This window comes from Myxine glutinosa, chromosome 5 (assembly GCF_964187855.1).
Source record: "Myxine glutinosa chromosome 5, kmMyxGlut1.1, whole genome shotgun sequence".
Lineage (NCBI taxonomy): Eukaryota > Metazoa > Chordata > Myxini > Myxiniformes > Myxinidae > Myxine > Myxine glutinosa.
The window spans coordinates 89,654,306-89,771,103 of NC_136265.1; the positions used below are offsets into that span (position 1 = coordinate 89,654,306).

The following is a 116,798-nucleotide window of genomic DNA, read 5'->3' on the forward strand; positions in this document are numbered from 1 at the left end:
GGTTCCCAAGAGCACAGTGGCCTCCATAATTCTTAAATGGAAGAAGTTTGGAACAACCAGGACTCTTCCGAGAGCTGTGTGCCCGGCCAAACTGAGCAATCGGGGGAGAAGGGCCTTGGTAATAGGTTTTTTTTTTTTTTTGTATACAGAGTCGAGGCTCGTGAAAGAGCTAACATTTATCAAACAAACAAATCAAACAAACAAGTAAATAAAGCACATAAAAGTGGGAGCGGTCGACAAGATGGGGAGAGAAGGGGAGGAAGCACACAAACACAACATTTGAGGGCAGGGACATCGGGAGATGTGTGGGAGGCAGAGGGCGTGGGGGGAGGCAGGATAGGTATAAAACGCAAGGACACCAAGGACTTCCAGGAAAGAAGACAAAAGTCACCTCAAAAAAGTGGATTTGGGGCGAAATACCCGATGACCAAGAACCCGATGGTCACTCTGGCTGAGCTCCAGAGATCCTGTGTGGAGATGGGAGAAACTTCCAGAAGGACAACCATCACCTCAATACTCCACCGTTCTTGGTTTTATGGCAGAGTGGCCAGACGGAAGCCTCTCCTCAGTGAAAGACACATGAAAGCCCGCTTGGAGTTTGCAAAAAAGCACCTAAAGGACCTTCGGTGTTTGTGGTTTATAATATTTTACAAGCCCGGCTACGCCGCTGTTATACTTTCTGTCTTGTTTTTCTTTGATCCAATGTGGCTGCCACACCACATGACCGATGATGTCACTTTTATCAAACTATATTTCCCATGGGGTAGTTGATCAATTAGTTGAAGATTCGCATTGATCAAACTCTTTTTTATTTTTTATCTCTGGCCATTAGGCTTTGTTTAATTCACCAAGTAAGTTATCAGGTGCATATTACTTGGATGTATATCATCCAAGTAATATGCACCATATGAAATGGTCATGCAACATGTGGTAATGTTTCAATGTCCTCAGTTGAACGGTTTCTGATGTACGCTAAATATACGCTATATTGCATGGTCATGTAACATGTGGGAAAGTTTCCATTCCCTCCGTTGAACACTTTTCAATGTACGCTTAATATACGCTATATTGCATGGTCATGTAATGTGGGAAAGTTTCAGTTTCCTCAGTTGAACGGTTTTCAATGTACGCTCAATATATGCTACATTGCATGGTCATGTTACATGTGGGAAAGTTTCAATTCCCTCCGTTGAACAGTTTTCAATGTACGCTTAATATACGCTATATTGCATGGTCATGTAATGTGGGAAAGTTTCAGTTTCCTCAGTTGAACTGTTTTCAATGTACGCTCAATATACGCTGTATTGCATGGTCATGTTACATGTGGGAAAGTTTCAATTCCCTCCGTTGAACAGTTTTCAATGTACGCTAAATATACGCTATATTGCATGGTCATGTAATGTGGGAAAGTTTCAGTTTCCTCAGTTGAACGGTTTTTGATGTACGCTCAATATACGCTATATTGCATGGTCATATTACATGTGGGAAAGTTTCAATTTCCTCCGTTGAACGGTTTTCGATGTACGCTCAACATATGCTATATTGCATGGTCATGTTACATGTGGGAAAATTTCAATTTCCTCTGTTGAACGGTTTACAATGTACGCTCAATATACGCTATATTTCATGGTCATGTTACATGTGGGAAAGTTTCCATTCCCTCCATTGAACACTTTTCAATGTACGCTTAATATACGCTATATTGCATGGTCATGTAATGTGGGAAAGTTTCAGTTTCCTCAGTTGAACGGTTTTCAATGTACGCTCAATATATGCTATATTGCAAGGTCATGTTACATGTGGGAAAGTTTCAATTCCCTCCATTGAACAGTTTTCAATGTACGCTTAATATACGCTATATTGCATGGTCATGTAATGTGGGAAAGTTTCAGTTTCCTCAGTTGAACGGTTTTCGATGTACGCTCAATATACGCTGTATTGCATGGTCATGTTACATGTGGGAAAGTTTCAATTCCCTCCGTTGAACAGTTTTCAATGTACGCTAAATATACGCTATATTGCATGGTCATGTGATGTGGGAAAGTTTCAGTTTCCTCAGTTGAACGGTTTTTGATGTACGCTCAATATACGCTATATTGCATGGTCATGTTACATGTGGGAAAGTTTCAATTTCCTCCGTTGAACGGTTTTTGATGTACGCTCAATATATGCTATATTGCATGGTCATGTTACATGTGGGAAAGTTTCAATTTCCTCCATTGAACGGTTTACAATGTACGCTCAATATACGCTATATTTCATGGTCATGTTACATGTGGGAAAGTTTCAATTTCCTCCGTTGAACGGTTTACAATGTACGCTCAATATACGCTATATTGCATGGTCATGTTACATGTGGGAAAGTTTCAATTTTCTCCGTTGAACGGTTTTTGATGTACGCTCAATATACGCTATATTGCATGGTCATGTTACATGTGGGAAAGTTTCAATTTCCTCCGTTGAACGGTTTTCGATGTACGCTCAATATATGCTATTTTGCATGGTTATGTTACATGTGGGAAAGTTTCAATTTCCTCCGTTGAACGGTTTACAATGTACGCTCTATATACGCTATATTGCATGGTCATGTTACATGTGGGAAAGTTTCAATTTCCTCCGTTGAACGGTTTACAATGTACGCTCAATATACGCTATATTGCATTGTCATGTTACATGTGGGAAAGTTTCAATTTCCTCCGTTGAACGGTTTTCGATGTACGCTCAATATACGCTATATTGCAAGGTCATGTAACATGTGGGAAAGTTTCAATTTCCTTTGATGAACGGTTTTCAATGTACACTCTTAACAAAATGCAGGCAAATACCGATTGCTTGACCCCACTTTTCGCTTTGCTCGTGCGTGGTAAAAATCACTCAGAGTAACTTGTAAACTTGGCAAAACAGAACAAAGTAGACCAACATTCGATAGAGCACATACCTTTGCCAGACTGAACAGTTTATGTTTTGTATCCCACTGGATCTGAACCAAAATCAAATCGGCTTGTTCTTGTCACCAATCCAACTCAAATCCACCGACTTTTGTCATAACTTGTCCACAACTCTTTGAGATGGCATGATTATATATAGTTTTTGGCCCTATCTCTAAATTTTAGAAATTAAGCCTATGTTGACCCTTTGACATAAAAAAAAAAATTGGTAGTTGACTTTACTGACATGATATGCAAATCTTCTTCAAATTTAAAGTCAGTCAGATGAAAAATCACAATTTTAGAAATTAGGCTTATGTTGACTTTTCTTTCTTCTTCTTTTTTGTATAGAAAATCGAGGCTCATGTAAGAGCCAACATTAATCACAAAAAAAAGAAACGGACACATAAAACATATAATAAAGGGAGTGGAAGACAAGATGGGGAGAGAGAGGGAAGCACACAAGTACAACAGCAGAGAACAGGGACATCGGGAGATCTGTGGGAGGGAGAGGGCTTGGGAGAGGAGGCATGGGAAGGGTGGGGGTGGGAGAGGTATAAAACACATGGACATGGTGGGAGAGTTATTTTGGCCTACGTTGACCTCAAAAACGGTGACCGCTATATCAAATGGTCATGTAACATGTGGTAAAGTTTAAATTTCCTCCGCTGAATGGATTTCTCAACCGACCGCTTAACCCCGCTTTTCGCTTCGCGAGGGTAGGGTAATAACAAAATATCAGCATCGTCGAAAGTGACTCCACCGAATGTGCAGGTATTTGGAATTCATACCTTGCTAATTCTTCAAAAAAGACACCATGGTATGTTTAACATCCACCAACTAATGCTAACAGACAGGACCACCAGCTTAACCTCCATACGAGAGATGGTGCACATATTGATGTATTTCCTGCATGTGATAAACCAGGATGGCAGTTTGTAGCTGGGCTGAGAGTGAAACAAAGGCGAAACAGCTCAGAACCAAGTGTGCACACCTGTAGGATATCCTACAAGCCCTAAAGGATGGTGATTGGAGGAAAATGCTGCTTACATACCTGGACAACATCAGCGAGTCAGAAATAATGTGGCCTCGTGTTCAGACACAGACCTTGGAGAAACTATTCCACTTCCATGCTTATCCAAACATCAATTTCCTCACCATTCTTGGGATCATTGCTCACCCCAAGTACACATTGTTACCAAACTACCAACACTTGAATGAAAGGCCAACTTTTTAAAGAAAGGTATCATGGGATATTTAATAACCATAACCGAAATTAAAATGTGGCAGTTTACTCTGAAATGCACCTCTCCTTGCTGACACAGTACATCAGAGTTACAGGTGTTATCAGATTTGTTCCTTCAGTAATCAAACCAAAGACTGGTGCTGAATGGTGAACACGACACCAACTAACATATCCTGCGACTCTTGTACACATTTTACTCTTATTTAAATAAACCAGTGTGGACATGGCTGCAAGTCGTCACTTTATTCAAACAGGTATTTTCATGACAATTCAATATCTTGATGAAAATATTTCTCAATTGAAGGGATCTGTGTCCCTTTTTGCACTTCTCGGTAAGTCTGCGTTCAAAAGTATGTCCTCCACAAAAGAAGGTTCACCATTATTGGGAAATATTTGGTTGCAGCTAATCACGTGTCTTTCCCCATGGGATGCTGGTTTCTTGATTGGGGTCACTGATATCACTCAGCGGAGTTATGGCAATCATCAACATCATCATCATACTATAATGCAGATATGGCCTATGTTGTTTTTATTGTTGAAAGCTCCAGTCACGGACTATATAACCCTCATCGAGGCCAGGCCTTTAATAAAACAGCTGCATTGACAGAAAAGTGAAGAAAGAGAAAATAATCTAAGAGTTTTTGAAGAAGTAAAAAATCTGCTTTTTGAAAAGGGGAAGGTCATAAGTGTTTGGAAATACATGAACAGGTAGGGTTCCAGAGTTTGGCAGTGGAGGGGAAGAAACAAACATCATAACGGCTCCACCCTTGAGTTGCCAATGGCCACACAATGATCATGTGATGTTGCGGCTTGTCGAGTATTCTGTGATCTCACTAATAGCGGAGGTACAAAGCAGCAAGTTGTTGGGAGCATAAACCGAAGTAATATCTGTATAAAAGAGAAAGAGCCAACTTTGCAGCGTAATTCGAGTGGGTCCTGTTTTGAGATCAGATTGGGAGAGTTGATAAGTCGGATTAATTTGGATTAAATTCTGTCCAGTATGTGAAGCTAGAACCTCCCCAGATGTGAGAGCAGCTCTGTATACAAGGACTAATCAATCCTTTATATAGATGAAGCAACTATTGAGAGGAGAATACTCTTCGACATCTGAACCTCTGACAGCCTCCACTTGCAGCTCGTTTGTAGTGATATTCCCCGGAATGCTTTTTAAGTACTCAGTAAGGCTTTTCTTGATCATCCCTGTTGCTCCGACTATCATTGGTAAAATTTCAGCTTTCTTCAATTTCCAAATCCTCTTGACCTCATTTTTCAGATCCTGGTATTTTTGAGAGTATAAATCTCATTCGATGTTCTTATGAGCTTTTCACATACTCCGCTAGTCCTACACACGCTGTTCTGTGTACTTGGTTAAGCTCCATCAGACCGCCTCCTCCTCGTCTCGGCAAGTAAAACCCCGGAATGCATTGGTTTTTAGGGAATATCTTGTGAATAGTTGGAAGTTTCCTTGTTTTGGTGTCTAAGTTGTCAATCTCCGATTGTGGCCTGTTTATAATTGCACAGCTGTACTGGAATACCGGTACTGCAAGTTGGTTTATAACTTTGATTTTGTTCAATGGAGAGAGGAATGACTTCAGAATTAGTCTTATTCTGCGTAGGTACTCTTTGCCGATTATTTTACACATTTTTTCTGTTGTACCTGCGGTCCTTCTTCTATTCTGAGGTATTTGTAGGATGCTTTGTTTTCTAGTTCCTGTATTGTTGTACTTTCATCTATTGATATATTATGTGTTCTTTTTCTTTTATGAGATATAAATGTGCATTTGGCACATTTGTCAAGACCAAATTCCATTTTAATGTCCTCCAAGTAGCGCTTCACTAGTTTGAGTTGATCTGCCAATTTGTTATTATTCGGTGCGAAGAGTTTCAGATCATCCATGTACAGTAGATGTGTCACCTTTATAGGTTCTTTGGTCATTTTTCTGTTGCACGTTAGATTGTATCCGTGTCCTTATTCATTGATGAGGTTACTCGGTGGGTCCAGAACCAGACAAGACCGGAGGGGTGTTGGGAAGGCCATCACCTTGTAAGACACGACATTGTATCTTTACTCTTGGGATTTTAATCGTTCCTTCCAAGTGAGGTACTACTCAGCATTCATTCCAGAGCGTCATTGCTTTCTCTATCAGTGTGACTATTTGGGGGTTAACTTTGTATACTTGCATGTATTTTATAATCCATGAATGTGGGACAATATCAAAGGCTTTTTTGTAATCTATCCAGACTGTGGATAAGTTGGTTTGTCGAAGCTTGCAATTTTCGAGTGTGGTCTTGTTTAATAACAAATGGTCTATCATTCCATAACAGTCTATCTTACATCCTTTCTGTTCTGCTTCTAAAGCTCCTTGTTGAGTGAGGTGTTCATAACTTTAATTGTTGATTAATCCTGTTAAAAGTTTGTATGCTGTTGGTAAGTAAGCATGTTATCGGTCTATATTTGCAGGATAGATGAGTTTCATTAGATTTTGGGATGAGAAGAGTGTTGCCTTCTGTAAACCATTCATCCAGTGACTGTTCCCCTTTGGTGGTTTTGTTAAATGCTCGAGCATAGCGACGGTGGAGAGCATACAGTTGTTTTAGCTAGAACTTTGGAATCCCATCCGGGCCTGGGCATTTGAAGTTCGGCATTTTTGCGAGATGTTTTCTAATTTTCTATTCCTCTGTTATCATTGATTGCATTTGTCGTAGATGTCGCTTTTTATTTTACAAGTGTCATATCCAATCTGCTTCCTTATTGTGTTCTCTTTCGTCTTTGTATATCCCTTTCCAGAATTTTTCAAGATCCTCTTTTTTTTTTTTTTAGGGGAGAGTTGCCCCATTTTGCTTCTGTTTCCCTAGTTCTCTGTAGCACTTTTTCGGGTTGTTTTCAAACTGTTGATTTTGTTTTCTTCTCTTGTTGGCCGCATCATAGTTTTTTTTTAAATTTCCCTGCCATCTGTTGTATTTGAAGCTTATTATGGGCAGCTAATGGTTCTACCCATTGTTTTCGATGTTATATTTCTTTTATATTTGTCCGATTCTTTTCTTGAGCTTTGGACTTCTGTTTCCCTTCTTGAATTATTCCATGTCCTGTTTTCTTCCTCAGTCGGTCTCTCTGCTTCTCCAGTCTTTGTTTCCATGGTGGTGTTTTGTTTCTGTTCAGATTATCAGATCTATATTTTTTGTGTTGTTTGCCTATTATTTTCTCTTGGACATACTCCTGCAAAACTGATGCAAAACTCACATTGTTAATTTCTCTCCGTTTAGGTGATTTGGAGAGCATTTTATTGACTGCTTGGTTTAATTTCCTTACTTGTATCTTCAGTTGTTTTTTTATTTGTTGGAGTTGCGGTCTTTGCCTGGGTGATATTAGTTTGTCTTCTTCCATTTTATTAGCCACCTCCTCTTCTAGCCTCTGCTGGCCATTGTCAACCTGCTCTCCCTCTTCTTCATTCTGTTGTTATCCATTATTCTCCTCCTCATTGTGATCTATCTTTGTTGCTCTTATTCTTTTCTTTTCTTTTTGCAAAGGTGATATTTGAGCTGAGTTAGTAACTTCGAGTTGTTCTTTCTCTGGGGATGTTGCTGCAGTATTTCCTTTTGTCAATCTTTTATTCAGTTGTGGAGTTTCCAATTTTGTTTCTTGATTACATTCTCCAATCTGTTTGTTCAGCTGTTCAGCCCAATCTGTTATTGTTTGTTCAGCCCAATCTCTGTCTCTGTTATTGTGATTAAACTTGAAATCCCATTTGCTTCTGCTCTCCCCTCTTCCTGGTCTATTTCCTGCTCAACAACAGTAAGTTCTGTAGGTTGCTCCTTTCCTTTGGGAGTTTGTACTCTTGGAATCCCAAATTTATGTCCTGTCATTCCATTGTGGCATTGCTGGTAGTTCACCATCTATAGGTGACCAGTTATTTCTTATTGCCTTGTCAGTTTGTGAATTTCTTATTCTGAGTTCCTCCTCTGTGAATATTTTCTGATGGATGAAATAGTTTTTCCTTGAATTTAGTGTTGCCCAATTAAAATTAACTTTATCAGGGCACAATCTTCAGAATATCTGGTCCCAGGTGTTAGCATTTTCTCTTCTCACGCCTTTCTGTTTGTCCTACTCCATTGACCACAATAACGTCTTCATTGTGTATCCCACATCTATATTTTAAGGGTCGATGGATGAATGAAAGATTTTCCACAAATTTTGTATTTCCACAGGCGTTCTCCATTGTGAATTGTCATGCATGTATTAATGTGAGGTGACAGATTGAAAGATTCCCCTCAAATTGTGCACATACATACATATACATACATACATACATACATACATACATGCATGCAGATATTCTCCTATGAGTTATTTCCATTTGAAGGTTTCAGAAGGTGAGAAAGTTCTCCCAGAACTCAAAGTGCATTCATTCATATGGGCATTCTCCATTGTGAATTCTCATGTGCAATTTTAGGTAAGATGACAGTTTTAGTTTAGGTTTTAGGATTTTCAGGTAAGATGATGCATTCACCATTGTGAACTAGCATGTGTGTTTTAAGGGTGGATGACCGTTTAAACGATTTTTCACAAATTGTGCATTAATGTGAGCTTTCCCCATTGTGAATTATCATATGTATTTTCAAGGTGGATGAATGACTGAAGGATATTCCACAATTTATGCATTTGCATGGGCGTTCACCATTGTGAATTCTCATGTGTATTTTAAGGGTGGATGACCGTTTAAAAGATTTTTCACAATTGGTGCATTTGTACGGGCGTTCACCATTGTGAATTATCATGTGTGTTTTAAGGATGGATGATTGATTAAAAGATTTTCCACAAATTGTGCATGTGAATGGGCGCTCACCATTGTGAATTATCGCGTGTTTTTTAAGGTTAGTTGACCGATTGAAAGATTTTCCACAATTTGTGCATTTGTATATGCGTTTACCATTGTGAACGAGCATGTGTGTTTTAAGGGTGGATGACCGTTTAAAAGATTTTTCACAAATTGTGCATGTGAATGGGCGCTCACCACTGTGAATTATCATGTGCTTTTTAAGGTTAGTTGACCGATTAAAAGATTTTTCACAAATTGTGCATGTGAACGGGCGCTCACCATTGTGAATTATCAAGTGCTTTTTAAGGTTAGTTGACCGATTAAAAGATTTTCCACAATTTGTGCATTTGTACGGGCGCTTACCATTGTGAATTATCATGTGCATTCTAAGTATGGATGACTGATTAAAAGATTTTCCACAAACTGTGCATTCATATGGGCGTTCACCATTGTGAATTACGATGTGCATTTTAAGGGTGGATGACCGATTAAAAGATTTTCCACAAATTGTACATTTGTACGGGCGTTCACCACTGTGAATTAGCATGTGTTTTTTGAGGTTGTTTGAATGAAGGAAAGATTTTCCACAATTTGTGCATTTGTGTATGCGCTCACCATTGTGAATTACCATATGCGTTTTAAGGTGAGATGACTGATTAAAAGATTTTCCACAAACTTTGCATTTATACGGGCGTTCACCATTGTGAATTATCATGTGTGTTTTAAGGGAGGATGAATGATTAAAAGATTTTCCACAACTTGTGCATTTGTATGGGCGATCACCATTGTGAATTATCATGTGTGATTTCAGGACGGATGACCGGCTAAAAGATTTTTCACAGTTTGTGCATTTGTATGGGCGTTCACCGTTGTGTATTCTCATGTGTATTTTACGGTTCGATGACTGGTTAAAAGATTTTTCACAAACTGTGCATTTGTATGGGTGTTCACCACTGTGAACTCTCATGTGTATTTTAAGGTTGTCTGTGCGTTTGAAAGATTTTCCACAATTTGTGCATTTGTATTGATGTTCAGCTTTCTTTTCTTTGTGAATCTTGTGAAAATTATTCTGTGCAAGCATTTCCTCTTTGGGTTTGTCTTGTTGGTAAAAGGTCCTCTGGTTGGTTTCATTTGGCGAGTCCTGCGGTTGAGTGTCTGCACCATTCATAAAAGTAGGTGAAGTCTCCCTTGTAGATTCAGTGGACTCTCCTGTAAATACATCACATGACCTGTAAAAAAATCAGATTCACAAGACCTGATAAATGTACCCAAACATGTACATGTATTTGTTCCACTGCAGAAAACTAAAACAAAAAAATTATTGATGTAAATATACAGTAATGTGCAAAAGTTTTGGGTTTTCCATGATATTCATACTTTCAGGTAAATGCATCCAATTATAGTGACAAATCACACGTGTTTGTTATTCTAAATTACCAGCTCTTAAAAATGCGGGTGAAACAAACTGCTTAAGTAAACTCGGGAGTTTATAAAACCCGTCACCCTGGGCAGTGTTCAAGTAAACAGCATACTTTAATTTTAATAAAATAATGATTTTAAAGATCGTGCAAAAAAATCCAGAGGTTTAGCACTAGTGTAGTAAATCCCTCATAAACCAGCCTATTTAACATGCCCAAGTACTACAAAACTGTAGGATATTGGAAGTGAAGGAGTGGTGGTATGTTATTTAGGTAGGGTCTGCGGCTAATCTCCCCAGTACGTGATTGCCTCCTGTGATTTCCCCTATGTTCTTAAAATTATAACAAGCCAGCCATGAAAACCCACGTCTTTAACCAACAACAACAACAACAACCGACAGAAACTCGAATATTCCCGAGCAGAGCCAAACTTTCTCGATAGACAATTAACCTCGCCAACCAATCGAGCAAGGAAAAAGGCCACGCCCCAAAGTTCGTCATTGGTCAAGCCCGACGGGGAGATTCGGTGGAACTCGGCGATTGGTCGGGTGACGTCGGTATAATGCCGGTGTGACGTCAGAGCGGAGGTTCGAGCAGGAGTAAAGAATAAGAAGGCGTCCGTCTCTCTCTCCGCCTCTCTCTCCGCCTCTCTCTCCGCCTCTCTCTCCCCCTCTCTCTTTCCCTTTCTCTCTCTCCTTTTTTTCTTTCTTTCTTTCTCTTTTTTTTCTTTCTTTCTTTCTTTTTTATCTCTCTCTCTCTCTCTCTCTCTCTCTCTCTCTCTCTCTCTCTCTCTCTCTCTCTCTCTCTCTCTCCTCTCTCTCTCTCTCTTTCTCTTTCTCTTTCTCTTCTCTCTCGTCGTTGGTGAGTCATGCGTGGGTGTGGCATCATGGTGGCTGTGCATGTTGAGCTTTGAGTTCTCTGCCGTGTTGGTTGGTTTTCCTCTCCCCCATTTCGCTCCCTTGTGTCCTTGTTTATGCTTGTAAAGTTTCCCGTGTGTGTCCTTGCATTGTTGAGACAAGAGAGAGGGAGAGAGCACACACGGTAGGGGGTGTTCGGTTGCGTTTTTTCGAACCTCCGGGTTTGAGGTCTGGCCTCCATTTTGCCGTGTTTTCCTAGTCCAGGCAGCGGTGTTTCGCTGCTCTAAACGGTTCTTGGACCTAGTCCGGTAGTTTTGGTTTTACCTCCACTTGCCGGTGTAGCTTGTGGTTGGTATCGTTTTGTTGATTTCTCACCTTTTATTTATTTAATTTACGTTCGCTATGGCAAACGATTGTTTGAGGAATAGCATGTACGAGTCGCTCACTCGCAAGCATGGGCTGGTGTGCGACCCTCCGAGTGAGACAAAGATGGAGCAAGTGCTTCTAGCAATCGGAAAGAGCGTCGTCTCACATAATATCCATGCAGCCTCTCGAATGAACAAGAAGGTGGTTGTGTTTGTATCGGAGGTGCACATGGTGAACTCCGTTGAGGAGCAAGGCCTTCTCATAGAGCCCGACCTGTTTCTCGTGGTTTCCCCATTAGATACACCTGCGTTGAGGGTCAATGTGTCTAATGTCCCTCCCTTTGTTAAAGGTGAGGACTTGTGTGATCAATTGAGCAAGTTCGGTACGATCGTATCAAAAGTGACAATGGTGCCAATACACTCGGCAAGGGGTGAATTTCGACACGTGATGACTTTTAAAAGGGTCGTTTACATGATATTACCCGAAAATGTGCAAAAGCTAAATGTAGTTTTGCATACAAAGATTAATGGCCATACTTATAGAATGTATGCCTCCACGGACGTCATGACGTGCTATGGGTGTGGAGCTTACGGACACGTAAAGAGTTCCTGTCCCAGTTTGGTGAGACCAATCGAAAATCGAGACCAGGTGATTGCAGGTTCTCCTCCCTCCCCACCTAATGGGGCGGATGATATGGTAGACCCCTCCCCACGACCTAATGGTGATCGGGAAACAGTTGACCCCCCCTCACCTACTGAAATACGTGGAATGGTAGACCCCTCCTTACAACCAATGGGTGAATGGGAAACAGTAGACCACTCCTCCCTACCTGCTGGTGTGACAAAAGTGGTTGATCCCTCTCCTACTGTACAGGACTGTACGGATGACAATATGGAAGGGTTCGTAACAGTGTTTCGTAAAAAAGGACAAACGTTCATGTCCCGTCATGAAGGATGCAAGCACAGTACAAAGTAAGGTACTGGGTGTGTCAAATGTGTCGCCGAGCTCGCAAGATGGAGCTTGTGCAGAGAATCCCTGTTTGGGATTGCAAACTGAACCGGAACCGGGTTTAAATCTAAGCAATTCGTTTGCACCACTTGCTGAACTGTTTGAGCATTCCGAGTGTGATATAGATATCGAGAATCCTCGCACCTCTCAGGACACAAGTGGTGATATTGATAACCCTGCTGTCTTACATGACATTAATTTAATGGTCACAGAGGTGGATGCAGGGATGGCCGAGCATAATGACAGAACAGATAAGTTTGACAGCCCCTCAGCGGAAACCTGTAAGCCTACACATCTGGAACAAAATAAAAGGGATGATAAGATGGAAGCTGCATGTGACGATGAGCGGCTAAACAGGAATGAAAACGATATCCATGTTTCTGATCCTGGGGAGATTTGTGCCTCAGAAATAAGTTTGCATCAGGAAGAAAATGACAAAGATGATGCGTTTGATTTTGATGAACCCTACTCTACCCCATCAGGTAGTGGGTTTTGTGCCCAAGAGGATGAGGATGGGGACACTGTACGTAGTTACAAAAGATGAAATAAAAAAATTCCTCGATGAATCCTTCAGGAAAAGGAATGTTAAAATTCAGGATTATTTCCCAAACCTACATGCTTTTCTAAAAACTACTAGAAACATGATTCGTGAACCCCAGCAAGTTGGGATCTCAGAACCTCAATTTCAGCGATTGAGGAAGTGTTCCACTAAGGCAGGAAAAGAACTCCAAGAGGAGGAAAATTAATAAAGAATAAATGAAGGTAAGGTCTCTCAACATAAACGGAGGCCGCAGCTGTAACAACTATTTGAGAAAGAAAAGATTGATATTTTCATGTTACAAGAGACACACATCAACCAATCTTGTGAAGACGAGTGGCGCAGAATGTTTAAAGGGTGCTATGTTTTTTCCAGGGCGGTTGAAGAAGCTAAAGCGGGGGTGGCAATAATCTTGCATCCTCGCCTTCAACCATCTGAGATTCACTATAGAGAGATTTGTAAGGGTTTCTTGATGGTGGTGGATTTTGATGGTCGCAAGCGATGTTTTACTTTGGTTACCAACTCATGGCAAACAGGCACCAGGGAGACCTGCGAAAACATATATCGATCAGCTTACAAATGATACTGGGTGTCTGGTTAACGAACTACCTAATGCCATGAGTGACATAGATGAATGGAAGAAACGTGTCATGGAATGCCGAGCAAGCTCGACGCAGTAAGTAAGTAAGTAAAGTGGATTTTATTAGCAGCAATCAAAAGGGTAGCAATATTAATGTGTATTGCCCCAATGACAGTGCTGAAAGGGCTCTATTTCTTCCAAAATTAGCGGATTGTTTAAGCACTGTTGATTTGACTTGTTTAATTTGTATGGGGGGAGACTATAATTGCACACTCAACCCTCGACTGGACAGGAACACTCCTGAGCCACATCCACCCAGTGCAAAGTCCTTGGCACAACTTGTGAAAAAATACAAACTTAGAGATGTATGGCGATTACAAAATCCAAACACCCGTCAATATACATTGGTGTGCTGTGCAAAAACCAGTTAACCATGGGTTGACTGGACAGATTGTACGTGAACCAAGGAATGGTGAATCTGGTTAAGAGAACATGTATAACTCCATCTGGCTTTTCTGATCACCATATGATTGCAATGGATTGTACGTTACCCTATCATTGCTGCAAGAGTGTACACTGGAATTTCAATGTGAAATTGTTACAGGATGAACATTTTAAAAATGCCTTCAGACTGGTATGGGAAGGATTAGAAAAGAAAAAGTGTTCCTATGTTAATATGCGACAGTGGTGGGACTGTACCAAATCACAAATTCGGATTTTCTGCCAACAATATTGCTCATATGCCACCAGTAATACGTCTGGTTTGATCAGTGCTCAGAAAGCAGATGTACTTAAATATGAACAAGAAGCTGGAACATCTTGGGGAAGTGACCAATATCAGCAGCTGATGGAAAAAAAAGACCCTGCTGACCGAACTTGTCAAAGAGCGTGCGGCTGGAGCAATGATTCACCTGCGGATGAGCAGAATACACCTCGAGACCCCAAACAAAGATTTCTTCAAAATGCAGAAGGCTGCCAACACTTCTCGGCAGATTCAGAGTCTACGCTCTTCCGACGGTGTTCTGACTTGCCAGAGTGACATTAAACGTTCATTGCAAGAGTTTTACTCAAACTTGTTTACTCCAAGAACGGTGGATAAAATGACGGCAAATGAGATGATTGAACTTCTCCCATCTCTTTCTGAAGACCAGAAACTCCAACTGGAATGTGACATTTCTCTGGAGGAGCTCACAACAGCAGTGAAACAACTCGAAGACGGCAAGGCCCCTGGAATTGACGGACTTCCTGCTGAATTTTACAAAGTTTTTTGGAATGTTCTGGGCCCTGCTTTAATTGAGATTTTTCACGAGAGCCTAAATCAGGGGGAATTGCCCCAGAACTGAGGAAGAACTGTCATGTCTTATTCCCAAGAAAGGGGATTTGCAGCAGATTACAAACTGGTGGCCTGTGTCATTGTTAAATACTGATTATAAGATTGTGTCAAAAATGCTTGCAATGAGTTAAAAAGGTCATCTCTTTCTTAGTTGGGAATGACCAAATGTATTGCATACCTGAACGATCCATGTATGACAGTATTTTCTTGCTTAGAGACTTGATTACTATCGGTAAAACTGCGTCGCACGCTTTTGGGTTATTACTCCTTGATCAGGAGAAAGCTTTTGACAGTGTGGATCACTCATTTTTGTTTGCAGTTCTTACTAAAGCAGGATTTGGAGAAAAATTCATTTCTTGCATAAAACTTTTATACAACAATGTATCATGCCTGCTAAAAGTAAATAACAGTGTGTGTCGTCCTTTCCCCTTTCAGCGTGGCATCCGTCAGGGCTGTCCACTGTCAGGCATGTTGTACACACTGTCCATCGAACCCTTACTGGCTCTCCTTCGTACCACCTTATCTGGTTTGCCCTTGTCAAACAATTCCAAAATTGTTACATCAGCATATGCAGACGACCTGTGTGTTGTGGTTAAAAACCAGGAAGATGTTTTTGAGCTATCTCGGTGTTTTGCCAAATTTGAACTTGCTTCATCAGCAAGAGTAAATTGGAACAAGAGCGTAGCTCTTTCCCTGTACCCAGATACCCTATCTGCATCACAGGCTTCACAGATGGTTCCCCCAACTCTTCCAGGAGGAATGTTATGGAAAACGGATGGGTTTAAATACTTAGGCATCCATTTGGGAACTACAAGCTATATGAAGAAAAACTCGGATGGTTTCCTCGATAACATTAAGCAGAAACTATCAAAGTGGAAAGGGATGCTCCATATCTTGTCACTTAAGGCATGGGTAACGATAATAAACAACCTGGTGCTTCCAATCTATGGCATAAGATCATAGCTCTCCAGCCTCCTCAAGCTCTGATCACCAACATTCAGAGGGGTCTAGTTGACTTTTTCTGGGGAGGCCACCACTGGCTTAAGCCAGATGTGTTGTGCAGACCACGTAATTCAGGTGGTCAAAACCTGGTGCACATCCCCAATCGAATAATGGCTTTTCGGCTAATGACAATAAAACGTCTGCTATACAGTGAGGTTGTGCCCTGGCGTCCTCTCACGAATACCTTCATCAGGCAAGTAGGTGGAATGGACTATGACCGGGAACTTTTCCTTATGGACTTGAAGCAGGTCGACAGAGCTCGGCTCCCTGCATTTCATCGGTCTCTCCTGAACGCCTGGCAAGCTCTAGGAGTGCAGCGGTTGGAGATCTCTTACGATCCCAGGAAGTTTGTGCATGAGCCATTGTTCCATATCTCATTATTCGCTGAAATATCTACCAGCCGAGCTTTTATGGAACATTTTACGAACAATGGGATTAATAAAGTGCGAGATCTTATGGAGCTATCCTTGAAGCGATGGTTGTCTGCCAGCGCTGTTTCTGGAAAAAAATTGGCTTGCATTCAATTAGAATAGTGAGCAGGGTCATAAAGATTGTATCCCAGACTTTTTTAGATTTAAATATTGGGTGGAATGGGGTAAATGAGGAAGTAGATTTTCGTTTAACCTTCCCTGAACTCTCAGTCACTGCCCAGGAACAACGTGGTGTGCTTTCCTCTAACAGCAATAGTTAGGCAGTTAAGAGGAAGCATCGTTCATTTTTTCAGGAAAGCACCAAATTTGGCACAGATGTAGTATGGATCTATACAATTGTTTTCCTGAGGGGCGCCCAAAATTCAGAAAATTCAAAAAATCCAAAAAAATATCCTGGATGCCGTGAAAAAGGGGAGAAAACGGGTATTGATTCGAACTGTTGATTCTGATATTGTGGTCTTGGCAATAGCACACTACTTTACCTACCAGTCACACAGTGTGGAGGAACTCTGGATTGCCATTGGCACTGGTAAAAGCTACCGCTACCTTGCCATCCATAAAATTGCCACCGGCCTTGGCCGCAGGAAGTCCGAGTCTTCGCCATTATTTCATGCCTTCACTGGCTGCGACACAGTGTCATTTTTTGCCCAAATTGGGAAAAAGACAGCCTGGAAGGCTTGGGAGGCATACCCCAGCATCACGCAGACCTTTCATGCTCTCGCTTATAGGCCATCTGTGGACGCTATTACTATGGAACTACAGAGCATAGAAAGATATGTTGCCATCCTCTATGACCGGACTACCGAGATAAAGACAGTGAATGACATGCGCCGACACTTGTTCACGAAGAAGGCAAGAACAATTGATCACATTCCCCCAACAGCAGACGCCTTCGAACAACACCTAAAACGTGCATGTTTTCAGGCTGGACACGTATGGAGTCAGGCACTTGTGCCCTACCCAGAACTTCCATCACCAGCTGATTGGGGCTGGATGAAAACAGGGACCTCTTGGACACCAATTTGGACCACAATACCACTGATACAGGAGGCATGTTCAGAGCTTACAAGCTGCCATTGTAAGTCGGCCTGTAAAGGCAACTGAAAATGCTCCAGGGCAAATCTGCCCTGTACATCACTGTGTGACTGCGATGGACAGTGCTTGTAGTACTACGCGTCTGTGCGAGAGCCTCCACCTTTCAAGTGCCCACAATATTTGAAGTTAAAACTGCAACTGTGTGTAACTTTGATTAATTAATACCATTCCATTGTTATCAGAGACCAATAAAACAATGTGTATCACTTGAAATTGAAATTTTACCTAAAATACTATGAGAGATTCAAGGAAAATGGAAATACCATGGCAGCCATCTTGAAATTAAAGATGATGGATGCCAATCTTTATGCAATTGATCCCATGGGATTCAGAGACCATGAAAACATGGGGTAAGACACTGGAACTGTGGTGTTATCGCTCATAGTATAGAAGTTATTGAGGGAAATAGGTCACAGAGGGCGGTCATGTTGAAATTCAATATGGCGGCCCCCAGGGGTTCTGAATTTTTGGGCGCCCCTCAGGAAAACAATTGTATAGGTCCATACTACAATACTACATCTGTGCCAAATTTGGTGCTTTCCTGAAAAAATGAACGATACGCCCTATTTTTCAGTCTTAACTGCCTAAGTACAAAGAATCAGGTGTGTTCCACATCATGGGGAAAAGGGCAATGTATAGAATTTGTCTAGAGGTGTGCTTACCGGGCTGTGCAGCACCCTTAAGAAACAAGTGGAAAGAGGTTTTACCTGCAGGAGCTTTTCTTACTCCAAATTGGGATGAAATGTACAGGTGTCGTACTGTCGGACGTACAGGAGACCTAAATTGGAGACTGGTCCATCACGCCCTGGCCACACAGGTGTTAGTTCAGAAGTTTAACCTTGCTGTGTCGAATTTATGTCCTTTTTGTGGTAATGTTGAACATTTGTGTCATGCATTTATTGAGTGCAAGAGATTGTCATCTCTGTTTCTGTATCTGAGCCGAATCTTTTGTAAATTCAAAATTGTTTTTTCTGTTACAATCTTTGTTTACGGACTTGAATGTAATACTAGGAAAAACTCTGTGATTTTGCTTTTTAATTTTTTGCTTGGAATTGCTAAGCTTGCAATTTATAAAACCAAAAAAGCCAGATTAGGTAGTGGAAAAAATGAAAATGCACTTTTTTGTTTTATAGGGATGGTGTCAGCACGTATAAAGCTCGAACATGCTTATGTAAACATGGGGACCCTTCTTGTGTTTGAAGAGTTATGGGGCATGGTGGGTATTTTGTGCAAATGCATTGGAAATGAGGTTCTGATTTGTATGCAAAGTGGAGTTGGAATACTTTTGGTGTTATACTTTTATAATAAAAGGACTCAAAAGTCTGTCTGTCTGTCTGTCTGTCTGTCTGTCTGTCTCTCTCTCTCTCTCTCTCTCTCTCTCTCTCTCTCTCTCTCTCTCTCTCTCTCTCTCTCTCTCTCTCTCTCTCTCTCTCTCTCTCTCTCGCCCCCTGCTGGCTGTCAGTGTTGTTGGGCGTGGCAAGATGGCGGCTGCCTACTGTGTGTTGTGAGTGCTCCGTTTTTTGGTGGTTTTTCCTGCTCCCAATTCTCTGCTCCTTTGTGTCCTCGTTTGTGTTTGTGTTTGTGTCCCAGTGTTTCCCTTCTGTATTTGAGACGACAGAGGGAGAGAGAGGGAGCGCGCACGGTAAGTTCTGTGTGCTTGGCCTAAACAACCTTGTGTTGCTGGGGCCTGCGTTCTGCTTGCCGTGCTTTGAAATAGCGACATTTTCTGTCGGTTTTTCATTTTCGAATTTTTGATTTATTATTATTATTATTATTATTATTATTTCCTTTTTACCTTCGCCAGCGAATTCCGCTCGTGACAGGTCTTTTTTTCCCTTTGTTTTCAGCTATGGCAAACAGTCGTTTGCAGAATAGCATTTACGAGTCACTTACTCGTAAAAATGGGGTAATAGTTAGTCCACCCGACGGGGTTCGGGTCGATGACGTCGTGATGGGCTTGGGTGAACTCGTTGGTTTTGAAAATGTGTTAGCAGCTTCAAAGATGAACCAACGAGTTGTTGTTTTTCTTTCCGAGGAGCGCTATGTCGCTCAGGCGGTTGAAACTGGTTTGTCCTTACCGCCAGATATTTTCTTTAACGTTAGTATGTTGGACTCACCGGCGGTGAAAATCACTTTATCTAATTTACCGCCTTTTGTTAAAAACGAACAGATTTTGTCCGTTTTAACACAGTTTGGCACCGTGGTGTCAAAAATCTCCATGATTCCCTTCCGTTTGCGTTCGGATTCTACAGTCCGCCATATCATGTCCTTCCGGCGGCACTGTTACATGGTGTTAAAAAACAATGCTCAATCGCTCAATGCCTCAGCTACGTTGGTCATTGAAAATCGAAATTATCGAATGTACATCGCAACAGAGACAATGACGTGTTTCACGTGTGGTGCCTTCGGACATTTAAAAGGTGCTTGTCCGAAGTGTATATCCGGTGGCACATCTAGACAGTCAGGAACAAATGCCGATCCTAGTGGCACATCTAGACGGACAGAACCAAATGTCGATCTTCGCAATGATAATGGCGCGTCTGGGACGGCAGATCAGCCTTCACATTCGAGCGCGGAAATCGATAATTCACCGGCTGATGACGTGGGTTTTACTACCGTGTCCTCCAGGAGGAGTTATAAAAGAGGAAGCGGTAATGAGGACATACAGGCGAGCGTTTCGAAAAAGATAGCGCCGTCGAATGAACGTAATGTTTCTTTTTTAGAAACAGAAGCTCCTGCAGCTGGTCTTCTGCTGCAGAATAGGTTCAGTGTGTTTGCTGAAATGGAAGAAGACGTTTCCGTTCATTCCTCTCATGAACAAGGGCCAAGCCCAATGCCCCAAGATGTTGTGGTAACCACCCCGGTTACTGAAACTAAAGTCAAGAACCACAAACCTGCTCTCGTCCCGCGCCCTGCTGACGATGAAGTGTCTGAGGTAATGGAGGCAGAAGAAGTAGCAGCTCCAGAAGGAGAGTGCAAAGCCTCTGATATAAAAACGTTAATCCCTGTTACGGTTTTTAAAACTCCCGCTGTGGAAACAGCTGCACCTTTAGTAGAAGACGATATTCCCGTTATGAGAGCATCGGTTTCGGTGTGTGGGGGAAAAAATGAAGACCTTTCGGATTACGACTCAGATGGGGCCTCGTCGCTTGCCTCTAGTGCTAGTAGCGAGGTCTGGAATGACCCAGCAATAGCCAAGGAACTGGAGGGTGATGATGATTTATCACCCACGGAAATTCTAAAGTTTCTTCAGGACACCTTTCGAAAGAAAAAGGTTAAAATTATAACCTTCTTCCCGAACCTGTCTGGCTTTATAAACTCCTCAAGACGTCTCCTCCTTAAGGCTGAACAACTTGGTGTGACTGAGTCACAAGTATTTCGCCTTAGAAAGTGTGTATTGAAAGCTCGGAAAGAGCTACAAGCACACCCTAACTTCCCTTTACATGATAAACCTTCCCTACCTACACCATGACCTTCTCTGTTGTAACTTTAAATATAAATGGGGGACGTTCACCCCTGCGTAAAGCTCAGGTAAAGTTGCTTGTCGAGCAAAAACATTTCGATGTTGCTCTTTTGCAAGAGACAAGATGTAGCTCTTCGTGCATGAGCGAATGGACTCGCATCATGAAAGGACAGTGGTTCTTTAGTAGCTTGACCTGTCCTAGTGCTGGAGTGGCTATTTATTTAAATCCTTCTTTCTGTCCTGAAAATGTCACTTTTAAGGAGATTACTAAAGGGCATTTAGTTTCAGTTAATTTCTTTTATAATGGTTATAAACACACTTTAATAAATGTATATTCACCCAGTACGAGCACAGAAAGATTAGTTTTTTTCACACAGTTAGAAATGTCCCTCACACACCTTGATTTTGATGGTCTTGTTTGTCTGTGTGGGGACTTTAATTGCACATTGTATCCCACCCTTGATCGTAATGGAGAAGAGCCCCACCCATCAAGTACAACACCCTTAAAGAGAGCATTGTCCAAATTCTCCCTTATGGATGTATGGAGACTCCAGAACCCATCTGCACGGCAATACACGTGGTGCCGATGTGCAAATGGCCGGCTATCTCTTGCAAGGCTAGACAGATTTTACATCAATAATGACTCTCTAAATGTCATAGACCATGTTGACGCCACCCCAAGTGGTTTTTCGGACCATCACATGGTTGTTCTTCATATACTCTCCCCGGCTCGAAATCGTGGCACTGCCCATTGGACCTTCAATGTGAGTTTTCTGCAAGATGACGCTTTTCCTGTCGCCTTCCGAGCCTTTTGGGAAGTTTTACTACTACGGAAGCCTTCCTACTCCTGCCTCACACAATGGTGGGACAATGCGAAAACCCATATTAGGACCTTTTGCCAGCAATATAGCTCCTTTTGTACAAAGAATGAATCTGCGCTGCAATCTCTAATTGCCAAAGAAATATTGTCTCTCCAGTCAAGCCTTCCAGCTCCCAGTGCCGAAAGGACTAGTTCTCTAATAGCAACGAAGAAAGCACTCCTTGCTCAACTCTGTGCAAAACAAGCCAGAGGGGCTCTAATAAGGCTACGAATGGAGAACTACAGCTCTATTGATACTCCTTCCAAGTTCTTCTTTGCTTTGGAAGCACGAAAAAAGAGAAACCAGCAAATAACTTCGCTGCAGGCACCAGGAGGCCGAACAACACACGATCCAAAAGACATTAGAAGCTTGACAAAACAATACTTCTCTGACTTGTATTGTGCCAGAAACACTAAAGAAGACATGATTCGTTTCTTAACCACTTCTTTGCCCACCTTGTCCGAACCTGCATGTCAACAACTTGACAAGGAAGTGACTCTTGACGAACTTTTTACTGCTTTGCAAACTTTGCCCACAGGTAAAGCTTCTGGACTTGATGGAATCCCTGCAGAGTTCTACAAAACCTTCTGGGATTTGTTGGGACCTGAGTTGCTTGACCTCTTAGTTGATAGCCTACGATCAGGCTTGTTACCAATCAGCTGTCGCAGGGCTATACTTGCTCTCATACCTAAGAAAGGAGACCTCCAGCAACTTAAAAATTGGCGTCCCATTTCGCTCCTCTGCACGGACTACAAGATTTTTTCAAAAGTTCTTGCCAACCGCCTCAAACCTCTGATTGGGGAGATTGTACACCCCGATCAATCCTATTGCATTCCTAAAAGGACAATACACGATAGCATTTTTATTGTACGTGACATGATTGATATTTGTATTGCTGAACATAGAAATGTTGGTCTGGTGTTTTTAGACCAAGAAAAAGCTTTCGACACGATTGATCACTCTTATCTCTTTGCTGTTTTACGGGGGTTTGGTTTTAAGGAAAATTTTATTTGTTATATCAAAATATTGTAGAATAATCTTTTTAGCTTGCTCAAAGTAAATAACATCTTAAGTCAGCCTTTCCCTGTTACCAGGGGTATTCGTCAAGGGTGCCCCCTGTCTGGCCTTCTATACTCCCTATCAATTGAACCTTTACTACATCGTTTACGCACACGGCTACAAGGGTTTTATCCTCTGCCGTTAGAAAATCCCGTAAAGACCATTGCTTATGCGGATGACCTCTGCGCAATTGTGTACTCCGATGACGATGTTCGCGCTCTGGTTGAGTCTGTCGAGGAATTTAGCCTGGCAAGCTCGACTAAAGTTAATTTGGAAAAGAGCAAAGCTTTTTACTTAGGTCCACAGAATGAAACTCCCCCTCCAACCCTACCAGGGCAGCTTGTATGGACCAATGAAGGAATACACTACCTGGAGTCTTTCTTGGAACTCAAGATTTTATTTCAAAAAACTGGGAGTCGCTGATTACCAAAACTGAGCAGCGGTTGATAAAATGGAGGGGACTATTGAGGCAGCTTTCCTTCCGGGGTCGTACTCTGGTCATTAATAATCTCGCGGCATCAATGCTCTGGCATGTTTTCAAAGCACTGCAGGCCCCAGGTTTTATCCTTAAAAAACTTCAAAGCTTTTTTGTAGATTTTTTCTGGGGGGGAAAGCACTGGCTCCGGCCAGGAATACTAAGCCTGCCGACTGCAGAAGGTGGACAGGGGCTAATAGATGTGACGAGCAAAGTGATGGCTTTTCGCCTCCTTTCAGTACGAAGGCTTCTATACTCCGACGTCCCATGGAAAGCCTTTGCCCATTGTTTGCTTAAGCAAGCTGGGAAACTTGGCTATGGTGACGAGCTTTTTCTTCTTGACGCGAAGCACGTGGATATGACATCGGTCCCGTTGTTTTACCGAAGCATGCTGGAAGCGTGGCAGGCTGTTTCTTTTCGCCGTGACACCAGTGCTTACTCCCTTCAGATGTTTTTAAATGAACCAATATTTTTAAATTCTTTTTTTGATGGGGTCTGTAGTGACAGATCTTTTATGCAAAAGTTTATTGATGTCGGCGTTACCAGAGTAAAACACCTCAGGAACCCCTTTGTACATAGATGGAAGCCAGCTGCTGACATTGCCGTGGCCACCAGTGTGAGGTCCATCAGAGTTATTGGCAGAATTTTCTCTGTGATTTTACGGACCTTTAAGCAAACCGGGTTAAAATGGGACCCAGACATAGAAGATGCCCTCCATCGATCCCAATGTCCTTTCCCAAATCTTTTAATTTTATTTCAAAGTTTTAGGCTCTTTAACCAGATGGAGAAATCCTCAGTGTACAATCTATGTGTTCTCACTCTTTTTCCTGGCAAACCTGCAGAGCCACAAGCTCATTGGCGAGCGCTGCTTCAAGCTAACCGTTTCACAACAATAAACTGGCAGGTGATGTACAAAGAACCTACTGTCAAGCGCTCGGGTGATCTACAATGGCGGTTAGCGCACAATATCCTGCCTTGCAACATCCTGTCCCACCGTATATGTCCTGAAAACTCGGAATTGTGTCCCTTTTGCGACACCCCAGAGACCATTTTTTACATTTTCATTGAATGTTCAAGGTTGGCCTCGTTTTTTAAAATCCTGTCACGTGTGATCTGGGGGCTCGGTTTGACTTTTACACATTGTGTTTTCATATTTGGTTTTAATGTCTTGTATCAATGTAAAAATGAATGTCTTTTAGCAAACTTTCTGTGTTCTGAGGCAAAACTTGCCATTTATTTATCGAGGAAACGAAAACTGCAGAACACTGACGTTTTAGCTGATGACGTTTTAACTGTTTTTAAAGCATTGGTTACATCGCGTGTTCTTTTTGAGTTTGAAACTCAAGATCCTGCTTTATTTAAAAACCGGTGGTGTGCGAAACAATCCTTATGTGGTATGGTTGGTGGTGTTCTAACAATCAATTTATAAATCTAAAATATTACTTCTTTGTTACCCCTTCCTTTCCTGGTTATTTCTTTTGATGCCTGTACAAACATCCTTCACCATGTAAAACTTGTTTTCCTTGTAATAAAGGGGAAGAAAAGTCGAAAAAGTCTCTCAGTCTCAGTCTCAGTCTCTCTTTCTCTCTCTCTTTCTTTCTTTCTTTCTTTCTCTCTCTTTCTCTTTCTCTTTCTCTTTCTCTTTCTCTCTCTCTCTCTCTCTCTCTCTGTGTTTCTCTCTCTCTGTCTGTCTGTCTGTCTGTCTGTCTCTCTCTGTCTCTCTCTCTCTGTCTGTCTCTCTCTCTCTCATTCTGGCTTTCGCCTCATTCGGTCGCTTTTTGTCTAGGGTGGCTCTCGGCTGCTGCTTGCTCGTGTGCTGGAACAGGATGGAGCTCATGTGCTCATTGCTTGTTCGGCTGGGTCGTGGAGTTGTGCGCTTTGGAGAGGGAAAGAGGAAGAAGAGCGCGCCTCTTGGGTCTCTTTCGGTAGGAGTTCTCTTGGGTTTTTGCTCAAACAAGAAGGGGGCCATCTTTTCCTTTGTGAGCTAGTCGTATGGGTCTCACCAAGGAGCTCTGGACTGCGTTGGTAGTGTTTCGGCGACTGCTGGGCTTGTGGAGGGTTCAATGCCATGCTGTTCGACACTAGGACGAGGAGGGCCGAACTCAAAGGCGGCTGTCTTGGCCGTTTGCTTCGCACCAGGCATTTTTGACGTGCAGAGCCGGCGCCATTGTCGGAGCGCTTTCCACACGAGCCGCTTCAGGCCACATCGTACTGCCGACGTCTTTCAACGAGCTCGGTGAGCAAGCTGAGTGTCGGCCGATATAAAACAACATTGTGTTATTTTCTTTAATCTTTCGCCTCGTCTTTGTTTTGAGTCTGCATGTGGAGGTACTTCAATTAGGCTTTAGTTTACCTCACCATTCATTTTATTTCTGTGCTTTATCTTACTATAATTCACCAAATGTCCGTCCGTCTGTCTGTCCGTCCGTTCGAAGGTACCGCAAAAACGGCTGAACCGATCGCAACAATATTTTAGGTGGGTAATCCTGGGATCTCCTGGAGTAAAATAGGCCATATTGTTTTTCCAATTTCAGCTTTGGCCTCCAGCATTTTCAGGTTTGGTCTCCCACCTAACGTGATTTTCCCAGGTGCCACACAAATGGCTGCACCGATCGCTGCATGGCTGCGCTGCACAGCTGCACCGATCGGACTCGGTGACTTCGGGCAAAGACCTTTTATAAGGACATGGGTTGAATCCCTGCTTGAGAGAATGCCAACCCCCTCCCCATCATCACGATCGTCATTCCAACTCACAATCCCACGAGGTATATGGAAAGGATGACCCAAAACCAATTATCTTCTTTTTGATTCGTATATAAACATCATTAAAAGTAAATAATGACCTCGGCCAAAGTTCAAACGACGTAAGTTTAATCTCTACATGAGAGAATTCCACATAGCTATTTGGGCGGTGTATAAGCTAACAGATCGCTGTCTCCATCGATCTTGCCAGGGCCGTAACACCTATCGGCTCAAAATCCTTTTAACTGTTGAGTTGGTAGTTTTTACAATGAAGGAAACACGTATCGGGAGTACAAACTACATAGCGATTGTGAATGTGACAGCTCTGAGGCGTCTTTCGCTTCGCATTGAATTATTAATTACATTCAATACATTCATTTATTGATCATTACGCTCATTATTACGCTCATTAAACGTTCATTTAACATTAAACATTCATTTAACATTAAACGTTCATTAAACGATTACGAAAATAAAAACGAAAAACATTACGAAATTACGTTCACACCGTCAGATCAAACACTACCGTGAACACAAACATCGGCACAACATCGTCACAAACGTTACGTTACGTAATTCAAACCGTGAACACATTGAATATTGGAGAGCCCATTGCCCTAATTTAAAACACGATGGAATAATATTTACCGATATGAACAGTGGTGTGGCTTTTATTGAAATTCTACAAATACTGTTTAGATTTTGATGATTTGCGTGTGATATGATTTAACGGATGTTTGTATAAATCGTTTAAAACAAAAAAAAGCCTTCAATTTCTGATATCTTGCATTTTCATCTGGGTCTCCCAATTGAAGCCCCACCCATAGGGCGGGTAGCGTTGTTAGTTTCATTAAATTCATTATTGTGCATTTTTCATTTGTCGTGTTTCTGTGTTTTGTGGGTTTCGGATGAAACCCCGTGAGCTCTGTGCAGGTAAGCACCTCGCCTTCATTCCTGCGCGCGCCATAAAAAGTCCAGCAATTTTCGGCTTGATTGCTTCGGAGTAAAAACCGTTACGGCCATTTGTCACCCTGCGGTGTTAACCGTTCGGGCTGACAGGATAATAAAAACCGTTACGGACTGTTACGATAATAAAAAAAAACCGTTACGTTATAAAAAAAGACCCACAAATAATTTTAAAAACTGAGAACAATTTTAAAAAACGGTAAAAAAAAACATACAAACCGTAAAAAACCGATAATTTTTAAAAACCGTAAAAACTGCTACGATAATAAAAACCGTTATCGCCATTTGTCACCCTGCGGCGTTAACCGTTCGGGCTGACAGGATAATAGGGTGGCCCAGAAGTAATAGGGCAGTTGCTAGAAGTTGCCCAGAAGTAATAGGGCAGTTACCGGGACAATAGTCACTACAATTTCATTATTATTTTATAATTTATTATTACTTGGCCAAAAAAAATATTTTTTTTTGGCAAGTATGTTGGTCACTCCGGTTTGTGGGTTATTTTGTCTGTCCGCTCACTTATACTTGCCTACAGGTCACAATTTTAAACCGATCTTCACAAAACTTTACCAAACGGTAGAGTTCGTGGTCCGACAAAATCGTATATATTTTTGGGGTCAAAAGGTCAACATAGGCCAAAGGTCAACCACTTTTTCAAATTTCTAAAAACCTCAATTTTCATCCGATTGACTTGAAATTTGAATAGGATATACATATCGGCAAACTGAATTCAACCACCAACTATTTTTGAGATCAGCATAGGCCAAAAGGTCAACGTAGGCCAAAGGTCAACCACTTTCTTTTTAATTTCTAAAATCCTCAATTTTCATCCGATTCACTTAAAATTTGAATGGGATTTACATATCAGCAAAGTGAATTCAACCACCAACTATTTTTGAGATCGGCATAGACCAAAGGGTCAACATAGGCCAAAGGTCAACCACTTTTTTCAAATTTCTAAAATCCTCAATTTTCATCCGATTGACTTGAAATTTGAATATGATATACATATCGGTATACTGAATTCAACCACCAGCTATTTTTGAGATCAGCATAGGCCAAAAGGTCAACATAGGCCAAAGGTCAACAACCATTTCAAATTTCTAAAATCCTCAATTTTCATCCGATTGACTTGAAATCTGAATAGGATTTCCATATTGGCGAACTAAATTCAACCACCAACTATTTTTGAGATTAATATAGGCCAAAAGGCCAACATAGGCCAAAGGTCAACCACTTTTTTTACAAATTTCTAAAATCCTCAATTTTCATCCGATTGACTTGAAATTTGAATAAGATATACATGTCGGCAAATTGAATTCAACCACCAACTATTTTTGAGATCAGCAAAGGCCAAAACGTCAACGTAGGCCAAAGGTCAACCACTTTTTTTTTTAATTTCTAAAATCCTCAATTTTCATCCGATTCACTTAAAATTTGAATGGGATTTACATATCAGCAGAGTGAATTCAACCACCAACTATTTTTGAGATCAGCATAGGCCAAAAGGTCAACATAGGCCAAAGGTCAACAACCAAAAAGGCATTCTTTGAGGCATTCTTTCCTTTCACAAAGCCTGAAACAAGTGTGTGTCCACCCTCAGGAGAGCGAGGAAACAATATCTCACCATTCTCAAGACCGAACTCTCTTATCTGTCTCCCTCTTCCAAATCCTGGTGGCGTCTGGTCAAATCTGTTTCTGGTGTTTGTTCCCCCTCCATCCCCTCCCTCACCTCAAACGGCTTAACGGCTGACTCCGCACGTGAAAAAGCTGAATGCCTCAACTCTGTGTTTGCCTCTAAATCTTGTGTCCCAAACCCATCCCTCTCTGTACCCACCGTACCCAGTCGTACCCAGCTGCTCCTGGACTCTGTGTCCTTTCCTCCTGACAAGGTGGAAAAGTTTCTGTCAACCCTCGACTCTGATTATGCAACTGGTCCTGACGGCATCAGCCCACGGGTCCTAAAATCATGTTCTTCTGCTCTTTCACTCCCTCTTTCTGTTCTCTTCACCCTCTCTTTTGCTCAAGATCATCTGCCATCTGCTTGGAAATCAGCCAACATCACCGCTTTGCACAAAAAAGGTGCAAAAACAGATCCCAGCAACTACAGACCAATCAGCCTTCTCCCAATTATCAGCAAAGTCATGGAATCCATCATTGCTTCAGATATTAAATCTTTCCTCTTCTCCAATGGCTTGATCTCTGATCATCAATTTGGTTTCAGACCTGGTCACTCTACTCTGGACATGCTGCTTCTGCTTTCTCAACAATGGATGGAGGTCCTCAACGCCAAACAGGAAATTAGAGCTGTCTCCCTTGACATTTCACGTGCCTTCGATACGGTCTGGCACCCTGCTCTGCTCTCCAAACTCTCCTCCTTTGGTATCCATGGAAATCTCCACGCATGGCTGGCGGACTTCCTCTCTGGTCGTAGTCAACGTGTGGCCCTGAATGGGTTTCTCTCATCTCCTCTTCCTGTTCAGGCTGGAGTTCCCCAAGGTAGTGTTCTGGGCCCGGTGCTTTTTCTGGTCTTCATCAATGATCTCTCTGACTCTCTTGAAAATCCTCTCTATCTCTTTGCTGACGAATCTACTCTCTGTCGCTCCATTCCTCATCCCTCAGATCGGCAGTCTGCAGCCTCCTCACTCTCTGCAGACCTGGACAAAATCACAGACTGGTCAAACAAGTGGAACATGTCTTTCAATCCTGACAAATCTCACACTCTTACAATGTCTCTTCGAAAGGAACGACTGGACAACCCTCCCATCTACTTTCTCAACAATCCTCTCCAAGAAGTTCTGTCGCTCAAGCTTTTGGGTCTCACTATCTGCCATGATCTTTCTTGGGAAAACCACATTTCCAAGCTGGCCTCCAAAGCCAGTCACCGACTGGGCATCCTCCGTCGTGCGAAGTCCTTCCTTGGCACACCTGAGCTCCTCACCACATACAAGGCTTTCATCCGCAGCTCAATGGAATACTGTTCCCCCCTCTGGGCTGGTGCTCCTGCCTCACACCTTGCTCGGCTTCACGCTGTTGAGGCCAAAGCTTTCAGAACCATTGGAATCTCCTGCGATGTAGTCAACGCCGAGGGCCTTTCACTCACTCACCGCAGGCAGGTTGGTGGTCTTTCTGTCTTCTACCGACTCCTCTCCGGCCTTGCTCCCCCAGCTCTCTCTGTGCTCTGTCCCCCCAATATTCCTTCAGGTCGCACAAGATCTGCCTGCAACCCTCTTATGGTTAAACTGCCAAAGTCTAGGCTCTCTGCTCACCTTCACTCTTTCATTCCCCTTTTCTCCCGCCTCTGGAACAAACTCCCCCACTCCCTTCAATCCCACTCCTCCCTCCAGGTCTTTAAAACAGCTGTTCACCACCATCTCTTATCTTCCCCCATCGAAAACCATGATCTTTTCTACCCCCGGTAATTCACCCCAGAGTCCTTGCAGTGTTCATATGTTTTAATCCTCTCCCACCTCCCCCCAAGTCCTCCCGATGTCCCTGCTCTCAAATGTTGTGTTTGTGTCCTTCCCCTTCTTCCCCCTCTCTTTTGTGTCCTCCCCCCTCTCTCCCCATCTTATCTGCCGCTCCCCTTGTTTTTTGTATTTTGTGTGTCGGTTTGTCTTTTTGTGTGATTAATGTTTGCTCTTTCACGAGCCTCGATCTTGTATACAAAAAAAATAAAAAAATTTAAAAAAAAATTTCAAATTTCTAAAGTCCTCAATTTTCATCCGATTGACTTGAAATTTAATAGGATTTACATATCGGCTAACTGAATGAAACCACCAACTATTTTTGAGATCAGCATCGATCAAAAGGTCAACATAGGCCAAAGGTCAACCACTTTTTTTCAAATGTCTAAAATCCTCAATTTTCATCTGATTGACTTGAAATTTGAAAAGGATTTACATATCGGCGAACTGAATTCAACCACCAACTATTGATGAGATCAACATAGGCCAAAGGTCAACAACAATTTCAAATTTCTAAAATCCTCAATTTTCATCCGATTCACTCGAAATTTGAATGGGATTTACATATCATTAAACTAAATTCAACCACCAACTATTTTTGGGATCACCATAGGTCAAAGGTCAACAACAATTTCAAATTTCTAAAATCGTCAATTTTCATCCGATTGGCTTGAAATTTAAAAAGGATTTTCATATCACCTTACTGAAAGCAACCACCAACAATTTTTGAGGTCAACGTAGGCCAAAAGGTCAACATAGGCCGAATTTCTAAAATTGTCAATTTTCATCCGATTAACTTAAACTTCGAAGACGGTTTGCATATCAGGTCACTGAATTCGACAACTAATTATTTTTGAGGTCAAAAGGATGCCCCACTGAGTGCCATGCTACTTTGTTCTGTTTTCCCAAGTGTCACTCTATGAGTGATTTGTCATTATTATTTTGATTATTAATTGATTTTTGTTTGATGTTATTAATTGATAATTCTTTTGATTTCAGAATCCCCAAAAGTGGAAGATTTGAACCATGGAGGACCGTAATTACCAACGTTACACAGGTGAACAGCATGTCTTTAGTGTGAAGACATTTTACAAAACGGAGAATAAGAGTGAGACGTGCTGCATTTTTGAAGAGCATTTTCACCGGTTAATAAAACAAGATAGTGGGCAACCCCATTAAGCGCTTTGAAACCATTGGTTCAGTTAAAGACTCTGTAAGACCTGGAAGACCAAGGTCCATCTGCACCGAAGAAAACAAACAGGTTGTTGAAGCTGCTTTTAGCAGAAGTCCAAAAAAGTCTACCAGGAGAGCCATAAACAAGAAATTGGCATTTCAAGAACATCCATTCAGAGGATGCTTCACGAGCTCAACTTGAAACCATGTCATCCTCATTTGCTCCATGCTATGACTGAAGACGATTCAGATCAGCGAGTGGAGTTTTGCGAAATCTTTAGACAAAAATGTGTAGAGGATGACACCTTTCCTGAAAAAATATTTTGGAGTGACAAAGCAACTTTTAAGTTGAGTGGCCATGTCAATCGGCACAACACTGTTTATTGGGCAAGTGAAAATCCGCACATTGAAATTGAAAAGGATGTCAACACCCCAGGTGTCACCGTTTGGGTTGGGATTTGTGCTGCTGCTCTCGTGGGCCCATTCTTTTTTTTACCAAACAGTGGCAGGTGAGAGTTATGTGGCCATGCTGAACAACGAATTTCTTCCAGCTGTAGCTAACTGGCCGGATATTGACGAAATGTGGTTCCAGCATGATGGGGCACCAGCCCATTACAGTATCGACCAGGTCACTCTACTCTGGACATGCTGCTTCTGCTGTCTCAACAATGGATGGAGGTCCTCAATGCCAAACAGGAAATCAGAGCTGTCTCACTTGACATATCACGTGCCTTCGATACGGTCTGGAACCCAGCTCTGCTCACCAAACTCTCCTCCTATGGTATCCATGCAAATCTCCACTCATGGATGCGGGCTTCCTCTCTGGTCGTAGGCAACGTGTGGCCCTGAATGGATTTCTCTCATCTCCCCTTCCTGTTCTGGCTGGAGTTCCCCAAGGTAGTGTTCTGGGCCCTGTGCTATTTCTGGTCTTCATCAATGATCTCTCCGACTCTCTGGAAAATCCTCTCTATCTCTTTGCTGATGACTCCACTCTCTGCTGCTCCATTCCTCATCCCTCAGATCGGCAGTCTGCAGCCTCCTCACTCTCTGCAGACCTGGACAAAATCACAGACTGGTCAAACAAGTGGACCATGTCTTTCAATCCTGACAAATCTCACTCTTACAATGTCTCTCCGAAAGGACCGACTGGAAAACCTTCCCATCTACTTTCTCAACAATCCTCTCCAAGAAGTTCTGTCGCTCAAGCTTTTGGGTCTCACTATCTGCCATGATCTTTCTTGGGAAAACCACATTTCCAAGCTGGCCTCCAAAGCCAGTTGCCGACTGGGCATCCTCCGTCGTGCGAAGTCCTTCCTTGGCACACCTGAGCTCCTCACCACATACAAGGCTTTCATCCGCAGCTCAATGGAATACTGTTCCCCCCTCTGGGCTGGTGCTCCTGCCTCACACCTAGCTAGGCTTCACGCTGTTGAGGCCAAAGCTCTCAGAATCATTGGAATCTCCTGCGATGAAGCTAACTCCGAGGGCCTATCACACACTCACCGCAGGCAGGTTGGTGGTGTTTCTGTCTTCTACCGACTCCACTCCGGTCTTGCTCCCCCAGCTCTCTCTGTGCTCTGTCCCCCCAATATTCCTTCAGGTCGCACAAGATCTGCCTGCAACCCTCTTATGGTTAAACTGCCAAAATCTAGGCTCTCTGCTCACCTTCACTCTTTCATTCCCCTTTTCTCCCACCTCTGGAACAAACTCCCCCACTCCCTTCAATCCCACTCCGCCCTCCAGGTCTTTAAAACAGTTGTTCACCACCATCTCTTATCTTCCCCCATCCAAAACCTTGATCTTTTCTACCCCCGCTAATTCACCCCATCGTCCTTGCAGTGTTCATATGTTTTATACCTCGCCCACCTCCCCCCAAGTCCTCACGATGTCCCTGCTCTCAAATGTTGTGTTTGTGTCCTTCCCCCTCTCTCCCCATCTTGTCTGCCGCTCCCCTTGTTTTTTGTTTTGTGTGTCGGTTTGACTTTTTGTGTGATTAATGTTAGCTCTTTCACGAGCCTCGATCTTGTGTACAAAAAAAACAAAAAAAAACAGCCAAGACAAGCAGAATTCGCCATTAGACCAGGTATATTTAACAAGTACTAGAACGGCACTCAATAGAGCACATTACCTCCATGAGGCACCAGGATGAACAGTCTATGTTTGGTATCCCTATAATAGGCCAGATCTGGATCTGGACATGTACCCAAATCTTGTTCTTGTTCTTGTAACCAACTCATCCACCTAGTTTTATCATGCCGTCCACATCTTTTTGAAATATCATGCTATATATCGTTTTTGGTCCTATATCTCAAATGTGAAGAATCACAAAGAAAAGCTAATCGTACGTGTTTGTGGTGTATAATAGTTTTACTTCCTGTAGAAGCCGTTGCTCCCACGGAAACGCCATTACAACTATAAGCTATTTATACACATTATCACTGCAGGAAAAACGCCTTAGGGAAGTGGGACATTATTAGTATTCATATTGTTTTGTTGGTTTGTAATAACATTAACAATTTGCGATTATCATTCATTTTGTTATTAAAAGCGTCTTTGGAAAAATGCCACGATAAATCCTCTTTGGAAATACGCCACGATAAAGCTAATTTTAACATTTGTATACACCTCAACATGCAACCTCATTGACGGCAATGGCGAGGAAAACCCGCTCGGGGGAGAAACCCCCCTTGGGGAGGGGGGCAAATGAATGCGCTACAACCTTCATTATGTAACCCTTCATCATCCTGTCAAGTTTGCTTGAGATTTTATAAGTAACGACGGAATGTATTGGGGTCAAAAATTCATCAGACAGACAGACACAAAATGCCGTATTTTAGTATGATAGTTTCCTTTTGAAGGGGATAATGGATGTTTGAAAATTTGATCTGTCATTGTGGAGTTCATCATCAAACTTTTTGAATCAAAATGTATTGACATTGACAGAAACCTTCATGGGGATGGCTCTCAAAGGAAGAAGCATCAGCATCATTTGGTGCGGGTCGATTCTGGTGGCCCTCAATGTCATCCTCAGTTTTCACTTCCACTTTCACAAATAAATCTGGAAAAAGTAACTTTTATTAGATGCAGGCACTCTTGTCACATACATAGCTGGTTCCACACTAAATATGAATGAATGATCGTTTTAAGGCCATTTTTCCCCGCTAGAGCGGGGGTTAGCCTTGCGGGCCCCATGACAATCATGGTTCCCTGTTTGAGGCAATGGTTTTATGGCCGGATGCCCTTCCTGACGCCAACCTTTGGTCGCCTCTTACGATGCGCAGGGATACGGTGTACCTATTCTAAACCGGGGTACACACCGGGATCATTCATCCCAGCAAGCTGGTACTCAATTTGCCGACCTCGGAAGGATGACAGGCTGAGTCAACCCCCCTGGCGTTAATTCAGCGATCGACCGGGATTCGAACCCAGGATCCTAGGATCCCAAGCCGGCACCCTAACCGCTAAGCCAACACCAGGCTTAGCTGGTTCCACACTAAAATACCTAAATAAATATTGCATTAAAGTCATTGATTTGAGGTCTTCCTTAAAGGCAGAGAATAAAACATTTCCCCACGGGAATAGCGGAGTGTCCAAACATTGTGATATCAAAGCTTTACGTTCTGTACAAACTGCCTCGATGTTACGGGATGCTTCCTACCCGACCACAACTTCAGTGGGAATTTCACCAGCATGCAAAATAACAACCAACAAAATAGAGATGGTAAGAAAAATGTAGACAAGGCAAAATAAGGAAAGTTTTCTCCCCAACCTGCATTTATTGGCAACTTTCATACAATTGCGATCCAACATGTGACTGGTTGCTTTTTGTCTCGAAAGTCAACCGTCACGGAAAACTAAATAACTGAGTGTGCAGGTTAACAGATTGACAATGATTAGGCCAAAACATGTGACAATATGATAAAGGATCAAGAGAGTTAGGAAGTGGAGAAAAGCCCAGGAGGGTGTTTGGAAAAATAATTTGTTGATGATTGTTGTGGTTGTTTTTGTATGCAGACTGAGGCTGCTGGTTGCATCATTTCTCCAGAAGCACGTTTGTGCCACTGATGCAGTGCCCCAATTACCAGTGAGCTGGTACTCAATTTGCCGACCTCGGACGGATGACAGGCAGAGTCAACCCCCCTGGTGTTAATTCAACAACTGACTGGGATTCAAACTCATGATCCTAGGTTCCCAAGCCAGTACCCTAACTGTAAAGCCAACACCAGGCTTTGTTGATGATTAATTGTAATGAAGGACTAGACTGGCAAAACCTTTATAAATATATATTTGAGCTAACTAGCTTCAATCCTCTCAATATAATGCTCTCGTCTCCTCTCTCTGTCAAGGCTAGATTGCCCCAATGCAATGTGCTGGGTCCAGTCGTATTCATCATCAACCATCTCTCTGACTCTGGAAATCCTATATCTCTTTGCTGATAACTCCACCATCTGCCATTGTTTCATATGCAGCCTATGGCTGCTGGTTGCATCATTCTCTGGGAGTACGGAGTTGCTGCTGATTCAGTGCCCCTGTTACCAGTAAGCTGGTACTCATTTTGCCAACCTTGCAAGGATGACAGGCTGAGTCAACCCACCTGATGTTATTTCAATGGAGCGACAGGAGCTCGTAGCCCTCTACCATGACAACCGTCATTCTTCAGAGGGATATAAAGCAGCCTCTTCCCTTTCTTCAGATCTTGATAAAATCACAAGCTGCTCAAACACTTGGTCTATGTCATCAATTCTGACAAATCTCACAGTCTCTCTCTCTCTGAAAAGGATCATCTGGCAAACCCTCCAACCTCCTTTCTTAACAATCCTCATGAATAACTTCAATCACTCAAACTTTTAGGTCTCATCATCAGCTACGATCTTTATTGGGGAAACCACATTTCTGAGTTGGCCTCCAAGGACATTTGGCCGACAAAGCCAGTGTCTTGTACATTTGGGACATTTGGCCATCCTCCATTGTGCAAAGTCCTTCCTCAGCACACTTGATCTGTTTTCCACCAACAAGGACTTCATCATCAACTTCATCAACATTAAAACTGCTCCCCCCTCTTGCCTAGCTCTCTTGCCTCACATCTTTCTCAGCTTGACTCTGTGGAAACCAAGGCCTCAAGATAATTGGAATCTCCCGCGATGAAGCTGAGTCTGCGTGCCCATGAGGTTCACACCACAGACAGGTTGGTGGTGTCTCTTATCCTGCCTTCTTTCTGGTCTGCCCTTTTCATGCTTTGTCCCACCCCTCCAGGTTTCTGTGGTAACACATCCACCAGCAAACACCTTCTGGTGAAATTCTCAAAATCCAGAATCACTGCTCACCTCCAATGATCCATTCCTCTGTTTTACCACCTGAAGAAACACGTTCCACATTCTCTTCAATCTCATTCTTCCCTGCAGGTCTTCAAGACAGCTGCTCATCACCATCTCACATAATCCCCGATCCAACCATTATCTTTTCCACCACAAATTACTCCATTCCAAAGCATTCCCTTTTCCAGGTCATTGTCATTTTCCCCCTCTCCCTCATCTCTTTTCATTTGTTCATTGGTTGTTGTTTGGTTTGTTTATTTTCTGTTTCATCTCCACTTTCCCCTTCTCCTTCTTGTGTTTCATTCAAATTGTTTGCAGCTTGTTTGCATTCACCTGCATGTGTCCTTCTCCCCTTCCTTTCATTTCACTCTCACATCGACTCTGCTATTGCTGTTTCCTCCTCTCCATTTTATTCCCTTCCATTCTGTTCCATCTCTTCAACGAGCCTCCATCAATTATATTTTAAAAACTTGGCAATAAAGAAACACAGATCCCATCAGAAGTCACGTTGATCACACAACTCACCATTCGGCTGGTCGCTTTGCTCCTCTTCCATGCCAAAGGAGTTCGCATCCTCTATTTTTATCTGCACAATCTCAGGAAATCCTTCCAGTTTCTCAACCTTCATTCCACGCCCAAGCAGAGTCGGATGTTCCGATTCCAGCTGCACATGACAGGAATCCTTCCAACAGCCAACTTGAGCATACATGGTCGGTGAACCTTGAGAGGGGGAGGACAAACATACCACTCTTGATGCAGAAGACAACTTACTATCTTTAGCCCATCATGCCTCTGCTGTATTAACCCAACATTGTTTCAATCTATTGGAATCATTTTAATGGGAGATACGGGGAGAAGAACAGCACAGAGACAGGAGAAGGCTTTATATTGTTCTAAATATATTTCCGACATCGTGATTATGGGCTGGCAGGATCGCCTCGAGATGGGGGCAGCAATTTGTGGCTCATGGGCAACATGTTGCTAAGCTCAGATGTTGCCCAGGTCTGCTCTTGAAAATACAGTTATTCCTAAACAAACAGTTCATTTGGAAATGGGGGTCTGCAATCTACTGTAGAAAGGGGCATAGAAAAGGCCCCTTTATATATGGCAGCAAAGTGGCAAAGTCTATGTGGCAAGGTATAGAAAAGAAGGGACATTGAAAGAAAATCTCATGTGCATGCTGGACTACCCTTGTGTTCTTAGGAGGAACCAAGTAATGCTCTAGAAAAGTTCATATAAAGGGGCGCCAATTTGATTCATACAGCTACATGAAGATTTAAATGTATTTTCAATGCAGTTACAGGCTCTTGGTTTCAAAGGGAACTCTTCACAGTCCTTCATATTTCCGGGAAAAAAATAAAATATCACACATATCATTAGTTTTCTATTCTATTGCAGAAGTACCGTAGGTGTACATATACAATTCATCCATCATCTCTAATTATCATCAGTATTCATCATGCCCTGGTGTTGGCCTCTAAAGGTGGTTATATATATATATATTCATCATGCACATATCACGTTTGTCCAATATGTCTGCAATGTCAACACTTGCAAGTTCATGTAAAGTGCAATTATGGTCAAAATGGGATTGGTAAAATTGACTGCACTGCACATGTGTACAATTCCTTCATCTAATCCAATTGTTGCCTATAAGAATACATCACACCCAACATGTCTGCAAATTGGTTGGTACAGAGTACATACTAACTCAATTAATTTTTTTAACAAATTAGATTTCACACGCATGCACATTATCTTCTGTTTTCGTTTTCAAGGTACACAGAAAACTTTACGTACTGATGGGTTTTAACCTATGTATGTAGGGTGCCCATTTTTATGAACTTTTCCAGAGCATTACTTGGTTCCTCCTCAGAACATAAGGGTAGTCCAGCATGCACACGAGATTTTTTTTTGAATGTCCCTTCTTTTCTACACTTTGCCACATGGCACATCCCATATAAAGGGGCCTTTTCTATGCCCCTGGCATTTTCCCCAAGAATGTCCCTTCTTTTCTATTGTTTGCCACATGGCACATCCCATATAAAGGAACCTTTTCTGTGCCCCTGGCTTTTTTCATGACACATTTTAAATTCGAACAAAATGCATTTGTTCATCATACAAGACTTTATTGAATATATTTAATACATTTGTTTATGTATATCAACTTATATATATTTAATTCTAAAGCAAAAACTATAACACTTCGGTGGAATTTCTGGACATATTGACCGATGTATATTTCAAGTTTCAGCTAGTTTCAATGTATAGTCCTTGAGATATTAGCGCCAACACATTTTGGGCGGGCGGACGGACACCAACGTGATTTTGACGGTTTTCTTAATAAAACACAAAAATGCACAAACAGACATTGGTGAAATTTGGAACATATTACCTCCACGTACAAAGCATTTACTTCTGAAATTTGCAGCCGATTTCGATTCATATTTCATTCATGTTAAAGATGCATACAGAGAAACGATCCCCTACATAAAGGGAGGGGAGCTTTGCGCTTCCTTTGATTTCATTATGATCTCAAAAAGATCTGATGATTGCAAAAATAATAAACTAAAACAACACTCTTTGACGTCATCAAAAAGGAAATATACACCATAATCCCTTGTGGGCGACGCCATCCTCCCCTACAGACACGAGTTTGAGTGGAAAGTGATTTATGCAATTCGGCAAAATAACAAGATTCAAGTTGAAATGTCACTTCTTCCGGTTGGGGTAAAAAGGTACTTTTATTACTCTTCTGTTGGGTCTCCCGTTGCTATAGAAGTCTCAGACATCAGGTCTGTTGCTGGGCCATGGGCTGGTGTTATGAAATGTCTGATGTTACCATGTTAACCCTTGATATTACTTTAATAGGGGTAGGTGTGCTTCTTTTTCTCCTTGGAGCCGTATGAAGCCGGTTACGAAGCAAGATACTGTTGCTAGACAACAGAACCCTAAAACAGCCCTCACGCGTCGTAGGATCCAGGATACCGACCGATCTCACAGTGAAGATTATGGTCCCAGGTTACTTTGTACAAAATTTCATCTTTTTATCCCAAAATGTAAAAAACAAATACAGTAATTCTTCTGTATACTTGTTCTTAACTGCCCCATTAAAAGCCCCCACTGAGCTACAAGTGTTACATGAGACCTCTAAATGACTAAAGCCCACACTGGGCCACTCGTGTGTTACATCAGACCTCTAAATGACTAAAGCTCACACTGGGCCACTCGTGTGTTTCATCAGACCTCTAAATGACTAAAGCTCACACTGGGCCACTCGTGTGTTACATCAGACCTCTAAATGACTAAAGCCCACACTGGGCCACTCATGTGTTACATCAGACCTCTAAATGACTAAAGCCTACACTGGGCCACTCGTGTGTTACATGAGACCTCAAAATGACTAAAGCTCACACTGGGCCACTCGTGTTACATCAGACCTCTAAATGACTAAAGCCCACACTGGGCCACTCGTGTGTTACATCAGACCTCTAAATGAATATAGCTCACACTGGGCCACTCGTGTGTTACATCAGACCTCTAAATGACTAAAGCCCACACTGGGCCACTCGTGTGTTACATCAGACCTCTAAATGACTAAAGCCCACACTGGGACACTCGTGTGTTACATCAGACCTCTAAAAGACTAAAGCTCACACTGGGCCACTCGTGTGTTACATGAGACCTCAAAATGACTAAAGCTCACACTGGGCCACTCGTGTTACATCAGACCTCTAAATGACCAAAGCTCACACTGGGCCACCAGTGTGTTACATGAGACCTCTAAATGACTAAAGCCCACACTGGGCCACTCGTGTGTTACATGAGACCTCTAAATGACTAAAGCTCACACTGGGCCACTCGTGTGTTACATCAGACCTCTAAATGACTAAAGCCCACACTGGGCCACTCGTGTGTTGCATCAGACCTCTAAATGACTAAAGCTCACACTGGGCCACTCGTGTGTTACATGGAACCTCTAAATGAATGAAGCCCCCACTGGGCCACTTGTGTTACATGAGACCTCTAAATGACTAAAGCCCACACTGGGCCACTTGTGTGTTACATGAGACCTCTAAATGAATGAAGCCCCCACTGGGCCACTTGTGTGTTACATGAGACCTCTAAATGAATGAAGCCCCCACTGGGCCACTTGTGTGTTACATGGGGGCCTCTAAATGAATGAACCCCCACTGGGCCACTTGTGTGTTACATGAGACCTCTAAATGAATGAAGCCCCCACTGGGCCACGTGTGTTACATGGGGCCTCTAAATGAATGAAGCCCCCACTGGGCCACTTGTGTGTTACATGGGGCCTCTAAATGAATGAAGCCCCCACTGGGCCACTTGTGTGTTACATGGGGCCTCTAAATGAATGAAGCCCCCACTGGGCCACTTGTGTGTTACATGAGACCTCTAAATGAATGAAGCCCCCACTGGGCCACTTGTGTGTTACATGAGACCTCTAATTCTAAATGAATGAAGCCCCCACTGGGCCACTTGTGTGTTACATGAGACCTCTAAATGAATGAAGCTCCCACTGGGCCACTTGTGTGTTACATGAGACCTCTAAATGAATGAAGCCCCCACTGGCACTGGGCCACTTGTGTGTTACATGGGGCCTCTAAAAGACCGAAGCCGTCACGGCGTCACTGGTCACGTGGTGGTTTGAAAACACATGGACATCGCGGACCAAGTCACGAGCTTAACCTTCTCGATCGCTGATATCGAGTGAAGAAACATGTTAAACTCTATCAGAACGGTATCTTTAGCGTAACTCACGAATGTGTTTAAAACCCCAAATCTCCACATTTCCTCTACTCACAACTCACTTTTTATGAAATGTTTTTTTCGCTGTTCGTTTCTTGGGAACCGCATCCACTCGACTCTTCTTCCTCTTTATCCCAATACATGATACTTCCGTCGAATCCCGCTCTATCATTATCTCACCCCCAACAGCGTCTATTACGAGATCATTGTTTCCATCATTTACTGACGTATTTCACACAAAAATATCCATCCCTGAAAGAGAAGGAAAAGGGAAGTTCGACAAGCCAAGCCAGAATATACACCTCGTTGGTCTTTTCAGAGTGCGACGTCACTGAAAGGTTGTTGTTGTTGTTTATTTGTGGTGCCCGTTTGCTTGAGGACCAGAAACCTTTCTCTCAACTGTTTCGCATTCCAGGGGTGTGTTCAGTTACCAAGCGGCTAGCTATCGCTTGTCAAGCCAGCCGTTCCTTATCAACGGTATCAAATGGAATGCTTTAGCCTCTTGGTCAGCATTCTCGAAGAAACTTGGTAAGGCCAAACCAAAAAATATTCATGCTTAGCGTCCCCGCCCGCTTCCTTTTTAGAGGCCGCCCCCTTTTTTTTTTCTTTTTTTTTTAAACATCGTTCGACTGATCGCGAGCAATCAATTTTCTCACTCTCTCGATTTGATAGTCTCCATCATAATTGTTTCATGGCAGCTTTGTCAGATTCAACAACAGATATTAAAATCAAATACATGCAATGGATGAGATACTTTTGTTACTGTTAGTATGAATGAACACAGAACTGGCAGGTATTTTAGTATTTAAAATTCAAAAAGTAAACAAAAAACATATGCAAAGTAGAGTACATGTAGCTTTACCATGTTAGGAAGAAGATATTGTTGAGAAATAATGAAATATAATGTAAAATGCATTTAAATACATTATTGTATTGTAATAATAAAATAGGTAAGATTGTGGCGGACATGGCTCGCTGGCGCAGTGACGTAATTCCGCGCTCGCTGGCGCAGTAATTCCGCGCTCGCTGGCGCAGTGACGTAATTCCGCGCTCGCTGGCGCAGTAATTCCGCGCTCGCTGGCGCAGTGACGTAATTCCGCGCACCAGTGGGTCTCGGCCACGCCCCAGGTGAGGCGTGGCCTCCGGATATACACGCGGGCTCGCAGCCCGGAGCACGGCAGTGCTGACGAGTGAGCAAGCAATAAAGAGCTCGACCTAACCCAAAGCGTTGTGGCCTACCTTTATTTAACGTGTGCGCCCAGCACCACACTACACTGGTGACCTCCGACTGGTTCAGCCGTTGCTGTTCCCCGAACGCGCTATGGCCACCAACGCTGTCGCGATCAAGCTACCGGAGTTCTGGGAAGCGCAGGCCGACACCTGGTTTCTACAGGCCGAGGCCCAATTCCAGCTCTGGGGCGTCACGGCGGACGACACGAGGTACTTTAACGTGGTCGCTGCCCTTGGATCCGGCACGGCCGCCCGAGTCGTGTCCTTCCTCCGGCACCCGCCGGACGAGAGCAAGTACGCGGCGCTCAAGCGGCTTCTCCTCGACACGTTTGGCCTCACAGAGGCCGACCGCGCTGAACGTCTTTTGGACCTTCCCGTACTCGGCGACACATGCCCGTCCGCCCGCATGGATTACATGCTGTCCCTGCTCGGCGACGGCCACGCGGATTTCCTCTTCCGTGCTCTCTTCCTCCGCCAACTACCTGTACAGGTGCGACTCACGCTCGCCGGTTCGACCATTACGGAACCGCGCGCCCTGGCCAGGGAGGCGGACAAGTTTTTCACGGCCCACGACGCACGGCCGGCATATAGCACGGCCGTCGTGGATCCCGGCGCCGCGCACGGCGTAGGTTTGGCGGCTCGCCACGTGGCATGGCGTTCGGATCCTCCCGAACACGGCGTAGGTTTGGTGGATCCGCGCGTGCCCGCTGCCACGCCCCGCCCACCACCGTCGTCATGACCGGCGCGTCAAACACCACCGGGCCAGACCTGGTACCAGTTCCATACCAGGTTCAGCCACAAGGCCAGGTCCTGCCGCCCGCCTTGTACATTTGGCAGGTCGGGAAATGGCCAGGCCGGTGCTCGCTTCCTGCCATGAGCGTCGGCCATACTGGCAGCCTTCTGTTCATAACAGACACCTCCTCGGGTCGTCACTTCCTGTGCGACACGGGAGCGCAGGTGAGCGTCCTCCCCGCCTCCGCGTCCGACAGGCAAGCGGCAGGCCGGGGCCCCGCTTTGCTTGCCACCAATGGCACGCCCATCCGCACGTTCGGGAAGCGTTGTCTCTCGCTGCGGTTCGGGAGGCAGCGCTTTCAGTGGACGTTCGTTACCGCTAGTGTCCCCATTGGCCTACTCGGAGCGGACTTCCTCTGTGCGCATGGGCTGCTGGTGGACGTGAGGCACAGATGCCTTGTTCAAGCCGAAACCTTCAGCTCGCTCGCTTGCGCGCTGAGCAGTTCGTTGAGCAGCTCCCTGGGCGGCTCACCGAGCGGCTCGCCAAGCAGCTTGCTGAGCGGTTCGGTCCCGGCAAGGTTGGTCTGCACGCTTCCGGCAGCGGACGAGTTCACCCGCCTCCTCACCAGTTTCCCGGCCCTCATGCGGCCCACCTTCTCAGCGGTGGCCGTCAAGCATGGGGTGGAGCATCACATCCCCACCGTCGGGCCACCGGTCTACACCCGGGCACGCCGCCTCAACGATGCTACCACCCCCGACCGCTACCCGGTCCCTCACATCCAGGACTTTTCCACCCGGTTGGCTAAAATGTCCCTCTTCTCCAAGGTGGACCTCATCCGCGGATACCACCAGGTCCCCGTCAGGCCGGAGGACATACCGAAGACGGCCGTCATCCCACCATTCGGCCTCTTCGAGTTTCTGCGGATGCCCTTCGGGTTGAAGAATGCGGCCCAGGCGTTCCAGCAGCTGATGGACAGCATCTTGCGCGACTTGGACTTCGTGTACGTCTAACTGGACGACATCCTCGTCGCAAGCGCGTCCCGTGAGGAGCACCTCCGCCATCTCCGCACGCTCTTCGAACGCCTGGGCCGGCATGGCCTGATCATCAACCCCGCCAAGTGCCGGTTCGGCGTCACCGAAATCGACTTTTTTGGGCACCGCGTCACCAGGCACGGGGCCATCCCCTTACCGGCCAAGGTGGAGGCGGTCAGGGGTTTTCCGCGCCCCCGCACGATCAAGGGGCTCCAGGAGTTCCTGGGCATGGTGAACTTTTATCACCGTTTCCTGCCCCGCATCGCCCAGCTCCTGCGCCCCCTGCACGAGGCCCTCCGGGGGAAGCCGGGCAAAGGCGACGTTGCCTGGACCGAGCAGATGGACGCGCCGTTCGCGGGCGCGAAGCTCGCCTTGGCTAACGCCACCATGCTCGCGCACCCGGCGCCCGATGCACCGATCGCCCTCACCACCGACGCGTCGGACTACGCGGTGGGTGCGGTGCACGAGCAATGGGTGAAGGGAGCTTGGCAGCCGCTGGCGTTTTTTAGCCGGCAGCTCCGCCCGCACAAACGGCGGTACAGTACCTTCGATCGCGAGCTGCTCAGGCTCCACCTTGCGGTCCGGCACTTCCGCCATCTGCTCGAGGGCCGCCCGTTCGCAGCCTTCATCGACCACAAGCCCCTGGTCTTCGCGATGGCCAAGGTCGCCGAGCCGTGGTCAGCCCGGCAGCAGCGTCACCTCTCGGCCGTGTCCGAGTACACGACGGACATCCGGCATGTCGCGGGGAAGGACAACCCAGTGGCGGATTGCCTTTCCCGGTCCGTCGCCCACGCGGTCCACCTTGGGATCGACTATGCCCGGATGGCGGCGGACCAGTCCACCGACCCCGCCGTCCAGGCTTTTCGGACTGCCGTCACGGGCCTCCGCGTCACCGAGGTACCGTTCGACGGCGCGGGCACGGCCCTCTTGTGCGACGTCTCCCTCGGCCGGCCTCGCCCCATCGTGCCCACTGGCTGGCAGCGCCGGGTTTTTGACGCAATCCACGGCCTGCCCCACCCGGGCACAAAGGCCTCCCAGAAGCTGGTCACCGACAAGTTCGTCTGACATGGCCTCCGGAAGGCCGTCCGCGATTGGGCCAGGACGTGCCTCACGTGCCAGCGCGCGAAGGTTCACCGCCACACCCAGGCCCGTCTGGCCCCGTTTCCTGTGCCCGAACGTCGGTTCGACCACGTTCACGTGGACTTGGTGGGACCTCTGCCCCCCTCGCGGGGTTTCACCCACATCCTCACCATGGTGGACCCCACCACCCGGTGGCCGGAGGCCGTGCCTTTTGCAGCAACGACGGCGGCGGACGTCGCGCAGGCGTTCATCGCCACTTGGGTTGCCCGGTTCGGCGCCCCCTCAGACATCTCGTCCGACCGCGGCCCCCAGTTCACCTCAGAGCTCTGGCGGGTGGTAGCGCGGGGCCTCGGCGTCCAGCTGCACCACACCACGGCCTACCACCCCCAGGCCAACGGCCTGTGCGAGCGCTTCCATCGCGCAATGAAGGCCACGCTCCGGGCCAGCCTCCGTGACGGCGGCTGGGTCGACAGGCTCCCCTGGGTCCTGCTGGGCCTCAGGACGGCGCCCAAGGATGACCTGCGCGCATCCGCGGCGGAGTTGGTCTTCGGACAACCGCTGCGGGTGCCGGGCGAGTTCCTCCCCGACTCCACGGCACCATGGTCCGCAGTGCAGCAGCGCTCCGCCCTGCAGGAGACCGCCTGGAGCTTCGCCCCGGTGCCGACGGCGCACCACGGTTGCCCGCCAACACACGTCGCCCCGGAGCTTCACACGGCGGAGTACGTGTTCGTCTGCCACGACGCCCACCGGACACCGCTGCGGCCCCCCTACGACAGGCCCTTCCGCGTGCTGGAGACCGGGGTGAAGCATTTCACCCTGGACATCGGCGGTACTCCTGACCGCGTCTCCGTGGACCGCCTCAAGCCGGCCCACCTCGACTTGGACCACCCCCCGCCATCGGCTCTGCCCCAGCGTTGGGGCCGCCCCCCGGCGGGGGGACCCCCGGCACCGCTCAACCCCACCGTCACGCCACCCCCCTGCCCTGCACCCATCCCGGATGCCGCCGGAGGCATCCCAGATGGCATCACGGCATCCCCGGCGCCGCCAGCCGCCAGAGGGCGCTTCGGCCGGGTCATCCGGTTGCCCCGCAAACTGACCCTTCAGGTGCGCGGGAATTTCTGGGGGGGCGCGTGTGGTGGACACGATGGCTCGCTGGCGCAGTGACGTAATTCCGTGCACCAGTGGGTCTCGGCCACGCCCCAGGTGGTGTGGCCTCCGGATATACACGCGGGCTCGCAGCCCGGAGCACGGCAGTGCTGACGAGTGAGCAAGCAATAAAGAGCTCGACCTAACCCAAAGCGTTGTGGCCTACCTTTATTTAACGTGTGTGCCCAGCACCACACTACAAGATATTGTTTGCAAATCTCATCTTGAATTTTTCTGTATACCTGTATAAAGACACAAAATAAAACAAAGTACAGTATGCAAATATATGAAATGGTCTCTTTTACTAGTCTTTTATTAATATGTTACTCAGTACTATTTTGTCAACACAGATCGTCAAGACCCAAACATTCTACATGTATTTCAAATCTAAAGAAACAAAAAAGCAGGCGACCATCTTGGGAAAAATGAAGCCTGGCGGCCATTTTGAAGAAAAAAAGGAAAAAAAAAAGATGCCTCCTCCTTTTTTTCAAAAGGGCAGGACGCTAAACATGTTTTTGTTTTTTTTTGGCCTAACTGAACGCACCCCTCCTGGAGAAAACCTGAAGTCCCACAAATCGCGGTAGACATGTGGGGAGAGGAAGAGTTTTACAGAAAGTAATTGTTTCAGACGCTCGTATGAAAGGACACGGAGCCGTTCGTAGATCGAGCAAGCCATGTTCCGCGTCCGGCACTCCCGGCCCGGAGGTGACTCCGGAAGTACATGTGCACAGTACACTGGGCGGTGTTATCAACACAAGCTAACACCTGTAACATCTCCCTTTTTCAACATTGCTAATATCATCTGATGCAATTTATTCTACCGAAATTTCGAAAAGAGGTGTAAACTGGGAACACAACATAACAATATTCTGGCTAAATTATAACATTGTAGCGGCTGCCGCTGAGTTTTCACAATCGCCTTGCACCTATCAAGGACGCGGAGCGATCACCATGCCGGGCTCGTCCAGGACGCCCAGGCCCGCGCTCAACTTGCCAGGCCGCAGCCAGGACGCTGGGCCACGCCCCCTGGCGCCGGGCCTGGGCAAACCCCCTGGCGGAATAGATATATATTGCTGACTGATAAACGGTTTTTCAGAGTGCCTGAGTGTTTGATTTCATTAAAGCAACTCAGATGAATTCTAGCTTTTTGTCGCGTCCATTCTTCCAATCGACGTGGGAGCCCCGGCTCCTTCATTGGTGACCTATCGACATGGACACGGCAGTCGCCCTTAAACTGCCTACCTTCTGGGAGGCTCACGCGGCGGTTTGGTTCGCACAGGCGGAGTCCCTGTTCGCCCTGCGAGGCATCACGGCCGACGACACCCGCTTCCACCATGTGGTAGCTGCGCTCGGGTCGGTTACCGCGGCCCGCGCCCTGAGCCTCCTCGAAAGCCCGCCAGCCGCTGACAAATACGGCGCGATTAAGAAGCTGCTCCTCGATGCTTTCGCCCTCCCATCGGCGGAACGCGCACGGCGCCTGCTCGATCTGCCTGAGCTCGGCGACACGCGCCCTTCCGAGCGCATGGACTACATGCTTTCACTGCTCGGCGAGCACTCTCCGGCATTCCTGTTCCGGGAGCTGTTCTTCCGTCAGCTGCCTAACCCGGTACGCCTCGCCCTGGCAAGCACGACGATCACAGATCCCCGGGCCCTTGCCAGAGAAGCCGACAAGATCTCCGCCACAGGACAGCGCATCGTAGCGGCGACATGGGACCCACCGCCGTCCGACGCAACACCCAGGGCGCCCGAGCACCCGGCACGGTCGACGGCCGAACTGCCGACGCCATTGGCGGCCGCTCTACCGAGCCGACCACCTCCGGCACGACGACCGAGGCCTCCACCTGACCAAGCGTGGTGTTACTATCATGCCAGGTTCGGACAGAAGGCCCGGACATGCCGACCCCCGTGCACCTTCGGCAGGCCGGGAAACGGCCGGGCCGGCGTTCATTACCAGCCATGAGCGCCGGCCACACGGGCAACTTACTGTTCATCACGGATAAAGCGTCCGGACGGCGCTTCCTGTGCGACACCGGCGCCCAACTGAGCGTCATACCCGCCTCTGACCAGGACAGGCAATCCGCGGTTTGCGGCCCCTCCTTAGTTGCGGCCAACGGATCGACTATCCGCACCTTCGGCCCGCGCAACGTCACCCTCTGCTTCGGCGGCCAACGCTTTGCTTGGACGTTTGTAACCGCCAACGTGCCCGTGGCTCTGCTAGGCGCCGACTTCCTCTGCGCACACGGACTGCTGGTGGACGTCCAACGGCGTCGTTTAATCAACGCTGAAACCTTCAGCTCCCTGGTATGCACATTGAGCAGCTCCGCGCCGACCGAGCTGGCATGCGCCGTCCCGGCGGCGAACGAGTTTGCTCGCCTGCTCACGGAGTTCCCGGCCCTCACGCGGCCGACGTTTTCGGCCGTCGCAGTACGGCATGGGATCGAGCACCACATACCAACCACGGGCCCGCCGGTCTACGCCAGGGCCCGCCGCCTCGACCCAGCCAAGCTCGCCGTAGCGAAGGCCGAATTCGACGCGTTGGAGCACCTCGGCATCGTGCGGCGCTCCGATAGCGCGTGGGCCTCGCCACTGCACATCGTGCCAAAGCCGGGGGGTGGATGGCGCCCGTGTGGCGACTACCGCCGTCTCAATGACGCTACCACCCCCGACAGGTACCCGATCCCGCATATCCAAGACTTCTCCGCCCGTCTGGCGGGACGGGTCATTTTTTCGAAAATTGACCTCATACGGGGATATCACCAGGTACCTGTCAGGGCGGCCGACGTCCCTAAAACGGCAGTCATCACGCCGTTCGGCTTATTCGAATTCTTGCGGATGCCGTTTGGTCTCAAGAACGCGGCTCAGGCGTTCCAGCGCTTGATGGACGGCGTGCTGCGTGACCTGCCGTTCCTTTTCGTTTACCTGGACGACATCCTCGTCGCCAGCACGTCCCGGGCCGAGCACCTCCTCCACCTCCGGACGCTGTTCGAGCGCCTCAGCGAGCACGGCCTCATCGTCAACCCGGCCAAATGCCACTTCGGCACGACGGCCGTTGATTTTTTGGGCCATCACATCACCAAGAACGGGGCCGTGCCGCTGCCAACCAAGGTCGAGGCCATCACCACGTTCCCGCGTCCCCGCACCATAAAGGCCCTGCAGGAATTCCTGGGAATGGTGAATTTTTATCACCGCTTCGTGCCCCGCGCTGCTCAGCTCATGCGGCCCCTCTACGAAGCCCTCCGGGGCATGCCGGCCAAGCACGACATCGCCTGGTCCGCAGCAATGGATGCGGCCTTCCAAGGCTCAAAGCGGGCCCTCGCCGACGCAACACTGCTCGCTCACCCGGTGCTCAACGCTCCCATCGCCCTCACCACGGATGCCTCCGACTACGCGGTGGGCGCCGTACATGAGCAATGGGTGAACGGGGTTTGGCAGCCACTCGCTTTTTTCAGCCGGCAGCTCCGGCCGAACGAGCTCAAATACAGCACGTTTGACCGGGAGCTCCTCGGTCTACACCTGGCCGTCCGCCATTTCTGCCACCTCCTGGAGGGCCGACCTTTCACGGCGTTCGTCGACCACAAGCCGTTGGTTTACGCCATGGCCAAGGTCACGGAGCCATGGTCGGCCCGCCAACAGCGCCACCTCTCCGCCGTGTCGGAGTTTACCACGGACATCCGGCACGTCGCCAGCAAAAACAACGCCGTGGCCGACTGTCTTTCCCGGGCCAGCGCGAACGCGGTCCACCTGGGCGTGGATTTTGCGCTTATGGCGGCGGACCAAACCACCGACACCACGGTGCAAGCCCTCCGGGCGGCGGACACGGGCCTCCGCCTGGCCGACATCCCCTGCGCGGACACTGTCCTGCTCTGCGACGTCTCCCAAGGCCAGCCTCGCCCCATCGTGCCCGTCGCCTGGCAACGCCGCATCTTCGCCTCCCTCCACGGCCTTTCCCACCCGGGCCGGAAAGCTTCCCAGAAGCTGGTGTCGGCGCGTTTCGTCTGGCACGGCCTTCGTCGGGACGTCCGCGATTGGACCAGCGCCTGCACGGCCTGCCAACGGGCCAAGGTCCACCGACACACCCAGGCCCCGCTGGCACCTTTCACCGTGCCCGAACGACGTTTCGACCACGTCAACGTGGATCTGGTGGGCCCCCTCCCCCCGTCACGGGGGTTCACACACCTGCTCACCATGGTGGACAGGACCACCAGGTGGCCGGAGGCCGTTCCCCTCGTCTCCACCACCACCGCCGACGTGGCGCAGGCTTTCATCGCCACCTGGGTCGCCCGCTTCGGCGCACCGGCGGACATCTCGTCAGACCGCGGTCCACAGTTCACCTCCGAGCTGTGGGGCGCGGTCGCCCGCAACCTGGGGATCAAGCTCCACCGTACTACGGCCTACCACCCCCAAGCAAACGGGTTGTGCGAGCGATTCCACCGCTCCATGAAGGCCGCGCTCATGGCCGGCCTTGAAGACGTCGGGTGGGCCGACCGGCTGCCGTGGGTCCTTTTGGGCCTTCGCACGGCCCCCAAGGAGGACCTCCAGGCATCCACCGCCGAGCTTGTCTATGGCCAGGTGCTACGCGTCCCGGGCGAATTTGTGCCCGACGCTACCAGTCCCTGGTCCGCAGCTCACCAGCGCTCGGACCTCCAGGAGGCCGCCCGACGGTTTGCCCCCGTGCCAACATCCCACCACGGTGACCCCCAGTCCTACGTCCCCCCAGCACTCCGCACAGCGGAGTATGTTTTTGTGCGTCACGACGCACATCGGTGGCCACTCCAGCCGCCGTACGACGGGCCCTTCCGGGTGCTGCGACGGGACGACAAGTCGTTCGTCATCGACATCGGCGGCAGGTCGGACCGGATTGCTGTGGACCGCCTCAAGCCGGCGCACGTGGACGTCGACCACCCACCACGGGTGGCCCTTCCGCCGCGGCGAGGCCGTCCCCCGTCCACGGTGCCCCCCACTCGACCGCCCACCACCTCACCGGACCCCCTCCCACGACCCGCCAGGGGTCGCTTCGGCCGGGTCATCAGGACCCCCCTCAAATTGACCCTGCCGGTGCAAGTCGATTCTGGGGGGACGTGTGTAGCGGCTGCCGCTGAGTTTTCACAATCGCCTTGCACCTATCAAGGACGCGGAGCGATCACCATGCCGGGCTCGTCCAGGACGCCCAGGCCCGCGCTCAACTTGCCAGGCCGCAGCCAGGACGCTGGGCCACGCCCCCTGGCGCCGGGCCTGGGCAAACCCCCTGGCGGAATAGATATATATTGCTGACTGATAAACGGTTTTTCAGAGTGCCTGAGTGTTTGATTTCATTAAAGCAACTCAGATGAATTCTAGCTTTTTGTCGCGTCCATTCTTCCGATCGACGTGGGAGCCCCGGCTCCTTCAACATAGGATTATGCCAGGAGCTGAACATTTCCACCAATCAATGACATCAAATCAATAACTAAATGTCTTTGCTGACGTTGCTGTTACTTGTAAGAGTTCACAGATCGAGTCTGTTTGGGGGTTTTGAGTCTTCCACTGCGGGAGAAAACAGGGTTCCTGTGTGAGAGAGGCTCTTTGACCATGGCCGGTGTTGAGGGTGTGCTGCAGGTCCTCCCTGCTGGTGTGCTCACTCTCACCAAATTCTTCTTAGCATTGCAGCCCTCAGGCTCAATGGCAGGTTTGTCTTCACTTTGCACATCCGGTCTTGTGATGCTCCGGTTATGCCTTTAATCCGCCAGCCCATCCGAGGGCTGTCCATAACAGGGAGGTGGTGCTGACTCAGCTACTCTTAGGTCCACGTGATTGCGGCGATACAGGGAACCCTCCACATCCACGAGATAGGAGCATGGGGCAACCTGTTGCACGCAGGTTTCTATTTTCCAGCGACCAGTTCGGTCTCCAGGCAGTGGTTTCATACAGATGTACTCAAAAACATTTAGTTCAGGTAAGTCTCTGGCTGACCTGTCATAGCTGAGCTTGGATATCTGCTTTTTTTGACGCAGTTTCTCCAAAACACCTGGCACAACACAAGGCTCGAGCAACTTGTTGGTCACAGGTAAAGGTGTTTTCAGCCTTCTTGACATCAAGCGCTGCGCTGGGCTGCTATCCATGCCCTCCGTTGGTGTGTTCCTCCACTGGAGTATGGCCTTCCAGGGGTCATTGCCATCACACGTGGCTTTCTTGCACAGGTTCTTTACGATTTTGATGGCAGACTGAGCTTTGCCATTGGCTTATCATGGAGAGGATGTGAGATGCTCGAATTCCCATTCGATGGTAAAGCGTCTGAATTGCTCGCCTGCAAATTGAGGCCCATTGTCAGAGATCACACGGTCCGGTTGACCGTGACGTGCGAATTGTGCCTTGCATCGCTGGATTGTTGGCTCAGCAGACAGGTCTGGGACCAGCTCAATTTCCCAGAAGTCAGAATAGTGATCGACCATCAGGAGGAAGTCTTTCCCAATGTACTTGAATAAGTCCATGCTGATGATCTGCCAGGGCCGTGTGGGCAACTCGTGCGACATCATCGTCTCCTTTTGCTGCTCATGTGCATATTCATTGCACACGGAACATTTACTGACAAAGTCTTTGATCTCTGCTTGCATGTTTGGCCAGAAGAGAGTATCACGTGCTTGCCTGTAGCATGCTTCCCCTCCAATGTGGCTGGAGTGGATTCATGCCAGAATCTCTGGCCGCAAAGACTTCGGTATGATAACTCTCTGACCTTTGAACAGCATGCCATTCTGCACACTGATTTCATCTCTGCAAAGCCAATAATCTCTAACAGCAAGAGATGTCTCCTCTCTCTGGTCAGGCCACCCGGCCAAGACAACAGCTTTTCGTGCTTGCAGGTATTCGTCTCTGTCTGTGTGCTGTCTGATCTGAAGCAGGCGTCGATCAGTGACGTTCAGGTAATCTGCCTGATTGATCTGCTCCACATCATACTGCTCCTTCTGCATGCTACAAACTATGTGTCGCTCATGTTCCACATTGGAAGTACTGACCGCTGCTGTTGCCCTGCGGAGCATGTCGCTGATATACATTTTAGGCCCAGGCTTGTACACAACCCTGAGACTGTAGTTCTGGAGTGTGAGCAGCATGCTCTGGAACCGCTTAGGTGCGCTTAGGAGAGGCTTGCTGAAAATGGCAATGAGCGCCTTGTGATCAGTCTCTGCTGTGATCACTTCCCGGCCATACAGATAGTGATGGAAGCGTTGACAAGCAAATACTATGCTCATGTATTCTTTTTCGATTTGTGCATAGTTTTGTTCCATCAGCGTTAGCGCCCTTGATGCAATTGCAACCGGTTGTCCCTCTTGCATGAGACAGCACACCAGTCCATTTTGGCTTGAGTCACTTTGTATAGTGACTGGCTTTGAGATGTCATAGTACCTTAATACAGGCATCGTGGTGACCAGGCGCTTTATTTCCTGCACTGCAGCATCGTGTTTCGGTAGCCAATGCCATATCGCATCCTTGTCCAGCAGTCTCCTCAACGGCTCACAAACCTCAGAAAGGTGTGTCATGAATTTGGCAAGGTAGGTCACAAAGCCAATGAAACGCTGGACCGCCTTCCCATCTGTTGGGTGTGACATTTCCAGAATGGCTCTCACCTTTTCGGGATCAGCCGTCAGGCCATTTGAAGACAGTACATCTCCATGGAAACGGAGCTTTGCTACCTTGAACTGCAGCTTCTTCAGGCCAAGTCTTAGTTTAACGTGCCTGCAGCGGTCCATCAGCGCCAGTAACTTTGCATCGTGGTCACTATATGCCTCGTCATCTGTATCCCCGCAGCCAACAATGAGGATGTCATCTGCAATGGGCTCTACTCCATCTAGCCCAGCCAATACAGTCACGTGAAAAAGTAAGTACACCCCATGTAAAGTTTTGACTTTTTCAACATATTTCAACATACAGCTATTTGATATTCATTTCAACAATATTGATAGATAAAGGTGATATAATATAACAAATATCATGAAACATTTACATTTTGTAGTCCATTGTATCATTTAAATAAACATAAATGCAAATTTCGCATGTGGAAAAAGTAAGTACACCCTTGGCTCTAATAGGTGGTATTGCCCCCTTTGGAAGAAACAACCTCAAGTAGGCCTTTCTTATAACTGTCTACCAGCCTCTGACATCAACTGGGAGAAATTTTTGCCCACTCCTCCATGCAGAATTCTTTCAGCTGTGCAATGTTGAGGGGTTTCTTGCATGCACAGCTCGTTTCACATCCCCCCACAACATCTCGATGGGATTTAGATCCAGGCTTTGACTTGGCCATTCCAGAACCCTCCATTTCTTTCTTTTCAGCCATTCCTTGGTGGATTTACTGGTATGTTTAGGGTCATTGTCATGTTGCAAGATCCACCTTCGGTTGAGCTTCAACTTTCCGACAGATGCCCTCACATTATCCTCAAGCACCTTCTGGTACAATGAAGAATTCATAGTGGATTATATGATGGTGAGATGCCCAGGCCCTGAGGCAGCAAAGCTGCCCCAAACCATAATATTTCCACCACCATGCTTTACAGTTGGTATCAGGTTCTTGTGGTCAAATGCTGTCTTTGGTTTTCCCCAAACATGTCTTCTGGTACTGTGGCCAAATAGCTCTACCTTTGACTCATCTGTCCAAAGCACATTGTTCCAGAAGTGCTGGTCTTTGCCGAGGTGTTCATTGGCAAACTTTAGTCTTGCCCTGATGTTCTTTCTGGACAGCAAAGGTTTCCTCCTGGCACACCTCCCATGTAGATCAAATTTGTGCAGCCTCTTTCTAATGGTAGACTCGTGCACTTTGACATCAACAGTGGCAAGAGCTACCTGTAGGTCCTGTGATGACCTTCTGGGGTTCTTAGAGACTTCTTTCAGCATCTTGCGGTCTGCTCTCGGGCTGAACTTTCTGGGGCGGCCTGGCCTGAACAAGTTGGTAGTTGTTTGGAATCTTCTCCACTTGTAGATGTTCTTCTGGACAGTCGAATGATTGATTTCAAATTGTTTGGAGATCTTTTTAGATCTCGTAGCCATCTATAACCTTCTTTCTGAAGGCCTCAGAGAGCTCTTTTGATCTAGGCATTGTGACGCCGCACACTTCAACAACAAAGAGCAAACCAAACTAAATGCCTGAGGTTTAAATAAGACAGGTTCCTCCAAGATCCTCTCTAACGATGTTCTAATCATTTGCACCTGATTCTAATTTTAGGTATTTGAAGTAGTGATAAATATAGGGGTGTACTTACTTTTTCCACATGCGAAATTTGCATTTATGTTCATTTAAATTATACAATGGACTACAAAATGTAAATGTTTCATGATATTTGTTATATTATATCACCTTTATCTGTCAATCTTGTTGAAATGAAGATCAAACAGCTGTATGTTGAAATATGTTGAAAAAGTCAAAACTTTACATGGGGTGTACTTACTTTTTCACGTGACTGTAGCTCATGCTGCCTGCGTTGGTACACCTCTGGTGCTACGGAGACTCCAAAAGGCAGTTTGAGCCACCGTTTTCTGCCCCAGAGAGTCCAAAATGTTGTCATGTAACTGCTCTTCTCGTCTAGCTTGCATTGTAAAAAGGCATCAAGTGCATCTACGAGTGTGAATACCCATGCCTTTGGTAATTTGTATAAGACATCTTCAAGTGTTGGCATGAGGTAGTGAGGTCTTCGCAGTGCTTGGTTCAAAAACTTTGGATCTATACAAATTCTCAGCTTCTCAGGCTTTTTTTTACAATGACCATGTTACTTATCCAGTCTGTTGGATCGGTCACAGTGGTGTTACGTGCTCCTCCCCAAGCTCCGGTCACAGTGTACCTCCGAGCCCCGAGAGGAGTCACGGCAGAAAGATGTGTTATTCTGTATGTCAATGATCAATGGTGAAACCACACCAATTGTTACCAACAAACAAGTGTTGTATTAAGGTCACACAAGAATAACAGTACAATAACAATAGTAATCAATTGTACAACCAATATATCATTCCTATGATGGTACCATCAGTTTCGTACAATATAACTCACTGTGCTCGAATTGAGCGAAAATAACATTCCCAATGTCTCTGTCCCGGCTTCAAGCCAAAGTCAATCCACGCTCCAGTGATCGTCAGAACGATGTTGTATCGAGACCAGAATCCCGTTCAGTTGACAGTCACACTGCCAAAAATGGGCAAAGGTGTCCTCAAGAGGCGACTGGGAAATCACACCTTCTGGTATGGACGTTCAACGACTCCCAATCGGCGAACCGCAGATTTCCCACTCAAAAGCCACGTTACACACACACACACACACACACCAGGTTAACGTCTGGATGCGGTGAAAATGGTTGAAGCGAGGTGAAAAAAACCTGGAGCGATACGAAAATCGGGCGCGAGTCAAAATGGCCAACGGCCCGTTCTCGAGACGTAATGGCACTCCAACGATTCTCTTCGGAATCGACCGCAAAACCTGTCACGCAGGTTTATCTGTCACAGCGATAACAACTCTGTCGCAGGAATCCCTTTCCCAGGAAACCCAAAGTTCACTCGTGACCCTCGTTCGCCAACGTTTGCTCAAGACCTCGAAGCAGCTCGGCTTTCTTGTCTGAATCACCCGCTCCGCCTCCTCTTTTTCCTCTTCTTCCTCTTCGTCTTCGTCCGGTTCCGGTTTCTTTTAAAACACTAACTTTTTTTACCTTCTGAAGACAGTAATCTCTATTTCACTTAAATGATAACAATAATAGTACATGCAACCAAAAATGTTTACAGTGGACGAGAACCACAACAACGGAAGTGACGAATCCGTAACACTCCCCCCCCCCCCCCCCCTCAAGAAAGAAAGTTTGAACATAGTGAAAACTTTCTTTGCATGCAAAAACTTCTTTTTTTTTTCTTTTTTTTTTTGTATACAAGATCGAGGCTCGTGAAAGAGCGAACATTAATCACACAGAAAGACAAACAGACACATAAAACAAATAACATCGGGAGCGGTAGACAAGATGGGGAGAGAGGGGGAAGGACACAAACACAACCTGGTTATGGATGGGGGAAGATAAGAGATGGTGGTGAACAGCTGTTTTAAAGACCTGGAGGGAGGAGAGGGATTGAAGGGAGTGTGGGAGTTTGTTCCACAGGCGGGAGAAAAGAGGAATGAAAGAGTGAAGGTGAGCAGAGAGCCGAGATTTCGGCAGTTTAACCATCAGAGGGTTGCTGGCAGATCTTGTGCGACCTGTAGGAATATTTGGGGGACAGAGCACAGAGCGAGCTGGGGGAGCAAGGCCGGAGAGGAGTCGGTAGAAGACAGAAAGGCCACTTACCTGCCTGCGGTGAGTGAGTGAAAGGCCCTCGGAGATAGCTTCATCGCGGGAGATTCCAATGATTTTGAAAGCTTTGGATTCAACAGCGTGAAGCCGAGCCAGGTGTGAGGCAGGAGCACCGGCCCATAGGGGAGAACAGTATTCCATTGAGCTGCGGATGAAAGCCTTGTATGTGGTGAGGAGCTCAGGTGTGCCGAGGAAGGACTTCGCACGACGGAGGATGCCCAGTCGGCGACTGGCTTTGGAGGCCAGCTTGGAAATGTGGTTTTCCCAAGAAAGATCATGGCAGATAGTGAGACCCAAAAGCTTGAGCGACAGAACTTCTTGGAGAGGATTGTTGAGAAAGTAGATGGGAGGGTTGTCCAGTCGATCTTTTCGGAGAGACATAGTAAGAGAGTGAGATTTGTCAGGATTGAAAGACATGTTCCACTTGTTTGACCAGTCTGTGATTTTGTCCAGGTCTTCAGAGAGTGAGGAGGCTGCAGACTGCCGATCTGAGGGAAGAGGAATGGAGCGGCAGAGAGTGGAGTCATCAGCAAAGAGATAGAGAGGATTTTCCAGAGAGTCGGAGAGATCATTGATAAAGACCAGAAAAAGCACAGGGCCCAGCGCACTTCCTTGGGGAACTCCAGCCTGAACAGGAAGGGGAGATGAGAGAAATCCATTCAGGGCCACACGTTGACTACGACCAGAGAGGAAGTCCGCAAGCCATGCATGGAGATTTCCATGGATACCATAGGAGGAGAGTTTGGTGAGCAGAGCTGGGTGCCAGACCGTATCAAAGGCCCGTGATATGTCAAGGGAGACAGCTCTGATTTCCTGTTTGGCATTGAGGACCTCCATCCATTGTTGAGACAGCAGAAGCAGCATGTCCAGAGTAGAGTGACCTGGTCTGAAACCAAATTGATGGTCAGAGATCAAGCCATTGGAGAAGAGGAAAGATTTCATATCCGAAGCAATGATGGATTCCATGACTTTGCTGATAATTGGGAGCAGGCTGATTGGTCTGTAGTTGCAAGGATCTGTGTTTGCACCTTTTTTGTGTAAAGCGGTAATGTTAGCTGATTTCCAGGATGCTGGCAGATGACGTTGAGCAAAAGATAGGGTGAAAAGAACAGAGAGAGGGTGAGATAGAGCGGCAGAGCAGGATTTTAGGACACGTGGGCTGATGCCGTCTGGTCCAGTTGCAGAATCAGAGTCGAGGTTTGACAAAAACTCCTCCACCTTGTCAGGAGAGAAGGACACAGAGTCCAGGAGCAGTTGGGTTCGACTGGGAAAGGTGGGAACAGAGAGAGATGGGTTTGGGACTAAGGATTTCGAGGCGAACACAGAGTTGAGGCATTCGGCTTTGTCACGTGCGATGTCAACTGTGTGGCCATTTGAGGTAAGGGAGGGGATGGAGGGGGAACAAACACCAGAAACGGATTTGACCAGACGCCACCAGGATTTGGAGGAAGGAGACAGGTTTGAGAGTTCATTCTTGAGTGAGGAGAGATAGTGATTCCTGGCACTCCTGAGGGTAGACACACACTTGTTCCGAGCTTGGTGGAAGGAACTGAGATTTCCTTCAGTTGGATTAGCCTTCCAAGAGGCAAAGGCAAGTTGTTTCAGGGCAACTGCCTCATCACAAGATTCAGTGTACCATGGACGGGAGGAAGGGTAAGACAATTGAAGGCGAGATGGGATAAATCTGTGCATGAGAGAGATCAGTTTGCTTTGGAAGAATTCCCAGGAAGAATTGATGTCAGAGGCAGTGGAGATGGGAGACCAATCCAGACGATTGATGGCTGCTTGAAGACCCTCCCAGTCGGCCTGAGTGAAATGCCAGACTCGTCGACGCTGAGGAGGCTCTCTGAGAATGGCCAGAGAGATGTCCACTTTGACAAGCACATGATCAGAAGAACCGATTGGAGCAGAAGAAGAGCAGCAGACATTATCAGGGAAGTTTGTCATAACCAAGTCTAGAAGAGAAGATACTCCATTGGCTGAGATCCGGGTCGGGAAATTGACAGATTGTGTCAATCCCAGTGAGTCACAGAAGTCCTTTGCTGAGGTGCCATGACTGGTGAGAGAGGAACCCACACCCAACCAGGTGGCATGATGACAGTTGAAGTCACCACATATGAGGAAGAGAGAGTTGGGATGAGTGGATAGAAGTTGGTCCATGTTGTCAGACAGTGAAATGTAGATGGAGTCATCACTGTTTGGGGGACGGTACAGAACACATATGAACAAAAGGTGGGAGCGGAGAGGAAGCCATAACCAGAGGTACTCCTGCGGGTGAGGAGGAAAGAGAGCAGTGCAAGGAGAGTGAGGAAGAGAGTTTTTGACAAAGATAGCCACCCCACCACCAGGCCAAGGCTCAGGTCTATCATACCGGAGGAGGGAGTAACCAGGAAGAGATATTAAGGAATCAGAGACATCTTGAAGGAGGAAAGTCTCTGTTAAGCAGATCAAGTCTGGATTGTCAGAAGCAACCTGTATGGAGAGATCAGTCAGGTTTGAGCGAAGGCCCCGGATGTTTGAGGTCCATGCCGTTAATGAAGAGAGAGGGGGAGCATCGGGTACAGGACAGGGGAGGGGAGGAGTAGGGTAAGATGAAGGATGAGAGGGGGAGGTAGGGAGAGCAGTTGATAGTGTTTCAGATGTTGCAGACGAGTTCCAAGAAAGGGAAGGATGAGAAGGATGAAAGGTTTGATGGTGAAGGGATGCGGCACAGTGAGGGGTTGTTTGAGGGGGGGCAGAGGAAAGTAAAAGGTTTGGGGGGGTGGAGGTATGAGATAGAAGGGAGACGAAGTGGGGAGGAGGCAGCTTGGAGGAGGAGGGGGGAGGAGAGAGAATTGGAGAGGAATGGTATGGGGGGAGAATTGAATGGGAAGGATTGGGGGGGAGTTTTGAAGGGGAGGAGTGAGGGGGGAGTTTAGGAGGGGAGGGGCAAGGGGGGAGTTTTGGAGGGAAGGGGCAAGGGGGGAGATCAGGAGTGGAGGGGCAAGGGGGTGGATTAGGAGGGGAGGGGCAAAGGGGGAGTTTAGGAGGGGAAGGGCAAGGGGGGAGTTCAGGAGTGGAGGGGCAAGGGGGGAGTTTAAGAGTGGAGGGGCAAGGGGGGGATTTGGATGGGAGGGGCAAGAGGGGAGTTTAGAAAGTGGATGATTAATGAAAGACGAACATTGATAACAAATTGGGTTTGTTGTGATTTTCAAGTTAGCAATCCGATTCAGAACGATGGAGGAGGGATGGAATGAATGTGAATTTAGGCCATGTAGTGAGGGAGACGTATAAGATATTGAATTTCTTTTTTTTGAAGTGGAATGAGTTGGAGAGGAAATTGAGAAAAGCCTTTTAAATAGGAAGAAAAACAGCGTGTTGTAATATACCACTGAATAAAACACAGAAGGGGAAAGGTTAAACATATTTAAATAATATTTAAACCGAACTATGAACAATCTTATATGCACCGAAATATCGGGACCGAAATATCTAGCCTGTAGTGTCAGGAAGCAACACTAACACTCGGTCCTCAGAACTGAAATTTCTTATCTGAGATTTCTTGTCATGTCTCGCTTTCATTTTATCCTGTGTCACTTTCAAGTTTCTTCTTGCAACTTCACAAGCCTTTGCCAATGTCAGGGAACTTTTACTGAACCCTGATCTAAGGAAATCACTCAAGACGAGGCTCAGATTCAAGGAGCTTGGTACGTCTATCCGAGCCAAGGTTTATTCCGAAGTTTAGAGGGGAACTTGTTACACAAAATCGAACTAAGATATGACGCGTCGCTTGGTTGAAGAAATCTTCTCCCCTGTCGTCCTGCTTCTTCTGATTAGTTCCTCTGCCCTCGGAGCATGGTGCTTAAATAGACTTTGGAAACTTTGATGTGGTGAGATTGAAATTCAGAGATCAACACAGAACTCAGCGGCTGACGCCAAAACCCCTCTGGTCTTTATCATGAAACCATTAAGAGGTTTACAAAAGATGACTATCACGGGAAGAAGGGAACAGGGTCACTGTTTGGGCCAAAAAGGTCAACATTCTTTGACAATTTCATCTCAGTCAGTTGACTCTTGCGTTTTAACCCAGGGCTGAGTCAACACTCTTCCCTGAGCCTTTCACTAAAGGACAAAGGTTATCTCTTCGGTTCCAAGGCTTTGCCAAACTGCACAGTATAACACATTCTATCTCTTAACAATGGGTCAAAACCTCGTTTCTCCATATGCTTACATGCTTTAAGAACAAAGTTTATATTGACGTTCATTTTAATCATTTGCATACCTCACCGACCCTAATAATCATAGAAATCTCCCACAATTCCTCAGTTTTTCTTTTTGTTAAATTAACAATTTAAACAACTTCCTATTAAATATTCTAACCACAAATTTGGTAATCCAATTTTTTCATACATAAGGCATCGTCATCCTGGAAGAATCTGATCACAAAACATTTCTTTGTTCATTGGCTCTTTCCATATTGATAATGCAATTCATTTCATTTGCATAAAGCATACAACACTTCACCTTTACCACAACAATTTCAAATCACCATTTAAAAATGATAAAGCATCTGCAACATTTGGTAATACATTTTGCTTCAAAACAAATATTGACTTTGTGTTTGAAAAGAAAAGAAGAGGCTGATCACTTGTTTGACATTCAAGTATAAACATTTTCTTCTGGTGTCTTCATAGCACCTACACTATTTCGCGTAGGATTTTCCGCTGCTGTGATAGCTGGGCGGAGTCACAAACTGACCCTGCTCTGCATGTAGCATCCTTGCCACTCTTGCTGTGAGCCATAGTAGATTTGAACAAGGCCTTCGTCCAGTTGTAGTCGACTTGCCTCCTCACTCATCATGAGCATGGAGCAAGTGTTGATGTGATGTTGGTTGACCAGCAAGATGTGGAACAGAGATGCCAGATGCATCCACAACGATGTTAGGACCATGGTGTTCAAGTTGTCCATGGTCCATACCAGGAGCCTCCAGCAGAATCGTGCACAGCTGTTGTGGAGGAAAAGCACAGCCGTCCACTTACAGCTCCACGCTGGCTCTCCGGATGTTGGTGGAGTAATGACACGTCACCGCATCCAGTAGAAATCTCAGGCAAGATGTCGCCATCCCGCAATTGCTGACTTGATGAATGTTTGAGGCATTTGAACAAAAATAAGTGATCGCCTTTCTTCCATATGTTGCAGTGTGATCCAGGCAAATGGTCACATAAATTTTTATTGGTGAAAGTAAGCATCCGTCTCCAATTTTACAAAGGAGAATATCTTCATCATTCTTTGAGAAGGAGGGTGTATGCCAAGATTAACTTCATTTTTAGCCACAAATTTTCTTTCTCGAACTTCTTCCCAATTCCATTATCACTCCCTTTGAGATGTGATCTGGTCTTATCCTTTTACTCAGCCACATCTGAATCTGCTTTCCACACACACTGAATCAGATAGGGTACATCTTAACATGAACTCACCATATTTTAACTAATCATGTATTTCTTATAACAGTTCACATTCAACAATTTGTTGTTTTCCTTAAAACATTCAAAAAAGTTATATTCATTTATATGCTTCACACAAATAATATTCAAATCAGGTATATATATATTTTTTTAACTAAGAATAGCATTTTCAATTGCTTTCTAATCAATATAATTTGAAAAATTAAACTCATGCAGTTATTTTAACACTACTCAAAGAAAATAAATGCATTAATAATGAGTGTATATGATTAAAATCACAAACAGGAATATCTAATTCCCAACAAATTATACTAACAAGCAAACTATGCATAATGTATCATTATCATAGTCTTCCTCACTTTTTTAAAATTTATTTATTTAAACTAACAGTGTGTAACTTGTGGTGATATGAGTTCACTGATCTTGTAAAACTGACACAATTCATAACATTGTCGTTATGCCATTATCTTAACTCTACTGTACTCATTTCCAACATTACTTGATTCAATCTTTTAATCTCGGTATTATTCATCATAAAATCTTTCTATTTTGGGTCCATATTTGTTTCTATTCTTATCAACTTCCTATGGTTTATTAATTTGTTCCAAAATACCACAACCAAAGGTTTTAACCAAAGCTCTACCAAACTATTCCCAATTTGAACTCAAAATGCTAGTGAAACAACAATTCGAAGAATTAACTTCAAAGGGTCAACAAATTCATTTTATAAACAGATCTAATTCTCATCCAATAATTTTCCTTACCAACTGTCATATTGCAACACTTTAATAAACCTTCGAAAAATGTCTCCCAAATCAATAAATTCCCTTTTTTACTTTACAAATAGCCATCTGTAAATTAGATATTGAATTACAATTTTCTCCCAATTTGTTTGGCCTAAATGGCCGCAAAAGTGGCTGCCAACATGCAGTACCGTTTTTATCTACCAAGCAAGCATTCGTCCACATAAGGCCTCTACCAATTTTTTTTTTTAATCTGGGATTTCTGATTACATGGATGCACACCCTCAGGGCATTTCAGGCTGCTGTTAACAATCCACTTCGATAAATTAATTCCTTTACCCACAATCAAATAATTAATACAAATTGAGGATATTATCCCTATCACATTCATTTATAGATTCATTATGTTGGATGTAATTTTTCTTCAACTGCTGTAAGGAAGAACAATAGCTCTTATAAGTCTTAGTATTATCATACTTAATTTACCCAGCATCTAAGAATTGTTTACTATCCATTCCCCGTCTGTTAACCAGTGACTTTGTTTAAACTCCAAAACTTAATTTGATGAATCCCATGTGTACAGCCACCACTTATTGAAACCCCTACTTTTTATGTTGTAGAAAATATCCAAGTAAGTGTTTTTACGCCCCCTTAACTATTTCTAATCTTTTTCTATACAACTAGTGAGTACTACTGACACCAGTATGCCAATATAGGTGTGCCAGATTAACAAATATGTTGCAGGTACACGTAACATCGCGTTCTGAGGTTAAATGACGTAACAGCGCGTTCATGTCTGCCCCTTGATTTAAGATTCACAATGCATTCCGTTTTCGAAACTCACAATAGATCAATTCAGCCAGATTTTCTTTACTATTTTTTTTCTATATCATCTATGCCTAATACACATCCATACATACAGCACAATTTATATGCTGATAAAAGTCAAATTTATATATACAGTGATCCCTCGTTTATCGCGGGGGTTACGTTCCAGAACCCCCCGCGATAGACGCAAATCCGCGAAGTAGCGACCATATTTTTATTTTATTATTTATATATATTTTAAAGCTTTATGACCCTCCCCACACTCTTATTAACCTTTCCCACACTCTTATTAACCTTTCCCATACTCTTATAAACACTTTCTATACTCTTAAACACTTTTTACACTCTTAAACATACGTAATTTTAACAACATATAAATTTCTAATGGGTACTCACCATTGAAGATACTGTAGCGACCCATGGGTCCCCCAAGCAAGGCCAGCATCAGAATCTCCTTGCTCCAGCCGGTGACGTCACCGGCGGGGATCCGCGGCGCAAGAGTGGCTGGTCACGTGACCACCAAAGCGTGCCGCGCGTGCGGGTATAATCAGCTACCCCTGTTGATCACGTGACCACCGAAGCACGCCACGCTTGAGAGGCATGGCTTTCGGTTTCGGTTTCTGGTTGTGCTTTATAATGCAGCCCGATAAACGGGCTTTTCAGTGTTCCCGAGTTGGTTTTGAGAATAAATATTGTTGCGGAGATGAGGACTGTATTTTTTTGATTGTGTTGTATTGTGGTAAATTGGTGATGATTATTGTTTATTCTGCGCCCCCCTACCTCCGGAGCTGTGTAAAGGTGAAAGGGCATCCCATAATTAGTCCACAAGCATACACATCAGCCAAATAATAGAATACCCCTGTTGATAGTTATCTCTTATTCTGTGTTTTAGAGTAAGGCTGTGTCTCCCATTAATTGAAGTACTCCATTGCACCAGTGAAAGAGAATACATCCCCTTTCCTTCCCATCCCCAAAATCTCCATTTCCTTTTACATCCCCTTCCATCATTGCCGGGCCTCGATTCCCAATTACCTCCCCTCCAAAACCACCATTGAACATGTGCTCGAATCGGAGAAGAAAGGCGTGCCTGCCCGTCGTCATCAAGGGCGGAGCCAGAGGGTCACGCGACCAACCAGGGCCGAGGTGAGCACCCCGATGGGCGTGTCCAAAAGGCCGGCGGCTTAATCGCCGGAGGTGCTATAAAAGGCGCGCACGCGAGAGAGTAGTGAGTTGGTCGTCAAGAGAGAGTCGTGAGGAGTCAGTCAGTGGAGTCGGTGGTCAGTTGGTTGCGTGAGATGCACTTTGAGTTGAGACAAGGAGGGACGAAAAAGAGCTGGGTCATCAGAGCAAGAGCGCGCAAGGAGGAGAGAACCCGTCATGCCAGACCCCCCCCCCCCCCACCAGCGCATCGGCTCCACCAAGCAGCTCCGACCCGTGCTCCCGCGCACACGACAGGCCCGGTGGCATCAGCGGCCGTCGAGGTCCAGCCCGACGTCCCGTGCGGGATCAAGCTCCAGCCAGCTCCGTGCCGTCCCCCCCCCCCCCCCCCCCCTCCAGCCACACACCTCCTTCCAGCAATCCACTCTGCAATTCCCCGCGTGAGTCAGTGTCTTTGTTTGTTCTGTCCTGGGAATAAGTTAAGTCTGTATAACTATAAGCTAGTATTTGCACTGTGTCACCTGCGTCTTATGTGTTGTAAATAAACTTGATTGCTCCTTTTTGCTTATGTGTGTAAATAGTAAATAAATTCAGTAGTATTTCCAACCTTGTTGTCTTCTTCTTCTTCCTCACATCCGTGTCGCCTTTGTCTTTTCCCTATTGACTAGCTGCGGTGCGATCCGGCCAACGTTTGGGTTCTAATCGGGGAGTAACTGTGCGGACGCGGTAATACCAACCGCTCGGTAAAATAACATCTCTAAGCCGCGTCTGCAACAATTGGTTGTCAGGAGTTGGATTCGGACCTGGGACTAAATTTGTTAGGCCCAAATTTTGGGACACCAATTGTGTTATTACTGTAACAATTGGTGTCTGGGAGTGAGATTCGGGGCCCGAACCAAATTTTTAAAACATCTAAAAAAAAAAAAAATTTGGTCAAAATTTGGAGCGGCCGAAATTTGTTTTGTTTTATAAAACCCGAATTTTGAAATCGCGCCATGGCTGGTCAAGGCGACGGGATGCCGGTGGGTGAGCTAGAGGAGGGGTTAGGAGTAACCCAGGATCAAATGGAGGGGAGCAATGAGGAGGCGGTTGAGGGAGTATCAGGCGCGCAAAATGGCGCCTTTGCGCACGCGGTTACAGTGGCACCAAATCTAGCCGCGCCCGTGACCGTAGCAGCGCCGCTGGGGGATTCGGACCTTTTTATGATGATACAAATGAGGGCCCTTATGGAGAGGCTAGAAGCAAAAATGGATGCTCATGGTGAGCGAATGGAACAATGGGGAAACCAAATTGAAGCAACAACGAACGGAATGAGGGCCAATAGGGAGGAAAGGGAGCAGAGGGACAGAGACCGCAAGTTGGGCGAAAGGGTCCCAGGGGTGCACGAGGAGGTAAAGCGGGTCGAGAAGCGCTGGTTGAGCGAAGCGGAGAAAAGCGCGGGTACAATGACGGGGGTAGAAATCGCGACACGGGGTTTGGAAAAGCCGGCGACCGATGAGGTAGAGGGAATTTTATTAAAGCCAATGGTCGTCGAGGTGAGTAAAGAAAAAGCGGAAGTGGGCATTGAAATTGAAGAGATGACGGAGGTAGCCCGGGAATTGCAGGGAGAAATGGATTATGTACAAAGTCCCTGCTCACATCACGATGCTGTACTCGCTAATCCAAATGGAAGTTTGCAGGTTTTGGTGCAGGGAGGAAGAAGAACCCCGAAGGTGAGACGTGCTGTTGTGTATTGTGCGGGGAGATTTTGTAAGAGGATGTTATGCGACAAAAGAATTTTCACGCGCTTGGGATCGAGGAAGCATCCGGGCGTTGGTGAAGGGTCCCGTGTGAGTGGAAATGGCACGCGTGGGAGGAAAAAGTGTGCGTCGGCGAGTGGGTGTGTTATAAAGTGTGGGAGTGATACCGAGTGCGAGCGAGAATGCACGTCGGGGTATACGGAGTGTGACACGAATAGTGAGTTGGTGATGGCGCAGGTGCGAGAGGGCACATCGGAGCGCGAGTGTGAAACCGAGTGCGAGCGAGAATGCACGTCGGGGTGTACGGAGTGTGACATGGAGAGTAAGGTGGTGGGGGAACGTGTGCGAGAAAGCACACCTGAATTGGGGGTAGCGCGGGTGTGGGAGAGCCCATGTGAGCGCGTTAGTGGGTGGATGCAAGAGTGCACGCCCATGGTGAGTGTTACGGAGGACGTAACGGAGGAGAGGTGTGGACCAAAGTGTGCGCAAGAGTGTGCGCGAGAGGTGTGGTGTGTAACAGGGAGAGCGTTGGTGGAATGTACGGACGGCGTTGGACCGCCAGGTTTTGTGAGGGTGAAAGGGGTAGCGTATGCTTGTAAGCATGCAAGTGAAGCATCGACGGTAACCGGGTTAGCGGGTAGGGCGACGGATAGCCGAAGCGAGCACTCGGTGCGAGGGGTGCTTTGTTGGGTGCAAGGCCCGGCGCGGGTCGATGCTGCGTCGCTTCTCTTCGAAGCGTCGTTGCCGATTCGGGCTTGGCCCCGCCCCGCACGGCCGAGTCCGGGCTATGGCGGGCGAGGCGACCGGTCCGGTTCAAGGGCGAGTGGGAGGAAGCGGAACGGTGCCCCCTCGTGGGGACGGGGTTCCGACCGGGGGAGATTGAGCCATCGGGCCCGGGACCGCAAGGTGCCGCGCCGAGATGGTGCGTGGAACCTCGGTCCAACCAAACCACCTCCCTTGAACCGAAAGCCGGACGGATTCAACCTGCAGGCAACCAAACCACCCGAATTAATTGCTCGGCTATACGAACCGAGTTTAATGATGTCACGACGCACCGAGGCTAGGATATAGTGGACTGTGATGATGATGGTAGTGATTTGATACGAAATTTATAATAGTGGGTAGAATTGGCAGTAAATGGAAAATTTTTGAATTGGTTGGAATTTGGACAAGCAAAATTGGTAGTGGGAGATGCCCGATGTGGTGGGATGGCAACTCTGTCATCCCTCACAAACAGGTGGGGCAAATGCGCTATAGCTTATGGGGTTGATGGCAGTGAAAACTAGCCCGGGTGGGTTAGGATATATCATGTGTAGGGATCTAGCGAAGATGACATTAGGTAACGTTAAGTTTAGTTAGTGACAAGGATACCTGTAGGGGGGACGCAGGTAGATTAGCGTGGATGATAATGACGTGGGAGCGCAATAGTTTAAAGGGACGACTGGGAAGCGCAAGTTTCAGAGGGGAGTAGTTAGCTGAGATGATGCCGTGTGTTTGAAGATTGAACAGGTGTGATTGAACAGGTGTGATTGCACAGGTGTGCAACTGAACAGGTGTGTGGAGCAGTGTATGAGGGAGTAGTGGTGATTGCGTGTTGTGTTGACCAAATGGTCCAGGAAGAAAGGAGGGTGCAGGTGGCACCAGGCGTAAGGGCACAGGTGTGCAACAACAGGTGTATGTGGCTGTGTGGAATAAATGGTAGTGTGGAATAAATGGTAGTGTGGAATAAATGGAGTATTGGAATGGATGGTCATGGAGTGAGTATGGTGGAAATTGTGGAGTGGAGTGGATGGTGCGAAGGTGTGAATGGGGGAAGAGGGGACCCCCATCACGGATACCCGGGGCGGGTAGTGTAAGTGTTAGGTAGAGGGTACAGGTAAATTGTGGTTGGATATTGGCATCTGTGGTGCGGGTGAAAGAATGGTCTTTGGATGGGTGCATTAGTGTTGTGGAAATGGCTGGGCGTGTAGCCTGTTAGTGTGTGTAGTTGGTTTGGGCACTCCACCACTGTGAGGATGTCGGCCAGGTGAGGCCGCAGGTGGGCTCTGGGAGCCGGTAGTTGTGGATAGGGCCCGAGGATGCGGAGGACGGACCCGGGTAGCCCAGTGCCAGAGGGCACCAAGGGGTGACAGAGCCAGGAGAGGGCCTTCCCCAGTTAGTTAGGTTAGGGTGAGGAGCTAGGTAAGCTCGGGTGGCAACTGCAGTGGTGGAGGTGTGCAGGTGGGTAGACCTGCTGGGAGAGCTACACGTCACAGCCCAGAAATTGTGCGAAGGCACTGGGAGATGAATCGGGGGAGTGAGACCCCAAATTGAGAAGCACCACAGTTTGGTCAATGGGAATTTTGGTTTTTAGAACCCATAGTGTAAGTTAGCCAATGGATTGGCAGGGAAAGACCCCGGGTAGTGTAAAGTGTGTTAATGTCATTTAGAAAGTAGTTAGGATGAAGTCTCCTCGCACCATCTGCATCCACTCACCTGAGATGAGGTAACTCCACACCATGCCATGTTTTATTATTTTTCATTAATGCAAATGTTTTGGATTGTGAGACGCATCATGACGTGGGTGTGACATTGTGCGTAATTCCATCTCTCCCTTCTTATGAGGATTGATGATGAATTGGAGATGGCAAATTTTGAATAGAGGGATTGTGGTGACGAATTTGGTATAGAGGAAATATGGGGAGACGTGACAGTAGCGACGGATTGGTAATGTGTAGATTTTGTACATATGGGGTAAGGGCAAGGGTAGTGTAGGTGACAGGGGGGTGACGTACGGTAGGGACGAGCTTTCTCATTTCGCTCTCCGTACGCATTTCGCCTTGCATTGCCTTATTGACGTGTACCCTTGTGACCTTACCCCTCGCTCATTTGTCTTTCCCCTTTTGTCTCCCACATGACCTGTGCGCCATTGGGTGCCGAGGGGAGCATGCGTGAGTCCTCCATTGTGCGCCCGAAATTCCCAGAACCAGCTGTCTGCATCGATGCACCACATTATGGACCACAGGTCTGTGGCCGAGCACCACTTATGGACCCCATGGGTTGGGGCATGGCCCCTCTGCTGGAACCGGCCATGAGGGCCCGAAATATTGCTGGCGGACCTTGGCCACAGGGCACCGATGCCCCACAGGTGAACCACACTAGTCGGCCCTGTGGGCCATAAATAAAATAAATAAAAATGGACACATTGGGTGCAAGTTTTAATACAAATAGGCCGCCAGTAAGCAAAGCAAAAGGAATGACAACATCTGGAAGACCAAATATAATAACCAGCAGAGGGAGCCGAAGAGCAAGAGATCACCTGCAGGGTTAGGGGTTGTTGATTTATTTTTTTTATTGTTGAACAATGGTGACTGCACCGATTGGTGCTTGGGTGTGTATTGGTGCGTTTTTGGGTGCTTTCATGGTGCGTCGATGCAGAGCAGACTGTCTCCCCCCCAGAAAGAACAATCACAGGTCCTGGGTTAGTTTTGTAAATAAAAGTAGCGTCAAGTGTAAATAATGCTTCCCACCGTCAGTGTGTAGTTTGAAGACCATTCCGCAATTCGGTTAACTGTGGGCGTAAGTCTGTTAGGCAGGGTGCAATGGAGCAGCGGGACACATTTATTTATGTTTTAAAACTGTCGCACTCAGGGTCAGGTTAAAAGTAGAGGGAACTACACCTACGTGTCACACTAAATAAAAGTTGTAGGCCCGGGACGTGCCTAAGAGGAGGAGGGTGCAGTGTTGCGGAGATGAGGACTGTATTTTTTTGATTGTGTTGTATTGTGGTAAATTGGTGATGATTATTGTTTATTCTGCGCCCCCCTACCTCCGGAGCTGTGTAAAGGTGAAAGGGCATCCCATAATTAGTCCACAAGCATACACATCAGCCAAATAATAGAATACCCCTGTTGATAGTTATCTCTTATTCTGTGTTTTAGAGTAAGGCTGTGTCTCCCATTAATTGAAGTACTCCATTGCACCAGTGAAAGAGAATAGATCCCCTTTCCTTCCCATCCCCAAAATCTCCATTTCCTTTTACATCCCCTTCCGTCATTGCCGGGCCTCGATTCCCAATAACCTCCCCTCCAAAACCACCATTGAACATGTGCTCGAATCGGAGAAGAAAGGCGTGCCCGCCCGTCATCATCAAGGGCGGAGCCAGAGGGTCGCGCGACCAACCAGGGCCGAGGTGAGCACCCCGATGGGCGTGTCCAAAAGGCCGGCGGCTTAATCGCCGGAGGCGCTATAAAAGGCGCGCACGTGAGAGAGTAGTGAGTTGGTCGTCAAGAGAGAGTCGTGAGGAGTCAGTCAGTGGAGTCGGTGGTCAGTTGGTTGCGTGAGATGCACTTTGAGTTGAGACAAGGAGGGACGAAAAAGAGCTGGGTCATCAGAGCAAGAGCGCGTAAGGAGGAGAGAACCCATCACGCCAGACCCCCCCCACCAGCGCATCGGCTCCACCAAGCAGCTCCGACCCGTGCTCCCGCGCACACGACAGGCCCGGTGGCATCAGCGGCCGTCGAGGTCCAGCCCGACGTCCCGTGCGGGATCAAGCTCCAGCCAGCTCCGTGCCGTCCCCCCCCCCCCCCCCCCTCCAGCCACACACCTCCTTCCAGCAATCCACTCTGCAATTCCCCGCGTGAGTCAGTGTCTTTGTTTGTTCTGTCCTGGGAATAAGTTAAGTCTGTATAACTATAAGCTAGTATTTGCACTGTGTCACCTGTGTCTTATGTGTTGTAAATAAACTTGATTGCTCCTTTTTGCTTATGTGTGTAAATAGTAAATAAATTCAGTAGTATTTCCAACCTTGTTGTCTTCTTCTTCTTCTTCACATCCGTGTCGCCTTTGTCTTTTCCCTATTGACTAGCTGCGGTGCGATCCGGCCAACGTTTGGGTTCTAATCGGGGAGTAACTGTGCGGACACGGTAATACCAACCGCTCGGTAAAATAACATCTCTAAGCCGCGTCTGCAACAATATCTTCTCGGACGAGTTTGTGTCTTGCCCGTCATTTCGTCCGTATCAAGCAAGAGCCCCGGCTCTTCAATACTACAACTTGCGTGATGAAGATGATGATGAATTAGCTGTGCAGTACTGATGACGATGAAGGTGATGACGATGATGAATGTACTGCACAGCCAGAAAGAGCATTACAGTTACCCATTACGTGGGTAACTAGCGCAAGTGGAAGCTGCCGCATCTGCGTTTTCCATACGCACGACTCTTTGTCTCTTTGTCTACCCTTCTACTGTACACTATGTACAGTATTTTATTTCTTGTAATATGTTTTAATTACTGTATTTTTCTTATTTTTTTACGTTTTTTAATTTTTTAGGCTAGAAAATGCTTATTTTACCACAAAAATATGTAAAATAATAGTATATAAAAATACATTTATACCGCAAAATCCCGCGATATAGCGAAAAATCCGCGACATAATTTTACATATACTAGCGAGAAAAACCCGCGATGTACCGAAGCCGCGAAAAGTGAACCGCGATATAGCGAGGGACGACTGTATATCAAAAATCAGTGAGCAGAGTACTCTGGTAAATCAGTGTAAGACCTCTTCCAAATTTGGCTAATTTTGTACTCCCACATTTTTTTATGAAGCTCATATCCATAAATAGCTTTTATTCACATATAAATTCTATCAAAAATGGGATCCCAAGATTACTCACAATTACTTTTACTATTAATTAATGGCTGCTCATAACTCAGCACATCAAATCTTTATATTCCATCTGCCTTGACAAAAGAGATAATCTTCATAATCAAATTATGTTTTTTATTTTATGGATTTTATGGATATTTGATCCCATCCACATCAAATTATCTATTTCAAGACAGGCACATTGTCGGTTTCAGCAATCTTTTAAGAGAAAAAATACACAAACTCATGCCGTATGTACATTTGTTTGCGTTGGAACCATTATTTTCATATCAAGGTGGGTGTCAATTTCATAAAATTTGTCCCTTAATTTTAGAAACGCAGATACACAAACAGACCAAAAAAAATTTTTTATTCTTAGAAAACCCCTATAATTAGGTTTACTCTCCATGAAATGGAGAGGAAACCTATTATTACTGCTAGAGTTTTTCTTATTATTCTTCCGCCCTATTTTGCACCTCCGAAAACTTCATAATTAATGTTCTCAGCAACCGCTGGTCGGATTGACAGGAAATTTCAATCAAATGATCGTCTCGGCTCCTCGAATTTTTTTATGCTAATTATGACGTCATAGGTCACGTGGTATGGGCGCCATCTTGTAAAACACATCCAACTTTGCCCCTCTGTATTTTTTTTTTTTTTTTTTTTTTGTATACAAGATCGAGGCTCGTGAAAGAGCTAACAATAATCACAAAAAAGACAAACCGACACACAAAACACAAAAAAACAAGGGGAGCGGCAGACAAGATGGGGAGAGAGGGGGAAGGACACAAACACAACATTTGAGAGCAGGGACATCGGGAGGACTTGGGGGGAAGTGGGAGAGGAATAAAACATATGAACGCTGCAAGGACTCTGGGGTGAATTACCGGGGGTAGAAAAGATCAAGGTTTTCGATGGGGGAAGATAAGAGATGGTGGTGAACAGCTGTTTTAAAGACCTGGAGGGAGGAGTGGGATTGAATGGAGTGGGGGAGTTTGTTCCAGAGGCGGGAGAAAAGGGGAATGAAAGAGTGAAGGTGAGCAGAGAGCCTAGACTTTGGCAGTTTAACCATAAGAGGGTTGCAGGCAGATCTTGTGCGACCTGAAGGAATATTTGGGGGACAGAGCACAGAGAGAGCTGGGGGAGCAAGGCCAGAGAGGAGTCGGTAGAAGACAGAAAGACCACCAACCTGCCTGCGGTGAGTGAGTGAAAGGCCCTCGGAGTTGACTACATCGCAGGAGATTCCAATGATTCTGAAAGCTTTGGCCTCAACAGCGTGAAGCCGAGCAAGGTGTGAGGCAGGAGCACCAGCCCAGAGGGGGGAACAGTATTCCATTGAGCTGCGGATGAAAGCCTTGTATGTGGTGAGGAGCTCAGGTGTGCCAAGGAAGGACTTCGCACGACGGAGGATGCCCAGTCGGCGACTGGCTTTGGAGGCCAGCTTGGAAATGTGGTTTTCCCAAGAAAGATCATGGCAGATAGTGAGACCCAAAAGCTTGAGCGACAGAACTTCTTGGAGAGGATTGTTGAGAAAGTAGATGGGAGGGTTGTCCAGTCGGTCCTTTCGGAGAGACATTGTAAGAGTGTGAGATTTGTCAGGATTGAAAGACATGTTCCACTTGTTTGACCAGTCTGTGATTTTGTCCAGGTCTGCAGAGAGTGAGGAGGCTGCAGACTGCCGATCTGAGGGATGAGGAATGGAGCGGCAGATAGTGGAGTCATCAGCAAAGAGATAGAGAGGATTTTCCAGAGAGTCGGAGAGGTCATTGATGAAGACCAGAAATAGCACAGGGCCCAGAACACTGCCTTGGGGAACTCCAGCCAGAACAGGAAGGGAAGATGAGAGAAATCCATTCAGGGCCACACGTTGCCTACGACCAGAGAGGAAATCCGCAAGCCATGAGTGGAGATTTCCCTGAATACCATAGGAGGTGAGTTTGGTGAGCAGAGCTGGGTGCCAGACTGTATCGAAGGCACGTGATATGTCAAGTGAGACAGCTCTGATTTCCTGTTTGGCATTGAGGACCTCCATCCATTGTTGAGACAGCAGAAGCAACATGTCCAGAGTAGAATGACCTGGTCTGAATCCAAATTGATGATCAGAGATCAAGCCATTGGAGAAGAGGAAGGATTTGATATCTGAAGCAATGATGGATTCCATGACTTTGCTGATAATTGGGAGCAGGCTGATTGGTCTGTAGTTGCAAGGATCTGTTTTTGCACCTTTTTTGTGTAAAGCGGTAATGTTTGCTGATTTCCAAGATGCTGGCAGATGACCTTGAGCAAAAGAGAGGGTGAAAAGAACAGAGAGAGGGTGAGATAGAGCGGCAGAGCAGGATTTTAGGACCCGAGGGCTGATGCCATCTGGGCCAGTTGCAGAATCAGAGTCGAGGTTTGATAAAAACTTCTCCACCTTGTCAGGAGAGAAGGACACAGAGTCCAGGAGCAGTTGGGTTCGACTGGGAAAGGTGGGAACAGAGAGAGATGGGTTTGGGACACAAGATTTTGAGGCAAACACAGAGTTGAGGCATTCGGCTTTGTCACGTGCGGTGTCAACTGTGTAGCCATTTGAGGTAAGGGAGGGGATGGAGGGGGAACAAACACCAGAAACGGATTTGACCAGACGCCACCAGGATTTGGAGGAAGGAGACAGGTTTGAGAGTTCAAACTTGAGTGTGGAGAGATAGTGCTTCCTGGCACTCCTGAGGGTAGAAACACACTTGTTTCGAGCTTGGTGGAAGGAACTGAGATTGCCTTCAGTTGGATTTGCCTTCCAAGAGGCAAAGGCAAGTTGTTTCAGGGCAACTGCCTCACCACAAGATTCAGTGTACCATGGACGGGAGGAAGGGTAAGACAACTGAAGACGAGATGGGATAAATCTGTGCATGAGAGAGAGCAGTTTGCTTTGGAAGAATTCCCAGGAAGAATTGATGTCAGAGGCATTAGAGATGGGAGACCAGTCCAGTTGATTGATGGCTGCTTGCAGACCGTGCCAGTCGGCCTGAGTGAAATGCCAGACTCGTCGGCGCTGAGGAGGCTCTCTGAGAATGGCCAGTGAGATGTCCACTTTAACAAGCACATGATCAGAAGAACCGATTGGAGCAGAAGAAGAGCAGCAGACATTTGCAGGGAAGTTAGTCATAACCAAGTCCAGAAGAGAAGATACTCCATTGACTGAGATCCGGGTTGGGAAATTGACAGATTGTGTCAGTCCCAATGAGTCGCAGAAGTCCTTTGCTGAGGTGCCATGGCTGGTGAGAGATGAACCCACACCCAGCCAGCTGGCATGATGACAGTTGAAGTCACCACATATGAGGAAGAGAGAGTTTGGATGAGTTGATAGAAGTTGGTCCATGTTGTCCGACAGAGAAATGTAAATGGAGTCATCACTGTTTGGAGGACGGTACAGAACACATATGAACAAAAGGTGGGAGCGGAGAGGAAGCCGTAGCCAGAGGTACTCCTGTGGGTGGGGTGGAGAGAGGGCAGTGCAGGGAGAGTGAGGAAGAGAGTTTTTGATAAAGATAGCCACCCCACCACCAGGACGAGGATCAGGTCTATCGTACCGGAGGAGGGAGTAACCAGGAAGAGATATTAAGGAATCAGAGACATCTTGAAGGAGGAAAGTTTCTGTTAAGCAGATCAAGTCTGGATTTTCAGAAGCAACCTGAATGGAGAGATCAATCAGGTTTGAGCGAAGGCCCCGGATGTTTGAGGTCCATACCGTTAGTGAGGAGAGATGGGGAGCATCGGGTGCAGGACAGGGGAGGGGAGGGGTAGGGTCAGATGAAGGGTGAGAGGGGGATGTAGGAAGAGCAGTTGATAGTGTGTCAGAGATTACAGAGGAGTTACAAGAAAGGGAAGGATGAGGAGGACGAAAGGTTTGATGGTGATGGAATGAGGCACAGTGAGAGTTTGTTTGAGGGGGGGCAGAGGAAAGTAGAAGGTTGGGGGAGGTGGGGGTATGACATAGGAGGGAGAGGAAGTGGGGAGGAGGCAGCTTTGAGAAGGAGGTGGGAGGAGGGAGAATTTGGGAGGGATGGTTGGGGGGGAGATTTGAAGGGGAGGGGCAAGGTGGGAGTTTAGAAAGTGGATGATTAATGAAAGATGCACATATATACACAAAGAATTAAGTTAAGCACCCCCCCCCCCGTTTTTTTACAACCTCGCACATTACAAGTTTGTTGTCGTCAAAACAGTGTAATATACCCATGATATTGCTATATTTTCTGGAGAAGTGATATTATGGTCACATGGTAACATAACAATCATGCCGTTTTCAATATTTTATTCTGAATAATTTAAGGTGAAATTTTTTGGGAATTTTAGGCATATTTTCACCTCAATTTAAGTATGGAGCTATAGGTCCATCACGGACAGTGTGGATGACGTTTATGTTTTCTAACGTACAGTCATTGTTCTGAGAAGACCTCTAGCGATCTTTGCGTCAATAACGTGTGTAGGACCCACGTGATCGGATCACTGACTCAACCCTACGTCTCATAGACCCTGTAAGCCGTCGTATGCGTTGCTGTGGCAGGTTGTTCCATTCCCGATGTAATGCACGTTCCAATTCATCCAGATTGGCTATTGGAGGGACCATCTTCGCAACCTTAGAATATATATTAGGGGGTGCTTAACTTAATTCTTTGTGTAGGGGTGCTTAACTTAATTCTTTGTGTATATAACAAATTGGGTTTGTTGTGATTTTCAAGTTAGCGATTCGTTTAAGAACGATGGAGGAGGGATGGAATGAATGAGAATTTAGAGCATGGAGTGATTTGGAATCATAAGAGATTGAATATTTTTTTGAAATGGAATGAGATGAAGAGGAAATTGAAAGGAGCCTTTTAAATAAGAAGAAAAACAGCGTGTTGTAATAAACCACTGAATAAAACAATGAAGGGGATAGTTGAAACATATTTAAACAGAACTGTGAAGAACAATCGTATATTCACAAAAATACCAATGGGGAGAGGAAGCCTAGCGCGACGACCACGAGTCACTTGAACAGGGCAAAAGGTGGAAGGCAAGGGGAAAATGGGGGCGGGGCGAGACAGCGCACGTGGGCAGAGGCAAAAGCACACGAGGAGAAAGGGAAATAAAAGTTTTTTTGGTTGTTTTTTTTTGTTTTTGTTTTTTTTTGGGGGGGGGGGGTGTGGGGGTTACAACGTTAGACAAATAGTAGATGTTTGGTGAAGCTTGGTGGAGAAGGGGAAATCAAAAAAGCGAGCAAAACAGCGAAGGAATGAACAACCTTCGACGGGGGAAGCCTGAGGCTGCAAGGCCTTGCTCGCGACGTGGCAAACAAGCGATTAATATATGAAAGATAAACACCAAGAAACTTCCAAGGGGGACACTATAAGTTCACACACCGAACGATAAATACAGTTTCGACAAAATACAATTGTGAACAGACTTAACTTTATTATCTCCGAAACCGCTCAACGGAAAAATTTGAGGAATGGCTCATTCTAAAGAACAATTATAAAGAACACAATGTGTGTGTGTGTGTGCTAATTTCAGGCCGAATTAACTGAAATTGCCACTGTTATCATCTTCCTCTTCAGATTCAGTATTTTCCACCTTGTGCAGCTGCCCTGCTGCGGGCCTTCTCGTGCTCTTAAAGCATACTTTGGCAAAGTGATTAGCCGTGCCACATAACCTGCACGCCTTACCATAGGCTGGACAGTGTTCTCTTCCTCATCTGTGTGCATTGCCACAGTATTTACATGTGGCACAGTTGTCTGTAGACATGCTGGGAGGGTGGTCGTTTTGCCTTGTTGCTTTTGGAGAGCTGGTCCTGCTGTACTGTTGCCTCGCTGTGACATTGACACTGTCGATCAGCGGCCTTTCCTGCTCCATTGTTTTCATCCGCATGTCCGTGAGCTCCGCTGCCCGGCATGTCTCGATGGCTGTGTTTAGTGTTAAATCCCGTTCCCTCAGGAGGCGACGGCGTGTACCCTCATTAGCAATGCCGAGAACGATTTTGTCTCTAATCAGCTCGTCCTTCAATAAGCCATATTCATAAGATGCCGCTTTCTCTCTGAGCCACGTAACAAAATTGTCAATCGATTCTCCCTCTTCTTGCTTACAGCTGCCGAACACGTATCGTTCCAAAATCACGTTTCTTGCCGGCTTTAAGTATGTCTCTAACGCAATTAGTATGGCCGTCACATCTTTCTCCTGCTCGGCTATGAGATTAAAGTTGTGCTTATAAACATGACGACATTCGCTGCCCATCACCCTTCTCAGAGTTGCTGGAAAATCAACCACAGACACGACTTGTCCCTTGGGTAGGTTTAATATCATTTAGATCTGTGGTAACATCCTGTAAAATACATTCATGCAATAGACATCAGAATCGGAGTATTATATGGGCAATGTCCGATATCAATAGGCAAAGCAAAACAAGTGCAGCATATAGGGGCGTACATACCATTCAAACTACAGGACTATATGTCACAGTAAGTGTCGCTGGAGTGTCCTTGAGCCGCGGTTGTCCCGGGTCTTATAGACGCCCCTTTAGTGGGATAAGCGAGCACTCCCGGGTTCACCTTCAGTATAATTTCACTACATTCTCCCCGCCGTTAAAACTATACTGCCGCTAGGCAGGTCGCAAGCAAGCGTCAGCAATAATCGAATGGGGTACGTCAATCCACGTCAGTCGGTCCACCCATAGCGGTCGGGGCGGCGAACTACCCTGCCAGTTCGGGTTCGGAAACTACCGGGTACGGCGTCCCCAAGCCCGGAGTCCCCCGCGTCGGAATAGCTGCCGGAGGTGGGTGTCGGAGGGGGCACCCCAGAGCCATCGGGCAAGGGAGTAGGCGACGACGGAAGTGACGGCAGTAGTTCCATAGAGGAAGTTTCGGTGGAGTCCATAGACTCGTAGATTGGTTCGTCGATATCCCTGTCATCGACCCCATAAGGGGCAAGATGGCGTACTGAGACAGTAGACTCGCGTCCGTCTGCCGTTAACACACGGGCATGCTCGGGATTAGCCTGGAGTACCCGCACCTTATCAACAAGGGGGTCGTACTTGCTAGCGCGAACCACTCGTTTGAGATAGGCTGGCCCCGGCTCAGCGAGCCAGCTGGGTAAAGATTGGATACTACCCGAGCTTCTAGGGTGGTGGAACAGTCTTTCATGAGGAGTCTGGTTGGTGGCGGTACATAGGAGAGCCCGGATCGAGTTTAGAGCCGCAGGTAGCGACCACGCCCATTTATCGAGGCCCCGGCCGAGGGTCCTGAGGCTAAGCATGACGGCCCTCCATATAATCCCATTAAAGCGTTCGATCTGCCCATTCGCCTGGGGCCGGTACGGGGTGGTGTAGCTCGAAGCAACATTATTCTGGAGCAAGTAGCCCCTCACCTCCTGAGACAGGAACACCACACCCCGATCGGTATGCACGTAGGCCGGATACCCAAACATAGAAAACAAATTCTGTAGGCACCATATAACCATGGCAGCCGACATATCCCCGCACGTATAAGCAAAGGGGAATCGCGAATACTCATCAACGATAGTGAGCAGCTAACGAGAGTTACTCGACACCGGCAGCGGCCCCTTGAAGTCCATCGCCACGGTCTAGTTAGCCTAACCAGCGTCCCCATAGGAGGGTTGTAAAAACGCAGTTTGAGCTTGTTGTAAAAATATTATATGGAGGGCGCGGATTATATGGAGGCGCGGATTATATGGAGGGCGCGGTTGTAAAAACGCAGATAGTGCAATCACGGCAGATCCGGCGGATGTCCTCAATCGAGTACGGCAGATTCCCCTCGCGCACAAAATGTGCTAAACGCACTACCCCGGGATGACACATAGTGCCGTGCAAAGCGCGCAGCCCCTCCAAAGTGACAACCCCCGCGCAAGTGGCCGGCCTCGATAAGGCGTCGGCAACCAGGTTATCCTTCCCCGGGCGGTATTTGATGGTGTAGCAGAAGTCGGCGAGTTCGATACGCCAGCGAGTGATTTTCTCATTCTTAATGCGTTGAGCATGTAAGGTGTCGTACATGAATGCAACGCTTTGTTGGTCCGTGACGATTTGGAAGCACCGCCCGAGCAGGTACGGTCGCCATCGCCGAATCGATTCGACGATCGCGTATGCTTCCTTTTCAACAGATGAATGCCTCCGCTCAGCGGAGGTGAGAGTCCGCGAAAAGAAAGCCACAGGGCGTCCCCCTTGGGAGAGAGTCGCCGCTATCGCATGATCCGAGGCATCACTTTCCAAGACGAAAGATGCACTCTCGTCAATTGTCACTACAGCGGCGCCAGCGATGTCGGATTTAATACCCTCGAAGGCCGCCAAGGCGGCCGGGCCCATGGGGAACGTGTCGCAGGCCACGAGGGGGCGGAGCTTCACGGAGAAATTTTGCACCCACTTCGAATAGTGGGCGAACAGCCCAAGAGCGCGTTTCAGCAAAGCCCGATCGCTAGGCGGAGCCATATCGAGCAAAGGTCGCAGACGCTCCTTATCCGGAGAGACAGAGCCATGGGTCACGGTGTACCCCAGAAGATCTACCGTGCATAGAGAGTAACGACACTTAGCCTCATTCATGGTTAGGCGATATTTCTGCGCGACCTCGAGGAAGCGTTTCAGATTAGCGTCGTGATGCCCCTGGTCATACCCACAAACCGTAAGATTGTCCAGATAGACAAAGACATCGGTCAAGTTCTCCATCGTAACGAGGTCATCCATAGCCCTCTGAAAACAAGACACCCCGTTAGTTACCCCAAAGGGGAGTCGAGTGAACTGGTACAACCGTTGACCCGATTCAAAGGCTGTATAGACGCGATCAGCCCTAGAGATGGGGACCTGATGATACGCACTACGCAGATCGAGAGTGCTGTAAACGGAGTACTGGGCCACCTGGCGTACCAGTGCATCCATCCCCGGAAAGGGGTAGGCATCCAGCTGTGTAAAACGATTAATCATCTGTGAGTAGTCGATTACCATGCGCCGGCGATGGGCCTCACTTCGCACTACTAAGACTTGCGCCTGCCACGGCGACCGACTGGGTTCTATAATACCGTCCTTTAAGAGCTGGGCCGTTTCTTCCACAATGAATTGCGCGTCTGCGCGAGAGTAGCGGTGCGATTTTACGGCTACAGGGGTACAATCAGTGGTCAGGTTGGGGAACAGCGAGAGAGGCTCCACGTCCATCTGAGCGAGGGCGCACACAGCGCACACAGCAGCAAATGTTGTGTTTGTGTGCTTCACCTTCTCTCTCCATCTTGTTTTCCGCTCCCGCTTTTTGTGTGTTTTGTTTGTCTGGTCGATTTGTTTGTGAAGAAAATGTTAGCTCTTTCACGAGCCTCGATTCAGTATACAAAAAAAAAAAAAAAAAAAAAAAACCGTGTCCGGCCCACCGAAGTCCATTTCCAAACGTCCATGTCGCTTAAGGAAATTGTGGCCTAACAGAACGTCGGCACATAACGCAGGTAATACCATGAGATACACGTCTGGGCACGTGCGTCCCTTTATCACAAGTTTCAATCGACATGCCCCTTTTGTGCTCAGCCGAAGTCCTTGGGAGGCCATGAAGATCCGTCATGTAGTCCCGAGAACCGGCCACCCATGTTGATGCACTAGTCGTTGATCGATAAAACTATCCGTAGACCCCGTGTCGATTAAGGCTTGTGATAAAACGCCATCGACCTTGAGCGGAATGATGGCCTGCGCAAGGCCGGAAGACCCAGCAGGTATTGTGCCGTCCGGGCAAGAAGATCGCGCCTCGCGAGTGGATCCCACTCCAGCTGCAGTTTTCCGGTCGTTCGGGCAGCCCGTGGAGGATTCTCGTGACAAGCGCATAGTTGGCCGCGCTGGAGCAGGAGCATGTAAATCGTAAAAGCCACTGTCAGAGGACGTTCCCACGCCAGCTGCAGTTTGCCGGTCGTTCGGGCAGCCCGTGGAGGATTCCCGTGACAAGCGCATAGTTGGCAGTACTGGAGCAAGTGCGTGTAATTCGTAAGAGCCGCAGTCAGATGGCGCTCGAGTCACACGTAGAGGATCACTGCCATTCACCGTTTCATGAGCTGGTGCGATAGCGTGTAATTCGTAAAAGCCGCCGTCAGATGGCGCTCGAGTCACGCGTAGAGGATCACTGCCATCCACCGTTCCATGAGCTGGTGCGGTAGCGTGCAATTCGTAAAAGCCGCCGTCAGATGGCGCTCGAGTCACGCGTAGAGGATCACTGCCATCCACCGTTCCATGAGCTGGTGCGATAGCGTGTAATTCGTAAAAGCCGCCGTCAGATGGTGCTCGAGTCCCATGCAGCGTTCGCTGCGAATCCAGAGGAGTTGGCAAAGCAGTACTTCGTTGCTTGTTTGAGGTGGGCGTCCGGACGCCAGCCAAGGCCGATCGCGCCGCGGCCGGTCGTGGTCGCGCCGGTTGTTTAGGCGGCCCGATGTCCCCCATCAAGGTCGAGCGTGCAGCCAGGGGCCCGCGAGGAGGGGAGACGCTCATCAAGGCCGGGCGGGGCGCTCCGCTCGGTGCGCAGTCCGTTGGCTCAGCGATAAGCCCATTCAAGGCCGCGCGGGCTCGCGTACCTCGCACGGACCTTTTGCAGACCTTCGCGAAATGACCCTTGGTGGAGCACAGATGGCATATCGCCTCCCGAGCCGGGCATTCTATTCGGGGGTGCTGCCGATTCCCACAAAAATAACACTTCGCGTACCATTCTGGCCGTGGCCGGGCAGCAGTAGCAGCAGTCAGGCCGGATACCGAGTCCGCTTCAAGAGCACCCAGAGACTCGGCCGTGGTCGAGTCCTCCCCCATATCCTCGGCGGTAACCCTCTCCGGTCGCGCGAGTAGAGAAGTCCCCGCCACAACTCGTGAGTGGTCATAAGCGGTAGATTGTTCACGGGCATCTGTAAAGACATGAGCCAGCCGTAGTGCCTCCGTAAATGTCAGCTCCGCGGTCTCCAAAAGTCGGAGCCTCAAGGCTCCAGAGCTAATTCCAGAGACGAAAGAATCTCGGAGAAGGTTATCCTGCACTTGCTCGTGGGTCCATACCTCCTGAACGCAGTCCGCAAGAAGGTGTCGCAGCTCCTGCGCGTAGCGATCGATCGATTCCGATGGTTGTTGTCGCCGCTGAGAGAGCTGATGCCGGCCGTGCACGGCACTCCGTTTCTTTATGTATAGTCGCTTTAGCTCGGCCAGAGCCGTGGCGTACGTCTCAAAGCGAGCAATGCACCGGTAAACGCGGTGATGGACCTTTGAATGTAACACGGACAGCTTAGCCGCAGCGGTGGGCTCTGGTTCATGTGCGGCGAAGTAATTCTCCAGCGTTTTGAGCCAGTGGGTGAACTCCGACCCCGACTCCTCGGCTTGTGCGTCGGCATCGAGAGTCGGTACCGTGATCATCTTGGGTTCAGCCATTTCGTAGATTTAAATGATATTAAATGTCGTGAAAATCAACCACAGACACGACTTGTCCCTTGGGTAGGTTTAATATCATTTAGATCTGTGGTAACATCCTGTAAAATACATTCATGCAATAGACATCAGAATCGGAGTATTATATGGGCAATGTCCGATATCAATAGGCAAAGCAAAACAAGTGCAGCATATAGGGGCGTACATACCATTCAAACTACAGGACTATATGTCACAGTAAGTGTCGCTGGAGTGTCCTTGAGCCGCGGTTGTCCCGGGTCTTATAGACGCCCCTTTAGTGGGATAAGCGAGCACTCCCGGGTTCACCTTCAGTATAATTTCACGACAGTCACATCTTTCTCCTGCTCGGCTATGAGATTCAAGTTGTGCTTATAAACATGACGACATTCGCTGCCCATCATCCTTCTCAGAGTTGCTGCTTGCACTTCCTCTGGCTTCTCATTCACACCGGTTGCGAGTAGATAATCATCAAATTCAGCTCTAAAATTGTCCCAATTACTGCTCCAGTCACCACTCATTTTCATCGTGTCTGGGAGTGGAATGTTGGCAGCCATGTTGATCAAGGCCTGTGCCCGTGGCGTTTCAGCTCAGCACGGAGCAGCCGGAGCATAGAGCAGCTTGCACGTATTGCACTGTGTGAATTATATAATTACCAACTCACGGTCTGACGTACTAGCGATTCAAGAGATATCCATTTTAAAAATATATTTTCGTTTAATTAACGATATCTGTCAAACCACGTGACCAATCGCAAATTCCAAAATGACATTTTAGTAGACTGACATGCTGAACAGATCAGTGAGGTTTCCCCTCGATTGGATCAAAAATGAGGGAGGAGCTCGGTTTTTAAATGTTCATGCCAAAAACGTCATAACTCTGAAAACATGTGATGCATGACTTTTTTGTTCGCCATGGGTATGCGATTCTGCCTGCAAAGTTTGGCCTCGATCTGTTTAGCCGTTGCAGAGAAAAAGGGGTTTTCGTGTTTTCACGGAAAACAATATGGCGGCCGAACCACGTGACCTGTGACGTCATAATTACCACTAAAATATTCTACAGATCGAGTCCCCCTACGGTGAAAATTTGATCTCAATCGATCCTATTATTGCAGAGAAAATCTTTTTTAAAGGAAATTAAAACTTAAAATGGCACCGAGTTAAGGATCATCAGAATTATCAGAATTCCCAAAGTTCAAAGTGCCATAACTTTGTCAAAAATGATCGAAATGTCGTGAAGTTCGAACTTGACCTGTAACTTATCATGAGGAAACCATATGCCAAGTTTGAAATCATTAGCATTAAGAGTTTAGAAAAAAAGGCCGGGAAACTGTTCTTTGCGTGACGGAATGACAGACTGACGGACTGAGGGATGGAGTGCAAACCTATAGTCCCCTCCGGTATACACCAGTAGGGGACTAATAAAATATAAACACAAGAACACACACGTACCATTTGACAAGTAATAATTGATAACAGTTGGACGAGACAAATACAAAATGGCTGCCTTAGCTTTGAAAGTTTTTCTCTTGGAGCAAAAAGGAAATCAGAACACAAACAAAACCAGAACCACAAATTCAGGATGAACACGTCACATTTCCAGAATAGAATCCTTTTGCAGAGGAAGGTGACAATTTCTTCTTCTTTTTTTTTTGTATACAGAATCGAGGCTCGTGAAAGAGCTAACATTTATCACACAAACAAATCAAACAGACAAACAAAATATATAAAAAGAGGGAGCGGTAGACAAGATGGGGAGCGAAGGGGAAGCACACAAACACAACATTTGAGAGCAGGGACATCGGGAGATGTGTGGGAGGGAGAGGGCATGGGGGGAGGAGGGCGTGGGAAGGGAGGGGGGGGAGGTTGTGGGAGAAGTATAAAACACAAGGACCCCAAGGACTTCCAGGAAAGAAGTTGGTATTTCAAAAAAGTGGATTTGGGGTGAAATTAGCGGGGGTAGAAAAGATCAAGGTTTTGGATGGGGGAAGATAAGAGATGGTGGTGAACAGCTATTTTAAAGACCTGGAGGGAGGAGTGGGATTGAAGAGAGTGAGGGAGTTTGTTCCAGAGGTGGGAGAAAAGAGGAATGAAGGAGTGAAGGTGGGCAGAGAGTCTTGATTTTGGCAGTTTAACCATAAGAGGGTTGCAGGCAGATCTTGAGCGACCTGCAGGAATATTTGGGGGACAGAGCCCAGAGAGAGCTCGGGGGGGCAAGGCCGGAGAGGAGTCGGTAGAAGACAGAAAGACCACCAAACTACCTGCGGTGAGTGAGTGAAAGGCCCTCGGAGTTAGCTTCATTGCGGGAGATTCCAATGATTCTGAACGCTTTGGTTTCAACAGCGTGAAGACGAGCTAGGTGTGAGGCAGGAGCACCAGCCCAGAGGGGAGAGCAGTATTCCATTGAGCTGCGGATGAAAGCCTTGTATGTGCTGAGGAGCTCAGGTGTGCCAAGGAAGGACTTCGCATGACGGAGGATGCCCAGTCGGCGACTGGCTTTGGAGGCCAGATTTGAAATGTGGTTTTCCCAGGAAAGATCATGGCAGATAGTGAGACCCAAAAGCTTGAGTGACATCACTTCTTGGAGAGGATTGTTCAGAAAGTAGATGGGAGGGTGTCGGTCTTTTCGGAGACATCGTAAGAGTGTGAGATTTGTCAGGATTGAAAGACATGTTCCACTTGTTTGCCCAGTCTGTGATTTTGTCCAGGGCTGCAGAGAGTGAGGAGGCTGCAGACTGCCGATCTGAGGGATGAGGAATGGAGCGACAGGGAGTAGAGTCATCAGTAAAGAGATAGAGAGGATTTTCAAGAGAGTCAGAGAGATCATTGATGAAGACCAGAAAAAGCACAGGGCCCAGAACACTGCCTTGGGTAACTCCAGCCTGAACATGAAGAGGAAATGAGAGAAACGCATTCAGGGCCACACGTTGACTACGACTAGAGAGGAAGTCCACCAGCCATGCGTGGAGATTTCCATGGATACCAAAGGAGGAGAGTTTGGTGAGCAGAGCGGGGCGCCAGACCGCATCTAAGGCACGTGATATGTCAAGGGAGACAGCTCTAATATCCAGTTTGGCATTGAGGACCTCCATCCATTGTTGAGAAAGCAGAAGCAGCATGTCCAGAGTAGAATGACCTGGTCTGAAACCAAATTGATGATCAGAGATCAAGCCATTGGAGAAGAGGAAAGATTTCATATCCGAAGCAATGATGGATTCCATGACTTTGCTGATAATTGGGAGAAGGCTGATTGGTCTGTAGTTGCTAGGATCTGTTTTTGCACATTTTTTGTGCAAGGCGGTGATGTTGGCTGATTTCCAAGCAGATGCAGCAGACATTTTCAGGGAAGTTAGTCATAACCAAGTCCAGAAGAGAAGATGCTCCATTGACTGAGATCCGGGTCAGGAAATTGACAGATTGTGTCAGTCCCAGTGAGTCGCAGAACTCCTTTGCTGAGGAACCATGGCTGGTGAGAGAGGTAACCCACACCCAGCCAACTGGCATGGTGAAAATTGAAATCACCACATATGAGGAAGAGAGAGTTGGGATGGGTAGATAGAAGTTGGTCCATATTATCAGACAGCGAGATGTAGATGGAGTCATCACTGTTTGGTCGACAGTACAACACACATATGAACAAAAGGTGGGAGCGAAGGGGAAGCCGTCGCCAGAGGTATTCCTGGGGGTGGGGTGGAGAGAGGGCAGTGCAGGGCGAGTGAGGAAAAGAGTTTTTTATAAAGATAGCAACCCCACCTCCAGAACGAGGCTCTGGTCTATCATACCGGAGGAGGGAGTAACCTGGGAGATCAAGTTTGCAACATGTATGGAGAGATCAGTCAAGTTTGAGCGAAGGCCCCGGATGTTTGAGGTCCATACCGTTAATGAAGGGGAAGGGGGAGCATCGGATACAGAACAGGGGGTGGAGGGGTAAGATGTGGAAGAGGAGGAAGAGGTAGGGAGAGCTGTTGAAGGTGTGCCAGATTTCAGAATAGCTTGGAAAAAGGGAAGGATGGGGCGGACAAAAGGTTTGATGGTGATTGGGTGAGGCACAGTGAGATGTTATTTGAGGGGGAAGAGCGAGGCAGAAGGTTGGGGGAGATGAAGGTGAAAGTTGGAAGGGGGAAGAAGCGGGGAGGTTGCTTTGAGGAGGAGGGGTGAGAGGGGAGTCTAGGAGGGGAGGGGTGAGGGAGAGTCTCAGAGAGGAGGGGTGTGGGGGGAGTTTAGGGGGGAAGGGGCAAGGGGGGAGATTTGAAAGGGATGGGTGATGGGAAGGATTTGGAGGGGAAGGGCAAGGGGGAAGATTTGAAAGGGATGGGTGATGGGGAAGATTTGGAGGGGAGGGGCAAGGGGGAAGATTTTAAAGAGATGGGTGATGAGGAAGATTTGGAGGGGAGGGGCAAGGGGGTAGATTTGGAGGGGAGGGGTGATGGGGAAGTTTTGGAGGGGTGGGGAGATTGGGAAGTTTTGGAGGGGAGGGGTGAGATTGAATTTTAGAAAGTGGACGATTAATGGAAAATGAACATTTATTGCAAAATGAGTTTCTTGTGACCTTCGAGTCAAAAATACGTTTGAGGACGCTGGAGGAGGGGAGGAGTGCAGGAGAGTTTCGGGAATGTAGAAAAGAGGAACTGTAAGAGATGGAATTTTTTTTTGGAATGAATAGATTTGGTGAGCAAGTCAAAAGCATCCTTTTATAGAAGAAGAAAAAGGTGTTATAATATACGACAGAATACAGTACTTCAGGGGAAAGTTTAAACATTTTTTAATTGAGCAGTGAAAAGTATCTGGGGAAATGGAAAATGGAAATGGGGGTGAAACACGTGATCGAAGAACGAACGAACAAATAAGAACAACGAATAAAAACAACGAATAAGAACAGAGAAGGAAAATGTTTTTTTGAGTTGAGATTTTAAACAAGGAAGTATGGGGTGAAAGACTGGGACAAAAACAGAGAACTAAAGTAATTGCAGCACAATCGACGGACCACTGAGACAAAACTAAGCCTCAAGGTAGGACACGGTAGCCTACTAGGCCTCAAAAGACGCGACATGAATTAACTGACGATTTTGTATACATGTATGAAAAATTAACACCGAGAAACTTACCAAGGACACACTATAGGTACACACACCAAAAAATCAATACAGTTTCGACAAAAACACAATTGTGAAAAAATACTTAACTTCGAAAGTGTGAGCGCATGGACAGCTTTGAAAAGACGTGACCTCGCCGACAAAGATCTCGCGAGATCTCCTAATGTGAGAATTTGAGAATTTCTGTGAGAAATTTGTGAATTTGTGAGAAAAAAAAAACAATGTGAGAATTTCTTGGATTGAAAGATTTTCTTGGCTGTGGAGAACTCAAACTTAATATGGGATTGGAGATAAAAGGACACTCATCACCACTCACCAGGTACCATTCTTTATCTCCACACAGAGTGTCGGGGAATACAAACCAAGGTGGGTCAACAATCCATCAAGTTACGAGATAGAGTTAGCAGGTATTTGCGAGTTGTCCAGGGTGTCCGTAATAACTCACTCATACTTCGTAAAAGACACCATGGTATGTGTAACATCCACCAACTAATGCTGACAGACAGGACCCCCAGCTTAACCTCCATCCGAGAGATGGTGCACATATTGATGTATTTCCTGCATGCGAAAAACCAGGATGGCAATTTGTAGCTGGGCTGAGAGTCAAACAAAGGTGAGATTGCTCAGAGCCCAGTGTGAACACCTTTAGGGTATCCGAGCAGCCCAAAAGGATGGTGATTGGAGGAAAATGATGATTGCATACGTGGAGAACATCAGTGAGAAAGAAAATAATGCAGCCTTGTGTTCAGACACAGACCTTGGAGAAACTATTGCAATTCTATGATTATCCAAACATCAATTTCCTCACCATTCTTGGGATAATTGCTCATCCCAGGTACACAATATAACCAAACTACCAACACATGAATGAAAGGCAAACTATTTAAATAAAGGTATCACGGGATATTCAACAACCACAACCGAAATTAAAATGTGACAGTTTACTCTGAAATGCTCCTCTCCTTGCTGACACAGCACATCAGAGTGACAGGTGTTATCAGATTTGTTCCTTCAGTAATCAAACCAAAGACTGGTGATGAATCGTGAACACGACACCAACAAACATATCCTGCGACTCTTGTACACATTTTACTCTTATTTAAATAAACCAGTGTGGACATGGCTGCAAGTCGTCACTTTATTCAAACAGGTATTTTCATGACAATTCAATATCTTGATGAAAATATTTTTCAATCGAAGGGATCTGTGTCCCTTTTTGCACTTCTTGGTAAGTCTGAGGTCAAAAGGGTGTCCTCCACAGAAGAGGGTTCACCATAATTGGGAAATCTTTGGTTGCAGCCAATCACGTGGCTTTCCCCACAGGAACCTGATTTCTTGGTAGGGCTCAGTGATATCACTCAGCGGAGTAGTGGCAATCAACATCATCAAACTATAATGGATATATGGCCTATGTATACATGTATGTAGGTACATATGTGTATGTGTGGGGAAATGGATCTATATTATGGGAATTGTAACTTGTAGTAATTTCTTGTTTACTTGCAGGAACCTTCGCTGACGATAATAGTAACCACAGCTAATTCCTTTATTACACAGCGCTTTGAGTTCGCGCGAGTGAATGTAATTAATTATGCGCAAACTCTCTCTGGCTTCACGCGACTTCTGACAATGTCTGTTTTCTGTCAAAACCCAGTGAAAATTACTTTCTAAGGGGAGTTCTCTCTCCGAGCGGCAGGAATTCTGCTGGGACGCTGATAACGTTGTACCAACACTGGAACGGGGTCGTAAATATCTCAGTAACAGGCCTTATTGCCTTTATCTTGGTTTCTCTCTCGCGGGCCAGATGGTAAATGAAAGAAAGATCAAACGTTATTGCTTTGCTCGTATCTGATCGTTGGTTTCACATATCCATGCGCGGCACGTTTTTCATTTACAGTTTTCATGCGAGGCCACGAGCGATTGAGTTCTAGCTCGTCGTGATGATTCTCCACGGCTGTGTTGATTGAACAATAAACCTGCTACTTGAGAACTGAATTCGACTGGACTCGTCGGGAATCCGTCTCCGGGCGAGCGGGACCGGTCCGATCCCGCATATGTACATCGACAAAACTCATTTCCAAAGCTAAAATTGCACATTTCTTAAGTTAAAATTGCACATTTCCAAAGTTAAAGTTGCACATTTCCAAAATTAAAATTGCACATTTCCAAAGTTAAAATTGCACATTTCCAAAGTTAAAATTGCACATTTCTAAAGTTAAAATTGCACATTTCCAAAGTTAAAATTGCACATTTCCTCAGTAAAAAGAACACATGACTATTTTTGGGGAACATCCCTGATCTCATGTCTGATGTTGAGGGTCTCCATCCATTGTTTGGAGAGTAAAAGCATCATGTCCAAGGTGGAGTGACCTGGTCTGAAACCAAATTGGTGATTTGAGATGAGGTGGTTGGAGGAAACGAGATATTTCATATCAACTGTTATGATGGATTCGATGATCTCTGATGAGCGGAAGCGGCTGTGGTGTCATTTGAAGAGAACGATAGCAGAGGACCATACTCCTGAGAAAGACTAACAAGGCACCATCAGGTTTTCCAGGAGGGAGACAAGTTTGAAAGTTCATTCTTGAGGTTGGACAGATGTCATTTTCTGCCTATTCCTGAGAGTGGAACCGAATAAAAAGCATTTCACACAACGTACATTTCCATGGGTGTTTTCCATTGTGAGTTTTTTAAGTCTCTTTTGCTGTCGCACAAATAAGTGAATGATTTGCTCAAACTGTGCATTTGTATGAATGTTCTTGTTGGTTATTATCTCCATAATTTGAGTTTCACAAGGTCGAACCTTCCCAGCTCTCAAAGTATCCACCTCCACGTGTGTGTGTGTGTGTGTGTGTGTGTGTGTGTGTGTGTGTGTGTGTGTGTGTGTGTGTGTGTGTGTGTGTGTGTGTGTGTGCATACATGTGTGTGCCCGTATATGCATGTATGTTTGTGTGCAAGTTGTTGTTGGTGGTTGCTATCTCACATGTAGATGGGCTTCAAGAGATGTGTTACGTGGTCCCCTCGGTGAATACCTGGTCTCGGTGACCCCCGGACCGTGAGAGGAACTCCGCCAGCAAGCTGTACTATATATGCGCTTTCGCCACGCAATACATATGAATTTCACCCAGGAGACAACTGATGTTCAAGGATATATTTCCAATGGTAATGATACCATACAATTCCAATGACACAACCACGGAGATTTTCCCCGAGCAATCAACAATACACAACCATCAACAATATTTCCCAGCCACAATCAATTCCCTATGAGTAAGATGGCCATCTTATATATGTGTGTGTCCCGGTGAGTACTCACACCCCCTTTCGGTCTCTGCTCCTCACAATGTCTCTGGGCCCCTCCTGACCAAGATACTGGTCGGTGTCTCCGCACTCGGGCGGTTGAACGAACCCCGGGTGGACGTTTCTCCACCGGGCAGGTATCGTACCAGGCACCGTGGCTGCAGCCCCTCGTGGCCACGCGGAGCGGGTACGGTAGAGCAAGCCAAACCCCACGCCGCTTGCAAGGCGCGTTAGGCCCCAACGTGCGACCCGCACGCGTCTGTTTAGACGGTGCCGCGAACGATACCAGACGCGGGTCGATGCACGGCCCCACGTCACTTGACGTCTCCACCGGGCAGGTACACGTCCCGGTGATTCCTCTCGCCAGACAGGCTTCGGAACGCCGCTCTTCCACGCAGCGCAAGGTCGATCCCGCCTTTTTGGTCGGAGCGGGGCGAAGAAGAATAATACTCGTCCTTTTTTCCTCGTGTCTTTTTCTCTTCCGTTTCCGGTCACTTCCGTTTCCGGCCACTCCCTCAGAAGGGTTCCTGACCCTCCAACCACAACAACTACACAACAACTTAATATACTACACACGGATAAGCAAAGACCTGAATGGTAATTCACATACATTCACATAAATATGTAACACTCCCCCCCTTCAAGAAAGAAAGTTTGAACCCAGCGAAAACTTTCTTTGCCGGCCAATTTGGAGAAACAAACCAGATAACTCACCCCCCCCCCCCCCCACCTTATCAGTTGCCCCCGGGCACAGTTATCACTTAAAAATAAAGCAACCAAAATTTCACCACAACCCCTCCAGATTACTCACTCTGGACTAAGCACCAGCAACGACATTGTCCCTGCCAAATCAAACTCCATCTCCTGACCCTCTGACTTTGACCGCCAGTTTCTTGTGAATGAAGGTTAAGGGGTTGATCAAAGATCCAAAGTTAAGCCACTCGATAGCACTTTTCTGGGAGGCCAAGCCGAGTATTCACTACATGGATGCCTTTAGGAACGCGGAGTTCACGGTTAGTCCGTGCAGGAAAGTTCTCTACATGGGCGCCTTGAGGAACGTGGAGTTCACGGTTAGTCCGTGCATGAAAGTTCACTACATGGACGCCTTTAGGAACGGCGTTCACGGTTAATTCGTGTAGGAATCTTGGCTCGGCGGCTCCGCCGCCTTCAGTGCTTCAACTTCTCAGAACTTCCCTAATAATTAGGGTGGGACCACTGGTCCCTGTAGTCCCATGAATAGCGGTCTCCTTCTCGGCCACTACTTTGCCAATCCTTCCTTCGGGAGTGGCCGTAACTCAGGGAGCCTCCATAATAATATTGATTGTGGCCACCACCAAAACTACCGCCCAGTTGTCCTCTCCTGTAGACCTCTCGACGCCTACGAAATGCCTTCCCTACTGTTATGGTCCGACCCTCCAAATCCTTGCCATTCCAATTCTTCTCTGCCTCTCTGGCGTCTTTTGTGCTGGCAAACGTGACAAAGCCGAACCCTCTTGACTGTTGCGTTTCCCAGTCTCTTACCAACCGCACTTCCACCAGCGGCCCATATCTGTTGAAGACAGAGGTCAGAACTTCTTCCTCTGTTTTGAAGTTCAGTCCCCCTACAAATAACTTGGCACTTTTGTCGCCATCCCGAGCTGGTGTGGTGTTATTTTCCCTGCTGGGCTCTTTACCAACCCTCAGGTTACCATAAACTTGACCCCCGGCCAAATCATTCCCGATAACCACAGATACACCCTCTACAGGAAGCATGGCTTGTAAACCGACGGTGACCGGTCCTGACACCAAATCGGACTCCAAATGGATGACATGAAGGGGAGCACTAACACCGCCCCCGATCCCCTGTAAACGAACACTATCCCCCGTTGCCGTCTCCTCGGACCATGGCAAAATGTCTTCAAGCATTAAAGATTGATGGGCCCCTGTGTCCCTCAATATCCTAACCGGTCTCCGGTTAGTCGAGGCTCCATCCAGTGACACAAACCCCTCTGAAATAAATGGTTGGTAACCCTTTTGATGGCGATTTCTTACGCTAGCCATCGCATTCAGAGTTGTAATAGTCGGACTCCGCTCTGGGTTGTCCCTTTTCATGAGGTAACAACTGGACATCAAGTGTCCAGGTTTCTTGCAAAACGCGCAAGTAGGCCCGGAGGAACAACTCGGGGTCTGCCTCGGGCCCCCCGAACTATAAGTTTGTCTTGGGCCCGCATCCCTCTGATTTCGAACCGGTGGGGTATCATAGTTGTCCCCATAATCATCTCGAGGCCGCCGCCATGTATGGTCGTTCTCCGCACCTGCTGTTCCCCACCTCCCCTGCGGAGATCTAGGCGAGGAGTTAGGTTCGTGGACCCCTATTCGGTGGGTTAAGGCATAATCATCTGCCATGGTGGCTGCGTCCCACAACTTTGGTACCTTCTTTTCCTGCAGGTACACTTTGATGTCCTCGTGGACACACTGCTGGAATTCCTCCACCAGGATCAAGTCCCGCAATGTCTCGAAGTCTTTCCCGACTCCTTTTGACTCACACCACCGATCAAACATGTTTTCTTTCACTCTGGCAAACTCCACATGGGTCTCACTCTCCCTCTTCCTGGCATTCCTGAATTTTTGCCTGTAAGCTTCCGGAACCAACTCATAGGCCTTGAGGATGTGCTTCTTCAGTACCTCATAATCTGCACATTGGTCCATTGGTAGCGCCGAATAAATTTCCTGAGCTTTCCCCACCAGCACACTTTGCACGAGTATGGTCCAGGCCTCCTCCGGCCAGTTTAATTGTCGAGCCACTTTCTCAAAGTGTGGAAAAAATTTCGCGGCTTCTTTTTCACTGAACGGTGGAACCAGCCTCACATGTCTGCCCACATCCCAGGTTTTCTGGTTAGGTGTCGACCCCGTCAGCAAGGGTGGTGCCTCTCCCCGTTCTCTCATTAACTCCAGCTCCTTGAATTTGATTTCTTGCTGAAGCTCCATGTCACGTTCCTTTAATTCCCTTTCCGCTTTTCTCTCCTCTGCTTCGAGGTCCCTTGCAGCTCTCCTCTCCTCTGCTTTTCTCCCTTCTAACCTTTCCTGGAGTTCTCGTTCCACTCTCCTTTCCTCTGCTTGTTTCTCTTCTCTCCTCGCTTCTGCTTTCCTTTCTTCTTCTGCTAACCTTTCCTGGAGTTCTCGTTCCACTCTCCTTTCCTCTGCTTGTTTCTCTTCTCTCCTCGCTTCTGCTTTCCTTTCTTCTTCTTTTATCCGTTCCTGGCTCCGTAATTGCAACTCCAGTTTCCGGAGCTCAACGTCTTCTGGTTCTTCGGGTAGCCACTCCCAGGCTAACTCGTCCCATGTTCCTAATCCCACCATAGATTGTATCACCGTGGCCTGCAACTCTGCCTTCCTCAAATTAGTTCGGACCTCCAAGTTAAAATGTTTGGCCAATTTCAAGAGGTCCGACTTTAGCAACGCTCGGAACTGTGCCTCACTCGGGGTTACCCCAAAGTTCTGTGCCACAAACGCCATGGTGCCTATCGTTAACACCTGTTAACCTTCACCCAAGACTTTACCCCAATTTCTCAAAAAAATTTTTACCAATTAATAATTAATTAATAAATTTTAATTAATAAAAAATATTATTATTTTATTATTTTATACAATTTTAAATCCCGGACGTAGACCCAATTGCGAAACCGCAAATCGTAATTTGGACGAGCCCCCAATTCTGTTACGTGGTCCCCTCGGTGAATACCTGGTCTCGGTGACCCCCGGACCGTGAGAGGAACTCCGCCAGCAAGTTGTACTATATATGCGCTTTCGCCACGCAATACATATGAATTTCACCCAGGAGACAACTGATGTTCAAGGATATATTTCCAATGGTAATGATACCATACAATTCCAATGACACAACCACGGAGATTTTCCCCGAGCAATCAACAATACACAACCATCAACAATATTTCCCAGCCACAATCAATTCCCTATGAGTAAGATGGCCATCTTATATATGTGTGTGTCCCGGTGAGTACTCACACCCCCTTTCGGTCTCTGCTCCTCACAATGTCTCTGGGCCCCTCCTGACCAAGATACTGGTCGGCGTCTCCGCACTCGGGCGGTTGAACGAACCCCGGGTGGACGTTTCTCCACCGGGCAGGTATCGTACCAGGCACCGTGGCTGCAGCCCCTCGTGGCCACGCGGAGCGGGTACGGTAGAGCAAGCCAAACCCCACGCCGCTTGCAAGGCGCGTTAGGCCCCAACGTGCGACCCGCACGCGTCTGTTTAGACGGTGCCGCGAACGATACCAGACGCGGGTCAATGCACGGCCCCACGTCACTTGACGTCTCCACCGGGCAGGTACACGTCCCGGTGATTCCTCTCGCCAGACAGGCTTCGGAACGCCGCTCTTCCACGCAGCGCAAGGTCGATCCCGCCTTTTTGGTCGGAGCGGGGCGAAGAAGAATAATACTCGTCCTTTTTTCCTCGTGTCTTTTTCTCTTCCGTTTCCGGTCACTTCCGTTTCCGGCCACTCCCTCAGAAGGGTTCCTGACCCTCCAACCACAACAACTACACAACAACTTAATATACTACACATGGATAAGCAAAGACCTGAATGGTAATTCACATACATTCACATAAATATGTAACAGATGGAAAAGAGACCAAAGAGGTCTCAAAGTATCCACCTCCATTGTGTCTGTTTGTGTGTTTATGTGGTATTTGTGTATCTAATTTGTAAAAAGAAATAAACAAAATACTAACCCCATCCCCTCCTTTAAAGCTTGTCCCCCCTTTCTGCACTCGTGCTGTACCCTGTGGCTAATGCTCCTGTGCCACAATCTCTCATTGTGTATTCCCATGTGTATTTTAAGGTTGGATAGGTGAATGAGAGACTTTCCACAAATTGTGCGTTTCTCCAGGCGTTCTCCATTTTGAATTGTCATGTGCATTTTATTTCAGGTGAGGTGACTCGTTAAAAAAAAATTCCAGAAATTGTGCACAAACATACATGCATACAGCCGTTCTCCCGTTCGTTGTTATCTCCATTTGCGGGTTTTAGAAGGTGAGGAAGTTCTCTCAGTACTCAAAATGTCCCACTCCTTTTTCGGTGAAGGATCGTTATTCAGGAACGTCCATTGTGAATCATCATGTGCCTTTTAAGGTGAGATGACTAATTAAAAGATTTTCGACAAATTGAGTATTCGTATGGGTATTCTCCATTATGAATTCTCATGTGTAGTTTAAGGCTCGATGGCCAATTAAAAGATTTTCCACAACTCGTGCATTTATGCGGGTGCTCGCCATTGTGAATTGCAATGTGCCTTTTAAGGTTGGATGAATGATTAAAAGATTTTCCACAACTTGTGCATTTATGTGTGCGCTCGCCATTGTGAATTGCTATGTGCCTTTTAAGGTTGGATGGATGATTAAAAGATTTTCCACAACTTGTGCATGTGTATGGGCGATCACCATTGTGAATCATCAAGTGTTGTTTCAGGGTAGACGGCCGATTAAAATATTTTCCACAATTTGTGCATTTGTTTGGGCGCTCTCCACTGTGAACTCTCATGTGTGTTTTAAGGGTGGATGATTGATTAAAAGATTTTCCACAATTTGTGCATTTATGCGGGTGCCCACCATTGTGAATTGCCATGTGCCTTTTAAGGTGGGATGAATGATTAAAAGATTTTCCACAACTTGTGCATTTGTATGGGCGTTCTCCATTGTGAATCCTCATGTGTGTTTTAAGGGTGGATGGCCGATAAAAAGATTTTCCACAACTTTTGCATGTGTATGGGCGATCACCATTGTGAATCATCATGTGTTGTTTCAGGGTAGACGGCCGATTAAAATATTTTCCACAATTTGTGCATTTGTTTGGGCGCTCTCCACTGTGAATTCTCATGTGTGTTTTAAGGGTGGATGATTGATTGAAAGATTTTCCACAATTTGTGCATTTATGCGGGTGCCCACCATTGTGAATTGCCATGTGCCTTTTAAGGTGGGATGAATGATTAAAAGATTTTCCACAACTTGTGCATTTGTATGGGCATTCTCCATTATGAAGCCTCATGTGTGTTTTAAGGGTGGATGGCCAATAAAAAGATTTTCCACAATTTGTGCATTTGTATGGGCGTTCGTCATTGTGAATCATCATGTGTTGTTTAAGGGTGGATGATTGATTAAAAGATTTTCCACAATTTGTGCATTTATGCGGGCGCTCGTCATTGTGAATTGTCATGTGCCTTTTAAGGTTGGATGGATGATTAAAAGATTTTCCACAACTTGTGCATGTGTATGGGCGATCACCATTGTGAATCATCAAGTGTTGTTTCAGGGTAGACGGCCGATTAAAATATTTTCCACAATTTGTGCATTTGTATGGGCGCTCGTCATTGTGAATCATCATGTGTTGTTTATGGGTGGATGATTGATTAAAAGATTTTCCACAACTTGAGCATTTGTATGCCCATTCTCCACTGTGAATTATCAAGTGACTTTGAAGGCTCGCCCATGCTCGAAAAGATTTTCCACAAACATTGCATTTGTATGGGCATTCTCCACTGTGAATTCTCATGTGTGATTTCAAGTTGTCTGGGCGACTGAAAGATTTTCCACAATTTGTGCATTTATGCGGGTGCCCGCCATTGTGAATTGCCATGTGCCTTTTGAGGTGGGATGAATGATTAAAAGATTTTCCACAACTTGTGCATTTGTAAGGGCGTTCTCCATTGTGAATCCTCATGTGCGTTTTAAGAGTGCATGGCCAATAAAAAGATTTTCCACAATTTGTGCATTTATGCGGGCGCTCGTCATTGTGAATCATCATGTGTTGTTTAAGGGTGGATGATTGATTTAAAAAAATTCCACAACTTGAGCATTTGTATGCCCATTCTCCATTGTGAATTATCAAGTGACTTCGAAGGCTCGCCCATGCTCGAAAAGCTTTTCCACAAACCTTGCATTTGTATGGGCATTCTCCACTGTGAATTCTCATGTGTGTTTTCAAGTTGTCTGGGCGACTGAAAGATTTTCCACAATTTGTGCATTTGTGTTGATGTTCAGCTTTCTTTCTTTTGTGAGTCTGGTGAAAATTATTCTGTGCAAACATTTCCATATTTATTTTGTCTTGTTTGTAAAAAGTCCGCTTGTTTGTTTCATCTGGTGATCCCTGCGGGTGTGCGTCTGCACCGTTCATAAAAGTTGGTGCAGTCGCCCTTGTAGATTCAGTGGATTCACCTGTAAATACAACATCACATGATCTGTAAAAAAGTGAGATTCTAATGACCAGACAAATATACCCAAACATGTACAGAGTATTTGTTCCACTGCAGAAAAGTACATTGTTGTATACATACAGTAATGTGCAAAAGTTTGGGTTATTCCATGATAATCATACTTTAGGTATCAGAGTTTTGAGTATGCACATGATCTTTGACCAATTTGAGTTGAAATATTAAATTTATGACATCATAGGTCACATGGTGTGGCAGCCATATTGGATTGAAGGAAAATATTAAACAATTATACACCATTGATGCAAAATTTTAGAAATATCGAAATATCATTTTATGTATATAAATATCAATGTCATTTATTAAATATCATTTATTCATTTGCATGAATTATCATTGAATTTCGATAATTTGAATTTAGATTGAATATATTTGTATGAATGATTAAATAGGAATATTAAATAGGATTAATAGGAATAAATATCATTTAGAAATATAATTTTAGAAATAACACCATTGTTGCATTTAATTTGAAAATGATGACATCGTAGGTGATGTGGTTTGGCAGCCATCTTGTTTTTAAAAAACAAACCTTATCAGATCAACATTAAAATTCACAAAAACATGATATCCCACTCATACATATGCAGAGTGTGCATTTTTAAGGTCATATGTTACGTGGTATGGCAGCATTAGCTTGAAAGCTGATATTTAAACAAAATCCCTTCTCCGAAACCACTTCACCGATCGATGTGAAACCTGTCCTGTCTGGTGAAAATGGGATACTTGAAAACAGCTGATGGGATTTAAATCAAACTTGTTTATTTTTAGGACAGCGAACCAGGGCATCTACCCATGACATGCGGAGACATATTGGCGACACAGTCACATTGCTCTAGTTTTTTTTAGCTCACCTGGAACGAAGTTCATGGGAGCTTATGAGATGGCTCGTCAGTCCATCAGTCCGTCAGTCAGTCAATCCATCCATAAAAACTTGAAACTTCTTCTGCGAAACCGCTAATGGGCTTGCGACCAAATATTAGCACAAATTATATTTGTTGTGTTGTAACTAAAGTTTGTTCATGGCATTAAAAAAAAATTGGGGTCCGAGGGGGTTTACCCAGAGTCAAAGTGGATCCAGGTTTGACCCACTAAAATAGGTATTGGCTTTCTTCTCTGAAACGACACAAATAATTTTGATGAAACTCGACCACAACCTTCACCACCACCCGTGCTGTACCAAAGTTTTTTCACGGCATTAAAAAAAATCTGCCCCTTTGGAGGTTATGGGGGGGTGGGGGTGGGGGGTATCCCCCCTAAATAGGTATTTGCTTTCTTCTCATAAACCACACGCACAATTTCGATGAAACTTCACCACAACCGTCACCACCCATAATGTATCAAAGTATCTTAATGGCATTTAAAAAATCTGCCCCTTTGGGGTTCTATGGGGTGGAGGTGTGGGTTTCCCCCAAAAATAGGTATTTGCTTTCTTCTCATAAAATACACATGCAATTTCGATGAATCTTCACCACAACCTTAACCACCTATGATGTACCAATGTTTGTTGAAGGTCTTACGAGGTATATGGGGTTGGGAGAGGGGTGGTTGCCCCCCAAAATAGGTATTTTTTTTTCTTTATTTGTTTAAAGTCTCATGATTATGTTCGTATGATTCTACATGCTGCCTTGTCTTCTTGTAACCATTGAAATTGGTTCAAAATACCCTTAGTCGGTGCAGTATACTGTTTATTATATCAGGTGAGCGCCAGGGGTATTTGCATTTTATTTAAGGTGAGGTGACTCGTTAAAAAAAAATTCCCAGAAATTGTGCACCTACAAACATGCATACAGGCGTTCTCCCATTCGTTATCTCCATTTGCAGGTTTTAGAAGGTGAGGAAGTTCTCTCAGAACTCAAGTTATGGAGATAAACCCCTATGTTTCTTAAAACCCGAGTTAATCATCAAATATTCATCAAACAATTATCTTCCCCCATCCAAAACCTTGATCTTTTCTACCCCCGCTAATTTGACCCCAAATCCACTTTTTTGAAATACCAACTTCTTTCCTGGAAGTCCTTGGTGTCCTTGTGTTTATACTTCTCCCCCCCCCCCCCCCCCCCCCCTAAGCCCTCTCCCTCACACACATTCCCGATGTCCTTCTCTCAAATGTTGTGTTTATGTGCTTCCCCTTCTCTCCCCATTTTGTCTACCGCTCCCCTTTTTATATACTTTTTGTTTGTCCGTTTGATTTATTTGTGTGATAAATGTTAGCTCTTTCATGAGCCTCGATTCTGCATACAAAAAACAAACGAAAAAAAAACAAAAAAAAAACTTCAAATCAAAATGTATAGACATTGACAGAAACCTTCATGGGGATGGTTCTTGAAGAAAGAAGCTTCAGCATCTTTGTGTTCGTGTCGATCCAGGTGAACATCAATGTCGTGCTCAGTTTTAACTTCCACTTTCACAAATAAATCTGGAAAAGGTAGCTTTTATTAAATGCAGGCCTTGTTATGTTACATGCATAGCTGGTTCCAGACTCTTAAAATAGCTAAATAAATATAAATTTTGCATTAAAATCATTGATTTGAGGTCTTACTTGGAGAGAAAATAAAAACTTTCCCCATGGGAATAGTGACGTGTCAAAGCATTGTGACATTGTGGGAGAAATTATTAGCAGAATAATGATTACATCCGCCATCAAAGGTGGATGGAGGTGATGTGTTCACCCGTCTGTTTGTCTGTTCGTTTATGAACAAAATATCTCAAAAAGTTGTGGACGGATTCGGACGAAATTTGGCAGAGATGTAGTGTTTGTGACAGGGACGAATTATTACATTTTGGTGAAGATCCGGATTCGGATCCGGCTACGAGAATTTTTAAAGTGGTTCTTCACCAATGGGAGATGGTCAAAAACGATACTAGCAGGATATCTCAAAAATTTATGGATGGATTTGGACGAAACTTATTGAACAGGTTGTGTGTGTGACAAGGAAGGATTGATTCAATTTTGTTGAAGATCCGGATCCGGATCCAGCTGGTAGAATTTTTCAAGTGATTCTTCACCATTGAGTGGTATGGCCAACCAGGCGGAGGTTTGCTCTCTACTGAATGCCGTTCTAGTTCTACAATGTTTTCTGATTTGAAAAGCAAATCATGTGCTTTTCATGAAGAGTCGGTGAATCATCGCCGGCATCCTGACTGAATTTCGTTGTTCAAATTCATTTCTCATGATAGGGAAAAGTGTAACTCCAACAGAGGCAATGTTAGACAACCTCTTGTCATGGTTCCTTAAGAACCAAAGCAATGATAAACCATTTGATATAATCTTTTCTTTTGTAATTATGTAATACTAGCCGAAAGCACCCGGCGTTGCCCGGGTTCTTTTTGAATGAATTTACTACCACAATTCAGCTTTTACTCGTGGCCGTAGAAGATTGACTACTATAATTCAGCTCAGCTTTTAATTGTGCAATGGGCCCAGCTCGGCCGAAGCGGCCTCGCCGCCGAGCCTATAACCTTCCCAGGGCCCGTCCCAACATTTTAAGTTCTTTTTGAATGAATTTACTATGATAATTCAGCTTTTACTCGCGGCCGTAGAAGATTGACTATGATAATTCAGCTCAGCTTTTAATAATTGCGAAATGGGCCCGGCCCGGCCTCGACGGGCCTCGACCGGTCTCGCCACCTAGCCTAAAGCCTTCCCAGGGCCCGTCCCGACATTTTTTGTCTTAGAAGTTTCCTCCTATCTTTCACCGTTCAGGAGATTAGCTTGCGCAGACAAACAAACAAACAAACAAACAAACAAACACTTTCTTTTATATATTGTTGCAGACGCGGTTTTAGATGTTATTTTACCGAGCGGTTGGTATTACCGCGTCCGAACAGTTACTCCCCGATGAGAACCCGATTCCACCCGACGTTGACCAGATCGCACCGCAGATATTCAATCGGGAAACCTCTAAAGCGACCGAAAGAGAATGAAAAGAGAAGAAGACAGAGTACGGAGGAAGAACAGATTTATTATACACACACAAGCAATGGATGGAAGAAGCAGTCACACAGCGAATTGTTAACTTACACTATTCATTTTACTTAACCCCAAGACAACGAGTAGGACAGACGACGTTCACACTTACTCGGGGAATATTGCAGGCAGGTAGGGCTTGAGGTGGATTGCTGGAGAGGGAGGCGGGGTCGGAGGCAGCAGCTCTCAATTCCTCGCGGTTTTTGGCGGGAAAACCCTCCGTCGCGTATCCGCTGCTGTCGACGTCACGCGCTGGTTCGGCACACCTGCTCCTCTCCTTCTGGTGGAGCCGTCTCCCTCCTTTCAGTGTGTCTCTCCAAAGCTGGTTTCCTTTCCGAGTACCTCTCCTCTTTAGCTTGGAGCGTTTCGCATCTCACCGCTCCTCTTGGTGCCGCCTCTTCGCTCATCTCCCAGGTCATCTAGTGAAGCAGTCCCTTACAGTCCCTTTTATAACTCGGGGCGGAATCAAGCCGCCGGCTGCGAGGGCACGCCTACCGGGTCGCTCACCGCAGTGCTGATTGGCCATGCGACCCTCTGGCTCACTCCTCCCCTCTATGACGAGGTGGAGACACGCCTTTCTTCTCCGAGATTAGCACATGGGCAATGGCGGCTTGCGGGATTGAACACAACTCGCACCCTTTTGAAAGGAACTTTGGAGAGCGGAGATGTTTGGGGAAATTGCAAGGGCCTACGCTTATTTTGTTTGATACAATGCAAAGTCAATCTAGTGGGAAACACATATTTAGCCTACATGGAATAAGGAAATACACTATTTAAAAAGATATATCGTGACCTGCGTGTAAGTTTCATGGAATTAACTAGGAGGACGGCTGCGACCATTATTTACATTATGAGGGTGTTACACATAACAAAACCATACTTTTCATATTCGTTACACTTCCTTCAAAATTGTTACACTTCTCAAAAACCGTTACACTTCTCAAATTCGTTACCCACTTCTCAAAACCGTTACAATATATAGATAGATGAATGAAGGGAGCTGATTGAGTACATGTATGTTATTGTGCTTTGATATTTCAGCATGATGTTTTGGCAAAGTCTTCTCTGTGGTGGGTTTATTCGGGTCCTGTTGCATACATGATGAATTGAATATTGTGACATTAAACATGTGTATGTACATATGAAATGTCTAACGACACTGGCGTCAGTGTCTGACATTACCAATGATGTGGAAAACAGATTGGGGCCTAACCTGCATATTATATTCATCTTATCTGCATGAACAATGCATCCTCCGAGGGTCAAAGAGACCATTGTTGGGTCACCACGGGACCCACAGGTAGCTCTTGCCACTGTTGAGGTCAAAGTGCACGAGTCTACCATCAGAAAGAGGCTGCACAAATTTGATCTTCATGGGAGGTGTGCGAGGAAGAAACCTTTGCTGTCCAGAAAAAACATCAGCGCAAGACTAAAGTTTGCCAATGAACACCAAGGCAAAGACCAGCACTTCTGGAACAATGTGCTCTGGACAGATGAGTCAAAGGTAGAGCTATTTGGCCACAGTAGCAGAAGACATGTTTGGTGAAAACCAAAGACAGCATTTGACTACAAGAACCTGATACCAACGGGAAAGCATGGTGGTGGAAATATTATGGTTTGGGGCAGCTTTGCTGCATCAGGGCCTGGGCAGCTCACCATCATATAATCCACAATGAATTCTTCATTGTACCAGAGGGTGCTTGAGGATAATGTGAGGGCATCTGTCGGAAAATTGAAGCTCAACCGAAGGTGGACCTTGCAACATGACAATGACCCTAAACATACCAGTAAATCCACCAAGGAATGGCTGAAAAGAAAGAAATGGAGGGTTCTGGAATGGCCAAGTCAAAGCCCGGATCTAAATACCACCAAGATGTTGTGGGGGGATTTGAAACCAGCTGTGCATGCAAGAATAGCTCTTGCCACTGTTGAGGTCAAAGTGCACGAGTCTACCATCAGAAAGAGGCTGCACAAATTTGATCTTCACGGGAGGTGTGCCAGGAGGAAACCTTTGCTGTCCAGAAAGAACATCAGGGCAAGACTAAAGTTTGCCAATGAACACCAAGGCAAAGACCAGCACTTCTGGAACAACGTGGGCAAAGAACAATGTGTTCCCCTCAAACATCGCACAGCTGAAAGAATTCTGCATGGACAAGTGGGCAAAAATTTCTCCCAGTCGATGTCAGAGACTGGTCGACTTATAAGAAACGCCTACTTGAGGTTGTTTCTGCCAAAGGGGGAAATACCACCTATTAGAGCCAAGGGTGTACTTACTTTTTCCACATGCGAAATTTGCATTTATGTTTATTTAAATTATACAATGGACTACAAAATGCAAATGTTTCATGATATTTGTTATATTATATCACATTTATCTATCAATATTGTTGAAATGAAGATCAAATAGCTGTATGTTGAAATATGTTGAAAAAGTCAAAACTTTACGTGGGGTGTACTTACTTTTTCACGTGACTGCATATTTTATTGTCTTGTTTTGAGTTGAATAAAAGATTGAATTGCTCCGACAATATCAAAGCATTACGTTCTGTACAAACTGCTTCTTACCCGACCACAACTTCAGTGGGAATTTCACCACCACCCAAAATCACAACCGAAAAAAGAGAGAGGGTAAGGAAAATGTAGATAAGGCGGAATAGAGCAGCCTTTCTCCCCAACCTGCTTTTATTGTCAAATCACATACAATTATTGCGATCCAACTTTTCAATAGTTGTTTTTTTTTGTCTTGAATGTCAACCCTCATGGAAAACTAAATGACAGAGTGTGGCAGGTTAAGAGATTAACAATACACAACAACAACAACATGCATTTTAAGGCCATTTTCCCTGCTAGAGCGGGGGTTAGCCTTGCAGTCCCCATGACAATCCCCTCCACTTTGCCCGATTTTCTGCATCCCTCCTTGTTAACCCCCTTGCCCGCATTTCTTCCTCCACCATCTTCAGCCAAGTCTTTCTCGGTCTTCCCCGTCCTCTACCTCCTTCCACATTCATTTCCATCACTCTTCTCAACCAGTCACTTTCATCCTTCCTTAACAAATGACCAAACCATCTCAACCTGTTCCTCTTCACAGCATCCATCACAGGCTTTATTCCCATCATCTTTCGCAATTCATCATTTGTCTTCCTCTCTCTCAACGATACTCCGCACATCCACCGAACCATTTGCATTTCCACCCTTTCCAGCCTTCGTTGCTGCTCTACGTTCATTACCCATGTCTCGCTCCCATAAATCATAACACTTCTCACACATGCAGCATACACCTTTCCCTTCAGCTTCAACGACACTCCCCTCCTCATCAACACGCCACTCAGTTCCCGAAACTTCGAAAAAGTTAACAATGTCACCATTAACAGATTAAGAGTTAACATGAAAAATTTAACAGATGAACAATGATTAAGCCAAAACATGTGACCATATGTTAAAGGGAGTGGAAAGGAGCAAAAGAGTCAGGAAGTGGAGAAACGCTCAGGAGTGGTTTGGGAAAATCATTTGTTGATGATTAATTGTATTGAAGGACTGGAATGCAAAGACACCGTACAAGTATATCTTTGAGCTATCTTGTCCGAGTTCAAATCTCGGCCCACACATAAACTGCCATCCTGGTTTTCCGCGTATAGTAAATTCATCAATGTGCCATCCATCGGATGAATATTAAACTGATTGTCTCGTCTGCTAGCATCAGTTAATGGACATTTATGATGCGACGTTGTCTTTCACAAAGCGTAGTCAAGATAATCCCGGGAAACACTGAACAATTTTTTAAAATTCAAACGTCCACCAGCAAACACTGTGATGAAATTATGGTTGATAACTGTTGCAGTTCCCGCTTCAACCGGTGGCAGCTTATACAAGCGTTACGCCTCGGTCCCCCATCGTTGAAGTGATGCGAGTTGACAAAGTGGAAGACGCAAGGCGGCCATCTTGGATTTTGACGTGGCGACCCAGTTTTCAATAGCATTCTCCCTTATGCGTCGATACACCCACACACCAGATTAGAAGTTAGTTGTTCGTTTATTTTTCAAGATATTTCGCTCACAAGGTTCAGACATGTCTATGGTGGCGGCCATCTTGGATTTTGACGTGCGACCAAATTTTCAATAGCGTTCTTCCTTATGCCGAGATACACCCACACACCAGATTAGAAGTTGTTACTTCGTTTATTTTTCAAGATATTCCGCTCACAAGTTTCAGACAGACATGGCGTCAGACATACATGGCGGCGGCCATCTTGGATTTTGACGTGGGTTGTCCCCACACACCAAATTAGAATTTGGTCCTTCGCTTACGCACGCACGCACGTTCGCCCACACGGACGCATGCACACACGCACAGCACGGACGCACGCACACACGGTCGGAGGGGAAAACCATAGTCCCCCTTTCGCTCCGAGGTGCGACGGGGGACAAAATGGGGCTGAGTTGTCGGGAGAGGGATTGTCTGCATTTGTCTGGCTTCAAGTTGGTAAGAAAGATAAGGTGCCTTACATATGACTGGCTTTATATAATGCATTGATGAACGCTGGCTTATACATTATTACTCTTTTAATAGATGGTGTGGAGTTCCATCGGAATAAAGCTCATGATCTCTGCAGTTTATGTGGACTTGATTTTTCACCACAAACACCTTCTGGTGAAACTCTCAAAATCTAGAATCACTGCTCACATCAACTCATTCATTACTCTTTTTCACCTGTGGAACTGCACACTCATTCACCTGTGGAAACACGTTCCACATTCTATTCAATCTCATTCTTCCCTCCAGGTCTTCAAGACAGCTGCTCCTCACAATCTCACATCATCCCCGGATCCAACCATGATGTTTTCCACCACAAATTACTCCATTCCAAAGCACTCCCTTTTCCCAGGTCATTGTCATTTTCCCCCTTTCCCTCATCGCTTTTCATTTGTTCATTGGTTGTTGTTTGGTTTGTTACTTTCCTGTTTCATCTACACATTCCCCTTCTCCTTCTTGTGTTTCATTCAAATTGTTTGCAGCTTGTTCACCAGAATGTGTCCTCCTCCTTTCTTCCTTCCCTTCCCTTCATTTCACTCTCACATCGACTCTGCTATTGTTGTTTTCTCCTCTCCATTTCATTCCCTTCCTTTCTGTTCCATGTCTTCCACGAGCCTCGATCATGTATATAAAAAACTTGGCAATAACCAAACACAGATCCTATCAGAAGTCATGTCGATCACACAACTCACCATTCGGCTGGTCGCTTTGCTCCTCTTCCACGCCAAAGGAGTTCACATCCTCTATTTTTATCTGCAGAATCTCAGGAAATCCTTCCACATTCTCAACCTCCATTCCACGCCCAAGCAGAGTCGGCTGTTCTGATTCCAGCTGCACACGATAGGAATCCTTCCAACAGCCAACTTGAGCGGACATGGTCGGTGAACCTTGAGAGGGGCAAGAAACATACCACTCTTCCTGATGTTTGCTCCACTCTGAGTACCTTGATCTGATAAAGTACCGACATGTGAAGTACCTCTGTACTTGACGTTATCCTCTCCCAAAATCAGTTACAGCAGTTCCAACACGGCAACATTCACCAAACACAAACACACACCATGTGACACCCCAAAAATAAAGTGTACATGGTGCAGATTCTTAAATTAATACTCTAATTGTTTTACATGTTGAGGTGAATGTTGATTTGGCCACATATGAAACAATGAAAAGTTTAGATGTTGATATAAAATCTGGGCCTTTCAGCAATTTTAGGATGAAGACATTCAATGGTGAGAAGGCCTTACACACAATCACAGGGGATGTGTATGAAGGAGTATTCATGCCACAGGTATGCTGATATGCAGACAGTTTTCGTACATCATTAACTTTCAGGTAATAAATAAGAAACCACTTTAAAGAAAATCGGATGGAACAACAACATTCCTCTGGGACATGTCCATGGGAATTCAGTTCAAGATCATCACACTGGGAAGTAGGATTGACTCACCTGTATTAAAGTTTTTTAGGAAGAGCATTTGTAAAGTTAGATATTTTGAACCCTGTGGGAAAGCGGTTTCTTTGGAAATTTAATGTATAAACTGCATATAAATATTTATTAAATGCAGTAAATTTGCTCAGGAAATAGGAAGAATAATTATTCTCCTCCTCCTCTTCCCGTTATAAGGGGTGAGGTGCAATGGCTCCAAGCTTCTGCCCTACCTTGACCACGATACACCTCCACTTCACTCTGTTCTGTTCTCAGCCAACTCTCTCCACTCCCCAACAACACACACGTTAGGGGTGGTGGTGGTGGTTCATATGCAGCCTTTGTTGTTGTCCCTTTGTCAGTGCCACAGTTTCCAGAACATGAAGGTAGGCTGGCATGACACACGGCATCAGGACTTTCCCTTTCAATGTCATTGGCATCTTTCTGTCTGCCATTACTCCCTCTACCCTCATAAACACGCCCACACCCACCTGGATCATCCGTTGCACCCATCCTTCCGACGTCGGCAAAATGAGGACCAGCTGAATGGTAACGGGGGCATTGTATCAGCGGCACAGCCACACCCCAGAAAATGATGCAGTCAAGGAGCCATAGGCTGCACACGAACCACCACCACCACCACCACCATCCCATGGTCAGTCCCCCAGATAATCAAACCTATTTCCCTCTCTGATCTCCTTCCCCTCTAACGTGATATTCGTTTTTTTTCTCGGCTGCCCAACCCACGTGACCTCAGTCTTCTCCATACTCATCTTCAGCTCATTTTTCTCAAATATCTTCCTACCCCCACCACATTCGTGTTACATGAGACCTCTAAATGACTGAAGCCACCAATGGTCACGTGGTGGTTCGAAAACATGGACATCGCGGACCAAATCACGAGATTAGCCTTCGCGATCGCTGATATCGAGTGAAGAAACATGTTAAAATCTATCAGAACGGTATCTTTAGCGCAACTCACGAATGTGTTTAAAACCCCAAATCTCCACAACATTTCCTCACCTCACAACTCGCTTTGTATAAAATGTTTCTTTCGCTGCTCGTTTCTTGGGAACCGCATCCACGCACGACTCTTCTTCTTCTTTACCATAATACTCATAAATGATACTTCCGTCGAGTCCCGCTCTATCATTATCTCACCCCCAACAGCGTCTATTACGAGATCATTGTTTCCAGTATTTAATGTTGTTAAAATGTATTTCACACAAAAATATCCATCGCTGAAAGAAGAGGAAAGAGAAGGTTCGACAAGACCAAACCAGAATATACACCCCCGGTGGTATTTTCAGATGCGACGTCACTGAAAGGTTGTTGTTGTTGTTGTTGTTGTTTCCCTTTGCTCGCGAAGCGAAGAGCGGGGTTAAGCCTTTAGTTATGTGCGTACATGTGCCATGTTTGCATTTTAAAAAATCATTTTCTCGACAACCGTTGGTCCGATTGACACGAAATATTATCATATGAGCGCCTCGCCTGTAACAATTTTGTATTCATAATTATGACGTCATAGGTTACGTGGCACGGACGCCATCTTGGAAAAACGTCACACCTCTGTATTTCCCAAACCGCTCAATGGAAAAAATGGAAACATGTCTCATTGTGAAGTACTCCGCTTGGGGAATAAGATATGTTAATGATGATATCATCGGCACCTTTTTTTTTTCTGTATACAAGATCGAGGCTCGTGAAAGAGCGAACATTAATCACACAGAAAGACAAACCGACACATAAAACATATAACATCGGGAGCGGTAGACAAGATGGGGAGAGAGGGGGAAGGACACAAACAACATTTGAGAGCAGGGACAGAGAGACATGGAGACATCGAGAGATCTGAGAGAGGGCAAGGGCTTTGGGGAGGGCATGGGAAGGGGGGGTGTGGGAGAGGTATAAAACATATGGACACTGCCAGGACTTCCAGGAAAGAAGTTGGAATTTCAAACAAGGTGGATCTGGGGGGAATTAGCGGGGGTAGAAAAGATCAAGGTTTTGGATGGGGGAAGATAAGAGATGGTGGAGAACAGCTGTTTTAAAGACCTGGAGGGAGGAGTGGGATTGAAGGGAGTGAGGGAGTTTGTTCCAGAGGCGGGAGAAAAGAGGAATGAAAGAGTGAAGGTGAGCAGAGAGCCGAGATTTCGGCAGTTTAACCATCAGAGGGTTGCTGGCAGATCTTGTGCGACCTGTAGGAATATTTGGGGGACAGAGCACAGAGAGAGCTGGGGGTGCAAGGCCGGAGGGGAGTCGGTATAAGACAGAAAGACCACCTCCCTGCCTGCGGTGAGTGAGTGAAAGGCCCTCAGAGATAGCTTCATCGCGGGAGATTCCAATAATTCTGAAAGCTTTGGTTTCAACAGCGTGAAGCCGAGCCAGGTGTGAGGCAGGAGCACCGGCCCATAGGGAAGAACAGTATTCCATTGAGCTGTGGATGAAAGCCTTGTATGTAGTGAGGAGCTCAGGTGTGCCGAGGACTGACTTCGCACGACGGAGGATGCCCAGTCGGCGACTGGCTTTGGAGGCCAGCTTGGAAATGTGGTTTTCCCAAGAAAGATCATGGCAGATAGTGAGACCCAAAAGCTTGAGCGACAGAACTTCTTGGAGAGGACTGTTGAGAAAGTAGATGGGAGGGTTGTCCAGTCGATCTTTTCGGAGAGACATAGTAAGAGTGAGAGATTTGTCAGGATTGAAAGACATGTTCCACTTGTTTGACCAGTCTGTGATTTTGTCCAAGGCTTCAGAGAGTGAGGAGGCTGCAGACTGCCGATCTGAGGGAAGAGGAATGGAGCGGCAGAGAGTGGAGTCATCAGCAAAGAGATAGAGGATTTTCAAGAGAGTCAGAGAGATCATTGATGAAGACCAGAAAAAGCCCAGGGCCCAGAACACTGCCTTGGGGAACTCCAGCCTGAACAGGAAGAGGAGATGAGAGAAACCCATTCAGGGCCACACGTTGACGACGACTAGAGAGGACGTACACCAGCCATGCGTGGAGATTTCCATGGATACCAAAGGAGGAGCGTTTGGTGAGCAGAGTGGGGTGCCAGACCATATCGAAGGCACGTGATATGTCGAGGGAGACAGCTCTAATTTCCTGTTTGGCATTGAGGACCTCCATCCATTGTTGAGACAGCAGAAACATCATGTCCAGAGTAGAGTGACCTGGTCTGAAACCAAATTGATGATCAGAGATCAAGCCATTGGAGAAGAGGAAACATTTCATATCCGAAGCAATGATGGAATTCCATGACTTTACTGATAATTTGGAGAAGGCTGATTGGTCTGTAGTTGCTAGGATCTGTTTTTGCACCTTTTTTGTGCAAAGCGGTGATGTTGGCTGATTTCCAAGCATATGGCAGTTGACCTTGAGCAAAAGAGAGGGTGAAGAGAACAGAGAGAGGGTGAGATAGAGCAGCAGAGCAGGATTTTAGGACCCGTGGGCTGATGCCGTCGGGTCCAGTTGCAGAATCAGAGTCGAGGGTTGACAGAAACTTTTCCACCTTGTCAGGAGGAAAGGACACGGAGTCCAGGAGCAGCTGGGTACGACTGGGTATGGTGGGTACAGAGAGGGATGGGTTTGGGACACAAGATTTAGGGGCAAACACAAAGTTGAGGCATTCAGCTTTTTCATGTGCGGAGTCAGCTGTGTCGCCATTTGAGGTAAGGGAGGGGATGGAGGGGGAACAAACACCAGAACCGGATTTGACCAGACACCACCACGATTTGGAAGAGGGAGACAGATAAGAGAGTTCGGTCTTGAGAACGGAGAGATATTGTTTCCTGGCTCTCCTGAGGGTGGACACACACTTGTTTCGGGCTTTGTGAAAGGAAATGAGATTTCCTTCCGTTGGATTTGCTTTCCAGGAGACGAAGGCAAGTTGTTTCTGGGCAACAGCCTCACCACAAGATTCCGTGTACCATGGACGGGAGGAAGGGTATGACAACTGAAGACGAGATGGGATAAATCTGTGCATGAGAGAGAGCAATTTACTTTGGAAGAATTCCCAGGATGAGTTGATGTCAGAGGTGGTAGAGATGGGAGACCAGTCCAGATGATTGATGGCTGCTTGAAGACCGTGCCAGTTGGCCTGAGTGAAATGCCAGACACGTCGATGCTGAGCAGGCTCCCTGAGGATGGTCAGAGAGATGTCCACTTTAACAAGGACATGATCAGCTGATCCGATTGGAGCAGAAGAGCAGCAGACATTTTCAAGGAAGTTAATCATAACCAAATTATGACGTCATAATTCGGCTAGTACAACATTTGATTCGATCAGTATGAATTTTTTTCTCTGCAATTCTTGGTCCGATTGACACTAAACCCATCACCCAAGATGGGGGCCTCCTCCTGTAGAATAGTTCAATGATTACTATGACGTCATAGGTCACGTGGTACAGGTGCCATCTTGGAAAAATCGAACACCTCGAAATCTCTGAAATCACTCCATGAAAAAAATTGAGACCTGGCTCTTTGTGAACAACTCCCCATGGGGAATAAGATATGTCAATGATGATGTCATCGGGGCCTTCGTTATGACGTCATAATTCGAGAAATACAACACTTATCCATCTGATCTTTTTTTTTTTTTTTCAGCAACTGTTGGTCTGATGGACACGAAATTTTCACCAGAGGAGTGCCTCCTCCTTTAGAATATGATAATCATGACGTCATAGGTCATGTGTTACAGGCACCATCTTGGAAAAAACGAAAAACGTTGCACCTCTATATCTCCAAAACCGCTGTGGAAAAAATTGAAACGTGGCTCATTGTAAACAACTCCATATGGGGAATAGGTGTTGTTAATGATGCCGTCATTGGTGCCATAATTATGACGTCATAATTCGACAGGGGCAACGCTGAGTCTGATCAGTTTGAAATGTATTGAGCATGATCTATGCAACAATTCTATGAGAGAATATAAATTTATGATGTCATCGCTCACGTGGTCTGGCAGCCATATTGGATCAAAAAAAAAGAATACGTTAAAAAACAGAAGAGTTGGCTCACACCAAGTTGACTGTGCAGGGTAAGTATTCGATGAATACCATATAGTTTATTGGGGGTACCCGGTTATTCGAGGTACAGATACCTTTCTCTCAACTGTTCTGCATTCCAGGGGTGTGTTCAGATACCAAGCAGCTGGCTATCGCTTGCCAAGCCAGACGTTCCTTATCAACGGTATCAAATGGAGTGGTTTAGCCAATTGGTGAGCGCTGTCCAATAAACTTGGGAACTGAAGCCACCTCTGCTGGAGAAACCTGAAGTCCCACAAGTCGCGGTAGACATGTGGGGAGAGGAAGAGTTTTTCAGAAAGTAATCGGGTGGGTGAAAAAGAGATAGAAAGGAAGAATTTGGGGGGGAAATAGCGAGAAAGAAAAGAAGGAGATCGCATTGGCAGATTTGGAGTAGGGAGTAGTGGAGTCCGACAAACACGTGACGAGACAGTGGAGTTCCGCACATTAAATAAATACAAAATAATAAAATACAAATACAAGAAGACACGGGTACCATTTGAGAAAACATCGCTGCAAGTAATAATTGATAACAGTTGGACGAGACAAATACAAAATGGCTGCCTTAGCATTGAAAGTTTGTCTTTTGGAGCAAAAAGGAAATCAGAACACAAACAAAACCAGAACCACAAGTTCAGGATGAACACGTGACATTTCCAGGATCGAATCTTTTTGCAGAGGGAAGATGACAATGTGAGAATTTCTTGGATTGAAAGATTTTCTCAGCTCTGGAGCACTCAAACTTCATATGGGATTGGAGATGAAAGGACACTCATCACCAGGTACCATTCTCGAGCTCCACACAGAGGGTCAGGGATGACAATCCTGGGTGGGTCAACACTCC

The 116,798-nt window shown here is 46.3% G+C and overlaps 2 protein-coding genes across 4 annotated transcripts; both read right to left on the reverse strand.

The window, feature by feature from the left end:
- Window positions 1-4,401: 4,401 nt before the first annotated feature.
- LOC137427374 (uncharacterized) lies at window positions 4,402-112,017 on the reverse strand. 3 transcript variants are annotated; one of them, XM_078778354.1, is made up of 4 exons: window positions 111,956-112,017; window positions 37,661-37,855; window positions 34,768-34,878; window positions 4,402-10,199 (listed from the first exon to the last, which is right to left on the reverse strand). In XM_078778354.1, exons 2-4 carry the CDS (start codon window positions 37,842-37,844, stop codon window positions 8,749-8,751), a joined length of 1,746 nt encoding a protein of 581 aa, XP_078634480.1. In that variant the 5' UTR covers window positions 37,845-37,855; window positions 111,956-112,017; the 3' UTR covers window positions 4,402-8,748. The 3 variants fall into 3 exon arrangements, with proteins under 3 accessions (XP_078634480.1, XP_078634478.1, XP_078634479.1); XM_078778352.1 differs by lacking the exon at window positions 111,956-112,017 and adding an exon at window positions 41,968-42,238; XM_078778353.1 differs by lacking the exon at window positions 111,956-112,017 and adding an exon at window positions 41,961-42,159.
- LOC144892333 (uncharacterized) lies at window positions 98,615-107,543 on the reverse strand. The gene is made up of 3 exons (XM_078778350.1): window positions 107,437-107,543; window positions 103,315-103,425; window positions 98,615-100,950 (listed from the first exon to the last, which is right to left on the reverse strand). The coding sequence occupies exon 3, from the start codon at window positions 100,907-100,909 to the stop codon at window positions 98,882-98,884; it is 2,028 nt and encodes a 675-aa protein (XP_078634476.1). The 5' UTR covers window positions 100,910-100,950; window positions 103,315-103,425; window positions 107,437-107,543; the 3' UTR covers window positions 98,615-98,881.
- Window positions 112,018-116,798: the final 4,781 nt, after the last annotated feature.

Bases quoted from the DNA above. Each gene is read 5' to 3' on its own strand.
- LOC144892333 (XM_078778350.1), bottom strand. From the start codon at position 100,909: ATGAACGGTGCAGACGCACACCCGCAGGGATCACCAGATGAAACAAAC.
- LOC137427374 (XM_078778352.1), bottom strand. From the start codon at position 42,013: ATGCGGTTCCCAAGAAACGAACAGCGAAAAAAACATTTCATAAAAA. The intron at 37,856-41,967 runs GTGAGTTGTGAG...CCCCCTCTCAAG, and splicing joins AAAAAAACATTTCATAAAAA to GTTCACCGACCATGTATGCT. The intron at 34,879-37,660 runs GTGAGTTGTGTG...TACTTTTTCCAG, and splicing joins GCAAAGCGACCAGCCGAATG to ATTTATTTGTGAAAGTGGAA.